This window comes from Tenrec ecaudatus, chromosome 2, assembly GCF_050624435.1.
Source record: "Tenrec ecaudatus isolate mTenEca1 chromosome 2, mTenEca1.hap1, whole genome shotgun sequence".
NCBI lineage: Eukaryota > Metazoa > Chordata > Mammalia > Afrosoricida > Tenrecidae > Tenrec > Tenrec ecaudatus.
This window is the reverse complement of record NC_134531.1, coordinates 211,022,527-211,144,422: the sequence shown is the minus strand read 5'-3', so window position 1 is coordinate 211,144,422 and position 121,896 is coordinate 211,022,527. Positions and strand designations below refer to the sequence as shown.

Below are 121,896 nucleotides of genomic sequence, written 5' to 3'. Positions count from 1 at the left end.
AGGCATTTCTGTTATTTACTCTTAGTGAAGGTCAGAAAGGAACTTCAAGTTCAGTTTCGTCAACCGGCCCAGTCGTGGGTTGGGGGTGCTAGGAGCCGTTTGTCCCAGGTGTCAAGGTGCTCCCCGTGGCTCTGCCGTTGGTTCCGAAGGCCAGGCTTGGAGGTGGGTGCATGGTTTCCAGCAAGCACGAATCCTCAGAATGATGGGTTGTGTCCGCCATGGCACACAGGCGAGGTGGACACTGCTCCTTCCTCTTCAAGTCTTCAGGTCCCTCTGAAAACAAAAGCATGCCTGTTATCTCTTTAGACCTTCAAGCCGTCTCTCCACATAGTGTTGAGCGGACGCCTGCGTTTCACCCTGGGTGAAGCATCTGGCTGCTTTAAGGACATGTATGTAGCTCATGGGGACACACGTGGCCTGTGATGGCAGAGGGAGCTGCAGCTCTAGGTGGGTGGGACCCAGACAGATGTTCAAAAGCTCTCTAACCTACATGTTCTTCCAACTAAAAACATGCCTGCATTTGGATCATCGGCCTGAGATTGTTCCAACATGAATTTTCAGTTCTTGAGCAATGGATTCCTAAATGTCGGTTTGAGTCAGAACTATTATTATGTGTTCACGTCTACCTTGTTGTTGTTAGACACCATAGAGTCGGCTCTGACCCCCAGCAACCCTGTGCGCAGCGGAAGGAAACGCCATGCAGCGCTGGCCAGCCTCGCCAGGGTCCCCGCCGAGATGCTGACAGCAGACGGAGCTTGACTGGAAGCAGAAACCTCCAGCAAGATGCCTGCCATGTTGCGCTGGCTGCACGAAGGCGCTTGGCTGCGTGGACACAACACACGCTGGCTCACACTGAGAACGGGAATGCTTCATTGCAGCGCCTCTATGTCTGGAACCTATTTAACGCTGTAGCCTATCTCTGACCTGCGCTTCTCGATGGCCGAACAATGTTCCGTTACACGGGCAGACCACGCTTTGTTCATATATTCTTCAGTTGAGGGACACACGTTACACGAGATGAAATAATCCAGCTACCCAATAGCAAGCATTGCACAGTCCCACTTGTATGACGTGTCTGGAATAAGCGAGTCGGTTGGTGATTGCCATCTACAGAGTTTTCATGGCTGCAATCTCTAAGGCAGGAGATTGCCAGGCCTTTCCTCCAGGGCACTGCTGAGACGGTTTAACTGCTGATTAGTAGTAGTAGGTTAGTAGCTGAGCACAAACTATTTGTACCACCCAGAGAACAAAATAACCTCCAGCCAATATTTTCAAATAGGCTGAACTTCCCACCTTTGCCTCAACTCGCTGCTACCTGCACATCACCCTGGCTGTACCCAAGGGTAGGTAGGACCCCATGGTACCTGCATAGGAGACTGAGCTTCACAGGGGAGGGCTGCTCACAGCCACAGCAAACAGATTAGCAGTGCTGGGAGTGAAACCTGAGTCCTCCCAGTCTGGTCCTTGCATGTCCTTCTTTAGGGGACCCCAGGAGGCCCTGGGTTCTGTGGTAGTTACCTAATCTGGTGTCAATTTGGGACTTGAGAGGATTAAGAGTGAAGGGGTAGAGTCTGGACTGTCAATCAGGCCATAGCCAATGAGGCCTCTGTGTGGGCATGGCCTTCTCCTGAGGATTCTGGGAACTCCTGTATTTCCTCCTTGGAGGTGGGAGACATTTTCTCACTACTTCATTCCCTTGGGGATGCTCTGCCCTGGGAGCAGGAGAAACCACGGGACCTAGCCTTATGCAGCCTTGGGTATTGGAGAAGCCATGTAGAAACCCCTGCCAGCACTGAGATGCTTAAAACACCACTGGATCCAAAGATTTTGTACCCACTGACCTGTGATCTTCCTGAATTCGGCGTCATTGCATGTGTTTCATGAGTCTGAAGAGGATTGGTATCAGACATATGGGCTAATATCAGACTTATGGGCTTGGACTGGACTGGGTTGGGATGCTTTCTCAATGTACATTTACCCTTTATATAAACTCTCTCTTATACACATATGAGTGTCTCTGGATTTGTTTCTCTAGTCCACCTGGACTAACACAGATTCCCAGAGGCACTTCTCACAGGAGGTGATAGGATGTGTTTTCTCATTGAAGGCAAAAAAATCCAGTGAAGAAGAAATAGTCACTGGCATCTGAGGCCTGTTAAGGGTGTGGCATCCTTTCTTAACCCGTGGTTTCCGATTTGAAAGAGCATTAAAAAAAAAAAAGTCCTTGAAACTGGTCTTAGGAGGGATGTGAGGCTTGAACTATGGGGTCAAATCTGCAGATGTTTGCTGAGTCCCCCTGGGTCAAAGGTGCCTCCTGCAGCCTCTACCTGCTCACCTGGGTAGGGAGGTAGGAGTCGCCACCCCACTTTGGCCACAGTGGGTGTCTCTGTGATACAGCTTACCTAGGCACACAGTGAGCCCCCAGCAACTCCGCCAGACCCCTCCCACTCATACTGCAAGCTTACAGATGAGGGGGTCCCACTCACAGGGGCCCCCTAAAGCTCAGAGCTGGCCAAGTACCTCCAAAATAACCCCTCTGCCATTGAGTTGCTCCTGACTCACAGTGACCCGATAGTATGGAGTGGGACTGTCGTGGGGCTTGTGAGACTGTACATCTTTTTCCCTATAGCGCCTGGGGCTTTGAACTCACTGATCTCGCAGTTAGCAGTTCAATGCTTATCTTGTAGTGCCAACAGGACTCCTTGCCCCTCAACCACTGGATTCAGAATTGACAACTGGTCACCGTGCCTTTACAGCAGGGTGGGTAAGGCGATGCAGAGAGCTGGGGAGGGTGTTCTGCCAGGGGGGGGGGGTGACACCCACCTCCAGCTCCTCGTGGATCCAGTCCAGGAAGGCAGTGATGCGGGTGTAGACACCAGGCTTGTTCACCTCCGCACAGCCGATACCAAAGCTGGTGGCTCCCACCAGCTTCCACACCCGCCTGGCTTGACACACCAGGGGGCCCCCGCTGTCCCCCTAAAGCAGGACAGGGATTGCAAGATGATTTTCCTGGTCACTGCTGTAGTCCACCCTCACAGTGTTACTGTGTCACAACACGGCTCTCCAGACCCACCCCGGAAACTTTCTAGAAGGGCCTCTGGCATTCACCATGACGGGGAGGCCACCAGCCCCCCCCCACCCCAGGAATCATTTTCTACCAGTCATTAGATTCACTGAGCTCATGAAGGCCAAAGGCAGCTAAGTGCAGACAAAGGGGTCCTTCCAGAGAGAGGCGCCACTAGGCTGGGAGTTGAAGCTGGACCAGGAGTGTGGCAACTCCCACCAACTATGGCTTGGGGGGGCCCAGGGTCACCAGTCCCCACCTGCCTCCCACCCTCCCTTAGCAAGTCGCCGTGGAGTGAACCGTGTGTGTGTGTGTGTGTGTGTGTGTGTGTGTGTGTGTGTGTGTGTGTAGAAGTGTGCTCAGTGGGTGTTCAGTGGCTGTGGCTTTGGGCAGTAGATTGCCTGGCCTTTCTTCCAAGGTGCTTCTGGAGACAAGGGAACCGCTAAGCGTTCAGGAAACCACTGGGCATCGGCCTGTTGTCACCACTCGGGGACTCCTCCTTAGTTCCTCTGTAAACCCCGAGGGCCAAGCTGGGTGGAAACTGGGCAGAAGAGGCCTTCCTGCACCCAGTCCCCACACAGAGAGGCAGCCTTCTGGAACGCAGCCCAGCCAGGCAGCAGAGGAACCCCTATCTCCAGTAATGGTCCTCCCCACACCCTGTCAACTTGCTTAAGGGCTGGTCACCGAGCAGGCCAGCAGCAGCCTGTCCCAGGGGCCGTGTCGTGTACGAGCATCTCCCCTTGCTCGCTTCTGCAGCCCTGCTTACCTGGCAGCTGTCGATGCCGCCCTTCAGGTAGCCTGCGCAGAGCATGGAGGGCGAGATGATGCCGCCGTACACATCCCTGTGGTTGCACACCTTGTTGGGGATCAGTGGAACTGCAGCGTGGTTCAGCACCGGGGAGGCATCGCCTACGGTGAAGCAGGGCAGGCAGAGGTGGGGTGGGGGCACATGCAGTGAGGAGGAAGGCTGCTCAGGGTGCAGAGGTCCACACTGGGGACCCAAGGACAAGGGCACCCCTCCTGCCATGAAGTATGGCAGACACGACTGTGGTCCTAGCCGGTGGGGAGGGGACAATCAGTCTGCTGTCAGTGACTCTCGCCCTTGCCCTTGAAGGCCCTGCTCCCTGCCCCATGGACCGCTGGCTTCATACTTAGGACTGCCGAGTCACCGGGGTATTGGAGAACGGGGTGGCCATAGAAACCCACATGGCCTTCCCCAGGGGCCGGGGCCCGGACCAGCTCCAGGCATGCCCCATTCAGGCTTGTCTTTGTTTTCAAGGCTCAGAGAACACCGAAAAGGAGCAGAATTTGGATCCCCCGGGAAGCCCACGCTGTCCCTTTGCAGGGATGCCATTAAAAAGCACAGGCTTCTCCCCAGGAAGGGTTGGAGAGTGGGCACCAGCACCTTTGGAAGTGGGCAGACCCCGATGGAGGAGATGCTGAGAAGCACTTCATGTCTGGACAGTCTGGCTGATTGCAGGTTTCTATGTTTGGGGACTCATACTTTTCAATGTACCCTGATGGGGCTTTAGCCAAGTGGGTGCTCTTGAAACAAGCCCAGGATCGGAGGTGGGGCAAGCGAGGGTCCCACTTTACTGACATCCATTCTGACTGTTAGCAGCATTACTGCTTCTAGAACTAGAGCGATATGACTGTTTTGTTTTTTTTCTGTTTCTACTTGGTCTTTGTAGGTGGGGTGAAACAACACATCTTCCAAAGAAAGGAAAACTGTTCAACTGTTACACGTCTCTGCCTTCTGAGTGGTGCTCAGAGGGTTCTCTCTGTGGGCTCCGTACTGACTCAGTAGTCAGGGAACAGCAGGGAGCGGGGTGAGGGGGCGCAGAGACAAAGGGGAACCACCTTGTGTGTTAGTGACGATCTGTCCACCAAGGAGGGCCCCAGATGTCCCCTTGTTTTCTCTTTCTACCCTAAGGAAGCCCACACCAGCACACGGTGCCTAGGCTGGTGGCACTGACTCAACCAATGGCGTGTCCCGAGCGCTGAGATGCATCCCCTGGCCAGGACCTCTGGGTGCCGCCTAGGCTGTTCCCTGGGGACGCGAGAAGGGGAGGGTGTTGCATGTGGGCCCCGCGCCAGCTCAGAACCGTGATTCTAGAGCACTGACCTCCATCCTCTGTGGCCCCCCAGCCCGACGTCCAGCACATTTTTCCATCAGGAAAATTCTCCTCCGAGTTGGGCAGACAAACCGGTTGGACCATCTCTGTGTAAAAGGGACATAAACGAATCCACTGAAACAGTAATGTAAGGAAACAGTCTCCTTTGTGTTGTTGATGTCTCTGAGAAGCCAGGGGACAATCTCCCCAAGACCAGGCAAGTCCTGTGCAGCCTGGACGCTGTCAGCCAGTAGAAGGACACCCCCCTCCCCAAACTCCCTGCCACGGGGTCCATTCTGGCTCATCGACAACTGCCCCTGGGGGTTTCCAATGCTGCAACTCTTTACGGGAGTAGAAAGCCTCCTCACGCCCCCAAGTGAGGCGGACTAGCAAAAGAAACTCCATTTTCGTTAGCTGCCAAGTGACTTGCCCATTCCTCCCCTCATCTCAGAAAGTTGGCTGCTAAGTGACCTGCCCATTCTCCCTCCCCTGATGGGAAAGTCTCCACTGGGGATTAATTTTTGAATGTACTCCCATGCCCCCAGGTTCTGGACACCACAGTTAGAGTATTTCTTCAATATATCGTTGGTTCTGATTATTTTTCAATATTGTTCCCTTTGATGTTGTGATCTGAATGGTGGATTTAATCTTGTCATGACAACCAGGATGCTGAAATCTAACCTTGTTATGGTAACCAGGATGTGATCATCAATTTTAGTATGTTTTTCTTTTATAATAAGGAATGTGCCTTGTAATGCATGCTTACTCTTCTTGGAGTTACAATTAATCCATTAATTTTGCTCTCTGCTTCTATTCACACTTGCTTGAACCCTAGACAGGTGATAAATGAGGTCTTCGGCCTTAAAGGCGAACTGAGAAGTTCCCCGGGGGCTGCTCTGAAGGGAAAAGTCTTTACTTCCTCGGTAGCCCAGCTAGCAGAATAAAGACTCTTCTCAATGTCAAGACAGTAGAGTGGCTGTCATTACTTGAACATGCAACACAAGGGACTCCCCTGGAATCCTCCAGACGATAAAGCAGCCCGTTTACCAGCCAGTCAGTGCTGACTCAGGGGGACCTTCTGCACAACGGAAGGAAGCAGCGTCTGGTCCTGCCCCACGCTCACACCTGTTGGCATGCCTGAGCCCGCTGCTGTGGCTCCTGCGTCAGTCATCTCCTTGCGGGTCTCCCTCATATTTGCTGACCCTTACCAAACAGCCCAAACAGCCCTCTCGATGAAATTCGACTGAGTCTACAATAGGGGTTGGAAAAAAAATTTTTTTTTCCTGTGAAGGGTTTAAGTAGGAACTATTTAAAGTTGTAGGCTCTACCCTGTCGGTCAAACACTGGAATATTTCCTCACGGCGCCAAACGCAATGTATCACCAAGTGGGTGTTTGTGTGTTCCAAGAAAACTTTACTTGAGAATGTGATCAAAGGGTGAAAATTAGTCACAGGCCATGAGGTGCTGCGCGCCCCCCCCCTCCCCCGCGCCCTTGTGTAGAGCACAGGCATGTTGCCCTGGAAAGATGCACTGTGTGAATATCCCTCCCTCTCCTCCCCCTATGTTTCCAGTCAACACATGTGGGCAGAGATTGTCACGGAAAGCCCAGCCACCCATCCCAGGATCGGGGTGTCCGTGTGGACCCATTCTGAGATGTGCTAAGTTTACTAGGCCTGGCCATCATAGAGAGGTAGAGAAGAGTTAAAGGGGACTCTTTTTAAACATTATTCTTAGCAACATCCGAGTGCTAGCACCTCGTGTTTTATAGCACGGAGCTAAGTCTGACGCTGGGATTATCCGGCACAATGGGAAAGCTGCCCTCCTAAGAACGCTTCCACGGGCAGTCGCAGAGGGTCTCGGCACAACTGGAAAGGCACGGAAACAAGGAAACGCGGTCATACCGTTGAACGTGAGTGGCCCGGCCAGCTTCATGAGGGCAATGTCGTTGCCCAACCTCTTTGGCTTGTACTTGCTGTGGTAGATGATTTTCTCCACCAAATGGGAAGGGGCTGGACTGTCCAGCAGGGAAACTAGGCCCACTTGGATGGTCCAGGACTTGGGGAGGTAGAGGCTGCAAGGAGAAGATCACGATGTCAGACGCAGGGAAAACCCAAGCACAACACCAATTGGCTTCAGCTGCCCTGCGAGCCATTGCCCGGGGGGAGATGGTGGGAGAGACAATCAGGCAAGAGACAGTCCCATGACCCTCGTTCGTGCATGCTCAACGCTGTGGGTTGAGCTGTGTTCACTTAAAAGGATAAATTGAGGTCCTCATCCCCATACCTGGGAATGGGGCCCTGACTGAAAATAGAGTCTTTGGAGAGTCTTCTATAGGCTTCTATGAGGAGTTCCAACCACCCAACCCACTGCCAATTAGTCGATCTAGAATTAAAAGGATAAAAGCACACCAGGGGCCATTGGGTCATGGGGCTGTGGCAACCCCCATGGGCACAGAGTGGGTCGAACTGAGCTCCACGTTGGGTTTGCAAGACCTCTTGGAACCAGATCACCAGGGGCCTCTGGGTGGGTTCACACTGGCCACCTTTTTGTCAGTAGACAAGCACCTAGCTGTTGGTACCGCCCTGGGACTCCTCCCTATGTAACTGGCACCTCTGAGAGAGACAGAGGGGGGATGTCAGATGCCCACAAGCTGCCAAGGAAGGAATGTCTCAAGCAACCACAGCCTGGGAGTGGGGCCTGGAACAGATGGCCCCTCAGAACCTCAGAAGGGTCCACGTGGCCGAGAACCTCATTTGGACTTCCCACCTCCCAAACGGTGCTAGCCCTGATTTCTATTCTTATTACCCCACCCCACCCCTGAAAAACCTGAGGCAGCGCTTTTTCCTGGATCACATCCTGTTGCTCTGAGCTGGACTCCATGAGTCCCCAGGGGGGTTGGGTTCCATCAGTTTCCCCACTCAAAGCTCGGGAGCTCTGGCAGAATGAAGACCCGCAAAAACAAAGACATCCCCCACCCCCCTTCCCCAGGCGCCGTGGTGTTTGGAAGCTCTTTCTGCAGTGTTCTTATAATACAAGCTTTAGGGACACCTGACACCTCCCAGGCACTCTCAGTGCCCCCCCAGCCCTCCCCACACCAACATCAGTCACTTGAGTATGTGGCTGTACAGAAAAGTCGAAAACCATCTACTCTGGTGGTGTTCCGCCTGCTGGAGAGTTCTCTCCCCCTCCCTCTACCTTTTCCATAGAAGCTGCAGCTCTGAGAAACTTAAGAACAGTTCAAGGTTGTCAGCCACCCCCTGAGATGGTGACAGGCAGGTGATAAGAGAGGGCTCTCCACCTGGGCCTTGATGGCGGCCTGTGAGCCCACCCCACTCTGGCACCAGGAGAGACATGTGCCCTGAGGGAAGGTAAGCTCAGCGTGTACTCACTCGTAAACACAGTGGGCAGCGGTGACGATCCATGAGGGAGTGATGACAGAGCCCCCGCAGAGGTGGTACCCCTGGAACTGAAGGCTGGCCTGCCAGGGCCACTGCGCGAGTGAGGACATATTCCCACCAACGATGCGAGAGGTGTAGCCTGACCTCAGGCCACAGGCTGTGGGAAGAACACAGGCTATGGAGATACCCAAGACTCCTGTTGGGGGTCTGCCTCTCCCTCTCCCACAGACGTTGTCCCCACAGGGCCCGCAGCCCAGGGGCGGGGGGATAGCAGGGCTGTCAGGGGGGACATGGGCAACGCTGGCGGAATGTGGCCACACAGGGCAACATGGCAAGGAGCGCTGCAAAAGGGACCATGTGTGGGTGGGGTGCTGTGAGGAACTCTGCGGGAGCAAGAGGCCGCCCTGACCACCACAGAGCGTGCTCGAAGTGCCCCTCCACCTTCCTACCGCCTGCTGATGGCAACACCACGGGGGCACCGACCGTTGGCCTGACTGCTCCAGACATCTGCTGCAGCAGGGACCCTCTGGCCAGGACCCAGGGAAGCCTGCCCCCGGCCTGGGTGCTGAGCACCTGTACACACTTCCCCGGGGCAGGAAGGGAACTGTGGCAGCGAATCGGGTTAGCGGCGCCTCTAGGGCGTCCCTGGACCAGGACCTGATCCTGCCCACTGCGCTCCCACCTCCGACCTGCCAGGTGGGCCCAGCTACCCCTGTTCCTGCCTAGACCAAGAGGGAGGACAGAGTTGGCACGTGGAGGGTAGGAAACAGAGCCCCCTGTGCAGGGTGGGAGCACACAGGACGGAAAGAGAGGCGTCTGTGCTTCTGCTTGGTCCTTTGCGTTCCTACAATGCTTACCTGAGCACTTCAAGGTAACCACGTGGCCAGAAGCACACCCCTCCCTAAATCAAGAGGGAAACAGAAATAGCCTTCAAGGTGAACATCCTCGGCCTGAAGCATCCCCAAGCCTCCTCCTTCTTCGGTGGTATTTGCGATGAAAATCATAACCTCTCCTCTCCTGCTCTTGACTATGGCTCTGTGTTCATCCACGTGTCCAAAGTGGAGCAGGAGAGAGCTCGCCAACTCCATCATACCGCTCTCACGGAGCAGGCAAGGAATGGGTCTGTGAGAGGCTGAGCGGGATAGCCCAGCTTTACCTCGTCACCATGCACAAGGAGCGCTGTCACACAGCCAGAGGCTGGGGTCAGCTGTGCGTCAGTCCTACTCCCTCGCCCTGGGTGGCCTGGCGTGGCCCAGGGCTTGGACCCTCCTGCACGAAGTCCTCAAGGTCTGAGGTTCAGACGCCTTGGAAAGGCTTCCTCCCAGAGCACTGTTATGTGATTACTCAGTAATTCTCATTTTCTCTCTCTCTCTCTCTCTCTCTCACACACACACACACACACACACACACACACACACACACACACACACACACACAATATGCTTATCTAATAAGGAAGGAGAGAAACAGCTTGGCCGATCACTGTGGAGTGGACGTGGGCTCATGGCGACCCCATGGGGGTCAGAGTTGAACTATGCTCCACAGTGTTTTAATGGTTGGTGTTTGGGGTTTTTTTTTCCCTGAAATCCATCATCAGGTCTTTCTCCTATGACCCCTCAGAGGACACTCAAACTGCCAACCTTTCACTTAGCAGCCCTGTACATTAAAATCTCTCCATCACCAAAAAATCCTAAAGAAGGGGAAGGGCCCAAATCTCCCTAGCACATTCCGTGTGAGATGGAAAGCTTATTTCACCAGACTGGGTTTGCAGACACCAGAGGTGAGCTGTCCCCTGTGGGTTGGTGTGCAGGGGTCCCACCACGGGTGCTTGTCAATGTCATGATGGACAGATAGACAGGCCTACACACATAGGAGTTTGGGTGCAAGACCTCAGGAAGACCATGTGGAATTTGGATCCAGGCTACCTGAGCCAGCATCTAACCTGAGCAAGTCAAGGGAGTCCCTCTCAGTTATCAGGATTTTAGTGACTTCATTTGGTAACTGGGTGTACAGTCTGACCTTCCTCTTTTATCTTGGGAGGAAACATGTCCAGTGAAGGATGAAGTTCAAGTCCTTTTATACCCAAAGGAGGAAGTTTCATTCCTCCCTCCCCTCCTTCTCTCAAATCTCCATGGAGGTGAGCACAGCATTGAGAATGCAGAAGGCGACTGGCTGACCCACTTACCTCACATAGACCGAGTGGTGCAACGCGGTCACCTTGTCATCGGACAAAAGGTGGTTGATGGCCGCAAAGTCCTCCTGGAACTGCTCTTCCAGCAAGTCCAGCCGGAGGCGATCTGAGCTTACAGAGCTGAAAACAGGAAGGGACAGGCTGGGTTATGGGACTCTGTGCTCCCCACCAACCTGTCCCCTTGCTCAGTCTCGCAGGTGCCATACTAGGGGGGGCATCATGAGTGGCTTCCATCTGCCAATAGAATGAAGCCCATGCTGATTTCAAATATGGAGGAGGGGGGTGACGTTCACACATCTTAACAAGGCATGTCAGACCTTGTCTGGCCCCCACCCACCATCCTGACCACCCACCAAGGGCTCCAGACACAGAGCCGGACACGGAAGGGAAGGCCAGTTTCTGATGCCATTGGCCAGGTCCCCTTTGAGGTGGGCACCGGAGCAGGGGTAGCTGCCCAGCACCCTGAGGACCATGCAGTGGGGGAGGAAAAGAGGCCTCCCAGGCTGCCCCTCACTGGCCTGGGTTTCCACTGGAGAGAGATGAACACGTAAAGGTAGCAATTTCAGAGTGGGGGGAGGGAGGGGAGACCAGGAACATGTAAATGACCCCAGAGGACGCCAGCCTGGGGAAGGGGGTGGCTTAAAGGAAACCCAGGGGTGCCGCAGGAGAATGCGATGGGAGGTGGTGTCTGAATAGCCACAGTCTCCCTCCTTCGTGGCAAGAACAGAACATAAACCCGTCGGCTTGCTTTCCTCACTACCCTCTCAGCTTATCAGTCAGAATTCCCTGAGACGATTCCAAGTGCTCTGGGAGAGACGCATACGTGGTATACACGGTGACGCCAGCTTGGAGTTTGGCGGAAAATGTACTCAAGGTGAACGCCAAGACCTCCCCAGCCCTCTGGCTGCTCCCACCCGGGCATTGCTCAACAGACAAGAGATACGGCCTGTGAAAGAGCCAATTGTTACTGCGGCGGCGAGATCCTGACGCAGCTGGGCGGGTGACAGGCACCGGAAGCAGTGGGGTGCCGTGGTGAGCTGTCGTTTGCCGCTGTCCAGCCATGGTGACCCTGTGCACAGCAGAACAAAGCTCTGCCAGTCCTGCACGGTCCCCAGGATGGAGGGCAGACTCAGCGATTATGGTCTACACTGTCGACTCGATAGGGTTTTCATTGGCTGAGCTTTCGGATGTAGATGGTCAGACCTTCCTCCTAGTCCATCGTAGTCTGGAACTTCCACTGAAACCTGTTTAGCACCATCTCATAACGACCCTCCAGAGAGGGTAGACTTGCTCCTGTGGGCTTCTGAGACTGTAACTGCTTACACGCGTAGAAAGCCCCGTCTTTCTCCTATAGAGCAGCTGGTGGTTTTGAACTGCCAGCCTTATGGATTACAGCCCAACCTGTAACCACTACGCCACCAGGACTCCTCTTCAGCATCATATCAACACACAAACTTCCACTGACGGTGGCTGCGCATGAGGCACGCTGGCCAGGAATCAAAACCCAAGGCTGCTGCGTGGAAGACCGGATTGTGCCACTGGCAGGAAGCCAGTGCACAGGGGTCTTGTTTCAGCAACGGGTGCCCCGTGAATCCGCAAAGCTTCGAAGTAGCAACTATCACAACCAGAATCCCAAATCCATGCAGATCTTCCCACGTGGCTGGCAGTCTCACTCCGACACCTACCAAGCCCAAGGAAGCCTCCTGAGCCCGCTGCAAAGCCAGCACTGTTGTTCCTGTCCCAGAGGGGAGCAAACGGAGACCCTGCTGAGTCACGTGTCTGCGCGCATGCTGGGGTTTGGACCCAGTCTGTCATCGTTCCATTGTCAATCACACATACCTGACATCGGACACGGAGGAGCAGAGGTGATTACGGGGCTTTAAAGGGATACCAGAACACGGCGAGAAGCATTGGGGCCATCAGGAGCAAGGATAAGGAAAGGGGGCTCGCTCGGCAACAGGCTGATGAAATTCCATCGTCGACACTCCTTGCTCCTGGTCCATCATCCCTTCCTGTCCAGTCATCCCCATCTCACGGTGACATCACATGCAGACCTGGGTGCCGTGGGGCTGTCGGCTGCACTTGACAGAAGCCCCTTACCAGGCCTTTCTTCCACAGCAAACTTGAGGCTCCAACCTTCCAGTCAGCAGTGGAGGGTACTCACCATTGGCGACACCCAAGATTTCCGTTTTAAGGCTGTTGTTAGGAGCCAGGGAGCCCATGTTTCAATTCACAGCAGCCCTGTGTGGCGGAGGTGGAGTGCCTCCTGGCTCCGTCTAAGCTGTCATTTTTCAGGGGACGGCCGGAGGATCCACACCCACAGCGTTACGGTTGGCAGCTGCGTGCTTTGCTTCTGTGCCACCAGGGCCCTGTCGTGTTAAAGGTGTTACTGTCATGAGGTGCCATCGAGTCGATGCTGACTCACAGCGACCCTACAGGACAGGCTAGAACTGCCCCTGTGTGTTTCCAAGGCTGTGACTCTTTACAGGAGTAGAAAGCCGCCTCTTTCTCCCACAGAGAAGTCCGTCATTTGGATCATCCAGTGTGTAACCACTGCACCACCAAGCCATCTCCTTGAAGATTTGCCCCCTTTTTTTTTCTTCCCTCGCTGACTCTCTACTTTACCAAGTATGATGACCTTCCGTAGGGACTGGTGCCTCCTGATAACATGTCCGCTGAAACCAAGTCTCACTTGTTCCCAGACAGGTGAATTTATTCTTCTGGCAGTCGATAGTCTCACCAGTGCCTAATTCAAAGACATCGGTTCTTCTCTGGTCTTCCGTATTCATTGCCTGGACTTCACATGCAGACATATGAGGCGTTGAAAACATCACGCTGTGAGTCGGGCGCGCTTGAGTCTTCAAAGACACGTGTTTGCCTCACAACATTCTAAAGGGGCCTTTTGCCAAAGATTTGCCCGCTGCAATATGCTGTGTGATTTCTTAAAGGTGAACGCAAACTCGGTGCCATCGTTTATTCTGACTCATGGCGACCCCATAGGATAAATAGAACTGCCCCTGTGGGTTTCCAAGACTGTGATGCTTTAGGAGAGCAGAAAGCCTCCTCTTTCTCCTGAGGAGCAGTTGGTGGTTTCAAACTGCTGACCTTGTGGTGAGCAGCCCAATGCATAACCAGTACATCAGCCAGGTGATCAGGGTAGATGGGACACAAGGGGGCTGCTCAAGCTGCCACATGGCTCCCACAGCTACCTGGTAAGGTGGGAACCCTTGACTTGGGTCAGGTGAGAAGGGAAGGCTTGAGCTGAGCTCTCCTGCAGAACTCAGAGACCCAGTAGAGAGAGGGGACAGCGCCTCCTGGTGGTGAGTCCTAGAAAGAGTTCCAACAGGGACCAGAACTGCCTACTGAGGAAGGTTTCCTCTTTGGTAGGGGTGCTGCTGTGTGTAGCACGAACTTCCTTCTCCTTACATAGGTGAGAGAAGTTCTGGGTTTCACAAAAGCATTTGTGTAAGTGATTTTTACCAGTGCCATTGAACTTGAGTCCCAATGATTTCTGAATCCACGTTGGCAGGGGGAGAGATAAAGCCAAGAGGGCGTTTGGGTTTGCCTTTGGAGAAAGGGAGTGGAAAATATGATGCATTGAATTCAAAGAGCAAGACTCCAGGGAGGATTCGGGATTCGGATACATCCTTCCTTTGGCTGCAGATGGAGACGCTCATCCGTGTTCATCCTTCATACCCTTGCTCAGTTCTGAAGCTACTGTGAGAACTCAAAGAGGCTGCCTGCTCTGTGCTCTGAGTGTCCACAACAAGGGGCAGTCAGGTGATGTATGGGTACCCATGGGGGTGTAGCTGCTGGCAGGAGTCAACGGCCTGGCCCGGAGGGAAAAGGAGGCTGGATCAGGGCATAAGAGCACTGCCCCAATCTAAGAAGTCACGCCGATAATACCTCCAAGCTGAAAAGTGGAAACCCATGACAAGAATGGTTTCTTCTACATGTTTTGACACAACTACTGTGAATGGGACATGTTTTCACTAACTTTCTAATTTTCGAAAATTGATTCTTTGGGAATCACTGGGAAGCATGCATGAGGACCAAGCAGTACAGCATCCAGGAAATTAGTCTGTTACAGAGGGAGGAACTAGAGGGTTTATGTATTCAGCTTCTAGAATTTTTATTGCATATTTATATTTCAAGTCCTGCTCTTCCCCGAGACACCCCCAAATATGACACTTCCAGGAAAGGTGTGTGTCAGCGTTGTGTCCTCTCACCATACTCACTCAGTCTGAATGCTGAGCAAATCATCAAAGAAGCTGGATTATATGAAGAAGAATGAGGCATCAGGATTGGAGGAAGGCTTACGAGCAGCCTGCCACGTGCAGATGACACAGCCTTGCTTGCTGAAGGTAAGGAGGGCTTGACGCACTTGCTGATGAAGATCAAGGGTTGCAGCTTTCATCATGGATCACAATTCAATGTAAAGAAGGTCAAAGCCCTCACAACTGGACCAGCAGGTAACATCATGACAAATGGAGAAATGGTGGAAGCTGCCAAGGAATTTGTCTTGCTTGGATCTACAGTCCATGCTCATGGAGGCAGCAGTCAGATCAAAAAGGTACATTGCATCGGCTAAATCTGCTGCACAGAACCTCTTTAAAGTGTTGAAAATCAGGGATGATACTTTGGGGACTAAGGGACAGCTGACCCAAGCCAGGGTATTTCCAATGGCCTCATAAGCATGCAAAAGCTGAACATTAAGTAAGGAAGATGAAAGAAGAATTTAATGGTGTATGATGGTGCTGGGGAAGAATATTGAAAGTATTATGGACTGCCAAGAGAACGAAGAAATCTATATTGGAAGAAATTCAGTCAGAATGCTCCTTAGAGGCAAGGATGGTGAAACTTTGTCTCAAGGACTCTGGACATATTGTTAGGACGGTTAGACCGGTCTTTGAAGAAGGACATCATGCTTGGTCAAGCAAAAGGGCAGTGGAGAAGAGGACGGCCCTTGATGAGATGGACTGACACTGTGGCTGCAACAATAGGCTGAGATTTAACAAAGAGCTTGAGGGTGACAAGACAGGGCAGTTGGTTGCTCTGTTGTTCATCGGGTCGTAGTGGGTCAGAACCAACTTTATGGCACTTAGCAACAACAACATAAGACCTAAAGCCAGTTACTTCACCTGCTGGGCCTTGGTTTCCTCATCTCTAAATTGAGTGTCAATTTGAGGATTCAGAGTGTGATCCTGTCAAGCAAGATACAGCCAATGAAGCCTCTCTGTGGGCATGGCCTTCTCCTGGGGATTCTGGGAACTCTGGTATTCCTCCCTGAAAGTGGGAGACACTCTCTCTCTCAACTCACTCCCTGAGAGCTGCTCTACTGACAAGACACATGGCACTACTATGTTAGAGCCCATGCCCTGGGAGCTGGAGAAATCATGTAGAGACCCCTGCCAGCACTGAGATGCTTATAACACCACTGGATTCACAAGACTTCCCACCCGCTGGCATGTGATATACCTGTAGTAGGTGTCATTGCATGTGTTTCATGAGTCCGAAGAGAACTTGATAGGTTGGTATTGGACATATGGGCTAATATCTGACTTATGGACTTGATCTGCACTGGGCTGACATGTTTTCTCCATAGTTGATTGCTCTTATCTATACATCTTTGTTATATACATATGCGTGTCCACGAATTTGTTTCTCTAGCCTGCCTGGACTCACACAGATGCTAATTAAGTATTATAGGTTGTCATGAGGATGGAAGGTGATTATGAGGAAAGCCATGTGTGATACTCTCTTTCATAAGTGGTGACTGGGGTTGTAAAAGGTTGAGAGTTTCCATCTAGGGAGCAGCCATTGGCCTCTCCACATCTGGAACAAAGGAAAGAGGAGAAAGCCAAAGACACATAGAAACAACTCATCCAATGGAATAACAGACTACATGAACATCAGCCTCCTCCGTGGTCTTGAGACCAGAGAGCTAGATGCTACCCAGTTCCCACTGCCAAACACTCTGAAAGGGATCATATTAGAAGGTCCTGGATAGAGTGGGAGAAAATGTGGAACAAGACACAAAATCCTACAAAAGACCAGGCTGATGGATCAAATAGTGACTCGTGGAACACCCAAGACTATGAGCCTTAGTCACCTTTCAGGGCTGGAGATGAACTCACTCCTGTGACTCAATGCCCAGCCAAACAATAGACAGGTCTAAAAGGGGAACAGAAACAGTAATGGGGTACACACACTTTAAAACAATCAACAAGTGATCTAAAATCGATGGCGAGGAGGGCGTAGGAGTCCTGGTGGGGCTTGATCAAGGGCAATGTAACTGAGAGGAATTGCTGAAACCCAAATGAAGACTGAACATGAGAGTGGGACAAGAGACAAGTAAAAGGAAAGAACTAGGAGGCAAAGGACATTTATAGAGGTCTAAATGTAGGTATGTGCATATGTAAATATATTTATATGTAATGATAGGGAAATAGATCCATGTACATATATTTATTTGCTAAGTATTAAGGCAGAAGACAGACATTGACCCTCCACTCAAGTACTCCCTCAATGCAAGGGCACTTTTTCTAATAATCCGACATTCTGTGATGCTCACCTTCCCTGACACAATCACCGAAGACAGTATGGGTGCATAAGCAAATGTGGTGAAGAAATCTGATGGTGTCTGGCTATCAAAAGGCATAGTATCTGGGGTCTTAAGGGTTTGAAGATAAACAAGCGGCCATCTAGCTGAGAAACAACAAGTCCACATGGAAGACGCACACCAGCCTGTGTGATCCTGAGGTGTCAATGGGATCAGGTATCAGGCATCAAAGACCCAAAACAAAAAATCATATCGATAGGAATGAAGGGGAACCCAAAGCCCATCTATAAGCAACTGGACATCCCCTTACACAGGGCCACAAGGAAGAGATGAGCCAGTCAGGGTGCAGCATAGCACCGACGAAACACATACCTTTCCTCTATTCTTTAACACCCCCCCCACTATCATGACCCCTATTCTACCTTAAAAATCCAGCTAGATCAGAACATGCACACTGGTACAGAGAAGAGGTCGCAACACAGGGAATCCAAGACAGGTAAACCCCTCAGGACCAATAATGAGAGTAACAATACGAGGATTCAAGGGGGGATGTGGGGGGAGAAAGAGGGAACCAATCACAAATGATCTACACATAACCCCCTTCCGGGGGGATGGACAACAGAAACATGGGTGAAGGGAGACAGCGGTCGGTATAAGACACGAACAAAATAATAATTTATAAATCATCAAGGGTTCCTGAGGGAGGGAGGGAGGGGGAAATAAACGGATATCAAGGGCTCAAGTAGAAAGAAAATGGTTTGTAAATGATGATGGCAACATATATACAGATGTGCTGGACACACTGGATGGATGGATTGTGATAAGAGCTGTGTTAGCCCCCGATAAAATGATTTTTAAAAAGAGAGAAACACTGATGAACAATAATAAAATAATAAAAGGGAGTTGTGATATTGAAGTAAAAAAGTTTCAAAAAGCAGATTACCTCGGAAACCCTAGCTGGGTACAGGCGACGTTTGCGTAGAGACCTCTCCAGTCGTCAGAGCACATGGTCTTCCAGGAGGCTGCTGTGAACACCTGGAGCACGGCGTTCTGACCGCTCACCCGCACTGAGGAGGAAGCCTCCCATCAGTGGCCAGTGGTGGCTTGAGACCACGGACAGGGCTTCCACGTGCTGGGTAGCCTCACCCATGCACGCGGCCCTGCCCCTGCTGAGCTACACCCATTTCCACCAGCTACTTCCACCCACTAGCAGTTTTCATTGTTTACATCTGTCATCTCTGCCAGGGCCACCTTGAACCCGTCTCCACTAGACTGAACCTTGTCCTCAGCTGCAGGGCCCCCTCTCCCTTACAAAGCAGTCGTGATCTGGCCCCCCGGGAGGCCCCCTAGAGCTCTCTTATTGTTGCTTGTGGTGTCTCCCCGATATATCCAAGCTCTGAATGCCCAGCAGCCTGTCTCCTGGAGCAAATGCCCCTGGAATCCGAGTGGACGGTGTGACTGGACAGGGCTATGGGCCCATTTCACAGGTGGGGAGGTGAGGGCGAGGCTTCTGATGACCCGCCCGTCCTTCCACAGGGGAAAGAGCGACGTGGCCTACCGCATCGGTACTCATCTTCCCCGTCTTTGCAGTCGGACACCCCGTCACAGCGGGCGGTCAGCTCAATGCATTTGAAAGACGACCGGCACCTGTACTTCCCTGAGCAATCAAAGTGGACTGCCGAGGGAAAGAGGGAAGAACAGGGAAGGTTAGTGGTGTCCTCCTGATGCAGCATCACCGGCTGGCCAGGTCCTGAGGGAAAAGAATCGTTCACCTGCCACGTGACGTGGAGCTTACCCATTAACAATGAAACCTGCATTGAAATCCAACCCAGTCCCCAGCCCGGGCTCTGTGCTGATCTCTAGCCTGATTGGCCTGGTCTGGAGCCACACTCCAGGTGAATTTAGAATCCGGAGGGTTCAAGATCGAGAGTGAAACTGCAGGAATGTGAGCTAACCAGCTGGCCAGCCAAGCAAGGAGCCTGGAGCAGGCCTCAGCCTCGCCCATCACCGTGCCTGCCCCTCTGACGCTGGGCAAGGAGCGAATGAAGTGCAGATCACACCGGCGAGCAGGTGGTGGGCTAGGCTGATCTGTGGTCCAGATATCCAGAAGAGAAACTGAGGAACTGTTCCCAATTAGAGACCCTCCAAATGACCCACTTTCTCCAAAGCCACATGCACCCTACGCGAAGGATAGCTGGCACGGTTGGCATGACATGAATGGGCCTCTTTGTCCCCTTCCCACCTGTGGGATCCTGTTACATCAGCTGCCTTCGGGCATTTCTCACCGGGCAGGTTCCTGGTGATGAAGACCCGAGCAGGGCCAACAGCCCCCCACTTGGCCCCAGACTGACTTGATGCTCATGCGGGCAAACAAAGCTCAAAGTTGGCATGCCACAAGGTTTGCTTGCCCTGAGGCCTGAAGGCGGGGCGGTGGCAGATTGCTGGTGGGTGCAGGAGGGGCGGGGGACTCAGGAAAGCTGAGCACTTGGAGAGGTATTTGAGAGCCGGCTGAATAATGGATGGTACTCACTGCCCAGGCCGATGGCCAGCGCTAAGATCAGCGAGATGATCCCAATAACGATTATCGGGAAGAACTTCAGCGGCAGCAGAGACAGGATCTGGGCCGCCACAGCGTCGGCATCTGCCACCCAGAAAGAAGGGAGAGAGCGGGAAACCAAAAGGCATTCGTCATCTGTTTCAGTCTTAAAATGTAGCTTTAGAAAGAGTCATTCTCTGCTCAGAAACAGTCCCGGCCCAAATGAACAAGTCACCGTTGTTGAGATGCGCATCTTCCATTTTATACTAAAAATAAAAAATCAGCAGGAACACAAAAGAATGAATGGCCTCTTCTTGTCCCAGTTGCTCTGCACCCAGGAGTCAGGTCCACCGAGCAGAATGAAGGACTGGCAGTGAGGCAGAAGCGTTGTGACCCTCCACATTTGCCTGGGGCCCTAGCTGGGAGCCTCAGCGGTCTCATCCCTTGGCTCTGTTCTATCCTTGGGGACGCACCGGGGCTAAAAGGCAAATGCATAGCATCTCCCCAAAGAAGAGAGAGACGTAATGTGTACGCATGAAAAGCATTTAATCCCTAAAAATAAAAAAATTTTAAAACTTTACACATACCAACTTGGCAATGACTTTTAAAAATGATTCTGCCCACTCCAGCCCAAGGGGAGAGTTCGTGGACACCCTGTCCAGTGCCTAGGGTTGAAAATCAGGTCAACTTTCAGAGGGCCGAAGCACACACATATCAAAAAGCTTAAAAATGGACATACCTTTTCCCTCATAGCTACACTTGTAGGAATTTATCTGAAAATGTCACTCTGGATGTATTGTAAATCTCTGCCTACGAAGATTGGTATATGTAACACTGATGAGCAGAAAACAACTGAATGACCAACAAATGGGGGATGGTGAAGTGTGTGTGTGTGTGTGTGTGTGTGTGTGCGTGTGTGTGTGTCCTGGATTATGAATGCATCCCATTCCTGAATGTGTCTTTAAACTTAATGTGTATGTAAGTCGGCACAGTTAGCTATGGTTCGCATCTCTTGCCACATAGTCGCATGTTTGTCTCAGTGCGCAGTACATATCGTGTAACTTCTGATGCATAAAAGCACGAAGGAAACACTTGCAAATGCACTAAACCATCTCTGGATAGTGATGGCACATCACTAAGTAGCATTCGGAACCATTGTATGTGCCCTGGTTTTACTGTATTTTATTTGTATTTTTGGTGAAAGCTGACTAAACAAACTCGCTTCCCATTCAGCAGCTTGTGCACATTCCGTTTCCTGATATTGGTTTCAGTCCCCTGGGCTTCGGAGCACTCTTCCTGATCTCTCACGGGATTCTCCAGCTCCGTTCTTCCTTCTCCCTGCCCCAGTGCCTACAACTTTGAGTACAATAGGCTTTATAGGGGTTCATTGATGACTGTGGGATGTATGTAAGTTAAACACGAGTAATCTGAGGACTGCCTGTAGAGGTGAGCATGAAAGATTAATAATTAAAGTAATTAAATAATTCAAAAGTTCTTTTTTCTGCAAAGAACCAGATAGCACATATCTCAAAAGTTGGGGAGCGTATGTTTTCTGTCGCACAACTCCTTAACTCTGAATGATAGCATGAAGGCAGCCATGCATGACGGGTGAGCCAACAGTGGCTGCATTTCAATAAAACTCTAATTCTACAAACAAGAGGGAGGCCAGGTTTGACCCATAAGCCATAGTTTGTCAACCTGTGAAGATTATTGTATCATTTAGTGTCAGGGAAGATCAACATGGTATTGTCGAGTGAAAAACACAAAAGCTTTAAGGTAGTATACATAGTGCATCTTAGTCCCAAAAGGCAAACATAAATGCTTCAAGGTAGTAGACTTTGCTTATGGCAAATAACCGTAAGGAAGCACTCACAGAGTCGCTGTAGAGTAATGGTGTCCCTGCAGGTCATTGTCAAGTAGCTTTGGGATTGGCTGCATTTTTTAGAGGGAGCTCTTGTGGTATGGTGGCTGCGTGTTGCCAGATCAGCAGTTACAGTTGCCCTGAGTCAGAACTGACTTGAGGACAGTGAGTTTGATTTGGCACGTGTGCCACATATCCTGTAGTATGATCTCATAAACACAAACGCACTGCCCTCAAGTCGATTCTAACTCATAGCAACCCTGTGGCACGAGGTGCAAGTGCGGCCGTGGCTTTCTGAGACTAACTCTTCACGAGCTCCGAAAGCCTCGTCTTGCTCCTGAGGACCGTTGGTGATCTCAAACTGTCAGTCTTGACCCTTGTAGTCGCCAGGGCTTTATGATTAAATGATTATGCAAATTATACATGGGATGAAAAGAGATAATTACGCAAATTATACATGCAGTGAAAAGACTCTGCAAATTAGACATGCAGTGAAATTATACATGCAGTGGAATTACACATGAAAAGGATTATGCAAATTAGACATGCAGTGAAAAGAGATAATTATTTAAAACAAGCAGCACATGGAAAAGGTCTATCTATTTCTACAGCAGGAATCTCTGGGGCTTCCAATATTTAATACCCTTGACTGCCAGTCCTTTGTAGCGTAGTTTCACACTGACACACAGTGGTCAACCCCATGCAACTGTTTTATATATATATATATATATAATGTATATATATAAATATACATTTTTGCACCAAACAAATTCACAGGAAAAAATATGGTTTCATGTTAGAACAAGAACAGGAAGAGAATGCATACAAATGTAAAAAACAGATAAATTTAGGGTCAGGCATTTCCAGGGTTTCTTCTTCTTTGCCTTTTTTCTTTCATTAACGTTTGCACCACTGTATTTTGAGCTACATGCTTTGACTACATGTCTTTTTCTTACTAGAAACTTCTCTTTCCACCTCCCTCCATCCCCTGCCCACATCAAATTGCCCAGGTTGCTCTGAATGAATCAACGGTAACCATCTCCTGCTTTCTGGGACCTCAGTTACAGCCCCATAGTGTCCTTGCTCGGAAACCCAAGGACTCCATTCCCTGGCTGCATCTGAGTCGGACTCCCGGGACCAGCCAGCCCTTGGCACACTTGGGCAAACCCTGATAGATGCTTGCCCAAAGAGCCTGCTTGGATGCGCGTTTCGTAGCGACTATTTCCTCCAAGCATTTTTGACCGATTTACACAGCTTTCCTTCGATGGGTTGCCAATGGCAGCTCTGTCACTTGGGCTTGGCTTTCATCTAGCATCTCACACCCTTGGCGATGCCCAGCTAATGTTAAGTTTTCATGAGGGGCTGTAGGACCTCCCAGGTACTCCCTGGGGGACTCGGAGAGCATCCTGGCCAGGATCAAACAGCTCAGTCAATACGGTGGCAGCCCTTTCATCTAGCATCTCCTTATTTTAGGTTTCAGGAAGGTTGGGAGGGCTGGTTCTTAGCACCTCCTGGTGGTCTCAGAAGGAATGTCTTGGGCAGGACCTACCTTCTGCCTGAGGGGACCCTTGTGCAGCCTCATTCGCTGATGACCTTCGATCAGAGGGGGGAGGGGGAACGCTAACTTGTCGGCAAGCTTGTAAAGCCACAGACCCTTCCTCAAAAGCAAGTGTGTCCTAACTTGTGCGTGTGCAAACACCTGGGAAGCCAGTCCCTCAGAGACACCGTGACGCGTTCCTCGGCTAGATAAAAGAGGTTAGGCCGATACCTCCAACCCCACCTGGCCCCACCTACCGGGAGCCACAGGACTGATTTTCAGACCGTCAAGGCCGAAGAGCGAGCGGAAGGAGAAGGGCGTTTCCGCTGCGGGTGGCTCGTTCTCCCCCATGGTGACTATTCCAGGGCTTCTGAGATCCGGCTCCACTTCCACCTCCACCTCCTTCGCCAAGGGAAAAGAGAAATCATTCTCTCCCCCGCCGTTAGTTACCGGGTCAAATGTGTCTGTCTCCTTCCCGCGTTCCACCTTAGCAGTCTGCCAGTCCACGGAACGTACTGGCGGAGCAAACGCTGGTCTGGTGAAAACATATCCTTTCCCCCCTCTGACCCACAAGCAGATAAGACCAAGAAGTGAATTCCACTCCAATAACACTTTCCCTGTGGCTGGGGGGAGGGCCCATCTTCGTATCAACTTCACAGCGCACTGAGCGCCATGCCCTTTCGCCATTAAGTTCTTGTGTCATTGTCGATAAGAAAAGAAATCGGGTTTGCGACCCTTCCTCGACTGCCCCACAAAAACCCGCAGCTTTGCCTAGTAGGCATCTGGAAGCGGGAGACGTTCTAATACTCACATAATATCCGCTCCCCCGAAGTGTAGACAGCGGCGGGCAGGTTCACTGGACCACGGGATTAGCCGTTTGCCGTGAACACACCCTTTTCCTGGCTCACACAAGCATGACCTAATTAAGGATGAAAGTATCCGCGCCCTTTGGGTGCCCGGTCTCCTCCTTAAGTAGCGAAGCGAGGGGGAGCGGCCAGGGACCGCCGGCCTCCAGCATGCCAACAAACGAGGCTCTGTTTGCTAAGAGAGAATGCCACCTCGCAGGCCGCCCGAGAGGCCAGCGGCCTCGCCGAGCCGTTCCTTCACAACGGCGAGGACGGGGCAGGAGTCTCCCAACCACGTCCTCCTCCGCTTTCCCAGGCATCGGCCCGGGGCTAGCCTCTCCCAGGGCTCCCCGATGCAGGGGGCCAAGAGATGCTGCGAGGCTGCTCATGTGTTTCCTTCCTGGCTACTTGTGTGAGCGTTTGAAATGCCGAAGGTGCTGCGACGACGGCATTTAAGACAAGCTGCATCTCTCTGCCCTTTCCCACGGCCGGAGTCAAATGCAAGTGAGAGTCGTGCGCTGAAAATGCTCCTTCCATTTCCACCGCAAGACTAGCCTGGAAGCACGCCTATCTCGGGATAATGACCGCGAGATGCGGTCTTTGCCGGCTTCGGTGCTCGCTGAGACCTGCCCCTGGGCAGCTACACGCAGCAACTGACGTCATGTAACTTTCAGGGAAGAGTCAGGATGGACGGTTAAAAATGCATCATCAACCCCCCTGCTTACAGAAGTCCTTCTTGGGCAGCTAGGGCATGGCCGCCGGAAGTTATTTTTAGAAACATGTTGTCTCCTCACCTCTCTTTTACTCACCATGTCTGGAGCTGCCATCATGAAAAGCAGAAATAATTCCCTTTTTCATCATAAAAGCGAGAGCGAAGGGGAGCAGGCCGCCGGCGAGTTCATCCGATAGGGTGGCTCTTTCACCAAGCCACTCGGCCTTGTCGGCTCCCCCATTGTACCAAATGGCCTCGTCGTGGAGTCGATGTAACCCAACCTGGCTGGAGCTATCATGTAGCCCCTGGTGGGATGAGTGCAGAGAGCAGAGCGAGGGGAAAATCGCTGCTTCCCTTTAATTAGTAAGTAAGGTAAGCAAACCTTTTCAGAAACATCACAGAAGAGAATGGAATCAGAGGCGCTCCTTTTATGGACAAGAACAGACAGGGACAGCCCAGAGCTGGGCGTCCCGCGCACCAGAGGGGAGGTGGGTCTCTGGTGGTGGTTTTCATGTCTCTAGCTGCTGGGGTTCCCAGGCAAAAGACAGGGAACAGAAGCGTGTTCATCGCAGTACTCCAGGGACCGCGTCGTGTCCCATCCCACGGGGACCTCAGAGCCACATCCGCACACAGCTCTATTGGAAGGCGCTTTATCTGGAAAGATGAATCTCTGGTGCTGGCTCTGCAGACCCAGAGTAGCGCTAGATTGTGAGGCACATAGTTGTCAGCTGCCGTGGACAAGGCTCGGACACATGGGGACCTTCTGGACAACTGTGGACAAAACACTGCCCGGTGCCTCGTTGCCTTCAGGACTGTTGAGGTATTTGACTCCATCGTGGTGACCAGATGCCAGCCCACCTCAGGAAGCTTCTCTTTATTTTTGCTGACACGCCAGTTACCAAGCATGGTGGCCATTCCTAGCCATTGGCTCTCCTGATAGCATGCCCCAAGAAAGTGAGACGGTCTGCCATCCTAGCTTCTAAGCAACCTTCTGCTTTGGGCTCCTTCTTCGACGAGCGACATGCTCTTTCTTCTGGCAGCCCCTGGGATCCGCGATGCCCTTCTCCGACACCACAGGACAGATGAGACCTTTCCATCTTCCTGTTTCATTGTCCGGGTCTCCGGGGCCAGTGGGGAGAGGTTAAGACCACCTTGGTCATTCATGAGACTCCTTCGTTGTTCAAAGCTCTAAAACACCCTTTTTTTCGCAGCAGGTTTGCCCAACACAATTGGCTGCCTTTATTGTGAATCCACATAAAATGACGACCCAGACAACTTCTATTTCTTCTTCACTTAGCATAGTGTTTGTTGTCTGTTGGTCCGGTGGTGAGGATGACCTTTGACTAGAATACACATGAAGTAGAGCCAGCTGGTGAATCAGACAGCCATGTTCTCAGCACGTACTTCTTGAGCGCCTGCCATGCCAGGCATGTGGAGGCAGAGGAGACCCAGCAGCAGCACTTGCGTCAGCTCTCTGTGACCTCAGAGAGTGAGAAGGGCTATGAAGAGATTAGGCTGAGGGAGGGAAGGAGTGATGGGGCCCGGGTAGCGAAAGACGGCCCCTAGGTGGAGGTGGAATTTTAGCTGAGGTTTCAAGGTCAGGATGAAGTGGGCTTTGAGAACATAGGGGAAGGTTGTTCGAAACGGAAGGGCAGTCGAGGTCCACGGAAGAGAAAGACTTGGGGCTCTCTGAGAACCCCAAGAGGTACAAGGGGGGAGAGAACAAGGAGATGAGGGTGGAGAGACACATGCAGAGGTAGTGGTGGCCATGGGGCCACTATGAGAGTTCTGGCATGGTTTCTGTTTGATAGAAACCATGTTGGATCAGAACAGTGAGAAGGCATCATCCACATGGAGCTCCAGAAGGTAGACCCCCTCAGAGCCACAGATGATGGGGGACTTGAACGGGACAGATGGTAGGAATTGGATGGAGTAGGATTGACTTTGAAGGTAGAAATGGCAGGATTTGCCAATTACAGTAGCCAAAAAGACATAGTCCGACAATCATGGTTTAATTCTTTTTCATGCTCCTGTTTCCCAGTATCTTCCCACACACTTGTCAATCCCTTTCAGTTGAATGACACTTATTAAAGCCAGGTGTTTTTCAAGTGTATACATTCTGCATTAAGCTTCTCTAGCTACTCTCTCCAGTCCCCGGCTGTTTGCACTTAAAGACCGTGCCAGGGATTTGGAAGTTCATTGTCTTTGCTTTTGCATGTACATCATGGTGAAGCTCCCAATGGGACATCGTTCAAGATTGATTCTCATTCCTAAGCCCCAACGCTGTCTACTTGCATAAGGCTGAGTGTATAATAGAGGCTTCATATACATCAATGAGTTGGTGATTATGATTGTAGACAGGAGAACATGACTGAATAGACATGCAGGTGACCAAAAGAAATCATAAAATGAGATGAACTAATTTTTTCACATTTGTGTTACAGGTGAGTCAAAGTTTGGATCCGTGAACCGGGGGACGGTCGGGAGAGGCCCCGTGAGGATGGTGGACTTACAGAAAGCAGCCTTGTTGAAACTTCCTGCTGGCAGTCCTTCCCATTGTAGCTCTTTAGTAAGTGGACTCTCATATCGCACTGCGGTTTTAATTCACCTTTCCCCGATGACTAAGCACATTGAGCAACTTTTCACATCCTCAGGAGAGAGGTGTCTTCTTTTGTCACATGTCCACTTGGATCTCTTGTCCGTTTTCAAACGGGGTTGTTGATCTTCTTATTGATCAGAGGAGTGTGTGTGTGTGTGTGTGTGTGTGTGTGTGTGTGTGTGTGTGGTCCTGCCAGCACTGGGGATAAGTATTGGGCTGCTAACTGAAAGGTTTAGCAGCCATGCAACTGCTCCACAGAAGCATATATGTATACATATATGTGTATGTAATGTGTGTGGGGTGGTGGTGAATGCTTTCACCCAGTCTATTGCTTGCCTTTTTAAAAAATGTTTAATGATATGTTTCAACATGTAGAAGTTTTAAATTATCGTGAAATCCAAATTTGAATTGATCTTTTATAGCTCATGGGTTGTTTTTTTATGTCTTCAAAAACTACAACAAAGATTTCGTTTTCCTCCAGACATTCTATTAGAAGGTCCCTGGTTTGGGATGGAAGGGTGTCTGTTACACTGTTTTTTTGCACGCTGTTAGAGTTCATTTTTGCGTGAGAGATGAAGTAAAAGTTGAAGTTCCCTCTTTTACCCAAATTGATAAGCAGCTTGCCAACATTATTTGTTGGAAAGATTTTTCTTTCTCCCGTTGGGTCACACTGGCCACTTCTTTAAAAAAAATCAATTAGACATAATTAGATAAGAAGGATTTCTGTGTGAATCGTTCTGAACTCTCCCACACCACACTATGGCAACCCAACTTTAAAGTTTATATGAAAAGGCAAAGGCTAGAAAAAATCAAGATAACTTCGGCAACAACTTCTGGAACAGGATGCAGAAAGTGCTACCCATAAATTACCTTTTGGTTAAAGTACATCTCATTCTAACTAAGAACTTATATTTCATCTAAAGACTTGTTTCTAAACAAGCAGTCGTCTGAGTGAGGTGTCAACTAAGTCCACGTGGAAGAAGCACACCAACAACAGTGACCAAAGAATTGTAAATCATATCCTCGGAACTCAAAGGAGGGACTCAATCAGAGCCTAAATGGTGAGCTTCTGGTTTGCAGAAGGCTATGGGACCCAAGATGTATTTGTGAGATCTAGATAAGAAATAAGCCTCCGGTTATTCCCCTCTATCCTAATAGATGGAGAGGAAGAAACTGGTTACCAAACAGTGCAATGGAGAGATGTCACCCTCTTGAGGTTGTGTTATATGAGGATGTCCACCCCCACACCCAAAAAAAGATTTTTCCCCAAAAAACTATGTATTTTTTTTTTTTACAAAACAACTTTCTCACCTTCAAAGTACCCTCCATTCTTAAAAACATTTTTCAAACTCATGTGTTTGGATGGCTGACAGCAGCTTCCTCAATTTTCTTCACCTCTTCCATGTCCTCAAATGTCTGTCCTTTCATGTCCCGCTTCATTGGCTGAAACAAGAAGGCACAGGGAGCGAGGTCAGGTGAGTAGGGTGCATGGGGCAAGAGAGGCATGCTGTTTTTTCTGGCACACTGAGATAGCTGTGTGAGTAGGTGCGTTATCGTGGTGGAAAACCAGTCCCCTGTCTGCCACAATCAGCCCCTTTTCTGTCACACACTGTTATGCAATCTTTCAGAACCTCTAAATAGAAAGTTGATTAACAGTCTGACCTAGTGGAATGAACGCCAAATGCACTATCCCCCTCACATAAAAAAACAAACGAGCATCACCTTGATCTTTGATTTCATTTGACAAGCTTTTTGGGGTGAAGTGATGATGGCGTCTTCCACAGGCTTGATTGATGTTTGGTGTCGGGGTCATAAGAACAGCACATGTCTCGTCACCAGTAATGACCTTGGGAAAAAGTCTGGGTCACTTTGGAGCTGTTCTTTTGAAGCACGGCACGTTTCCACTGGACGCTTTTTCCTGGTCCAACTGAGAACCCGACGCACACATTTTGTGGTGACCCTTCTCATTCCCAAAACTTCTATTAAAATTTGCTGTGCTGAGCTGAGCTCCAAGATATTCCAGATAACTTTTTCATCTCTTCAATGGTCCATCGTCGGTCTCTGAGCACAGATGCATGAATTTGGTCAACGTTTTCATCTGTTTGGGAAGCTGACAGATGTCCAGAATGAGATTTGTCATAAGTTGGCATCTCCCCTTGTTTGAAATGAGTAAACCACTCGTACACTTGAGCTTTTCCCATAGCACTGTCCTTGTAAGCCATGTTCAACATCACAGCAAGTTTGGCAACCTTTTTTTCCCAAGCAGAAAACAAAATTGCATAGCTGCACACCGTTCTCTTAAATCGGCCATCACAAAACACTAGGTTTGAGCAAAACTGTTTTTGCGAAAAAGTTCACTGTGACCAGATAGAACTTTCCGAGGCAATGCCACTGGGTGGCACTTACACACTAACCCAGAGCAAGTTGCTGGGTGCTCACCTAGCGGGAAAAATGCGGACTACAAAAGTTCTGCTGAGCTTTTTTGGGGGGTGCCCTGGTCTATTTTGTCTGTGTTTCGCTAGATGAAACCCAAGATTGATGAGCCTATCAGGACAGCAAATAGAATAAGGGTTTTGAGGGCAGGAGCTACAATTGGGGGGGGGTGGTTAAAAGGAGATGATGTCAAGGAGTCCAGGAAGAAAAAGAATGTTTGGAAACTGATTGTGGTGGCCATTGTACAATACTGCTTGATGTCACTGAACTATGGAACAACATGTTATCTGTATAATTCCCAATTAAATGGTTTGGGGGGGGGGATAAAGGCATCATTAAAAGGCTGCAAAGACAAACCATGGTGTGGGAAAAAAATACATTACTTATAAATTCATGCAACCAAAATATCCTCTCCAGAGTTTCCACAAGGCGGTAAGAAAATGCCGTCAACTTGGCGTTGACAAAGGGCTAGGAGATAGGAACAGGAAGGTCCCCCAAAGAGAAGCCCAGAGGCCAGGAAGCCTGTGAAATCGCTCTCGCTCTATCATTGTCATTCAGGAAAAGGCGAGTTCGAGGCACAGTGAGACACCCCCACTAGAATGGCTGAAATTCAGAACCCTGGGTATGTCACTCAGAGGACAAGTGAGTACAACAGCGCTCTGACAAACTATGCACATACGTTCTAACCCAGCTAGTCCACTCGTAATGAACTGCACGCACAAGACACAAAAAGACATGTACGAGAATGTCCACAGCAGCCTCGTTCATAGCAATAAACAACAACAAAACACCCCAAAGAACTGTACCAGAGCTTAGATTCTGAGCAGAAAACTGTGCGGATGACAGCGGAAGCCTACAATCCGTTTGCAGGGTCCCCATGTGGATTAAGCCCCGGGTGAATCCCCCCCGACCACAACAGGCATGTGAACAGCCTTGTGATCAGACAGAACGCATTGGGAAGTGATTAACGCAGACGTCGTTAGGTTGAAATTGAACACCTTCTGTTTTCTTCTCTCTTTGGATCCATTTCTCTTCGACTGAGGTTTTGCTCTGCTTTATTTTGTTATTGTTGGGGCTTTGCTTTGCTTTGTATGGGGGTGGTGTTTTCTGGATATGAAATCCAGGATAACGATAATAATTGAGTTCATCATTTGTTAGCATTACGGCAGGGCAGGTGGGTGGGACATGGCGTGTGAACAATGAGTGCAGGAATGAAGAACATGGTCTAAAGTTGATTGCCGTGAAGATTACACAGCTCTTTCTCCAGAGTTAAGCCACAGAATTGTGTGATATGTAAATCAGATGTCAAGAAGATTGTTTAAAAAAACTTTTGAAATAAGTAAAATTGATGAAATACGTGGGGGCAGGGGAGGAAATTACCCGAAGGTTTATGAACAAATGGCTTAATTCTGGGTCATTCGCCCAGTGGAGCACTACACAGCCATAGCAGTATCACAACCGGGATCCGACTGACAAACATCATTGGGACTAATGCCAGAGGACACACTATGTGGTCTAGTTCAAATCCAGGGAGCCTGACGTGCATGTGAGGACAGCGGTGACCTTTGTGGGGGAGGGAGGAAATCGCTGGGGGAGGTGGGGGCGCTCCTCAGATACTAGCAAGGCTCGAGAACAGAGGTGTTCAATCTCAGTACCTTTGACATTTGGGGCCCTTTCGTTCTGTGTGGTGGGGCTCACCGTGCACTGTAGGCCACTGAGCAGCATCCTGAGCCCTTTCCCACTAGACGCCCGCCTTGCCCCCTCCCACTCCACACAGCTGTGACCACATTCCCGGAGGTCCGTGAGAGTCAAAATCCCCCACGCCCAGCAGAGGAGCGGTGCTTGCTCGCAGATCCTGGGTGGAGTTAGGTGTGGGATCTCACTTTATACAACTCCACAAAGCTGCCAGGGAGAGACATCAACATTTCGGAAGGAATGTTCCATGTACAATTTAAAAAGCTATGTATTTCCCAAAAGCCAGTGGCTAACTAGAAGGACCAGAGGGATAGTAGCTCGGGGTGGCTAAAAGGCTGGAGGCCCAAGCTCACCCCGGGTCCTTTGGAGGAAAGGCCTGGAGATCTGCTACTGCTGAAAAATCAACCATTGAGAACCCTCTTAGGGCTCAGCTCTACTTTGACCCCCCTGAGGTCGCCGCAGGTCCAACCCAATCCATTGGCAGTTGTGCTTCGGTGTTTTGTTGAACATCTTCTTTGCAGATAAGGGACGCCGATCCAAGGTCACTCAAGATCTCTCGAGGTCTGAAAGGGGCAGCGGAAAGACTTCTGACTCTACCCCCTACCCCCCACCCCACTGCACTTACACAGACTCTCCCTCAAACACAAACAGCCCAGTCAGTCTCCACACTGAGGCCAGGCAGGAGCTCCACTGGACCTTCTGAACCAGTAAGCTCAGGTGGGGACAAGCAGCACAGGTAGACAATCTCCTCCAACACTCTGCAAAGATCGTGAAACCCAACACCTTGTGCAAACAGGATATTCGCTTTTGTCAGAAAGATCAAAAAGGGACTTGAGGTTTTTTTCTCTCAGCCGCCTTCGCCTCCCCTCCCTCCCAGTCTCCTCTTTATCTACTGGCTCCGGGTTGCAAGGCAACCTTCTCCCACTGTGGCAGGAAGAGATGGCAGCTGGTGAGACGCAGCTCTACGCCAAGGTCTCCAACAAGCTCAAGGGCCGAAGCACCTCCTCACTCCTGGAGCCGCTGCTGGCCATGGGCTTTCCGGCACACACCGCGTGAGTACCACTGCTGGGGCAGACGCTGGTCCCACCAACCAGTCAGGGAGAGACTCAGGCTAGCAGGTCCTGGTCCTGGAGCCAGGCCACAGCAGGCCAGGCAGCTCACAGCACTCACTTCCTGTCGAGGGGGTACACACTGCAGCACGACATGTCGCCTCCGTGCAAGGCCTCCCAGCTTTCTGCAGATGAGGGCATCTTTACCTCCTAAGTGCCCACACTGCTGGCTGGCTGGCTGGTGAGGGTCCCCCTGAAATTTGGGGGGATTAGACAGTGACTGTTCCTGTGGCTGACCCCCATCTCAGGCAGGGTTTGGATGAGCACTGGGCCTGCATGCCATGTGTAGCTCAGAGACGCTGAAGGGGGCATTTCAAGGCATCTCAGGCACCGGTCCTCAAGACCCCCACATCTAGGGAGTCTCTGAGGGGAGGGTGCGCTGGGAGAATGGTCGACGAGCTGGTGTTCTAAATGGGGACACCCATTCGGAACGTCTCTTGGGTGGCGAAGAATGAAAAGAAACGGTTAAGAAAGGACGGGCCAAGTGTTGGTGGCCCAACTTGCCCAAGGGACAGGACCTTTGCTCTGTTCAGAGAGGGAAGAGACCCCCTAAAGCCACGAGCTCCTCTGTCCTTGTATTGAGTCCAGCTTTCATGTTCAACAGCTCCCTCCAATCTACTTCTTTTGGGGGGACTATTTGCCGGAGGAACGATGTCGGAGACACACTTTAGGTGACCTGCTGTTTGGGGAAGGGCAAACTCTCCTTCAACCCTATAACGAGCCCCAGCCGTGTTGAATGAAGTGACTTCAAACCCAGACTCCTTTCTGATCCCTCACCAGCACGCCTGTGAGGCCATTGACAAGGCCCTGGATCCCCTTAGCCCTCCAAGTAGCATCGTTGTCCTTTAGCCCTGCCAGGCGCTCTTGTGCAGCAGATACATTGGGGACTGGGGAGGGTGCATTCTAAGGCATCTTGGTGAACCTCTCCAGGCACCCATGTCCCCATCGATATTTACCGAAATCGCAACATGGATCAGAGAGTGTCCTCCCTACACCCTAGCTAGTCCACACTCGATTTCTGAGCAACTTGTGGCTTGGTTAAGTGTCGCTGCATTGGCTCTGGGTCACGGTAACCTGGCGTACCACAGCATGAAAGGTTACCCCATCTGGCACCCTCTTCGTGGCCATGGTCGTGCTGGTGTCCACCGTTACAGCTGTTCATTGTGTGGTGCCTTCCGAACAAAGGGGCTTGCTGTTCAGCGGCATGTTCGACCATGCCCTATTGCGATCCAGGCGGTTTTCCTTGGCTAATTTTTCAGAAGCGCGCCACCAGGCCTTTCTCCCTAGCCTGCCTTAGTCTGGGCACTCCGCTGAAACCTGTGCACCCTAGGTGGCCCGGCTGGCATTTGAAATTCAGAAAGCAGAGCCTCCGGCATGGCAGCAGCAGGCACGCCATCCACGTGCAACACACTGACAGGTGGATGATGGCAAAGTAGATGACCCTCACCATTCTCCACTTGTTCCCTTTGATCGAGTTCACCGTGGACCGGGTCACAGCCATGAACGAGCACAGCCTTGTCCCAGGAGCTCTCGGCCGCCTAGGGCAGATGGGTGCTCAGGAAAGGTCAATGTGATGAGGGTCCCCATGAAAGAAAGGGTCTTGGTGCTGCCGGCTGCCATCGAGCTGATTCTGATGCCACGGCCACCCAAGTGTGCAGTGTAAAACTGACCCTTAGGGCTCTCGAAGCTGGGCCCTGTCATCCAGGAGCCTCCAAGTGGGTTCAAACTGCCAGCCTTCCATTGGTAGTTGGGCATTGAAATGTGTTCACCCCTCCACCACCCCATCCTCACAGGGTCTCTACAGGAAAGAGAGACAAGCAAGAGGCCCGCTCGCCGCTCTGCCTGGATGGGGAAGGGAAGGCTGTCCAGAGGAGGTGATGTGTGAGCTGAGTCTCACGGTGTTTCTTGGGGGGCGCGGTGAGGTGGTGACGGCTGTCAGCCATCAGGTCGGTCGCTGGTAGGGTTGAGTCACTGTTGCAGTCACCGCCAAGGGCCACTTCTGACCAAAGGCTCATTTGTGCTGACCCTCCGTTGCTGTGGTGGCTTGCCTGTTGCTGCGATGCTAGAAGCGGGTCCCCTGGTCATTCTGATCCCAGCGGGTCCCCTGGTAGTTCTGGACAAGCTCTAATGGAGCTTCCAAACTCAGACAGAGCAGGAGCAACCAAACGAGATCTACTCCCAAAAAGACTAGAGATGAAAACCGTATGGCTCACAAGAAAATGAGATGGGGCTCTTTGGGGTGGAAAACACATAGCAAAGGCCAGAAATGTGGCCTAGCATGGTGAGCTCCAGGGCCCACAAAGTAACAGGGTCCATGTTACTTTGAGACACGGAGTATGGAGAAGAATGGGGGAGACAGACAGGATGATAGGAGTGGACAGAGGCCAGGGCACCAGGCTCCTGGACAGCATGCAAAGAACCTAGGAGTGCGTGAGCAGGTTTGTGTTTCCAAGAGGGCACGATGGTGCCCACGGAAGATGGAGACCCGGTCACACGAGCTCCAGTTCTAGCCATCTGGTGGCCCAGGCCTCACGGGAACACACGGAGGTCCGATGTGCCAAAGGGCCACCCCGGCTGCTCTTGCCCGGCCTCACAGACAGAGGACATGGCTCTGAGTGGCCCTGTGTTGTGTGCTTTCTACAGGCTCAAAGCACTTGCAGCTACGGGCAGGAAGACGGCAGAAGAGGCATCGCATTGGTGAGTGGAGCTGGGTATGCAGACCTGGGGAGTGTTTTTCCTGAGCTGCCCTGTTGGGGGGGGGGCTTCCGCTGGCTGTCCAGGGTGGAGCTGAGAAGTGCTCAGTGACTGAGGGGGAGGGGTCGCTGTGAAAGTTAAACAGAAGGATCACCAGCGCTCCCCACCCAGCACGCAGGGAAGAGAAGCGAAAAGGGAGCCCTCACTTTAAAAGGGGGACACGAACTTTGAGCAGCGCTGCCTTCAGATAAAAACCTCATTCAGTCCTCAAGCTGTGTGTCAATGAAGAGCCACGCTCATGGGGTGTTGAGTAATTAATGCGATGTAAGAGAGTAGGCTCCAGAATTCTGAGGAGCCCCGATGGGGAGAAGGTTCACTCAACGTAGTGAATCCTGGAGACCCCCACTTTAAACTCCCACTACAGGGGAGTGGGGTGAGGGGTTCTGGGGTCCAGACAGCTCCTATGCCCTGAACCCACTGTAACCTTCAACGCAGCCACTCACTGTCAGCAAACCCAGCCCAATCTCACAGCCACTGGGGCGATGCTGACTCATAGCAGGGCTTCCCCTGTGAGTTTCCAGGACCTGGCAGGAGCAGAAAGCCGCGTCATTGTCCAAACTTGCCGGTGGTGATTCCAAACTGCCGACCTTGTGGTTAGCAGCCCAATGCACAACCACAATGCCGGTGCAGGGTCACAGGCCTCTGTTTTCTTCAAGCTCAGTGAGCCCCAAATGTCATTCCTCTTGCCCCAGGGATCCCCTGGGTGGGAACTCCACCCCCACCCCTATGCTCCCCCCCCCACCCCCGTAGAGGGATGTTGCTGTTGTTGCCATTATTGTTCGTTGTTGTTGGGCCAATGCCACTTCATGGTGACCTCATGTGTGCAGAGGAGAGCCGCCCCATGGGGGTCTCGGCCGCTGGGACCCTTCTGAAGCAGATCACCAGGAGTCTCCTTGGAGGCACCGCTGCTGGGTCCAAACCTCCAAGTGCCGGCCCATCTGCCACCCCTGAGCATCCAATCATGAGATATCACCTGGAAATCAAATGTTCCAAGCCAGGCCCCACAATCTGGAAGAGACAGTGAAGATGTCATGGGCTAGGGCTTGAGGAGGGGGAAGGGGGAACAGATGGAGCCTGGAGCATTTATTTGTAGGATGGTGGGACTCTGGCACATTCCTGTCATGGCGGCGTGCACAACATGCGTTCGGTCAAGCCCATCATACTGTGCAGCACCAGGAGGGAGGCGGTCACGAACGGAGGGCTTTGGTTAATCACAACACATGTGCTCACTACTCGTGATAAATGTTCACTAGCGAAGCTTTCCACTGACCCACGGCAATCCAGCAGGGCAGAGAGAGGGGAAAGGCTCCCCAGGCTGTCACCCCTGTGGAAGCACTGCCACGTCTTCTCTCAAAGACTGGCTGGTGGCTTTGGACCGCTGACTTCTTGCTTAGTACCCAGCTACCAAACCGCATCACCACTGGCAGGTCTTATACTAATGGGATAGTGTGTGAATAGCACATGCTAACGATAACTTGTTGACAACATTAAGCAGGCTAGTAACAGGAACTCGATGCAGAGGAAGCATGGGACCTGGAGATGCTCTCCATCTGCGACACAATTTTTCTGTCTACCTAACATGGCTCAAAAGAGTCATCTATTTTCTCAACGTTACATCAGACCTCACAAAGACCCTTCCCGAGCAGGATGGCAGATACTGATAATGAGTCTCAAGGGTCTAGTGTATTCTCAGTGGGGACCCCTCTCCAAAAAACTCTTGCGCCTGGGATTTCAAGGCCACAGCAACAGGACCCCCAAAGGACAAAGGGACATGCCCAGAACCCTGACCAGGTCTAACTTTAAGCCAGTGGTGATTCTAATTGGAAGGCAAACCCCCTGCTGTGAAGGACGTGGTGGGCGCCTACCAACTCTACTGATCACCAATTAGATGATAAGACCCCCCAAAGCCCAGGAGACTGGGCCCTTGAATTCAACAAGAACAGAGCCAGCCTCGGCGTCAGGAAGGAGGGAAGTGCAGACTGAGACACGGTGAGGCACATCCCAGGAGCGTGTACATGCAGTTAGGACTTCATGCTCTGCTGCCCCGCTAGTGCCTCTCACCTGATAGAGAGAGGCCAGGGCATTGCCCGTCTGGAAAATGAGGGCCACGTTCGGGTAAGGCAGATCCAGCGCTCAGCATACCTCTTACCCCGGGTGACTGTGTTGCTGCTGTTTGCCCTTGGTGGGAGGAGAGGGCATTTGTGTTATTGTCACGAGGCCGGGTGACGGTGGCCCGTTTCATTGTTGCAGGCTACACTGCCACTGCAACGACCCTTCTCTGGACGACCCCATCCCTCAGGAGTACGCCCTCTTCCTCTGTCCCACGGGGCCCCTGCTGGAAAGACTGCAGGAGTTCTGGAGAGAGAGCAGACGCCAGTGCACCAGGAACAAAGCCCACGAGATCTTCCCCCACATTACGCTCTGTGACTTCTTCACGGTGAGTCAGCCCGTCCTGCTCAGCAGGACGCCATGGCTCTGCGGTGATGCTAGGAAATGACAGGGCCAGAGGGAGGAGCAGCCGCCTGGCTTATCTTCATGGCTGGGCCTCCTGTCCTCTCCTCACCGAGCAACTCTTACTCATCCTTGAGGGTCCAACTCCTTTTCCCCTCCTGGCACATCTTCCCCAGCCCTGGGCCAGGTAGAGGACTGGGTGTACCCTCTGTTCCTCTACTCATTCCACCTTTTCTTACTGCGTTTCTGCAGCTCTGCAGCCTTCCCCGCACCAAGCTTGCCAGGGGGCGGAGGGTCGGCCTAGCGTTGTGCTCCCAGCGACCAGCACCTCCTGAAACGGCCGGTGCTTCCTGAATGCACAGTAGAGGCATCGGAGAAAGGACGGCTAGTCTCCAAACACAAAGGCAGGACGGTTGCCCTGCCCGGGGAAGGAAGCACCCACAGCTTTATCGGGGGCCTTGGAGCATGAAAAGGGCCTGGAGAAGCTCAAAGGATTCTGAGAGCCATTTCTTCTGGAGACCCCACTTGGAGAATCCAGAGAAGGGCAGACTCCGCTAGCATGACATCCTGGCCTGGCCCTGCCTCAGCCCCTGGGCCCGGCAAGACCACCTGGTTGCACACAATTCACAGACCCCCAGGAACTCCTGGTCCACCTGACATCAAGTCTCCCCAGGGAGGGGCAGTGCTCAGCAATAGAAAGTTCCCATGATGTCACAGGGTGAAGGGGGTCAGGCAGGGGTTCCTCTTGCAGCCTGTGACACAGCCAAATCCAGGAAGTGAGACATAAGTTTAGAAACCAGACTTGCTCCATCACAGCCAGGGGAGAGCAGACGTCAGCCTCCGAGCTCCCTTCCCTGGTCCAGCAGGTGCACGAGCAGACAGACACTTGGAGACAGGGACGCACAGAGACAGAGATACACGCACAGCATGCACAGATGCAAGCGTGTGCACACACAGAGACAGAGACACACAGACACAGAGGTATATACCGCATGCACACATGCATGTGTATACACAGAGAGAGAGACATATGGAGACAGGCATGCAGAGACACACACTGCATACACACATGCATGTGTATACACAGAGAGAGACATATGGAGACAGGGATGCAGAGACAGAGATACACACATTGCATGTACACATGCATGCATGAACACACACAAACACACATATACACGGGGACAGAGACTCACAGAGACAGAGGTACACACAACACATGCACACGTGTGCGCACACACATGCACAGAGACACATGGCCAGATACATAGGGAGACGCACACAAACTCACAGACACAGCCCCTCACCGCCCTTCCTGTGTGGTAGCTCCTCCCTCCTGCTGTCCTTAGCTGAGGGGCCCTCTCTGGGAAGTGTAATAGAGACTCCCTGTGTGTCTTTGCTACTGTAAATGCAGTCGTCACCCACCACACGGCAAAAATCCAAGGTGGGCAGATTCGCAGTGGAGGTCACTCTCCAGCAGCATGTTCTTGGGCAAACTGGGGCCAAATCACCCAGAGACCAGGATGGATGTTGTGAGCTGCCTGTCTGGACAGGCAAGACATTAAGAACTCCCTGGGGCTTTTCTATTGCCCAGAAGGGGTCCTGTGAGGAATTCCAAGGAGAGCCCCTTGGCAGGGTAGAGAAGGGCCAGGTCCATTTCCTGCTGGGGACAAGGGTCGGGCAGGGGAGGCCGGGCCTAGGTTTTCATGAGAAGTTGAGGAACGTCCTCAAGTCCAGGAGAGACCCCATCCAGTATGACTTCAAGGGGAGTGTGGAGACAGAGAATCCAAGGGGTGGGGTGCATTGCTGGGTCAGTCTCTGGGCTCTGAGCAGATGAGGCTGAATTCTTAGGTGGCAGAGAGCTCCTGCTGCTTCAAGGTGAAGGTGGCATGGACAGGACCCCACAGGAAGAGTGGGTGATGATGCAAGGTGGATGTGGTGCAGGGGACCCAGTCTAAGTCTGGGCTGGTTCGAGACTCTCCAAGAATAGACACGAAAGCAGGAGCGGCGTGGAAACATATTTGGGAAAATCAGACAGGGAAGATTAAAAACTACCCCCAATCGCACTGCCACTGACTGGTTTCTGACTCAGAGTGACCCTTGCAGGGGTCCCAAGGCGGTAACGCTTTATGGGAGGTGATGGGCTCAGCTTTCTCTCCCAGAGCAGCTTGTGAGTTTGAACCGCTGACCTAGGAGTCGAACACTTGGGGGGGCAGCACCAGCAGGGATCCTTGTGAAGGCTAGGGAGGAGAAAAAGGACACAGTGCACACAGACAGAGCTGTGCACGAAGGCGATGGGAAGAAGAACCAGTGGCGAGGGCAGCCTGCAGTCCTCCCTGGGGAACCTCCTCCCTGCAGCGGAGGATGTCTGCATCGAGGTGGGGGAACCGCTGGCTCGGGTGCCTCCGCTATGCACCTTCTGTGAGTGCTGTAGCCACGCTGGGAGTGTGGACCGACTGTACTCCTCACTGTGCGTTCTGAGCAGGGCACCTCCACCAGCCAGAATCTACTAGAAATGTCTAGACGGTGAATAACGAATTTCTGAGCAGCGCCGTGGACCAATGGATCAGAGAAGGGCAGTTAGATCCAAGGGAGGAGGCAGGGTTGTGTCCACACCACTTGGAGGCAGAGCATGTAGTTCAAGTGGCAGGGAGGTTCCCAAGTTGGGTAGTTAAAGGATGATCTACTCATGAAATGCGCTGACTTAACTGGTCTAAATGACCAAGCACCCGGGAGAGAATGAGTTCTCAAATACTAGATACAGTTTACAAGCTGCTTTGATGCTGGACGCTAAACTGCCAGCGTTCAAGTAACACCAGGGTCAGCCAGGGGGGACAAGTCCCAACAGAGACTTCAAACTCAAACAGACTAGAAAGAAAGACCCAGAGAGCTATGCTTGAAAAACTTTCAAAACTCACTGCCGTTGGTGGCTCAAAGCGTCTCTATAGCACAGGGTAGAACTGTCCCCGCCCCCCCTCCTGCCCCACTGAGTTTCTGAGACCATCTCTTCCTATGAAAGTGGAAAGCCCGTGTTTCTCCCGCAGAGCGGCTAGTGGTGTGGGACTGCTGAAAACGAGCCAATGAAAATCCTTTGGATCCCAACAGGGTATATCCCGTAAAACCAAACTCGCCACCACTGGGTCCATGCTGACTCACAGTGACCTCCTAGGATAGGGTAGATGTGCACCCGTGAGTTTCTGAGATGAGAACTCTTACCTGGAGTAGAAAGCCCTATCTCTGTTCCTCCCTCCGAGAGGCTGATGGTTTGACCTGCCAACCATGTGGATCGCACCCCAAGACTTACACCTGTGCCACCATGGCTCCCTTAAGGGGGCTTCAAAAAGTTCATGGGAAAATGCAATGAAAAACCATGGACGCTGTATGCAAACTTTGAGCCTCTGAGCTGGAAAAACCCTCAACTAAGCTCACTGCCATCGGGTAGATTCTGACTCAGCCACAGAGTAGAACTGCCCCTTGTGGGTTCTAAGATCTTAAATCTTTATGGGAGCAGATGGGCTCATTGCTCTTCTGCAGAGCAACTGGTGAGTTGGAACCACTGACCTTGATGTTAGCAGCTGAATGCCACCAGGGCTTCTAGGTTGTAAGGCACTCAAAATAGACAGGGACCACAACAATGGGCCAAAGTGAGATACCAATAGTCATGACGGTGTAGGAACAGGCAGCAATTCATTCTGCTGTGTGCAGCGTAGGAGCCCAGGTGGTGTAGTGGCTACAAATTGGGCTACGATCCACTCGTTGACAGTTCGAAATGACCAGCAGCTCGGTGGGAGCAACTGAGAGCAGCATTAAATCACAGGGAGCAGAAGCGCACCTCATGTGGGTTACTCTCTAATTTTCCTTTGTTTGGCGAAATAGACGGCTTTCTACTAAGAGTTGGGAAAGCAGCTTCTCTGTCTCTTCCGCCAGTGTGAAGATCATAAAGTGGAATGCCTGTACGAGGCACTGAAGAGAGCAGGGGACCAGGTCCTGGGCTCCTTCCCCGCCACGGTTCCCCTGGTCCTGCACTCCTCCGTCAGCTACCTGGGCTTCTTCCTCAACGACAGCCCCGCAGATGTCATCCGGGAATTCGCCATGGCGTTCGCCACAGAAGCATCCATCTTAGCAGGTACTCTTAGCCAACTTCAGTGCAACGGGTCTATTCCTGTAGCAAAGGGGCCTGGCTGTTCTTTCAGACCTGGGGGCTGCCCGAGCTGGAGAGCTCGGTCTTCAGGCAGTTCCTAGAATTCATTGAGGCTGAACCGTGCAGCCGCCTCCTCAGCGACGAGCCCTCTCAAAGCAGCCAGTTCTTCCGGAATGTAAGGGGACGGGAGATTCTGAGAAGCCGGGGGCTCTTTTCTTGATGTGAGAAGAGCGGTCGTGGCATTGATGTGGTTTTTCAATGGGCTCCGCTATATTCCAGCTGCCTGGGAAACGGTCTTAGAGGGGTCTCCCATGCACTGAGCTTGAGCGCCTGTGGTGAGGTGCTGGGGGAGAGATGCCGATGCGCTCACAGAGGGCCCGGGCTCCCCCAGCCCCACTCCCCATGAGAGTATCTCTCCCCGGGAGGTTGGCACTAGGGGGAAACACAGTTCTTCATTTGGTTTGGCATCCCTGGGGTGATGCAAACAAGTGAGCATGCCACAGGCACCTCAGAAGAAAGGCCTGGAGATCTACATCTGAAAATTCAGCCCTTAAAATGGAGTCCAGCTGTCCTCTGAACAGTGAGGCCATCGGGCACTGTAATGGATTCCAAGACTACCTATTGTTTAGACTGCCTTGGAGGGGGATGTGCATTTAGCCTTTCTCTCTCCTTGACTTCTTGGGAGAAAGGCTATCTAGATGCACTCTGAAACTACACATTTCCTTTTCTGCAAACACCAGAGGCGGGGGAAGCGGTTCGGGCCTGACACCGGAAGATCCCGGTTTGATTCCTTCTTGGTCTCTGTCCGTGCTGTGCTGCCTTTAAGGGAGCGTTTCGCCTCCTGGGGTTCTCCTTCCGTATCCACAGACTGTGAGGGCTCTGGCTCTCCTACAAACCATGCGGTCTTGGGTGGGATCGCTGACCATGGTCCCTGCACACGGAGGGCCCCGTAGTGTCATGATTTGCTGAGTCTTCAAGGGGCCACGGCACTCTGGTCAGCAGGCCCCTCTTGGTGGCCACCCCAGTAGTCCAGTGTTTGGTCCGCCCCTGTCCTCAGAGAGTACATCTGGTGTGCCGCTAGGAGGCTGCGCCAACAGTGTGGGCATCAGAGTTTCTGAATGTCTTCACCTCTGACTGAAGGCCAGAAGTCCAAATCCAGAATGCAGCTACAGGGGAGGGCCCTTCGCTGTGGGTTTTAGCTTCTGGTCAACGCCAGCAATCCCGGAGTCCTGGGGCTTTGGAGCCGCACGCTGCCATGCGAGTGTCTGTCTCCATCTGGCAGCTTCAGCCTGTGTCTACACTGATCTTTTAACAACTAAGGAGAGATTAGCTCTAGGATCCAGGCTGCTGGCCCAAAGGCTAGTGATTCAAACCCACCAGCCACTCCGCAGGGAAAAGATGTGGGTGTCTGCTTTAGTAGAGATGAGCTACCTCTGAAACCCTGTCCTAGAGGGCGCTGTGAGTCAGGACTGGATGACCAGATGACTACGGGTTTGGATTGGGGGTGGGGGAGTATCACCTCATTAGTATAACAAAGGAAGTGTTCCTTCCAAACAGGACTGGATCTATGTGTTTTCACTGCTGTGAAATCAATGCCGATTCTTGGCCACGCTCTAGGGCAGGGCAGACTGCCCTTTTGAGTTCCCGAGACTGTAACTCTCTACAGAAGTAGAATACCTCCTCTTTCTCCCACAGGGCAGTCTGTGGTTTCGAACTGCCGGTCTTTAGGTTAGCAGCCAGCCCAACTTGAAACCCAAAGCACCCCGGGCTCCTCCATCAGTACAGGGGCCACGATATCAACATCTATATGGTGAGACACCATTGAATCCCCAACACTGAGTAACTCTAGAGACACTACCTGTCCAGGTAGATGAGGCTCCACTCTATAAATACCAGTTGACAAGGCTGCTGATTTCACGACTTCAACTCTAAAAGCAGGGGATTCTGGTTCTGAGGCAATGGGTCCGAGGAACCCTAGCACATCCCATCCTCATCACACCCCTCCACTCAACATTGGCTGTGTTGTTGCTCCAACAACCTTACTGCCATTGAGTCAAATCCAACTCCGAGAGACCCGATAGGATAGGATTGAACTGCCCCTGGGGGTTTCTGAGTCTGCTACTTGTTACAGGAGTAGAAAGCCCACCTTTCTCCCAAGGAGTGGCTGGTGGTTTCCAACCGCTGACCTCTTGGTTCGTGGCCTAACCCCTGGTGCCATCAAATCAGACCCTGTGTACTGATCCAAACACAGCCCGGCCCTGGGCTATCCTCACCATTGCTATGCCTAAGCTTGTGGTGGGAACCTAGTGTTCGATCATCACAGTCAGCCTCGTCCTCTTCTTGGCTGCGCTTGTACTTGACCAAGCACGACGTCCTTTTCTGGTCTCACCCGATGACCTCCACTGAGTGGAACCGGCCCCATTTTACAGACGGGGAGAGTGAGGCTGTGGAGGATAGGTGGAACTGGCTCTAACCTTATTTTCGCTTGGTCCACACTGCCTGCGTTTCATGCTGACCAGCCCTGCTTCTGGAGAGACCTGGCATGGGCCTCATTCCCCCACCCTAAGCTGGCTCCGCCCCACCCTCCCCTCATGGTCGGTGCCCTAGGCCTGACATGGAGGGCTCGGGATGGGCCTCCCCTGGCGGTACTCACTGTGGACACTCCGCTCTGGGAGGGGGGGTGTCCTATTCCGGACACATGGCCCCCTAACCAGGCTGGCCCTCCCCAGGGAGACCAGGCACGTAGAAGACAAGATGCATTCCAAAGTCGGCGTGACTCAGTCATGGTTCCATTGACAACCACTGCGGGTCTTTCCCAGGTGGGCTGACTCACATGTGGGGCCTGCCCTCACCCCACGGCTGAAAATGGAAGGGAGGAATTTCCCACCACCTACACACTGTGCCCTGCCATGTCCCCACCCTCTCCAGCACCCCAGCACAGAGGCTTACTCACATGGAGGACTTAACGGCCCCCCATGGATCTGCCAAGAGGTGCACCCACCCACGGGTGTTTGTGCTAACCCTGGCATCTAAGAGCTGAGAGGGTCCTGTTTGTCGATTCTGTAGGTGACTTAGCCGAGGGAGAGGTGACAGGGAGCTAGTACTGACTGAGAGGCCTCTCAAGCTCTCCTGGCCCCCCAGCCCCAACAGACAGTAATCAGTAGCTGCACGTCACTGTTGGGAAGCTTAGGCTGAAATCTAAGTCTAAAAGCCAGATCTACCCAATACCCAAGCCTGCAGTGTTTCTGTGAAGACACCGCCTCCCAGAACATAGACTACTTTGTGTCTGACTGAAATCAGACCCCAGTACTTGGAGGAGGCCCACAGAGGCGGGCAGAGGCCACCCAGAGAGGCACCCGGGGTAGATAAAGAAGAGAGACTTGGTTAAAGGCACACTGCAAACAGAGACCAAGGACAAGTCCAACCCAGGTCTTCAGATGTCAAGTCTAGAATCCTCTCCACTAGAACCAGCAGTAGCCCGGCCTGTAGAGCAAGGCTGGTGTTTGCAGAAAAAGAATGTAAGGGATTCTCAGAGTGAGTTTATAGACACATTGCCTTCTTCGGAGTTTTCTCCGTAGCTGGACAAAATACCGTGGAACCAGAACATGAGCCTGAGACTCCAGACCTCTGAGTCATCGCCACGCCCTAGAGCAGCGGTTCTCAACCTGTGGGTCTTGACCCCTTTGGGGAGCAGTTCTCCACGCCCTCCTCTTCCCTCAAACTCAAAAACAACCTCACTGACATCAGGTGCGTTCTGACTCATAGAGACGCAACAGGACACATTAGGACTGCCCCTGTGGTTTCCCAGATGGCGACTCTTTAGGGGAATAGACAGCCCCATCTTGCTCCCATGGGGCGGCTGGTGGTTTCAAACCGCAGACCTTGCTGGTAGCAGCCCAACTCGTAATCACTACACCAGGAAGAGACAATTGTTTAACAGGCTGGCCAGTGAAGGAAGGGGAGATTTTTTTTAATTTTGTGTGTTTCAATCATTTGTTTGGACCAATAACTTGCAAATGGATGGTTCCCGAAGACCCTAAACCCACTTCTCTACATCCTTCTTGTGTTAGTCCAAGGAGACTAGAGCCTAAATTCAGGGAGACTCATATGTGTGTAAGAGAGCTTTATATCCAAGAGTAATTGCATATTGAGAAAGCATCCAGCACAGATCAAGTCCATAAGGCCAATATTAGCCCAGATGTCTGATTCCAATCTATAGATTCCTCTTCAGACTCATGCAACACATGCAATGATGCCGAATGCAGGATGATCACAGGCTACTGGGTGGAAGTCTTGTGGATCCAGTGGCAGTAGAAGCATCTCAGCACTGGCAGAGGTCTCCACGTGGCTTCCCCAGCTCCAGTGCTCTAGCCTAGCTCCACGTGTCTTATCCACAGGAATGTCTCACAGGGAGTGAGTGTGTATCTGGCCTCCAGCGAGCTATTCATCTCTGTTGCACCTTCCAAATGAGGTCATCAAGCTTCGACCTGATTGGCAGGCTAGACTCCACCCCTTGGCAAGTTGATGGGAGATTATAGAACTGCCACGCTCCTCTTCCCTACTTCCTCATTAAGCTGTAGGCCATGAGCCATCTCCTTTTATCCACAAGGGAAGTTCTGCCCTGTCCCAGAGGGTTGCTCTGAGTTAGAGTCAACTTGATGGTGGTCCCTTTGGCAGGTGCTTTCTCTAAAAAGGAAGAGCGATGGGAAGAACACTCAACTTTGAACCCAAAGGGCCTCAGAAGAAAAGCCTGGCAATGCACGTCTGAAAGAAAAACGAAAACAAATAAGAGCTCAGTCATTGATAACTCTGTGAACCACATGGGTATGTTAGCCCAGGTTGACTAGAGAAACAAATTCATGGACACTCATATGTACATAAGAAAGAGGTTTATATACAAGAGCAGTTGAATATTGAGAAAACACCCCAGCCCAGTCCAGATCAAGTCCTTAAGTCCGATATCAGCCCATATGTCCAATACCAATCTCTAAAGTCCTCTTTAGACTCATGAAATACATGCAATGATGCCGAATGCAGGAAGATCACAGGCTAGTGAGTTGGAAGTTTTCTCAATCCAATGGCGTTGTAAGCATCTCATTGCTGGCAGGGGTCTCTCTCTGCATGGCTTCTCCAGGTCCAGGGTTTTGGCTGCATCAGGGTACATCTATGTGGCTTCTCCTCAGGAATGGCTCACAGGGAGTGAGTTGAGAGAGAGTGTGTGTCTTCTAACTCCAAGGGGAAAATGCCAGTTTTTCCCAGAATCCTCAGGGGAAAGGCCAGACCCACAGAGGCCTCATTGGCTGTGACCCGATTGACAGACTAGACTCCATCCCTTCACTCTTAATCCTCTCAAGTCCCAAACTTACACTAGATTATATAACAGCTACACCAGGGGTCAAATCAGCTCCACTGCAAAACTGATTTTAAAGACCCTGGAACCACCAGACCCCCTGCTCTTCTCCCATCTTCCTGTAAAACTCTCACGTCTTCAGCCTTCTCTGTTTTTTAATATACTATTACATATGTACTTACTTATTTTCGATTGCACACATTTATTTCACAATTCAGTTTTACACACTTTTCTTCATATTTTACAGGAGAGCTTGAAATAATATGAACTTTGAATCAATGGTTATCCCAGAATACATCCAAATCTAACCTAAGTAGAAACATTACAATTTGTTCAAAGTGGAAAGGCTTAATGGCAATACTCAAAGGAGGCAGAGAGCTAGGTTTACTTTACGTAACTGACTGGAAAATACATTCAAAACACAGCAAGTAAGCTTTAATTTATTATGTGCCTGCCCGATTGGGAGGTAGCCCTCTCTTCTTATTATAAGGTGAACCCTATAAGAGAGGCCAGGCCTTTGCCCTTGTCTGGGGCGTGCAGTGCAGGGGGCGATGGGAGAGTAGAGGCCCAGGCAGGCCCCACATGCTGTGTCACTGCTGCCACTGCACCTGACAGGCAGTGAAGACTGTGTAGGTGACGGTCCCCTGGCCTCCTTGTGTCTTCCCGACCTAACAGACTGCAGTGTGAAGCCCTGCACCAAGCAGCTGCACCTCACGCTGGCCCACAAGTTCTACCCCCACCACCAGAGGACCCTGGAGCAGCTGGCCAGAGCCATCCCACCAGGCCCCGGCTGCCAGTGGACGGCCGCACTGTACTCCAGAGACATGCGCTTTGTACACTACCAGGTGAGTGACCCGGCCGGGCCCTCAGAGCGACCCTGGAGTCAGTGCGATTAGGAGGGGTCCTCCTGAAGGACCGTCACCCAGCACAGTCCTTATCCTGGGGGCTCTCTGCTGGGGTGTCTTTACAGGAGTTGTTGGTGTTAGATGCCGTGGAGACGCTCCCCATGCACAGAAGCCCTACGAGCCACAGAACAAAGGACAACCCTGTCCTGGGCGTCCTCACAATTGGTCTCGGGTTTGAGCTCATGGTTGCAGCCACTGGGTCAATCCATCTTGCCGAAGGTCTTTGTCTTTTTCGCTGCCCCACTACTTGACCAAGCACGATGTTCTTCTCCGGGGGCTGCTCTCTCCTGACAACATGCCCAAAGGGCATGAGACGCAGGGTAGCTATCCTTGCTTCTAAGGAGCTTGATGGCTGTACTTCTGAGGCAGATTTCTTTGTTATTTTGGCAGTCCGCGGTACTTTCAGGAGTCTTTGCCAGCACCATATTGCAAATGCAGTGATTCTTCATCGGTCCTCAAAGTCGTCAGACATATTCCCAGTCCGCCTTTCACGTGCATATAAGGCCGTGGATAATCCCATGGCTTGGGTCAGGCCCACCTTAGTCCTCAAAGTAACGTCCCTACTTTTCAATACGCCAAATCATTCTTGGGCAGCAGATTTACCTAATGCAACACATCTTTGTATCTCTTGGCTGCTGCTTCCCTGAGCATGGGTTCTGGGTCCAACAAAGATGAGATCTTTGGTCCTTTCACCCTTTTCGCTCTCTGCCACACTGTTCCCCAGGGGCCCAGTTGTGAGGGTCGGGGTCTTCTTTACATGGAGTTGTCATCCACACGGAAGGCTGCCATCCTTGATCTTCGTCAGCAAGGGCTTCAAGTCCTCCTCACTTTGAGCAAGCAAGGTGGTGTCACCTGCATGTCCCAGGTTGTTAATAACCTCCCTCCAAACCTGAGACCACATCCAGCTTCTCTGATGATTGGCTCAGCAAAGAGACTGGATAAGAATGGCGGGGGGATGCAGCCCTGACGCACACCTTTCCTGATTCCGTAGGCCCTGGTTCTGTTTGCACAGCTGCTCTGGGTCCAGGCATAGGCTCTGCAGGAGCACAATGTGTTTTTCTGGGATTGCCATCTTCTCAAGGCTATGCATAGTTTGTTCTAGTCCACACATTCAAAGTTCTTCCTTGGTACAGTCAGGAAGACATAAGTAAACATCTTTCTGGTGTTCTCTGCTTCATTCTGATCCAGCAGATGTCAGCAATGATATCCTTTGCTCCAAGTCTTCTTCGGAATCAGCCCTCAGCCTCTCTAACAGACAAAACGTCTCTGCCGTCTATAAAATCACGTTCTTTCTTGTGCCATTTGGAACACGTGTTCTGTTACACAAAGGTCCCTGGGTGCTACAAACAATTTGTGCTCAACTACCAACCAAGAGGTTGGCGGTTCAAACCCACCCAATGGTTTTTATTGTTCTTAAAGCTACCCAGTTTATCTTGAAATCTTCCAAAGGAATTCTATGTTGTATTTTGTTATATCCCATGGCTTATATTATTATGGGTTAGGAGGTCTAGAACATAATACCCAGGAGTTGAGTCTTGGGGGACCAGAGACAGAATGGAAGCGGGCTGGTAGTGCTGAGTTGTGGTGGTTCCGTGTAGACTCCTCACCTACACGGAGGAGATCTGGGTTTATTTCCCAGCCAGTGCGCATCATGAGCAGCTACTGCCGCCCTGTCGATGAAGGCTTATGCGTCGCTATGATGCCGAATGAATTTCCATTGCATTTCCAGGCTGAGACAGACCAGAGAAAAACCTGGTAGCCTACCTCCCCCAAATCAGGGAATGAAAATGCTGTTGAGCACAACAGGCGGACCCACAGCGTCACAGGGCTGACACCGGCCGGGATGCAGCCGAGCTCATGGGGCACGGAGCCCCCATGAATCAGGGGCCATTCCGACAGCAGCTAGCACAATTGCGATCATGTCCCAATGCACATCTGTGCTTGACATGTGAAAAGGCTCTTCCTGTTTTCTAGACCTTGAAGGCTCTGTTCCAGTATAAGCCTCAGAACGTGGATGAGCTGATACTAAACCCTGGAGACCACGTCTTTGTGGACCCCAGCCAGCAGGAGGAAGCCAGTGAAGGCTGGGTGATTGGGATCTCCCGGCGCACGGGCTGCCGGGGCTTCCTGCCGGAGAACTACACTGAGCGAGCCAGTGAGTCTGATACCTGGGTGAAGCACAGGTGAGTGCCAATGGAGCCCTGGTGGCATAGTGGTTTCATGCCACCAAAAATGTGCACAGTCCAAAACACTAGCTGCTCCACAGGAGAAAAACAGAGATTTCTACTGCTGTTAATAGTTAGTCGCAGAAACTCACAGGGGCAGTTCTACCTTGTCCCGTAGGGTCACTATGAGTCTGCACTGACCCAATGGTGGTGAGTTTGATTTGGGAGAGATCAGTGTTTCCCAAAGTGGGTGCTGCTGCCCCCTTCAGGTGAGGAAATGATCGGGGTGGTGGGGATTGTGGGACTGCAAATGCATACACCTACACTTCTGAAGAGGGGTAAGCCAAACCAAACGCACTGTTGGAGTTGACACAGATTCATAGCAACCCTATAGCATAGTGGTTAGGCACTGGGCTGCGAATGGCAGGTCAGCAATTTGAAACCAGTGAGACTTTCTACTCCTGCAAAGAGCTATGGTCTTGGAGACCCAGAGGGGCAGTTCTACTCTGTCTGAGAGGGTTACTATGAATGAAAAGGGGGTGGTAGGCCAAATACGTTTTGGAACTTAGAGTGTGTTCTAGACCAGGGGTGGCAAACTGTGGCTTGCGATCTATGTGCGGCTCTTTCGGTATGGACGTGTGGCTATGAAGTAAAATGGAAGAAGCGTGAAAGGATATTATTCAGACCATGGCAATTTCATTTGTTTGTAAAAATATATTCATGGCTTTCGAATAATTTTCAAATTATTGAGAGGGACAGGACCTGTTCTTCTGGTGTAGCCTCGCCCCCCATCAGTAACAAGTGTAACAAGTGTATAGTCAGTTTTATATCTCGACGGTTTGTGGTTTTCTGCTGATGCATCCAGAAAACGTAAATGCCTCCACATTGCTTTGCTGAGATAGTGATCTGAAAAGGACTTCACCCCGCCCCCCACTTCCTTCTTATGAGCAGAGGAGAATGCCTGGGCATCTTCTCAGGAGAGGTCAGTCCCTGGAGGAGGACAGCGTGCAGAGGAACAAAAGACACCCCTCCACTGACCTGTGGCTGCAGCGATGGGGTCAAGCAGAACAAGAGCGAGGCAGGCACAGGCCTGGGCAGGGCTTCGTTCTGTGGTAGACAGGGTTACGACGAGTTAGAACCAATTCATCAGCACCTACAAGCCAAAGACGATCATCTGCCCTCAGCTGGGGCTTGCTTGTTCTTCAACGATAGCACAGCCAGCGAATAACCTGTAAAGTCCTGAAGTGCGTATCAATTGATTAAAAACTACCAAGTGAAAACGTTATTCGATCAATTAACTTATATCCTTAAAACAGAAGACTTGCATCTGCAACATGATCATGAGGGAGCGTCTCGTGTGCTATGAGAACATTATCAAAGAGATGTTATTAAATGACAAGTTATTTGCAACACAGCGTGCAGAGTATGTGCGATTAGTGGGGAAGGGAAAGTAACATGAATTTGTGACCGTGGGGATCGAAGCCCAACTTGTGGGCTGATTACTACACCACCGGCCGGGGTTCCCAGAGGAAAGAACAGTAGATGGAAAATATGGTCTTGGTGATAGGAACCACGCTGGAGATCACATGATAAAAGTTTGCTAGTGCATTGTCATCTCCTAGACAAGATGAGATCTTCGTTGCTTAAGACTTACACGTCAGATGACCTTTCAGAAACCACAGAACGGGCTGGTGGCAGTTGTTGAGCTACCTGAAACAAAGGTGTGCTGTCCATGCGCTTCACAGACTGCAGCCAGGCCACTTCGAGAAACCAGAGAAAACGGAAACACACGCTTTTTTCTACGGCCCAAATGAACCATGATGGATCTCTTGAGCTAAAGAGGGAAAGAGAAGTATCCGAATGCCTCCCCCATCGCCACGGTTTCCATCGTAACCTTCACGCTGTCCTTTGAAGAGCAGCAGACAAGGATTCCATTTTCACAGATGTTATTTACAGATAAGAAGGCCTGCTGTCTGCCTAGAGAGCCGCAAACGGGACGTGAGTGCCCCTGCCCTGGCCTCAGGAAGAGCAAGCCAACCAGCGTTTCCTGTGTTAACATGAGACTCTGAATTGTGCCTCCACCACTCAGCGTGTGCGCATTTGAGTGGGGAACTGTCAGTCACCCCAGTATGAAGGTTTGGCGCCTACTTCTGATCAGTGAGGACCCTCCATGAAAGACTGCATTCCCTATCTGGTGACATGATAAGAAAATAGGAACAGCGTAGATCTACTGGTATGTTGTCGGCCATGTCTGATGCCCCGGACACCAGACTGCAAAGGAAGATGGCAACTAGTCCTGTGGTCTGCTGCAGCCCCCTGTGGGGGCCACTGTGTGCTTGGGGTGCTTCAACCTAGGGGCTCAGCTTCCAGACTCTATTGTACAATACTTAACCAAAGGGCTAGCAGGGCTGGTTTTCTGAAACAGACGAAATAGCTGAGTCTGGAAGCGCCACGGAAACCTGCGCACCATCAGTGACCCTGCGGGCATATGACAGTCTGGTAACATAGCTTCCACCATCATAGCCACACACGAGGCACTGTGATAAGATACACGGACAGACCGGTGGCAGCTGCTGGGCGTGGGCCCTGCCAAACACAGACTTACAGAGGGAGGCAGGGCGGGCAACCAGATGAAAAAGGAAGGTCCAACTAGTAGACAGCTTAAGAAACGCATTGCCTGAGCCACGTCAGCGGGTGGACCGTGAAGGCCAAGTGTCGTGTCTGTGACCTTCAGAGTAGACAGCTGACGCTTGCGTGGCTGAGATGCAGGAGAAAGGGCACATCCCTGGCTTCAGATCTCATGAGGGACCCATGGCAGAGCCTTGTGCCACGTGCTACTATTGGTTTGATGAGAAATTATGGACTGAAGACCTCTATGGGGGAACTGTCTCACTGCCATGAAGTCAATGTCAACTCACAATGGCCCTATAGGACAGGGTAGGACTGCCCCTGTGAGTTTCCAAGACTGTAACTGTTTGCAGGGGTAGAAATCTTGGTTTTCTCCTGTCGAGCAGCTGGTGACTTTGAACTGCTGACCTGGTGGTGGGCAGCTTGATGTGTAACCACTGGTCCACCAGGGTCCTTTACATGGGAACCACACACAAGTGCAAAGAGGACGGACAGGCAGAAACAGGCCAGGGGCAACGTTGAAAAATGTGAATCATGTGCACTGTCCATCCCTGCCAGAGTTATTTCTAGATTTAATGAAATCCCAAGAAAATCCCCATGGGATCTTTTATTGGAATACCAATAAAGGAGAAGCAACAGGAGAGAAGAGCTGAGAACATGGTGGAAATTTAAAACAACGAGAGGGGCTATGTCGCTTACCATGTGCTAACAACAGGTTGCACACCCAATAACCATGGCTTTGAGTGAGGGGCTAGCCTAGCAAGAAAGATGAATCACAGAGGAGCAGGTCCGGTTTGTTGAGAGTTTATTTTAATCTGATGAAAGACCCATTAGAAACAGATATAAAAAAAGAAAATATTATTTTATCTCACCTCATATCCTGATAGATTAAAAATTAAATAGAAAGTTTTGAGAACAATGAGGGCAACAAAGGTACAAATGTTCTCGATACAATGGATGGATGGATGGATGGATGGATGGATGGATGGATGGATGGTGATAAGAGTTATACAAGCCCCCAATACAAGGATTTTTTAATTAAATAGAAAAACATAAAATCATTTAGAAAGAGAAGGCAGTTTAAATGGATCTATTTCTGATTTTGCAATGGATGAAAGCAATGGGAGGGATATTCAAAGGAGATAGACCTGATTTGTCTTACGTGACTAGTAATGGAATGAAATTTGACTTAAGTATGCTGATGTTTTGATGGCAGCTAACAGCAATGTTTACAATATAGAGGGAGATGGGGGAAAGGGGAGAGGAAAAGGCAGGCCGCTGGGAGATTCGATAAGTTGTTTAAGTTGTTAACTGCAAAAACAATGATCCCATATGGATACCCCCATCTAATTCTCAATATAAAGTTTTTTTAAGAATATTACAATCCGTGTAGCAAGGAGAGAAATGTGCTTTTCAGAAAATAACATTAATAAAACTGTTCCCTTAACAGTCCTCCACTGGAGCAGATTAGCTGCTGTCCTCTCTTCTTCCAGAACTCACGCCAACTGATGCTCAGCATCCCTGCGCACTCTCTAGCCCTTGGGTGCTTCTGCTCAGTTGACTTATCTCCAACTTTTCCTTTGACTGGTCAAGGGGACACCTACTGTTGCCTCCATATAGAGAGAGAGTGTAATCAAAAATTACTAAGAAGATCATTGAAATGCACAGAGAAAAATGGCCCAAGAACAAGAACAGAAAAGGAAGCTCATTGGCTAAGAAATACGTAGAAAGTAAAAGTTCCTGTTCACCACTAATAACATAAATGCCTAGAAAAGTAAGGTATGGTGGTCGGCCCTTGATTTGGATCTCGTTTTTTGCTTTTGCTTTAACTTAGAAGCCACGTGAGCTCCGGGGAACACACAGCGGGTGGGTGCACTTCTTTGTGTGTGTGTGTGTGTGTGTGTGTGTGTGTGTGTGTGTGTGTGTACAAGAAAGAGATTTATATACCAGAGCAATTGAACACTGAGATATCAATCTATAAAGCCCTCTTCAGACTCACGAAGTATATGAAATGATGCTGAATGCAGAAGATCACAAGCCAGTGGGTAGAAAGTCTTGGGATCCAGTATCACTGGAAACATCTCAGCGCTAGCAGGGGTCTCTCTGTGGCTTCCGAGGTCTGGTTGCGTCCATGTGGCTTATCTTCTGAAATGTCTCCCAGGGAGTAGCGAGAGAGAGAGAGAGGTGTCTTCTTTGGGTGCACGTCTGCTACGATGACGGGACAGGGTGTCGGGAAAGGAAAAGATCACAGAGACGCTACGACGTGGCCTCCTCCTGTGAGTTCGTCCTCAGAAAGAAACTGGGATTTTCATGAAAATATACTCTTTGTCGGGTGTTAGACGAGCAGTTTTGAAAATGGAAACAACCAACATTCCTGACAATTCGAGAAATGCCTATTGAAACTGTGACATGTGTATATTCAATGTCATGCTGCTGCTGAGATATTTGCAAATAATTTAGCATTGAACATCAGTATTCATCATCAAAAAGCACACTTCAAGAACTATCCTGAAGTACAGTGCTGACACTGATAGATAATATATATAAATATATATACAAGGAAAACCAGTTGATAAGACTATTAATCAGATTTACATCCCAACGATAAATTTCAAAGATGTAGAAATAGAAGAGATTTTTAATAAACAGCTGCAAACTGAAATCAATCAAATGTACAATCAGGATGCATTGACAATTACTGGCGACTGAAATGAAAAACTTGGGAACAAAGAGGAAGGATCAAAAGTCGGAAAGTATAGATTTGGTGGCAGAAATCATGTCAGAAATAACATGATCTAATTATACAAGACCAAGAACTGATTCCTCAGAGCCCCCCCCCCTTTTCCCCCAGTAACACCACACATGCGGACCTCGATGAACAGATTACACGGGAATCATATGCGCAGGAAGCATGCCAACTGTGTCTATGACGATGGAGAAACTCAAGATCATCAACCAAGACAAAGCCAAGGGTTAACTGTGAAACAGACCATTAGTTGCTCATGTGCAAGTTCAAGTTGAAGCTAAAGAAAATCAAAGCAAAATCACAACAGTCAAGGCACACCCTGCCTGAATTTAGATACCACCTCAAGAATAGATTTGAGTCTCGGGGACACCAAGGTCAATCGACATAGTCCATTCAGACAATGTTCTATAGTCTACTTTGGTGATTAGTGGTGGTGCTCTTAAAAGCCGGGGAGCAGCCATTTAAGGTACAACAAAGATGGAAGGAAATTACTCATCCAAAGGAGTACTGGGTCATGTGAACGAACCCCAGCCTCCACAGTCCTGAGATCAGAAAAGCTGCACGGTACCCGCCTACCGCTGCTGACCACTCTGCAAGGCATCACAGTAACAGTGCCTGGGTGGAGTAGGAGGGAAATGCAGGACACAAAATCAAGTGTGCGCACACACACACGCACACACCAGGTTTACTGATCTAATAGAAACTAGGGGAACCTCTGTGATCCCTTCAATCCTAGACCTGAACTCACCACTGCAGCTGAATAGTCAGCCAAATGAGAGACGATAAGGTGATGATAAAACCGGGGTGGTAAACACTGAGGACAATCAACCGGAAACACCCACTGCCATCTAGGCCATGCTGACTCAACCAACAAGGTCCCAGGGGCAGCACTGGCTCAGGGAGAAAGTTCAGAGGGAGGAAAGAAGGATGGAAGGAAATGGTCAACATATATATATATATATATATATATATATATATATATATATATATATATATATATATATATATACATTCCCCACCCCACCCCCCAATTGAGTACTGCTGACCCAGATTCCAAAGCATTGTAAAAGGACGCCATGTTGTTAAACACAAAGAAAGTGAAAGGCCACTAAGAAGTCAGGGAAAAATGTAAGTCAGAGAGGACTCTGACACTTACCCTTGAGTGCTATGTGGTGAAGCAAACATAAGAAATGATGGAGCCCAAGAACTGGTTTCACAGAAGGCTCCAGAAAACCAGATAAAATTTGTAAGGAAATGTGCAAAGACCTAGAGTTAGCCAGAAGGGAAGAGCACACTCTACGTTTCTCAAGTTGAAAGAACTGAAGGGAATATTTCAGCCTCAAGTTGCAATACTGAAGGATGCTATGGGTAAGATGTTGAATGATGGACTAAGCACCCTCCCCCAAAAAAAGATGGAAGGAATACACAGAGTCACTGTACCAAAAAGGACTTAGAGATGTTAAATCATTTTAGGAGGTAGCGTATGATTAGGAGCCTCTAGTACTCAAAGAAGATGTCCAAGAGGCACTGAAAGCATTGATGAGTAACAAGCCCCAAACCAAACCAAGCCCAATGGCATGTGGGCATTTCTGAGACATTTCTGACTCAGAGTGTTCTTATACAGGAGAGAGTAGAGCTACTTCTTAGAATTTCTGAGACTGCAAATCTTTATGGGAATAGACTACCTCATCTTTCTTCCATGGAGTGGTTATTGTGTTTGAACTACCTACCTTGTAGTTAATACCCCAATGCTTAGCCCTCCGCACCAAGTCTCCTCTACATACAGAAAATAAAAATGTTCACAGTAGACCCAATATGAAAATCATGATAGACAAAGAAGATGTTGAAGTCATAGAATATTTATTTTACTTGGATCCACAATCGATGCTCATAGAAATAGCAGTCAAGAAATCAAGCAGCATATTGTTTTGAACAAATCTGGTGCAACAGAGCTCTTTAAAGTGTTAATAAACAAAAGATGGTGAAGGTGCATCTGACCATGGTCGTTTCCATCACTTCATATGTCTCTCAAAGCTGAATGATGACAAAGGAGGAATTGATGCATTCAGATGGTGGTGAAGGTGAAGCACATTGAATATACTGTGGACCACCAGGACCAATCACCTTTGGAAGTTACCTGCTGAGATAGTTAACGTTTATTGTGCCAACATGGCCAATGAACATAAGTGGGATTAATTGAAGGACGGAGAGATAAATGGCTTGGAGAGCCTCGCCTGTCCTGTCTCTTTCTCTTTGATCATTGGACCAGTGTACGGCTGCCTTGCTTGTGCTGTGTCTCAATTTGTAAGGTACACTACCTGTGGGACACCTAACCTGTGAACTGTGTCGCTGTAATTTGAAGTTGGTTCAAGACCTGCTTTGCCACACTATTGGAATTTACATCTCTTGAGCTGGGGACTGTCAGACCCTGTCATCTGGCTGGCGGTGGGTGATCTGCCTTGCTGTTTGCTGCCTATGCCCGGATAGCCTGAATTGCTCTACAGAAGACTACCTGGTGGCCCTCAAGACTTGAAGGACTGCCAGTGTCTCACAACTGTCTCACAGGAGTGAGTCACACTGAGCCATTTGTACTGCTTTATAATTTAATTAACTTTTATTTCTTATGTTATATATCTCTCTATATAAATATATATATATAATTATTAGCATTCTGGTTTTGTTTCTGTAGAGAACCCTGTCTAATACACCTGCTTTTACAGTGTCTCATATGTTTCTGGGCCCTACTTTCTTCCCCATTCAAATTAACATCACATTCAATCACTGTAATCCTTCCTATCCTCAAATCACTTCTGCATCCTTGATTCACCTTATGAAACACTTTCTAGGGCTATCTGGTTGACTTCTGCCTTGTACTGAGCCATGTAACAGCACGGCAATGTCCTCATAGGGTTTTCTAGGCTGTGATTTGGGACCTGGTCTTCTCCAGTGGAGCTGCTGGGTGGGTTTAAACCACTTACCTTTCAGTTTATCAGCTGAGCACTTAGACATTCTTCCACCAGGATCCTCAACAAAACCTTTTTCAAAAAAGATTGAACTCACCGCCATCGAGTCTGTCCTGACTCATAGACACTACAAGGCAGGCTAGAACTTCCCTGGTGCATTTCTGAGACTGTAGCTCTTTTTTTTTAAGATCATTTTATTGGGGGGCACTTTCAGCTCTTAAAACAATCCATACATCAATTGTATCGAGCATATCTGTACATATGTTATACATCATTCTTTCTAAACAGTTACTTTCTATTTGAGCCCTTGGTAACATTTCCTCTTTTTTCCCTCCCTCCCACCCTTGTGACCCCTTGATAAATTATTATTATTTTCATATCTTACACTGACTGCTGTCTTCCCTTCCCCCACGGTTTCTGCTGTTCATCCCTCTGGGGGTGGTGGGGGAAGGGTGTGTGTCTATCATTGCGGTTAGTTTCCCCCACCTTCCTCCTGCCCTTCTGGTATTGCTACTCCCATTCCTGTTCCTGGATTCCATGTGTCGTGAGTTCTTATTTCTTATCTGTACCTGTGCACATGTTCTGGTCTAGCCCACAGTGAAAGGCAGGACTGGGATCATGATAGATGGGGTCATGATAGTGAGTGGTGAGGAAGCCTCAAAGAACCAGAGGAGTATTGTGTGTTTCATCAGTGCTTTACTGCACCCTGGTTGACTCATCCCTTTCCCATGACCCCTCTGTGAGGAGATGTCCCATTGTCCATTGTTGACAGATGGGCTTTGGGTCTCTGCTCCAACCTGCCTCATTCTCAACAAGGTGTTTGTTTGTTTGTTTGTTTGTTTGTATTGGGTCTTCTGATGTCTGTCAACCTGGTCCTGGTGTGATTGTAACTCTTTACGGGAGTAGAAAGCCTGTATTTTTTTTTTCCCACATCGTGGCTAGTGGTTTAAACTACTGGTTTCCAACGGGTGGTTCCAACGCATACCCACCACATCACTAGGCCTCCTCAACAAGCCCTGGTTAAGTCCAAGTCTACAGCTACTTGACCGAAGACTGCCACACACGCGACCTCACTGAAAGGTCGAGACCGAAGCTTCTTCATTTCCCTTGTCCACCCTGCTCCCATTGTCAACTCCAACGCGTCAAAGTCCCTGCTCTCTCGCCTCTGAAGGCTTTGCTGCTTCATTCACAATGCTAAGGGAGACAGAGATTGGTACGGGGCTTTCCCTGACTACACAACTGTAGCCCCATCCCAAACACCCCTTCTCAGTACTAAATATCTTCTACTAGACCATCGGTTGTTTTTAATTTACTTTGATTATGATCAAATATGAGGTAGTCTCCAATTTACAGCAGGGCACCATTGCGGTAACTCCACCATAAGTCAGTGACCTCTTTTACATTTTTCACTTTTCACAAGGATTGCCTTTTGTTATTCACACCTAGGTCGATCCTATCTCTATTTGACTTGGAGGTCGGCACAAAGGATACCATAAGCAAGTGATGTGCTCTGACATTGCGTGTAGTACAGGGTGCACTAACAATAACAATGTACCAAAAACCTGTTCATAGGTGTCAGTCATCATAGTTCAAACTAAGTTGTAAATTGGAAACTCTTTACACCTTAAAAAATAGCTAATGGATCAGTTTCAACACATACCACGTGGTGACATTGATGACACTCCATATAATGCAGCCATCTCCACGGTTCTTTTCCAAATTATCCCACCACCAGGAACAGGGTTCTATGCCCATAGGCAGCACCTTGCTCTCTCCCTCCCTCTTACCCGTGGTGCTGTTGAGCGCAATCCAATTGCTCTAGACCCACAGAAACCCTCTGGGACCGAGTACACTTTTCTGCATGGTTTCCTTGCACGGAATCATCCCAGAACCCAGTCACTAGGTCTTCTTCCCACACAGCCACGGGCATCGAACTGCTAACTTCCCAGGGAGCAGTCAAGTACCGAGCTGTGCGCACCACCTCAGCCCCTGCTAACTACTAATAAACTTTGGTCTTGTTGCATTTTCCTATTCTAGATACTTAGTTTTTAATATTGATATGCTTATTCTCCAACACCTTTTCCTATTATAGATAGACTTTTGCGTTGTACTTTATATAAGTGAAATCATATAGGATTATGTCACTTAGCATAATGTTTCCAAGGCCCACTCATGCCATAGCCTGCATCGACTCTTTGAGGCTGAGTCACAGTCACCAGGAGTCAGTCACATTGTGTTCCCCACCAATGGATTCACTTTACAACATCTGCTTATCCCCCCGCCCCCCAGGACGTACACCTTCAGCCTCACCGTGGACCTGAACTCCAGAAGGGACGGAGAAGCCAGCAGACAGAATGGAGAGTCCCACCCTCCGCGGACTTCCAGAGCCGTTAGCAGTGTGCAAGCTTTGCAGGTAATGGGATTTCTTTTCTTTTTGAGTACGCAAAGCAGAAGCACATTTTGGCAGAGCCCACCCCAGCTGGAATATTGTCATGGTGTGGTGGCTTGCACGTTGCTGCCATGCTAGAAGACAGGCCAGCCGCATTTCAAATACCAACGGGGTCACCCAGGGTGGACAGGACTCGGTGAAGCTTCCAGACTAAAAAGAAAGAGCAGGAAGTGCATTTCTGAAGGGCGGGCCTCTGGAAACCTCCTGAATGGCAGCAGGGCATTCTCTAAGATTGTGCTGCAGGAGGGGCCCCTCGTTGGGAAAGCACTCAAAATTCTCCTGGGGACGAGCTGCCCCTCCCCCAAAGTAAAGCCGACCTTAATGATGCGGATGGAGCAAAGTCGGGGGGGACTTTATTTGCTTAAGGAGCGTGCCTGGAAAACGAGGGGAAAGAGCTGCAAGTATTAGTAATAATATTCATAATTGGAATCGGAACCCATTCATAATTGGAATGGTCAATGGATATTCATCTATAAAGTGTGAAGTATGAGTCAGTGGAAGGCGGGAGTCATGGAAAGTGAAGTGGAACACATACAGAGCCATCGCCTGGTCTGAGCGAGCTGAAACGGACGAGAGTTGGCCACTTTGAATCAGCCCATCACAATCACATGGCTTCCTATGCCAGGACCGACAAGTCCCAGGGGAACTGGCGCCGCGTCTGTCCTCCAAAGGAGCGTCTGAAACCATATAGGAAGCAATCCTTCCCGCGGCGAGCAGCTCATACAACATTGTTCGAGTGTCTGCGCCAACCACAAAAGCCGGTGATGAAGAAATGGAAGAACTGTCACGGCTTCAGCCTGCAGGGTTTCAGACAGGCGGCTCCTTGAGGGAGCTTGGCTCTGGGATTCATGTTGCTCATAAAGGCTCACTCCGAGTGCACGCACACATGCGCACACGCTCGCCTTCTGTGCCGCACACGTTACACACACACCTGGCTCAGAACCCTGGCTCAGGCCTATATTCCCAGTGTTGAGCTTAGCCCTGACCTATGTATCTCATCCAAGGAAGGACGGAATAGAAGGCCCAGTCAGGATCCCTTAGGGAATCTCCCTAACCCCTAAGCTCAGCCTCCTTGCCCAAGAGCCTATGGGCCTCCAAGACATGGCCTCGGGGTGAGATAAGTACAAGAGCTTGGGACGGCAATACCAAGTCCTCTGGAGTCAGGCTTAAATCGGCAAGAAGGATGGCCAGGACCTCAGAACCCCTGGCAAGTGCTTCACCCAGGAATGGGGAAGATTCAGAAGAGCCTGGATTCGTTGCCCAGAAGGAAGGGAGAGAGTAGGCAAAGGCTCAGGCACTAGAGAAATCTTGAAAATATGACCTTGCTCAAAACTGGGCCTCTGTTGACAGGCACGGGCACTTGAAATAGGTGTAAATCTAACCTATGTCTCCCTGCGAACTGAGCCCACCTCCCCTGCTCTGACTCCACCCCTTCTATACGGCGACAAAGGGGAACTATGACACTTGTGGGGGGCTACGAGATACCCTCCAGAGATAAATTTACAGCTAGCCAGCAGACTCCAACTCATAGTGACCCTATAGGACAGACCTGCCCCTTTGGGGTTTCCCTTGGAGCCAGCAGTGGGTTCAAACCACCAACCTTGTGGTTAGCAGTTCAATGTGCAGCCCACTGTGCTCCCAGGGCACCTTCTCCAGAGAGAGCCGGTCCCAATCCGTGGAACCTGTGAATGAGATCATATGAAAATGAAGGTCTTTGCATAATGTGATCATTAAGTTAAAAATCATGGGGCGCAAATTATTCTGGATTATCTGGGTGGGTTCTGAATGTGACCTCAGTGTCCTCGTAAGAGGGAGCACAGAGAAGAGGAGAAGCCACTGTGCAGGCCAAGGCAGAGATTGGAGCCATGTGGCCACATGCCGAGAAATGGCTGGAGCCACCAGAATCGGGGAGAGTCAAGGACTGATTGCGTTCTAGATCCTTTGGTGGGAGTATGACCATGTTGACACCTGGACTTTAGGTGCCTGGCCCAAGAACTGTGAGAGCACACGTGTCTGTTGGTTTAAGTCACCTGGTTTGTGACCATTGGAACCTCACAGTGCTTCACAGTCAACAGTCTCACCTTGTTCTGTAAGGTCCCTCCAAGACCTTTCACCTTCGCCTGACCACATTCCTATGGAAAAGCTCTGCATTTCCAAAGAGCTCTGGACTCTTCCAGGGAAGAATGTACTCCGAATCCAAACTCGGAGCTCAATGCATTGGTAATAGCGGTGTAATGACAGGTAATAATCTCCTGTCAACTTGCAAAGGCGTGGAGTCAAGCTTGTCAATCAGGTCGCAGCTTGATGACCTCATTTGGAGGCACAAAGGAGATAAATAGCTCACTGGAGGCCAGATAAACTCTCTCCCTTTGATATATTCTTGTTGACAAGCCACATGGAGCTACCCCAATGGCAGCCAGAGCCCTGGAGCCTCGTGGAGACCCACGCCAGCGCTTAGATGCTTCCACCGCCACTGCATCCACAAGACTTTCCACGCACTGGCCTGTGATCTTCCTGCACACAGCATCCGTGCATGTGTTTGAAGAGGAGTTTACAGACTGGTATCAGATACATGGGCTAACATTGGATTTATGGGCTTAATCTGGACTGGGCTGGCATGTTTTCTCAATATACAATTACTCTTTTATATAAAGCTCTTTCTTATACACACATGAGTGTCTAAGAATTTGTTTCTCTAGTCCACCTGGACTAACACAAACAGCAGACAGACAAGTTTAGCACGAGCTACGTGCTTGCAGATCAGCACCTGACAGGTGGATGAGCTAGAATCTCTCAGTATTCATTCTGAGAACGAAAGACAAGCATCTCAGTCTCAGGCTAGGCGATGCCCACTCAACCCTAGCTGAGAACTAGAAGACAAACTCTCCTCCCAGTTCTGCCCTAGAAGGCTGGAGTCACATCCAGAACTAAGCATCTGCCTTCCCCAAGAAGATGCAGCCATAATACTCGCTTTGCCTTGGCTTGATCCATGCCCCGTGTGTCAGTCTGGGTGGACTAGAGAAACAAATCCATAGACACTGATATGTGCATAAGAAACAGTTTATATACAGTATCAGTTAAATAGTGATAAAACATCCAAGTCCAGTCCAGATGAAGTCCATAAGTCTGATACTAGCCCACATATCCAATACCAATCTATAAAGTCCTTATCAGATTCACGAAACACATGCAATGACGCCGAATGCAGGAAGATCACAGGCCAGTGGGTGGGAAGTTTTGTGAATCCAATGGTGGTGTAAGCATCTCAGCACTGGCAGGGGTCTCCACGTGGCTTCTCCAGATCCCAGGGCTCTGGTTGCATCAGGGTAGGTCCATGTGGCTTCTCCTCAGGGATGTCTCTCAGGGAGTGAGCAGAGAGAGAGTATGTGTGGCTCTACATCCAAGGAGGAAATACCAGAGTTCCCAGAATCCTCAGGGAAAGGCCATGTCCCCACAGAGGTCTTGTTGGCTACATCCTGATTGACAGGCTAGACTCCACCCCTACACTCTTAATCCTCAAATTGACACCAGTTTATATAACTATCAAACCCCAGAACTACACATGGGTGGCATCAAATGTTCTAACAGGCTCACACACATCCAATTTTATGAGCCCACCCGAACGTAGTTCAATTCCCCAAACCATGCTAACAATAGAAGTGATCTGCAGGAACAGAAGGACATTTCTTATAGTGAAAGACGTATACCTCACAACACATTCGCCAATTCAACTTGTCTCTCCGGGACAGTTCAGCACCACTGATGACAGGCATCCTGTTGTGTAACCATCACCACTTACGCTTGCCACTCGATTCCCCACCACGAGCAGAGCTCTGCGTCCTCTAAACTGAGCCTCCCCCTTGCCTCTTCCCTCTCACCTGGCTAATCATTAGACCTGGGTCTCAATTTGAGTTAGTTATTGTGCCAACCTGGCCGATAGACACATGTGGGATTAAGTGAAGGGCAGAGGGATAAATGGCTCAGTGAGCCTCACCTTTCTAGTTCTCAAGTCTCTTGCTTTGTGATGGTCGCACTAGAGTGCAGCTGCCTTGGCACTTCCCTGCTTCAGCTTGCGAGACTGACTTTCTACAAGACATCCCCAAGGAGAAGCCGCATGGACCTACCCTGATTCAGCCCTGGGTGCTGGAGCAGCTGTGTGGAGACCCCTTCCAGCACTGAGATGCTTACACATTCACTGACTCAGCTTTCCTCCTGCAATCAGCATCATTGTGTCTGTTTTGTGAGATGGAGGAGGACTTTGTGGATTGGTGTTGGACATTTCGGTGTTGTTGGACTTGTGGGCTTGGGCAGTACTGGGTTGAGATATTTTCTTGATGTGCACTTAACCTTTACATAAAACTCTCTGTTATACATGATTTTCTGTGGAATTGTTTCTCCAAAGTACCCAGACTGACACATGTGGTACCTTGGGAGTGGGGTACTGGAGAAACAAATCATAAAATAGAGAGTAGATTTTGTTTGACCTCTCTCCCGTGGTGGTTTTTCTTTGTCTAGCCAGAGGACAGATAATGCCACACTTTACTCGGTTGTTTTCTGGGAAATATGAGAAGTGGGAAAATAAAAATTTGTAAGCCCACTTGCTTTCAGCCATGAAAATTTGATCTTTAGATGGGTTTAGGTCATGCCTGCAAAGAGAACTTTAAAAATATATGCCCCACCCAGTGCTTTGGAGTACTCAGGAACCAGTAGTCTTTGTCAGAAGCTGGAAAAAATACGGAACCATGAAGAAAACTCCTCTCTGGGACTGAACGTTAAAGAGGGCCTGAGAGCAGGCTGAAATGCTTGCTAAGTGACCACCTGGATCTACTTGTTGAGTGGAAGTGGGAGAAATGCAGCAATAAAGAGACAGGTTGAGTTTGGCCACTGACACCTGTGCACTTGGTTTACAGGAAATAAAAGGAGAAGACAAGAGTGGTTGACAGGTCTAAGGTTCATGATCTAGCACGAGAGGGCTAGGCTTGTTAAGTATTAGTGAGAGCCCGTGATATAAAGGCAAGGCGACCAATGGGCACCCTCTGGAGGCTGAATGAGGCAGCCCACATTGAGTTGACCAGAACCCGACCAGCTGGAGATTTTTCAGCCTGTGAAGTGGTGCATATTGTTGCTGACTTCATGGATGGCCTGTCCTGATTTGACTTTACCTATGGATGCAGACTGCACAAGGTTCCAACTGGAGTGAAGACTCTTCATGTCAAAAAATATGATCGTCTTCTCAGAGAACTGGGTTGATGTAAGTGGGCAGAACATAAATTGGATACCCAAAATTGAGGGAGATAAAGGCATGAAGTGGTTGGCTTACCAACTTTCATAGGTGGGAGAGAACATTCACAGGATTATAGTTAAGGTGTAGGTGTTACTTATTTGCAGTTGTAAAGCTAAAGAATTATGTACAGATGCCAAGTTGGCAAGGGGTGGAGTGAGTTAGTTTATTGTGCCAACCTGGCCGATGAACACATGTGGGATTAAGTGAAGGGCAGAGGGATAAATGGCTCGGTGAGCCTCACCTTTCTAGTTATTAGGTCTCCTGCTTTGTGATGGTCACTCTAGGGTGCAGCTGCCTTAGCACTTCCCTGCTTCAGGTTGTGAGACTGACTTCCTGCAAGACATCCCCAAGGAAAAGCCACATGGACCTACTCCAATGCAGCCCTGGGTGCTGGAGCAGCCATGTGGAGACCCCTGCCAGCACTGAGATGCTTACACATTCACTGACTCAGCTGTCCTCCTGCAGTCGGCATCATTGCCTCGGTTGGTTTTGTGAGATGGAGGAGGACTTTGTAGATTGGTGTTGGACATATGGGTTAATGTTGGACTTGTGGGCTTGGGCAGCACTGGGTTAGAATATTTTCTTGATGTGCACTTAACCTTTATATAAAACTCTCTCGTATATGAGTTTCAGTGGATTTGTTTCTCTAAATTACCCAGACTAATACACAATCCTTGCCCATTTCATACGAGGGGTCAGACACGATGCATTTTTTTTGTGGCTGATTTACTTCCCTCAACATACCTTCTCAAGGCTCAGCCACGTAACATATATCGGGACTTCATTTCTCTTGATCGCTTGGTAAGGTTTGAGTCTCTGGTTACAGCCCATTCTCCTAACTCAGTCATCTTTGGACAGGCACTGAAGTCGTTGCCCTCTTCGGCTGCCAGGAGCAGGGTTGCCGTGAACATGGGCATGTCCTAAGACCTTCCGTGACACAAGAGCGTGTCTGCAATCTCTTTTTCACTCTCATCAGGCAGCCGCCTGGGTCAGGACTGCGAGGGGCCTCACACTCACAGGACGTACATTCCAGAGTGGAGGAACAAGCCTCCGAAAGCCTAAGCTGCTGGGTGGGGAGGGTGGTTCCAGGGAGGCCCAGCGGGGCGCTGCTAGAGGGGGTTCCAGCCTCAATAATATCCAGCAATATTAAATTGCGCATGCCTCTCTTTCCACTCTCCCAGGCCACGATCCTGAGAAGAAGTGTTTTGGTGGTGCGCCACGGGGAGCGAGTGGATCAGATCTTCGGGAAGTTGTGGCTGCAACAGTGTTCCACTCCGGATGGTGGGTATAGTCCAGGCAGGCTCTGAGCATGGGGCAAGGTCCAAATAGCTCAGACATCGACCAGCCTCCTCCTTTCAAAGGACTCTGTGTAGACCATCTATGTGGAAGGCCCACATGCTCTGGAGTCCCAGGCTGATGCAGATGGTTAGCAGTCAAGCATTTTGGAGGTTGGAGGCTCAATGCCAACCAAAAGAGCCTTGGAATAAAGGCCTGGAGATCTCCTACCCCTCCCCCACATCCCCACCCCTTGCCGGCCGCATAAAAAAATCCTATGGAGAACAGTTCAGCTCTGATCCATGAGGAGTCACCATGAGTCAGGAACAACTTGGCGGCAGCTGGTAATGTGTGCACATGCTCTGTCTTCCTCCACAGGGCTTATACATGTGAGTTTCAGTGGATGTTGGATGCGAGCAGTTTACCTCAAATACTTTTTGGAAGATGGGGGGATGGAGAATAAATAAGTCAGTTCATATAAATGTACAGATGGGCCTCTTTGCCCTCACAGAATACATAAGAGCACTTGGTTAGCGCATCAGCACTGAGACCTAGAGCTGAAGGCCCCTGCCCTCCCTTGTCAATACCTTCTCTGCATCTCTCCGAGGTCAGCCCGAGGGCCTCGGTCATCTCCCTGCGATTGGGGGCTAGGCTACTTCAGAGATGAGCATATTCTTGCACGTGTCTCTGAATCTCGCCACCTTTGTCGCCCTGAATGCCAAGGACTAGGGGCATTGCTTATTGTCAGTATTGCAAACCAATCTCATGATCAACAGAGAAAAGACTGTAGTCATTAAAGGACTTCGTTTTGCTGGGATCCACCTTCCATGCTCATGGAAGCAGCAGTCAAGGGATCAGACAATGCATTGCGCTGGGTAAGCCTGCTGGACAAACGCTGAGACCGAGGATGTTACTTTGAGGACTCAGGTGTGCCTGACCCATACCACGGCTTTCCAGTTGCCACGCTTGAAAGTGAAAGTTGGACGTTGAATGTGGAAGAGCGAAGAAGTGATGCATGTGAGCTACAGTGCTGCCGTTGGAAGTGCCCTGGACTGTCAGGAGAATAAACAGGTCTGGCTTGGGGACAACTATAGCCAGAACGCTCCTTAGAGGCCAAGATGTAAAACTTTCTCGTGTGTGCTGGATCAGCCCCTGGAGAAGGACATCATTCTTAGTAAAGTAGAGGGGCAGTGAAAAATAGGAAGGCCCTTGATGAGATAGTTTGGCGAGGTGCCTGCCAGAGTGCACGTCAACAAAACACGGATGGTGAGGATGGCGCAGGACTGGGGAGTGTTACACAGAAGGTCACTGTGAGTTGGAACTGACACCCAACCACCTAACAGCAACAGTAGCATTGAGAATCTCTGTGCTGATGCCCAAGGCACATCCCCAAATGCATAACCGATAGTGCCATGATTTCTAAGCCTTCTCTGATTTCTGTGTTTTTACATAATACACATTTATATATAAACATGATGTTTGCCACCTACTCCAGAGGTATATTTATTAAAGCACTTTGGGTTTTTTTTATAAATTTGTTTTTTTTATTGGCACAATAGGGCTTGCAAAATACCTCCAGGAGGAGGGAGTGGTTGACAAGCAAATGTAGGAGGCATGTAGATGACCTAGATCAGAGTATTAAACCTCGTGATGAAGTTCACTCACTGTTGCTGGACTAGCTGAGTCCTTCTGTGATCCCTCCGGGAGCCCAGCTGGCCCCAGCCAGTCTCTGCAGCTGGGAGCTGAGTCTAGCCTCTGCATGTGCCAAGATCACATCAAGACATAGCCTAGGACCTCACCTAAGAAAGCAGACAATAGGACTTCGTGCTTGGCGGGGTTGTCTAGAGAAACAAAACCAAGGATGCTTTATATATGCATCAGAAAGAGCGTTTTATCAAGAAGGCATTTCCTATCATGAAGGGGCTCTAGCCCAGACCAACTCAGGTCCATGGGTCGATGCTAGAAGAGCCCCCTTCAGACACACCTAGCTGTAGCTTCATGAAGCAGGGAGATCACAGGCCAATGAGGACGGAGGTGCGTGGATCCAAGTTCAGAAGGAACATTGGAAGAAGCCAACAGCCCCCAGGGTCAACAGCCCATTCAGGGCCATCCCTAAATGCAGACACAGAATCCAAGCAAGCAGGAAGAGAGAGAAAGAGGTCCCTGGTGTCTCTCTTCTCAAAAGGCCACACCTCCAAGGATCCATCATCATATTTATGGAAACAGTAGTCAAGAGATCAATAGATACATTGCCTTGGGTCCATCTGCCGCACGAGATCTCTTTAAAGAATTGAAAAACAAGGGTGTCACTTTGAGGACTACGGTGTGCCTGTCGCAAGCCATGGTGTTTTCAATCGGTCCATATGCATGTGAAAGTTGGACCTTGAATAAGGAAGACAGAAGAATCAATGCATTTGAATTGTGCTTATGGAGCAGAATATGGAACCAACATGGGTTGCTGAAAGGACAAGCCGGTGTGTCTCAGAAGCAATACGGCCAGAGCACTCCTGGAGAAACAAGCATGATGAGATTTCATCTCACATAAGTTGAGCATGCCGTGAGGAAAGACCAGTCCCTGGAGGACATCGTACTTGGTCGAGGGGCACCCACAGAAAAGAAAGGCGTCAAAGGGATGGGTTGACACAGTGACTGCAGCAATGGGCTCAACCACAGGAACATGAGTATGTGCAAGAATGGACCGGGTTGCGTAGTGCTGTGTCGTATTGTGCTGTGTTGTGCATAGGGTCACTTGAGTGGGCCCAAATGGAGGTACTTACCAACGACAACCAAAGACAGCCATGGACAGAGAAACCCTCCCTCCCTATGACTGGGGACACCAAGAGAAGGTGTCTTCGGGGCAGATCTTGACAGAGTAGTTCCAAGCAGGTAGCACACACCCAGAGGAACAAGAACCCTCCTCGCGCCCCTCCCATAGATGTTAGCAAGGTTGCTCCATATTCTGTACAGGCTCCGTTCCCATCATAGCCTAACCTTGGCTTCACATCCTCATCGCCTCCGACACAGAACAAGTGTCCGTGAGAGCCACAGGACTACATGGAGCAGACTAACATCTGGGGGATTGCAGACACATTTAAGAACATGATGAAATTGATGGGCTTTCTCGAAGACAAAAAATGGGGGAGGCCTCCTTTTCTGACTAGTACTTTCGCTTTTAGTAAATTCCCATAAAGCCCACCATGCAGTCCAAGTCTCTGCCAGTGAGCATTCGAGGGCAGTGGCTTTTGGGAAGATCTTGCAGAAGACCTGATCTCCTGATTTTTAAAAGGCGTGCAAAGCCACCACTGCCTGTCTCTCGAATCAGAGAGGGCTGTCATGTAGGACCTGGAGGGCCTCAGAAAAGTCCAACTGCTTCTAGAACTTGCTGGGGATCCGTTGGAAGAATACAAAGGCAAAGCAGTGTGTGTCGGAAGAGGGTTTGGTGGGGCGCCGTGCCCCCCTGGAATGACAATTGTGAGGCCTACCCTCCACGTATTGACCACGGACCCTGTGACAGCTCGCACGCTTCGTGGTGATGGACCTCACTCAGCATGCTTGCTTTTCGCGTGTCATCGGGAAAGGCCCCCCGTGAAAAGAGAGGAACCTCCCAATGAGATGGATTACCGGAATCGCCACAATGGGCTCGCGCACACCAACAATCATGGAGATGGCGCAGAACCACTCACCATGGCATTGACAACGAAGACCAACCCTCTAGGCCGGGCCGGGACCTTGGTATTATCTCAGTGACGCATCCCACCGATATCCCTTTGTCACTGAGAAGAACGATGCAGTCACTGAGCTCCAGTCACACCGTTTGGAGTAACTGGTGGTGCTGGGATTTGTGCGCCACCTCAGACCATAGAGCTCAAGATCAAAGCCAAAGTGAGCCCTGTTGCTGAAGCCACCTGATTCCCAGACCATTCTTCCCACAGTTGATTGAATAATGCATTGAGCAAGAGAATCTGGCCATATGTATTCCATCCCCTAAAGCAATGTGATGTATTTCAAGCTATGGGAAAGCATCAGATTTCACCTAATTAATTGATGCCAACTTAAGATGCTTATCAAGTTAAGTTAAATCAGTTAACAGAAGATACTGGGTCTCTGATGGAAGCTCAGTTTTCTATTAGGGAAAGGAGTCGTTTTCGTGACAGTTTATGGGAGGACAAAGGAGTTAAGTGGTGTTTCTGGGACTTCAGCCTAAGCTTTCTGTCTTCCTACCCCAGGGAAGCATTACAGTCTCAGAAACTCACAGGGACAGTTCTACCCTGTCCAATGGGGTCACGGTGAGTCAGAATTGACTCAGTTGCAGCGAGTTTGGGTTTGGTTGGATTGGGCACAAAGCAGACTGACTTTGTTCCTTCAGTTGAAGCCAGCAAGCATCCCAAAGAGAGAAAGAAAAAGGCAAGGAACAATTGCGTAATTAGTAACTGTGTTTGTACCATGGGAGTCTGGGGACAATTATCTACCTGCATAATCAGAGTGAGCCTCCAATGCTTATTTACGCTTTAGGGAAATACTACCGACCAGACCTGAATTTCCCCCGCAGTGTGCCCAAGCGGAGGAATGGGATCAAAGACTTTGAAAACGATCCACCACTCTCATCCTGCGGGATATTCCAGTCCAGACTTGCAGGTATGTTTGAGGATCCCTCTCACGGGAACCATCGTAGCAATACTAGCTGATGTGTACACCGACTACCTCTTGGGTCCTCAAAGAACATGTGTGGTCAGTCCTAACCTCTGCGCCTGTGGTTATCATCCAGTGTGTGGCTGGGTTGTCTCCATGGTGTTCATGAGACAGGATGGGGTGCTGGGTATCTTGAATCAATCTCTTTTTCTTTTTGAAATTGTGAATTAAGTTGGAGGGGGTTGCATTTCACACCATCTACTATGCACCCAACAGTTCAAGCCACCACACACACGCACATACACACACATGCACGCATGCACACATATTATGCCTCGGCCCCATCCCCACCTCTCATTTCCCTCCTCCCTCTTATGGCCTTCCATCCTCCCTGTCAACGGCTTTCATCTGCCCTCCTTTGCCCTCCCTGCCTTGGTAACCTCCAAAGTCTATTCCGTTTGGCATGTTAGTCTTTTGTCTTGTATTTGTAATTGACTTACTTCACTCAGCGTCATGGTCTCCAGGTCCACCCGGGTCATTAGGGGCTTCGTGGTTTCATCCTCGTTTTTTCAGCAACGCATAGTGTTCCATTGTGTGCGTGTACCAAAGTTTCTCGACCCATTCTTCTACTGATGGCCCTGTGGGTTGTTTCCAGCATCAGCCGTGCTGCAGTAAACTTGGGAGTGGTGCATTTGTCAGTTCGTGCCATGTCTTACTTCTTTTGGACAGAGACCCTATGGAATTCATATTCCCAGTTATTTGAGTGGTTCCAAAAGCTTCCCACGTTGGTTGTACACACTGAGAGTCCCGTTTCATACCCTCTCCCACATTTGTGGTTTTTTGAGCCAATCTCTTTTGAGACATAAAAGAGATTAAACAAGCAAGCTAGGAAGCAGAGATGGGGTGTCCGGAATCTAGCTTTCCAACCCTCCTACATGACGAGAAAAATCATTTTCTGTTTGCTACATCCACCCACTGGTGATCTCCCTGGTGCAGCAGTGCTAGATACCTAGACACATCCGTTCTGGCGTGGCTTCTGTTCTGCTGGGGCGCAGGGAGGTTAACTAACTCAGCCAGGATCACATAGCTAGTAAATGAAAATGCAGATCTCTGACAAAGGGACGGATGGTTGAGGAAGTCAGGAGGAATTAGTCTGTGAGCGAAGGGCCTCAGAAAAATGGGAGGGGACGGGGAATTAAATGATGTCCTTAACATTTTTTCGTTGATTTTGCTTCCAAATCTACCACTTTGGGGATTTTGTTGCTGTTTTGTTTGGGTTTTTTTTTTTAATGCCTGGCGCTTTGGTTCCACGTGACTAAATGCTGGGAACAGTTCGTGTGGTCTTCATTTCATTCATTAGGAACTGGAATCTGGAGAGGTCATGGACTTGCCAGGTCACACAGGAAGTGACTGGAACCTGCTCTGTTGGTTCCACGCCCAGTGGGGCTCTGGTCTTTGCTGACCAGCCAGCTCTGTGGGCGGAGCAGGAGCGCCAGACCTGGAGCACTTGGTTTCAGTGGTATAGTGAGTGATGTGCTCAGTCAGAGTCACTGGGAAGAGAGCTGGCTTTCTCACAGGTTGGTGTGAGCCAGCTCCACAGACTGAAGACAACACCCACCCTGTAACTCACAGTTCTGTGGGTGTGGCTGGGGTCTCTGCTCAGGGGTTCACAAGGAATCATGGGGTCAGCCAGGCTGAGCTCTCATGCAGAGGCTCTTGGAATCAGTTCCAAATGTCATTGGCCAAATTCTATCCTTGCCCACTGTCCGCTAGGGGGCACTGTCCTGCATCCCCCCGTGACCCCTCTGTGATCAGAGCCAGTAGCGGAGACTTTCTTATACATCAAATTCCTCTCCCATCTGATATCCCTGCATTGTTTTCTGAGGTCAGACAGACAAGACCTTTATTTTCAGTGGGCTTTCCTGAGTAGGCTAGGCCCACCCAGGAAATGTTACTTTTGCCATATCATGTAGTGGAATCATGGAAGGAGCCCTGGTGGTGTAGTGGTTATGAGATGGGCAGCAATCCACGAGGTCTGCAGTTCGAAATCACCAACCACTCCATTGGAGGAAAATGGGGTTTTTCTACTCTCGTAAATAGTTTCAGTCCAGGAAACTCACAGAGGCTGTTCTACTCCGCCTTACAAGGTCTCTGTGAGTCAGTACCGACCTGACGGCAGTGAGTTTTGTTTGTTTTTAACCCTCGGGATGATCTCATCCTGATCAGAATTCTGCCCACACTTGAATAGATTGTGCAGGCTGTATATACCAGGGGTGGATATCTTGGGGCCATCCCAGATGCCGCCTACCACAGGTGGCCAGCCAGGAAGGAACCTGCAGGCTAGAGTTGTGAAGGGGGAATTCCACCTGCTGTTTTTCAGGGGAAGCACTACTGGACAGCGGCATCCGAATCACCTCCGTCTTCGTCTCCCCAGCCCTCCGCTGTGTGCAGACGGCCAAGCACATCCTGGAAGGTCGGTGAGAACTCCAGCCTACTTCCCAAATGGTCAGCCACCAATTTCTCATCCCTGCTCCCACCTCTCCCCTTAAAGACAGTGAATGGCCATGCAGAAGCCAGAAGGCAGTGATGCACCAGCCCTTTAGACTGACCCCATTGGTATTTCTTGAATGCCAGGATTGTGAAAGCATTGGAGTTCACGTGACTAAGGCCCCATAAGGCTGTCATCATGATCGTCCCCATGAATCTGCTCTGCAAGTCATTCCTAGAAAAACACCTGAAAAGAGATGTTTCCAAAACCTAAAGATTTAAGAACTGCTGTGGCAGGAGCCCTGCTGGAGTAGTGGGTATGCATTGGGTTGCTAACAGCCTGGTAAACTGTTCTAACACCACCAGGGGCTCCTTGGAAGAAAGACGAGGCTTTCTACTCCTGTGATGGTTTAGTCTCAGACTCCCATAGAGGCAGTTGTATACCCAGTCCTATAGGATCAGAATTGACTGATGGCATGTGCTTGGTTTGGTTTGGTTTGGTTTGGTTTGGTTTGGTTTGGTTTGGTTTGGTTTGGTTTGGTGGGCCCTTCTGAGTACAAAATGCATGGCTTTTCCCAGGGCAAGAAAATGTTCACAGGAGCTTCCCAGCATCCTCACAACTGATGTATGCTGGGAAACCATTGAGAGACTCTTCGGCAGCTTTCAGCCCAGTGGAAGAAGAAATTCCCTGCCCAGAGGGAGCCAGCATTTATAGGAGGGAGGGATGTGATCTAGTTCATGGGGGAGGGACAGGGCTGGGCCAGGGGCACGAATGGGCTTCGCAGTGAGGGAGAGAAGGCAGCAGGCATGAACGTTGACCTCCGTTTCCTCCAAGGTTTAGAAAGGGATCGCCTGGCAAAACTCAGAAAGGGGAGGAAATTCTGTAAGTTTGAGAAGTATTTAAGCATGAACCAGGTGTCTAGGAGAGACAGGCCTTGGACTGGAAAACAGAGTCAGAGCCCACTTGGGATTACCTGGGTACCAGGTCAATGACTGAGATCTGGCCCACAGAATAGTAGTCGACAAGATGTCTTCAAAAGGAAAATCTATAGCCAGAGAGTTGGAAATCTTCCAAACCATTTCTGTCATTCGCAACGGGCACAAGTCCTTCCGGGCTCAAAGGAGAACTCGGGAACCTGGTTAACGCCCTGCTCTCCCTTTCTAAGTGTGGCTAACAGGACAACCTCCCAAGGACACGGAGCCCACTTGGGGAACTGGCTCCATTTCCAGCACTCAAGTTTAAGGTGACTTTCTCCATTTCAAGTAAAACATTCAGGTGCTCATTTCACCTCTGCCTCAAAAATGATAGCCCTACTTTATAGGCTCCCTTTGAGTCGAGGTTTAGAACACTGGGCCTCTCTGGTGGTGAACATGGCAGGGATGCTCGGTTGCTAACCCAAAGCTTGTAGGTACAGTTCCACCCAGATGCTTGGGAGGCAAGACTGGCGGTGTACTTCCAAAAAGCTCTGCGTCACCGTGGGAGCTGGCGCAAGGGGAACTGGTATAAATCGCTTGGGAGGGTGAGTTGCAAGGCGTTGGAAAGGTCCCCAGGAAGATTTCCTTTCACCCTTCTGCCTTTGCCTTTCCCAGCATGCGTCTGTTCCAGGCTGATGCTCGGGAGTGCAGTTCCCTACAACCTCGCCATGACCACGGGATCTGCCAAATCCTTGTTGGTCCCCCTTACCCATAACCAGAGGCTTAGTCCCAAGGTACCAGGTCTGGACTTTAGCTGAGGAGTTGTACTGGGTGGTCAGCATGAACACCCGTGGGGGGCTTACTGGTGGCGACTCCCTTCCAGCTCCTGGGAGATTTTAGTACATCAAGGTCCACCAAGCTCTCCCATTGATATTTATTGGGATTCCTTCTGTCTGTCCCTTCTTGACACGGAGAGGGTCATCATGCTGCTCGTGCGTCCTAACTGCTCTGTAGTTTTTTGTCTCAGAAATAGCAAAATTATACTTAATTATCATTAGAAAACAAATCACATCTTTGGAAAGGTGTTATTTAGATACCTGGTTAAGACGTGGAAACTGAGCAGACGCTTCATTGACCCAGAGTCAAGGTGGGTTTGTTGATTTTAAACTCTTGTATTCCATCGAATTCAGAACTCAAATTGGAGAGAAAAATTAAGCTCAGAGTGGAACCTGGAATCTTTGAGTGGACAAAGTGGGAGGTCGGCAGAACCATCCCCACACTCATGACCCTTGAGGAGCTGAAAGAGGCACATTTCAACGTGGATGCTAATTACAGGTAAGCCATCTGCAAGTTCTCTGCTGCCAAGATGTCTCTAGTTCTCTTGCTATGGCTGGCTTTTTGGCATCACAAAATCCTTCTAACCCTCAATTAAACCACAAAAACAAACAAACCAAAAAAAAAATCCCGTATGTATGTTTGAGTCTTTTGTCAGCATCTGAGCACAACACAGAACGCATCCGTGGACTTCACAGCCTCTTTGAGGCTGCGTGTTGGAAGAGGGCGTGCCTCCCGAGCCCCTCCGCTGTAAGCCAAGTCCACTGTGCCAGTGGGCCCCCATGTAGCATGAGTTTCCCCCCACTTACTTTCAGACCAGCATGCCCGGTCTCCTCCCTGATCCCGGCTGAGAGCTACGATGACTATGTGGACAGGTGTGCCATGAGTGTGGAGCGGATCATCAGCACCTGCGAGCAGGACCGTAAGTCCTTCCACCATCCTTGGGTAGGAATGTGTCCCTCCATCCCTCACCCCGCCCCCGGGACTTCAGCCTTACCTCTGAGATGGAAACTGGCTGGTTTTCTGAACCTGGTGATGGCCCTGACTCCCCAGGCCCCATGCCCAAGCCAGTGAGGGTGTTATACCATGAACTACGCAGCAAGGGACCTAGATACCATTATGAATTGTGTCCCCCTCACCACCACACCTGAGGATGTAATCTGGCTTGGATAAAGGACTGTTTTTTCTGTTATGTCAGTGAGGTCGTCTCAGTATAAGATGCGCTTTACGCCTTATCGCTTCAGAGCCAGAAACAGCAGGTTCGACACAGAAGCCCAAATGGGGACAGATGGGTGCCGTGTGCAGACTGCCATGGGGCTGAGTAATGCTGGAAGATAGCAATCTCCTCCTGGATCCTACAGAGAGAACGCTATCCCCTAGAGCTCGTGTCCTCAATTCAGACTGCTCACTTCTTGAATTGCGAGAAAACAAACTTCACTCTCTCAAAGCCACACACCTGTGGTATTGCTAACACAGCAGCACTAAACCGGGCCCTTACACCAATGCGCCCCCGCACTCAGGCCTCTGAACCTAGGGTTGAGTGTCTGTGAACCCAAAAGGAGTAGGTCAGTACCAGCCCCCATGCCATACCTGACCCCAGCTTCCCAGCGAAGAAGAGACCTAACAAGCCCTGGGCCATGACTGAAGGCCATTCTGAAAACAACCCCTGTACAAGTAGATCATTGAGACTATTAGGGACAGTTGGATATCAAAAGTAAGTATGGAATTTGAATCCAGGAATACTCTGGAAATATAGAAAATTTGCCTAAAGGAGATTATGGCATAATGGTGGTGGTGATGGTGATCGCGGGTGGTGATGTGGGGTGGTGGTGGTGCTGCTGATGGTGGTCATGGTGGTGGTGGTGCTACTGATGATGTTGATGATGGAGGCGGTGGTGCTGCTGATGATGCTGATGATGGAGGTGGTGGTGATGGCGGTGATGGTGGTGGTGGTGATGGTGATGATGATGGTGGTGGTGGTGTTGGTGATGGTGGTGATGATGATGACGGTGATGGTGGTGGTGGTGGAGGTGGTGGTGGTGGAGGTGGTGGTGGTGATGGTGATGGTGGTGATGATGGTGATGGTGGTGGTGGTGGTGATGGTGATGGTGATGGTGGTGGTGGTGGTGATGGTGGTGGTGGTGGTGATGGTGGTGATGATGATGATGGTGATGGTGGTGGTGGTGGTGATGGTGATGGTGGTGATGATGGTGATGGTGGTGGTGGTGGTGATGGTGATGGTGATGGTGGTGGTGGTGGTGATGGTGGTGGTGCTGCTGATGGTGGTGGTGGTGGTGGTGGTGATGGTGATGGTGGTGGTGATGGTGATGGTGGTGGTGGTGGTGGTGATGATGGAGGTGGTGGTGATGATGGTGATGGTGGTGGTGGTGGTGATGGTGGTGGAAGTGGTGGTGGTGGTGGTGGTGGTGGTGGTGGTGGTGGTGGTGGTGGTGGTGGAGGTGGTGGTGGTGGTGGTGGAGGTGGTGATGGTGGTGGTGTTGGTGGTGGTGATGGTGGTGGTGGTGATGGTGATGGTGGTGATGGTGGTGGTGGTGGTGGTGGTGATGGTGATGGTGGTGGTGGTGGAGGTGGTGGTGATGGTGATGGTGGTGGTGGTGGTGGTGGAGGTGGAGGTGGTGGTGGTGGTGGTGGTGGTGGTGATGGTGGTGGTGGTGGTGGTGATGGTGGTGGTGGTGGTGGAGGTGGTGGTGGTGATGGTGATGGTGGTGGTGGTGGTGGTGGTGGTGGTGGTGGTGGTGGTGGTGGAGGTGGTGGTGATGGTGATGGTGGTCGTGGTGGTGATGGTGGTCGTGGTGGAGGTGGTAGTGGTGGTGGTGGAGGTGGTGGTGGTGATGGTGATGGTGTTGGTGATGATGATGGTGGTGGTGGTGGTGCTGCAGCTGCTAATGATGATGATGTTGGTGGTGGTAGTAGCGATGACAATAGTGATGATGGTGGTACCCTGTGTCAGTCTCTCCCTTGTGGTGCTCCTATGCACCACTTCCCAGTCCTCCTCAATCCCATGATCAGTTACTGATCAGACGATTATGAGCAATAAAGTTTTCATTGACTGATTTTTGGAGGGAAATTTCCAGGCCTGCCTTCCTGGCCCAACTTAGTCTGGAAACTCCATTTCATAGCAACACACACAGAGAAAAATACCTCCATTGACAGTGGCCAGGAATCGAACTCAGGTCTCCCATCTGAAAGGTGAGCATTCTGCCGCCACCCAACTCTCCCTGTCATCATGGCACCCTGGGGAAGGAAGAGTAAGCAAAGTCCTGGCCATCTGGAGATGCAAGCAGAGGCACAGTCCGCAAAAAGACATGGTGTTTGGAATACACTGTGAGCTACTGTAGGGCAGAAGGACGGGCACGTAGGGACAGATGAAACAAGATGGGCCAAAGACTACCAAATGTTGGAGCTCAGGGATGGCCACCTCCATGGCAACCGGCCACGACATAGGTGGGAACATCGATGTAGGATGGGCACAGGTATACTCACACCCACAGACACAGAGGAGATGTGAATACAGGCGCAGGTGTAGATGGAAGCCGGCCTCCCTGCTAGAAAGCAATCTGGCAGCGGTCCACCATCCCCGACTCACCATGCTGGACTCCTCCCTCTCCCTAACTTTGCTTCATCCTGGACAGAACAGGCGCCGAGTGTGTCCTCTTTTCCTACCCCTCAACCCCCCAGAACCGGCTTGGAGCACATTGGGTCACCTAGGGGCTCTCCACCTCTGGATTAGTATGCCCTATCAGCAGCAGGGCTGCAGGAGGCTCAGCTTGACCACCAGGCTAATCATTCTAAACCTGACATGCAGACCAGCCTGGCTCCTCTCCACCCTTGACGGTGCTCCACCACTAGCCACCAGCGGACAGCTCTGGGTCGGCCTCTTGGCCCCATCCCTGCCCCTCAACCTGCACTGTGCAAGGATGAGGCAAGCCTGAGGCAAATCAATCTGCTGTTACCATATATTCCCACTTCCCCTGCATTCCCTGCCATGGGATACTTACATAGTTTCACCCCAACATCTTTGGGGACCCTTGACCTAATACAAGAAGAGTTCTATGCCTGATTTGACCTTGGGGTGTCCTTCTTCCTCAGTTGGTGTCATCTTGATTGTGAGCCACGGCTCGGCGCTGGACTCCTGCACCCGGCCCCTGCTCGGACTGCCGTCCCGCGAGAGTGGGGACTTTGCCCAGCTGGTGAGGAAAGTACGTGCCCCATCCCCTCTCTGTGGTTCCTGAAGCCCAGTCCCCTGAAGATGCCACACTCCCTCTTCCAAGAGACCATATAGGGGTAACCCAGGGCAAGAGAAACCTGTTTGTCACGCCCACCCCAAATATGCCACCCAACCACTAGGCCAAAGATGCCCAGGGCAGGAGACTGATGGGGAAGACTTGCCATCTCTGTCCCCACAGTTAATTCTGCCTCCTCGAAGCCCATGCATTCCAGAGTAGAACTTTTCCAAGGGATTTTTTTTTTATTGTTTGTTTGGTTGGTTGGTTGGATGGATGGATGGATGGATGGATGGATGGATGGATGGATGGATGGATGGATGGATGGATGGATAGTTGGTTGGTTGGTTGGTTGGTTGGTTGGTTGGTTGGTTGGTTGGTTGGTTGGTTGGTTGGTTGGATGGTTGGTTGGTTGGTTGGTTGGTTGGTTGGTTGGTTGGTTGGTTGGTTGGTTGGTTGGTTGGTTGGATGTTTGGTTGGTTGGATGGATGGATGGATGGATGGATGGATGGATGGATGGATGGATGGATGTTTGGTTGGTTGGATGGATGGATGGATAGATGGATGGATGGATGGATGGATGGATGGATGGATGATTGGTTGGTTGGTTGGTTGGTTGGTTGGTTGGTTGGTTGGTTGGTTGGTTGGTTGGAGAGATGGATGGATGGATGGATGATTGGTTGGTTGGTTGGATGGTTGGTTGGTTGTTGGTTGGTTGGTTGGTTGGTTGGTTGGTTGGTTGGTTGGATGGATGGATGGTTGGATGGTTGGTTGGTTGGATGGATGGATGGTTGGTTGGTTGGTTGGTTGGTTGGTTGGTTGGTTGGTTGGTTGGATGGTTGGTTGGATGGACAGACGGACAGACGGACGGACGGATGGATGGATGGATGGATGGATGGATGGATGGATGGATGGTTGGATGGTTGATTGGTTGGTTGGATGGTTGGATGGTTGGTTGGATGGTTGGTGGTGGATGGTGGTGGGGCTCCTTTTTGCTGTCATCCTTGTAGAAGCAAATATCCAAATCTTTCTTACATGATGGTACTGAGTGGGATTAGACTCACCAACCTTTAGGTAAGCACAAATTATCTGTGCCATCCAGAGACCCTGATAATGCAACACCCATATCTTTGTGTGACACCGATTGGGGGATGTGTCTTCTTGTGATACTGGATGCAGGAACATAAGCCACACCCATGCCGCCATTGTTAGACCCCAGTTCTCCACCTCCTCACTGTTGGCACGTGGGGTAGGATTGTTCTCTCTGGTGGGCCTTTCTGATGTTCTGCAGGATATTGCGTGACCTCCCTGACCTATACCCACTAAATGCCAGATAGGAGCCCCCGCCCCAAGTTGTGACAACCACAAATGTCTGCAGACACCACCAGCTGTCCCCTGTGTGGACAGTCATGCCCAGTTGAGAATAATGCTGTCTTGGACATTGGTGATGTGTTCAGTGCAGCAGGCCTCAAGACCATAGTACATATGTGCATAGGAAACCTGTCCACTGGCTTTAAGACCAGCCTGCAGTTGATGGCCCTATCATTAATAGACAGATAATTATTTGAAAATTCCATTCTAGATCCCTTCTCTGGGCATGTGCTTCTGTGAAGAAAATAAGAAGGAAGGAAAATGGGAATTGGTGGATCCGCCTGTGAAGACACTGACTCATGGGTCTAATTCAGCGTTTAACTGGAGAAACTGGATCCTGGGCAGCTAAGAACCAAGTTTCCGTTGTCAGTGATTCCATAATGAAGAGATGAAATGTCTTGGGGAAGTTGTAAAGTGGAGTTGTTTGGAAGGTGTTTACGTCATGCCTAACGTGATTTACAGAAGCACAAAATGCACTTTGACATCCCAGGTTTGCCACCTCCTTTTACCTCTGCCATGCCCACCTGAGGGGCTGGACACCCACAAGCTTGACTGGGCCAAGCCCAGAGCCAGTGGCCAAGTCCTGGCCCCATGGGGCTAACCTGGACCCAACATGCTAAGATATGAACATGTGGGTGTAACTTGGAGTAGAAATGGGGAAACACGACTCTTCATTTCCAACAATTAAAGACTCATCGCCAAAGAAAAGGGAAAGCCACCTTTTTATGTATTGTGTTTTGTTCTGTTTTTGTCAAAGTTCTCACGGGGTTTCCATTTCTATCTCTCTGTAGCTATGCCCATACAACTGACAGTCGGCATCATGTTTTAAGCGGGGGGAGGGAGAGAAGAGACAACCATCTACCAAATCTAACATCCCTTCCCAAAACAACTTTGCTCTCCTAAAATCCTGGAGGTCAAAGTTCAAATGGTTCCCACTGTTTGTCCAGAATGCATTCCTTTGGGAGGCTCTGAGGAAAATCCACTTTCCAGCCATTCTATTATTTAGAGTTCCCCCACATTTTTTGGTTCCTTTCTCCCTCTTCAAAGACAGCAGCTAAGCATCTCTCTCTCTCTCTCTCTCTCTCTCTCTCTCTCTCTCTCTCTCTCTCTCTCTCTCTCTCTGTCTCTCCCCCACTCCCCACCCTCTAGCTTCCATCTTCACACTCCTGCTTCTGCCCAACGTGTCTCCTTCCTACAAAGACCCTTGTGATTACATTGGCTTACCTAATCATCCAGGATCCAGGTTCCTTAACTTAACCACATCTGCCAAGCCATGTGAAATCACATGCTCCGGTCCCAGGGATTCATTCAGATCTGGACATCTTGAGGGCCATTATTCAGCCAACCACACCCCCATCCTACACCCACCAGGGTTGCTGTCCCAGGGGCCCAGGTGTGAGGATCGGAGGCTCTTCCAGGGAGAGGATGGAACGATTGTGAGGAGGTTAAAACCAGAAGTGGGATCACCGGCACCAGGGGTCTGTCTGCCCCATGATGGAGTAGGTTTAATGGAGGCACTGATTTAAAAAAACCAAACAGTCCTATTTGCATACAATTCACATGTCATACACACTGACTTTGAGAAGGTAGTGCAGGAAATTTGTGGAGGTCTATGCAGTGTGTCCTCTCACCTCCCTATCCCCCGTCACACCTGTTCCCACAGCCTGTACACACAGTGCATTGATTTCCAGACAAACCAACCTCCCCACTGTGGGCAGTGAAAGCTGGTGGGGCCTGGCTTCATTTCTAGCCCCACCCAGCTGATACAACTTTGTCATCACAGCTTGAAACCGTGGCCAATCTGTACCCCCATTGACATCAAGTGGATTCTGACTCATGACGACTCCATGTGGGTCACAGCATTTTCAGTAGCTGATGTTCTAGAATTGCCAGGCCTTTCTTCCAAGGTACCTCTGGATGGACTCATCCCTCCCACTTTTCAATTATGAGCCATGCATATTAGCCACTTATGCTGCCCAGGGAATATCAAGGGTCTGTAACTGTCCTTTTGTAGAATAGATATGAGGGCTTCTCAGACAGTACTAGCACGTCACCTCCGCCTTCCTTTGTCACCTGTCAGGGGAAGCCAGTCCCTAACACATCATTACAGGTCCGGTACGTGCAATTGTACAGCGGTAATAAGTAAAGATCATAGTAAAGTTATTGAGAGCATGAGAGATAGAAGTGAAGTATTGAAATAATGGAGTCAGATACGATTCATGGTAGCATGCTCACCTCAGCCCCACTTGATGGTCCACGTGGAGGGAGAGAGAGTGTGTCTTTAATGCTAGCCCAGGCTTTTTATAGTCTCTGGGGACGTGCAAGCCCCCTAGTTAAAGATGAGGACATACATCACAGGGAGGGGTTGTGCCATAGGTAATACCGTAAAGAGAGGGGGTGGTCTAGAGACATACATGCAACAGTAAGAGGAGGAATTGGGGTATACATGTGATAAGATGGGCGGATAACTTAACTTTGGATGTCACAGGGTCAGTTTGGCCTGTTCCCTGACTCAACTGATAGAGATCATTATTGGTAGGGTGAGAACACCTGTTCACAGGCCTCAAGGAGGAATAGTTTATTGCCCCCAGTAGCAAGGAGTGAGGCCTACCCTGTAGTCTGGTGACTAACTGCCCTCAGGAGGATGTCTGTAAGCGTCTGACCTTCCCCCCACAAGTCCCCCTTTTATTTTATATATAAAATTCAAAAGCCACATGGGCAACATGGTTATTTTCTATACATCAAAAGCTGTCAAGGCAAAACTTCATGATCAAATTAATATAGCCCAAAATTCAGGCTTAATAGAAACATTTTGAATCCAGACATGGAGGATAAAGTCCCCCTGTGTCCATCTGCTATTGGAGGAAGGTATGAGAGGGGCTGGATGTCGCTGTGGGAAGAAAATAGAACCAAATGGGAATGTCTGCTTCCATAGGGAGAATGAATCAACCATGTGCTCACTCTGCAGCACCGCTTTAAGGGAGAAGCTGTGGAAAACTTAGACAACCGCAGGAACATGTACCTGGACTATATCCCCAACTACCAGAGTGGCGGTCTTCCAGCCGTGGAATTCTAGTCTTCCAGATTCCCTCCGTTCAAGTCAGGGAATAAGTCCCAGTTTTATTTCCCTACAGTGCTAGTATCCCACATTTCCCCTCTGCATGACGTTTAAGATTTAATAGTGCAATGGAGGCAACATGGTCTCTCTTCATATCTCTCAGCTTCCTATAGAAGCGACAGGAGACTGCAACATCACAATTATGATGATCAACAACACAGTCAGACTGGAACTTAAGCTATGTGAGATACTTTGCACCCAAGCACGACGGTCCAATTCTTCCATGCCCTTCACCAATTGCTTAATTATATCAGAGCCAGGAGATGCCTCAAGCTTGTCTTTGAATGTATAGAAAATATCCTTTTTAAGCTGATCAACATCCAATGAAATGTTTCCCTTAAACCCTTGCAAATGTTTCCTAATCAAATCTCAATCGTGCAATGTCTTATTATAAGGATAAGGGGTTATACAGAAGTCAGTTACATTCCAATCACATTTCAGCATTAACTGATGTTGAAAGTCCATGATTTGATCTCCCAACCACTGGACAGTTTGCTGCAGCTCCGCTACTCCCCCCATCCCCCAACCCCCAGTTCATCGTCCACCTTTGCCTGAGTGGCCCAGAGCTGATGCGAGTCCACTTGCCACTTCTGTACGAAATGTTCAGTCTTGATGGACTCCTATAGTGCTCTCCCAGCAACGGCCGCAGTGGTGGCAATGGCTATGAGTCCAAATATAGCTGCGACCAGCATTCCCACGAATCGGCGAGGTCTTCTCGGCATCTCCGACACCATTTGCATCAAGAAGGACGATTCCAACTGCTCTCCCATCTGTGCTTCATCTCCACCGGGATCCACACCTCCATCCTGCTCTTCTTTCGAAAGGTTTACAAGCAGAGCATGGTTAGTGCACGTGAACAGTTTACAATTGTGTCAAATGGCACTGCGAGCAGTTTCATTCCAAAATCTTGACCTTTCAGCAAAAGTCTGCAGTAATAGTCCAGTCACTATTGTCTAAAAACTTCTGTTATGATAGAGTCCCAGGGTGTCTCTTAGACAGCATCAGCAATGGAAGAAATATCTCAGCAGTCAGCAATCACCATTCTCAGGAATCTGCGAGGTCTTCTTGACGTTTTGGATAACTTCAGTAACAGGACAGGGTCTGGTCACACATCAGCTTCCCTGCTTTCTTCTGGGCCTTGCTGGCTGAAGAGAAATCCACCTATCTCCTTAGCCTGTGAAAATATAAACAAAAATTCCCTCTCTTCGGGGTGTCATTAACCTGAAAAAGAAATTATGATTAATATTGGGTGGCTTCTCCATCTCTTCCTTGTTCATCTTTCTCCAAACGTGGTTGCGTCCTTTTAAAGGGAGTCCATCAGTTTTATTCTGTTAAAAACATAAATGCATAGCTTTTTCTCTAGGTGAATGGACCTGGATCCCAAACGTGGTTTCCATTATCTTTGGATTTCTTAGGATCAATTTTCTCTGTAGAAGTGAAAACGTGTTTATCTTCCCTAATTTTATTACAAGCTTTTAGTAAGGAGAAATTTTTTTTGGTTAAAATGACTAAATGAACTTTGTCACACACAAAATTCCTCTTTTCCCCCTTCTGTTTTAACAATTCAGTTTCTCCCTTAAAGCTGTGCTGCAGAGTGAGCACATGGTTGATTTATTCTCCCTATGGAAGCAGACATTCCCATTTGGCTCTATTTTCTTCCCACAGCAACATCCAGCCCCTCTCATACCTTCCTCCAATAGCAGATGGACACAGGGGGACTTTATCCTCCATGTCTGGATTCAAAATGTTTCTATTAAGCCTGAATTTTTGCTTGTATTAATTGGATCATGAAGTTTTGCCTTGACACATTTTAATGTATAGAAAATAACCATGTCGCCTATGTGGCTTTTGAATTTTATATATAAGATTAAAAGGGGGACTTGCAGGGAGAGGTCAAACGCTTACAGACATCCTCCTCTAGGACGATTAGTCACCAGACTACAGGGTAGGCCTCTAGGCCTGTTAGTCACCAGACTATATAGTAGGCCTCACTTCCTGCTACCAGGGACAATAAACTATTCCTCCTTAAGGCCTGTGACCAAGGTTCTCACCCTACCAATAATGATCTCTAAGTTGCCATCCTATATCTATTACCTACAGCACAACCCCTCCCTGTGATGTATGTACTCACCTGTAATTAGGGGCTTGCATGTCCCCGGAGAATGTAAAAAGCCTGAATCAAATAAAGGAGCTCTTGTAGACATAAAGTTGGGGGAGACCACGCACCTCAAGAGAGTGCCAGCCATGTTATCTGAAATCATACAAGGAGGCCAGCAGCCAGCTGAAAGAGCTGCTGCCACGCTTCCTCTTGGACATTCCTTCCAGTATCATTTTTCTGTATTCATGTATAAAGAACTTGAATTTGGCACAGCAACAGAAAGCAAGGTCGACGTCCACTCGCACAGTCTTTAGGGGACTATTCCTAGATGTGCCTCGGTGAGCGCTGGCCTGGAAGCAAACGGATTGACTGGGACTCGGATGGGCAGGTAGTATGTCCTGTGATGAGTCTCCCCCATGGCTGCACACAGGCACAGCCTTTTCTTCCTCTTCACCAAGAAGGCAACTGTCCAACAGTCTTCCCTCTGTGCTCTCCTCCGAATGTGAAAACGTGACTCTAAAGAATACTTTACAAGTCCAGTGAATGGAAGGTAAATTTTGTTTTTAGGTCCTGTGGAGTCTGTCCCAATGTGCAGGGACCCCATCCGGTAACAATTTTCAACTCAGTGACCCCAGCTGGTTAGCTGCTGGGCTCTTCACCCTTTGGCCTCCAGAGCTCCTTAGAATTTAAAATGGCCCCTTGCCCTGCCCACCTCACTCTTTCCAGCTGTAACTAAGTGGGATGAACTTGACCACAGCAACTAGAAATGTGAGATAGGGGACGTGGGGGACAAGGAATCAGGAAGGAACAACTCAGAAAAGGGGGATGAGACTAGTCACCCAGCTTGAAAAATGTAATCAATGTTGCCACTGGGCTGCACACGCAGAAACGTTGAGTTGATGAATGTTCTGCTGAGTGTACATGTTCAACAATAGTAAAAAGAAAGTAAATGATCACTTTGAAGGGGGAAGACAGAATGAAGAGTGGTCACTTATTAGAGTTGGTGTGCACGACGTCGCTGGGTGCACCTTCTCAAGGACCAGGCTTCATGATCTCACTCGCCGGGTAGTGATAGGGAGAGATGGCCCTTCTCCTCGTTCTGTGGCAGATGGGGGTTTGGAAAAGAGAACAGCAAGATGGGTTTAAAGCTGAGATCTCAAGGTAGGTGTGCAAGAACATCATCTTCTTTATGTCATCCAATTCTGGTTCCAACAAGAGCCCTGTCCCTCTGCACGGGCAGAGAAGCTCACCAGGATGAGCCATTGATCATAAAGTCCCAGGGTGTGTCAGAGCTTAAAGTCTAAGCAGTAAGGTTGCCGAAAGCTGTGTTTTACTGGCATAAGAAATGAACTGGAACACGTAACGCTTGATCTCTTGGGCATGAGTGGGCTGAAATGGACTGGTAATGGCCACTTGGTGTCAGACCATCACACGGCTTGCTAGGCGGGGACTGACAAACCCAAGCGGAATGGCATCACATCCATCATCCAAAAGCACATTTCATGATCAATCTTGAAGCACAGTGTTGTCAGTGATAGGATAATCTCTAAACACCAAGAAGGAAATCCAGTTAATGCAACTATTGTTCAATTTAAATGCCAACCTTTAAAGCCAATAGTCACAAAATTATAGAATTCTATCACCGTCTGCCCTCTAAAATTGATCAAACATGAAATCAAGGTACATTGATAATTATTGCTGATTGAAAGACAAAAGTTAGGAACAAAGAGGAAGGAACAGTATTGGAGAAGTATAGTCCTGATCATAGAAACCAAACTGGAGATGACATTATAGAGAATTTTAATAAGACCAATGACTTCTTTACTTCAAATACCCTTTTTCAACAACATAAACAGGTGCTATCCACATGGATTTTTCCAGATGGAATGAAATTGACTTCATCTGTGGGGAAAACACATGGAAAAGGTCAATATTGGCATTCAAAACTAGGCCAGCAGTTGACTATGAAACAGGCCACCAATTGTTCATATTTCAGTTCAAGTTGAAGTTAAAGAAAATCAAAATAAGGCCACAAGAGCCAAAATATGACCTCGAGTATATACCATCTGAATGTCAAGGACATCTCAAGACTGATCTGACTCATTGGATTGGACACTAATAGAAGACCTGCTGAGCGGTGGGACGACAACAAGAACTGCGTACACAAAGAAGGAACAAGTCACTTAAAAGACGGGAAAGAGAGAATAGGTCTAAGTGGACGTCAAAATAGATGTGGCAACTTTATCTTGATCACAGTCCAAGTTTCATAAGAGCTAAAGTAAACGGAAGAAGAAGAAGATGCTTGGTATATGTCCAGCTGAAAGAACTAAAGAAAAATATTCAAGTCTTGAGTTGTAATATTTAAAAATTCTATGGACAAAATACTGAATGATAGAGGAAGCATCAAAGAGATGGGCAGAACCTACAGAGTCACTGTGCCAAAAAGAACCAATGGCAATAACCACAAGAAATAAATAAAGCTAAAATCATAATGATGAAGACCCAAAGGCATTGAAGGAAGAAGTCCAAGCTGCGAGGAAGGCATTCGTGAGAATCAACTCCAACCAATAGCAGAATACCAACTGAAATGTTTCAGCAAGCTCATGAAGCCCCAGAAGTATGAAAGACAGACATCTGGCCAATCAACTGAAAGAGATGCACTTTTGTCCCCCTTCCAAAGAAAGCTGACCCAATAGAATAGGCAAAGTATTAACAATATCATTGGTCTTACATGCAAATAAAAATTTGCTGGAGATCATCCAAAAACAGAGTTGCAGCAGTGCATTGAGGGGGGAAAGCAAGAAATTCAAGCTGGATTCAGAAGAAGACATGGAACAGAGTGTATCGCAACTGACATCAGCTCGATCTTGACAGAAAGCAGAGATTCACAGAAAGATGCTTACTTACAAAAGCATTTGTTTGTGTGGACCGTAACCAACTCTGAATTGCCTTGAGAAAAATGGGAGTTTGAAAATACCGCATGGTGCTCATCCAGAACTTGTACAGGGATCAAGAGGCAGTTGAACAGAGAATACTGCATGGTTTAAAATCAGGAAAGGTGGACGTCAGGATTCTATCCTTTCACCGCACTTATTCTATCTGTAGGCGGAGCAAATCCTCAGAAAAGGGGCATGCTGTGAGGAAGGATTTGACATGGGTACTGGAGGAAGACTTGCTAACAACCGTCAACTTGCAGCTGCCACAACCTTGTTGGCTGAAAGCGAGGAGGACTTGAAGCTCTTGCTGATGAAAACCGAGAATTACAGGCTTCAGTGTGGGTTGCAACTTAATCTAAACTAACAGGGATCCTTAATATAAAGAAAACCAAAATCCTCACAACTGGCCCAATAGATAGCATCGTAATTAATGGGGAAAAGACTGGAGTTGTTATCTTGCTGCGATCCACAATCAAGGCTCATGGCAGCAGCAGTCAAGAAATCAGATAATCTGCCGCAGACGAGCTTTTCAGTGAGTTGAATGTCGCTTTGAGGACTAAGGTGCACCTTACCAACATGGTGTTTTCAGTGGCCTCTGTGTCTGTGAAAGTTAAACAGTGGGTCAGGAAGACTGAATTGAAGAAAGAATTGATGCGTGTGAATTACGGTGCTGGTGGGGGATATTGATGTACCCTGGTTGTCAGAAGAGCACATATGTTTATAAAGAAATCCAGCTAGAAGGCTCCTTAGTAGCAAGGAGACTTTGTCTCGCGTACTTTAGACATCCTCAGGATGTACACAGGAGAGACCAGTCCCTGAAACAGGATCTCCTCCTCGGTAAAGTCGAGGGGCACGGAACAAAGGAAGACCTCATCAAGATGAACTGGCACGGTGGCTGCAACAATGGACTTGCCCAGAACACTTGTGAGCATGGTACAGGGCCAGGCGGGGTCTGGGTCTGTGTTACGGAAGGTTGCCTGACAGTCCCTGATAACATGATTTACAATGAAAGCCCTAAAGCCATTTTTGAGTTTTCACCAAGATTCAGCCTTCCTTGCCTTCTTTCTGACCATAAACCAACAAGGTGAACAGCTTTGCCCTCAGGCAGAACGTATTAGATAGTGAGCCGCTGCCACTTCCCTAGCCGGGCAGGGGCAGTCTAGCCCTTAAGGATTGTCTGGGGTACCCTTGGTGGAAATTAGAGTCCGAGGGTCGTGGTCATGAGTCCTAGTCTGATTGCCTTCGTCAGAGGACCCTGAACCAACCTGGCAAAATGTTCCATTGAGACTGTATGTATCCCAATCACGGTCTCTTTGCCCAGCAACTGCCATGCATGGATCTGCCATCCATCATATTTTTGGTGACAGTTTCCCTGGTACTCCGCGACCCCCTTAAGTGGCCGAGTTTCTATAAATCCTTGGACACCATGATGACCTTGTGCCGATGGTCTTCCTCATACGGATGAATTCTCTGTGTCCTTGTTTTATCCTCGTCCTTTTGAAAGAAACAAACACCAAACTCATTGGCATCAAGTCTGTTTTGACTCATACCAACGCCAGGACAGTTCTGGGCGGCCCTGTTGGTTTCGCAGGCTGTGAAGCCTTGGCAGGAGCAGAAAACCTCTTCTTTCTCCTGAGGAGCAGCTGGTGAGTTGAAACCATTGACCTTGCAGTTAGCGGCCCAACACAGAACCCACTGCACCACCAGGGCTCCTTTTAAGAACGGATTAGCAACTTTTTAAAAGATCTTCACAGAATATGCCTTAGCAGCTAAGGGTGCTGAGATATTGCAGCCTGAGGAACAGCATCAAGAAAGGACATCTGCCGAAAAATCAGATGGATTGGCCCAAACACCACTAGTCATGAAAATGGCGCGGGCCTGGGGACCACTTCCTTCCGATACCCACCCCTCATCTTTGCTTTCCAGGGGGGGGGGGAGCAATTTCATTTTTATGAGCCTAGTGTGGACTCTGCTGGAGATCCTATTACCAGGGACATCCATGCCAAGGCCCTTCCCTTCCCTGTGTCTTTAATGTTATTGTCTGTGAACTGGAGAAAGAAGGGGGGGGGTGCTTAACAAAAGTCTGTGTGGTTTTTTTTATGGAGTTTGTAGCACAAAATGACTGGCCTTCTTGGAAGCCTGTTTCTTGGGGGTTTTGAAAGAGGTTCGTGGTTAACACAAGGAGGTGGAGCTGGCCTCGGGCTGAGCAGCAAAGGAATTAAGAAGCTTCAATCAGGTGCCTGGCCAAGTATCAGGACAGCAAGCAAGAAGAAGGCCCTTGACCAGATGGATTGCATGAGGAGTGAGTAAGGAGGACCGCAGAAGAAATGAGGTATGAATCTTGGTGCCAGTCAAGATATTGAACATGCCTGGAACCTGCCAGAGAACAGTTGTGTTTGGAAAGAAACCCGGCTAGCATGCTCCTGGGAATCAAGGAGGCTCTGTCTTGCGTACTTTGGACACCCTCAGGATGTACACAGGAGAGACTACTCCCTGGAAAAGAACCTTCTGCTTGGTAAAGGAGAGGGGCACCCAGAGAAGACCCTCCGCAAGATGAACTGACGCCGTGGCCGCACCAATGGACTCACACATAAGGACCAGCGGGATCTTTCTGCTGTGCAGAGAGGGTGGCTTCTGAGTTGGAACGGATTCAATGGCACCTAACCACAACAAACCTGGTGCCTGGGGGTTACTGGCTGGTCTGCGGTAAAATGCCCACCTTCCAAGCAGCAGTTGTCGGTTCCATTCTCAGCCAGTGCACTTAAAGTGCCACCCTCAGGCACAGCCACCACGGTGTCAGTGGGGACTTGCATGCTGCTGTGATGAGGAACTAGTGGTTCCATTTGGGCTACTAGCCACAAAGCCACCAGTTTGAAACCACCAGTTGCTTTGAAAGAGAAAGAGGAGGCTTTTACTCCCATAAAGTTCTCCCCTATGTTCCAGGGTTGCTATGAGTTGGAATTGACTCAGTTTTTGTTAGTGAACAGGAGCCATGGTGGGTTAGGTATTAATTCAGGTGTTAACCGAAAAGTCATTAGTTTGAAGACACCAGCCACTTCTCAGGAGAAAGATGAGCCTTTCTACCCCTGTAAAGATTTATCGTTTCAGACACCCACACACAGGGCAGCTCTCCTCTGTCCCACAGGGTCACTCTGAGCTGGAGTCAGAGAGATGGCAGTGAGTTTGGGGAGTTAGGTTTTGATGGTGAAGACATTTGAGCAGTGCTCCCAGACTAAGATGAAGAAGACGCTAGGGGTCCCAATAGTCTGACCTGCAAACCAGTCATGAGAGGACCTAGGGCCAGGCGGCATTCCACTCTACTACACGTAAGATCAGCGTCAGTCAGCATCAGCTTGGCAGCAGCTAACACAACATATGTCAACAGTTCATTAGAACAAGTGGTGAACCAACAGATCAAAGCTGGACCCTTGCAAAGCTTACATTTCAGTGAAAGATGTTGTTGTTGTCGTCGTCATCGTCAGGCACCCTCCTGTTGACTCTGACCCATAGCGACCCTAAATACCACAGAACAGAATGTCGTGTGGTCCTGCGCCATCCTCACATTTGTTCCTGTGTTTAACCCTTTGTTATGGCCACTGTGCCTGCCCATCTTATTAATGGTCTCCTTCATGGTCACTGATCTCTACCAAGCATGATGTCTTTGTCCCAGGACTTCCCTCTCCTGATACCATGTCCAAAACACTTGAGATGGAGGCTCACCATTCTTGCTTTTTTTAAATAAAAGTTGTATGGGCACATAATCCACATTTCATATAATTCAATAGTTCAATCATATCAAGAAGAGGTGGACAATCATCACCACAGTCAAGATCAGGACATTTGCTTCTTTCTTGTACTTGTTGTTTTTAGCTCCCAATTTCCCCCAACCTCCCCTGCCATAGTGCCCCCAAAACCGTTAATTCAGTTCCTGTCTCTCTAGATGTACCTATGGATTTCATATGCAGAAAACATACTTTAAAAAAAACTGAGGGCGGAAAAAAACTAACAACAGTGACAACATAACACAGAGGGAAAACCTCAATAAGGAAAGCAGAAAATATTCAGAACCAGAACAAACTTTAAATGGGTCAAAAGGGAGGTCAGATGGTAAGGTATTAAACTTCAACCAAACTGCATCTGCAATAATTAACTCTCCAATTCATTCTGCAAGGCTAATCATACCCACGGTCTACGGTCAGAGGGGATTCACCACACCTCCCCGATGAACTCTGGTCATAATGAAGCAAAGAGGGCATTAAAATGGTAAGTAGATGGTAGTTTCAACCCACCAGTCATTGGGCACCCTCAAGGCAAGAGAGCTGAACCAATGTCCAATCCCACCATGGTACACCACTGGAATAGCTGTCATCTGCTTCTTCTAGGGGCTACAAGTGAGTTTGAGGGAAGGCCCAATTCACTTAGTAAGGTTTCGATATCGAGTCTTTCTAGAGTAGCCTATGAACTACGTTGTGCACCTAGAAAGGACAGAGTCTAAAGTCCCAGCACTTTATAGCGCATGGCCTGGGTCACCGAGGTCTAGATAGAAACTAGGTCAAAAGTGCCTGATTAGGGACAGAGTTCCAGGTATATTCTTCCCTTGAGTTCCATGTAACTATTGTTAAGTGTTTAGTTTTTTTCCGTCATAGAAGGTTGCTCCTCCCTGTTTTCTTACCAATGGAAATGTAATCACCTTCTCCAAGGCATACATGCCCCTCTCCTCTCACCTTGACTTGAACATCCAGTAAGGTCCGCCTGTCACTGTGGAAGGAATGCCTGTTGATTTGGGTTGGCCTTAGCACAAGATTGTATGGCAGCAACAGAATGGTCTTTTCTTTTGACCCAGCCTTGAAAAACTGGCCCCAGCTGAGGTGTTGATGAAGTCTCACCATTCTTATTACTAACTAATACTCTGGACCAAAGCTCTAAATCACAAAAGGGGCCAGGTTTACTGATCAGGGGGAGACCAGTGGAATCCCCAAATTTATGGCTCTCAATCATCCTTCAAGTGGATCATTGAACCCACTCGGTGATAGAATAATCCACCATGCCAGAGCAGATGTACAGCATCTACCCAAGGACAAAGGTTGAAGGGCTAAGGAAGAAGGAGAAATGGAAACAAGAAACATGGAGAAAGTGGAATAAGGGGGGAGGGATCTATTGAGTGAATTGCAATGGATGAATTGGAAAAATGTGTATGAGTTATTAAATTAGAAGTGATGATCTGTTCTATAAACCTTCATCCAATTTAGAACAAAAATTCTTTTAAAGATTCATGGATGGCTGGCCCCACTATGAGAAATGATGCTACTCAGTGACTAAGGGCGATACAGGGGACAGCACCGGAGACACAGTGTGGGAATTGCACCAGACCTGATCCCACCACACCGAGGCAAAGCACTGGGGGAGAGCAGCAGAACAGCAAGGGAATGGAGTGGCAAGGTCCCCAGGGAATGCTGAAAGTGGACTTTGGGGCCAGGGCGTGGTGCCCCAACAGACTGGACTGGAAAACGCTCCTAAGGGCCAGCAAACGATCCCTGAACTTACAACAAGCTTTTCTCTTGTGAAAAAAAAAAAAGATTCATGGAATTGAAATATAATAAAAATTTCCCATAAATTTTATAAAATCTCATGTATACTCAGGTGTCCATGAGGAAAAGCAAAGTCAAATAAGGAATGAGATAGGGCGATGATGATGGTGCTACGTTTTGCTATAGACTGCTCTCCCCTGGCCTCTTCAGGGTGGTGGAGGCCCTCCCCTCTCCATGGCACGCTGTTTGAGTGCAAGGCTGCCTTCAGGCCCGGCTTGTGGTAGGAATGGAGGCTTGCCCTGGGAACTTTGCAAATGGAGTTTGGGTTTTCACTACTACCCATTGCCTGCTACAAAAACTCTAATGCAGAGCCTGACCAGAGATGCCTTGAAAGAAAGTCCTGGCGATCTAGTGGTGAAAGGTCACAGGTTTGGAAACCCTGCGGAGCACAGCTGCACTCTGTACCCAGGATGGGATGTGACCACAACTGGATGTCATGTGGTTTCTCTTTTGCATTTGGTGGATGGAATCCCACCTGGGAATGCAGTTTCCCTGTGGTGTGAACGAGTCCTGCCAGTGGAGGCTGCATCATCAACTGAAGTGCTGCTGAGTGAAAAGAGCAGCAGCAGAGAGACAGACAGACAGGACAGTACTTCAGGGAGAGAGCTGCCCCAGGGGGATCTCCAAAGAATGGAGGAATCCTGGGAGAGGCCAGGGTCCTCCCCAGAGCCGACAGACAGAGAGCCTTCACCCAGAACCCCTGCCCTCAATCCAGACCTCTAGCCCTCTGAACTGTGCAAAACTAAGTCCCCTCCTTACCGGCCTTTCATTTGTGGCATTTCTGTCTGAATCGCACCTGAAAATGAAAAAAACTGTGTCGCTAAAAGGAATGTGCCTTTGAAAGTCAGAACACACTGAGTTAAGCCCAAACTGTGACACTCACGTGCTTGATGACCTGGGCTAAGTTTTCAAGCTGTTAACCCTCTGTTTTCTCATCTGGATCTTCTGCATAGAATTTCTGTAAGATGAGGATTAACCAGCACTACCTATATGAATATTTAGCACATTGCCTAAATTCCAGGGAACTCCATTTGGGTCGACACCTCTATTCTCAATACTATCACTTAGATCATGGGTGTCAAACTGGCAGCCCACGGGGCACATGGTGCCCCCAAGGTAATTTTTTGTGACCCACGATACTCTGAAATAAAATGTAATAAGGGAATTGTGTGTACGGTATTGCCTCGATTTCCTCTAAGTTCTATTTTCAAAAAATTAAGTTCAATTTTTCTATTTTCATTTTATTTCCAAGCATCATGGGTCAAAAATATTACCCCAGGGGACACATGCAGCCCACAGGATGCCAGTTTGACATCCCTGCCTTAGATTGACAATTTCACCTTTCACATAAGTGCCAGATTCTCCCCTCTAACCTGGTCAAGTGTGATGCAGGCATGTGTAATAGATAGTGACACCGATGGGTTACTTCCTGTGAAGGGGACAGCAGGCCCTGAACTTTGAGGAAATTAACCAAAGGACACATGTCTATGCCTTTGAAGATAAAAGAATCATATATCAAAAATAATAATAATAATAAAGGGGCAAAATGGGAATGTTAGACAAAAAATTAAGAAACATTAGAAGAGAAATGTGGAGAGACTTCCGGGAAGATGGTGATGGAGTAACACATACCAGAGGGACTCACTCTACAGAAATCAGCCCAGAAGAGTTACTTAGAGGGAAATTCAACACTGCTGGATCACAGAAGGAGCATCATAAAGATAAGTAGGCACAGACCCAGACGGTTTTGAGGGGCTGGGGTATTTTGACTTACCACAGTGGAGGCCAGCTAGGGCTTGACTTTAGCTCCACCAGTTTCTCAGTAGGAGCCGGGATCATTTGCAGCCCATGTGGGGGCTTAATCTCAACACAGCCACAGTTTGACACCTGCCTCGGGGCAGGGATTAAACCCTTGCAGACCCATGAGCAGGGATCAGGGCTCAGCTACATTGTTACTTTTGTGTCCCTCTCTCTATCCCTGCACAGTCTCAACGGGCTTACTTTTAAATTTTTTTCTCCTCTCTTTCATGTTCTCTCACACTCTACTGCCGACCTCCAGATGACTCCCCTTAGCCTAGGGCATTTACGTCTGCCCCACACAAAGCTAGGTGAGCTCCATCCTGTGCAGCTAGCCACAGACTGGGGAAAGCCCTGCCGTCCTCCACCAGGGGATAAACCACCCAACTTCTTACTGGGGAATTCCCACCTGTGTGCCTGGGGGAGCACTTATTTTATCTCTGGTGTCCCACATGACTGAAGGAACTTCCTCCCGCCTACCTTAGTGACTCACAAGACCTAAGACAACTCGGCCAACACTCATCAGCATTCCAAGCTGCTGCAGGAACCTCTGCCCAACCTCTACAACATCAAAGCAGGCACCCCACCAGCCTTCTGGGCACTACCCCGAGAGGGAAGCCATAGGAGGATAAAGTGGTAGGTTAATTCCATAGTGAAATTAGCTATAGGCAGTTCGAAGAAACACTCCTGTAAGTCTCCCAGAGAGAGGCAGTGCTCTTTGACTCCCTGGAAAATGGCACCTGACTCCTCTAAAATAACGCAACACAAACAGCCATCAGCCCCAATAACTTCAACAAAAAACAGGAGAAACAAAAGGCAATTGAAGATGTCCTGAACATAACGAAATGCAAAGAAGAAGCAGTGAGCTGCCACAGAAAGAAATTTTCAGAATGCTGCTTGGAGTCATACAGGATATGAGGGAAACAATACATAAAAAGGATGAAATGACAGAGGAGATAAAGTCCAAACACCAAAGGGAAATATAAGAGATTAGGGAGGAGATAACAAAGGCCAATAGCAGACACACGGGCCTTTAGAATCGACTGCAGGAAGCAGAGAACCACATCAATGACTTAGAGGACAGCCAAGCAGACTTTGACAAACACGAACAAAAATCTAATAAGATTATTATAGAAGCTAAAGAAATCTAATAGCTGTGTCTGATGCTATGAAGAGGAACAACATTAGAATTACTGGATTACTGGAGGAAGATACAACATAGAACTCATCTGCAACAATGGTAAGAGAATTCTCAGAGGAAAACTTCCCCAGCTTAATGACACAACAAAGAACACATCTGCAACAATGGTAAGAGAATTCTCAGAGGAAAACTTCCCCAGCTTAATGAATGAAAACCAGGCAAACATTCAGGAGGCTTAAAGAACACCAGCTAGACTAAATTCCAAGAAGAAGTCACCAGGCACATAATAGTTAAATTATCCAACTTTAAGGAAAAGGAGAAAATCATAAGAGCAGCTAGGGAAAAAAACAAGCAATCATATATAAAGGTTCCCAAATAAGAAGATGCTCAGACCTATCAGCTGAAACTATGAAGAAGAGGAGAGAGTGGAGTAACATATTCCAAAAATTTAAGGAAAAGAACACAAATCCAAGAATACTATACCCAGCTAAATTTTTTATCAATATAGATGGAGAAGTAAGAGTCTTCCCAGACTAGGAAGAACTAAAAGAATACCTTAGAAGAAACCCAGCCCTACAAAAGATCTTTGCCAACGCAGTATGGGCAGAAGAACAACACTCACCAACCATGAATAAGTGACCGCCACATAGAACAACCTCACCCAGAGGGCAACAAAGAGAAAATAGACCCCAAAATAGCATTGGCTTAAGGAAGGAAAGAAGTCAAGAATGATACACACACACACATACACTCACAACACACTAATAAGAAAGGAAGGTAGGAAAACACACAACACAAAAGGTATAAGATGACATCACTGAGTCTGCAGTTGGAGATAATAATCCTGAATATCAATGGTCTGAACGCAGGCATTAAAAGACTGAGGCTATCAGACTGGCTTAGAAAATACAACCCATCAATTTGCTGCCTACAGGAGACACATCACAATGCTACAGACAAAAATAGGCTGAGAATCAAAGGCTGGAGAAAGACATACCAAGCAAACAGCAATTCAAAATAAGCAGGGGTTGCAATCCTAATCTCAGATAAAATTGACCTCAAAGTGCAAACCATAAAAAGAGATACTATATAGTGCTCAAGGGAATGGTAGACAAAGAACCATTAAGCATTGTAAGCATATATTCCCAAAATGAGAGACTTGCTGAATATGTCAACCAAACATTCCAAAAGATGAAAAAAGAAACTACGGCCTCAACATTTATACTGAGTGACTTGAATACACTGCTCTCTGAGAAAGATAGATCACAGGGAGAGAAACTGAACAAGGAGGCTAGATATCTAAGCACTGCAATTAGACAATTTTACCTGATAGATATTTACAGAGCTTTTCATCCAAATGCAAAAAAAAAAATCACATTCTTTTCAAGCCGCATGGCACATATTTGAGATAGACCACATGTTGGGGCATAAGGCGAATCTAAAATAAATTTAAGCACATGGATATCATACAGACTTCTCTATCTGACCACTGTGCCATAAGGCTGGAAATCAACAAAGGAAGATGAAGAAAATAAGAGCAAACAATTGGAGGATGAATAACTCTCTATTGCAAAAGGAGTGCGTACTGGAACAGATCAGAGATGAAATTAGGAAATTTCTAGAAACCAATGAGAATGAGGACATGACATACCAAAAGTTATAGGACACAGCAAAGGCAGTTATCAGAGGAAGTTTCATATCAATACATGCACACCTGAGAAAGGAAAAGAGACTTGTGATTGATATGCTGGCACAAAATTTACAACTAGAGCAGAGTTAGTAGGACAATCCTACTAATAGGAAAAGAAAAGAAATAATAAAAATCAAGGCTGAGATTCAGGGGAGGGAAAATAAGAAAACTATGGGAAAAATAATGCTGCTAAAAGTTGGTTCTTTGAAAGAATAAACAGAATCAACAGACCATTGGTAAACCTAACCAAAGAAACAAGCAAACAAATTTCAATAGCAAGGATGAAGGATGAAAAAGGGGACATTACAACAGACCCTAATGAAGTCAAAAGGATAATTACACAGTACTAGAAGGATAGTACTCCAATGAATTTAGCAACTTGGAAGACATGGACAAATTCTTGGAAAAACAATCCCTCCTCAACTGTCCCCAAAGGATGTCAAGAATCTCAACAAACCCATAGCAATAGAAGAAATAGAAAAGGTTATCAAGGGATTACCAACAAAAAATCCCCTGGACCAGATGGCTTCACTGGAGAATTCTACCAAGCATTTAGGGAAGAACTAACACCAAACCTTCATAAACTCTTCCAAAACATAGAAAAAGATGGCAAACTCCTGAACTCTTTCTATGAAGTTAGTATAACTCTAATACCAAAACCAGGTAAGAATTCCACAAGAATTGAGAACTATAGACCAATATCCCTAATGAACATCAATGCAAAAATCCTAAACAAAATATTGGCCAATAGAATACAAAAGTATATTAAACAAATAATTCACCATGACCAAGTGGGATTCATACGAGAGATGCAGGGATGGTTCAACATACGAAAGACCATTAGTATCATTCATCCCATTGACATGAAAGACGATAAGAACCACATGATAATATTGATAGATGCGGAAAAAGCATTTGACAACATCCAACACCAATTTCTGTTTAAGACATTTGAGAAGATAGCAATGGAAGGAAAATTCCTCAAGAAAATACAACTATATATGAAAATCCAACAGCCAATGTGGGAGTCAATAGAGAAAAGACCAACACAATCCCACTGAAAAGGGCACCAGAGAAGGATGCCCCTTGTCCCCACTCTTATTTAGTATAGTGCTGGAGGTTTTAGCTAACAGCATAAGGCAAAAAAAAAAAAGACAACCAGGTATTCATCTGGGTAAGGAAGAGGTGAAACTATCATTTGCAGATGATATGATTTTATAGATGGAAAATTCCAAAAGCTCCACAAGGGGAGTACTGGAAGCAATAGAGGAGTTTGGCAGAGTGGCAGGATACAAAATCAACAAACAGAAGTCCATTGGACTGTTATACATATCGGATAAGACCACAGAAAAGGAGATACAAAAGGTAGTACACTTCACAATAGCCAAGTACAAATTGAAATATCTAGGGATACACCTGGCTAAAAGAACAAAAAAAATCTATATGAGGAAAACTATAGAACACTATTACAAGAAACCAAGAATGACCTCAACAAATGGAAGAATAGAGCCCATGCTCATGGATTGGAAAATTCAATATAGTAAAGGTGTCAGTTCTGCCAAAGGCACTATATAAATTTAATGCAATCCCAATACAATTACCCTCATCTTTCTTCAAAGAAATGGAAAAACTGATTACCAACTTCATATGGAGAGGAAAGAAGCCCAGAATTAGCAGAGAACTCCTCAAGAAGGACACATTGGAAGGGCTTGCTTTACCTGACTTTAGTGCATACTATATAGCCACAGTTCTCAAAACTGCATGGTATTGGTACAATGACAGATACTCAGACAATGGAAAAGAACTGAAAACCCAGAAATAAAAGCATCAACATACAGACAGCTTATCTTTGATAAGGGCCCCAAAAATATCAAGTGGGAAGCAGATGCCCTCTTTAACAAGTGGTGCTGGAAAAAAATGATATTTAACTGCAGAAAAATTAAGCAAGACCCTTATCTCACTCCATGCACAAGAATAAACTCAAGGTGGATCACAGACATTGAAGTTAAACCCCAAACTATTAAGACCATCAATGAGGGAATTGGGACCAACTTGAGAACTTTGGCACAGGGAATGCATAGGCTATCAGAAATAGGGAAGGACACAAACACAGAGGAGGACAAATTGACAAATGGGATATACAGAATATAAAACAGCTGTGTACATCAAACAAATTCACCAAGAGAGTAATAAGAGAGTCCACAGACTGGGAAAACATCTTTAGCAATGACACATCAGACAAAGGCCTCATTACTAAAATCTACAGTACTCTGCTATCTTCCAAAAAGAAAAACCTAATTGCCCACTTGAGAGGTGGGCAAAGGACCTGAACAGAAGTTTCACAGGGGCAGAAATCCGAATGGTCAATAAACATATGACAAAATGTTCCAGATCTTTAGCCATAAGAGAAATGCAATTTAAAACAATGAGATACCACCTAACATCCTCAAAGGTAGCCTGATTCAAAAAATCAGAAAGCAACAAATGTTGGAGAGGGTGTGGGGAGACAGGAACTCTCATCCACTGCTGGTGGAGCTGTAGGTATGTACAGCCACTATGAAAATCAATCTGGTGATATATAAAACAGATGGAAATCGAGCTACTATATGACCCAGCAATCCCCCTATTGGGCATATACCCAAAAGAGGCAAGAAACAAACCAAGCCCAGACATCTGTGCTCCAATGTTCATTGTGGCACAGTTCACAATTACAAGGAGTTGGAAAGAACCCAAATTTCCATCAACTGATGAGTGGATTAAAAATCTGTGGTACATATGAGGATGCATGTATTTATAGGTTTATGATTAAGGTAGCAGATGGTCATTGGGCCTCCACTCAAGTACCCCTTCAGTGCAAGAATACTTTGTTTTATAAACTGGCATTTTATGACGCTCACCTTCCTGACACAACCGCTGAAGAAAAAGCAGGTGAATAGCAAATGTGGTGAAGAAAGCTGATGGGGCCCAGCTATCAAAAGATATAGCTTCTGGGGTCTTAAAGGCTTGAAGGAAAACAAGTGGCCATCTAGCTCAGAAGCAACAAAGTCCACATGGTAGAAGCACACCAGCCTGTGTGATCACGAGGTGTCAAAGGGAGCAGGTATCAGGCATCATCAGAACAAAAATCATATCATTGTGAATGAGGTGGGGAGTGCAGAGCAGAGACCCAAAACCTATTTGTAGGCCACTGGACATCCCCTTAGGGAAGGGTCACGGGGAGGAGACAGCCAGTCAGGGTGTGACATAGCAACAATGAAACATACAACTTTCCTCTAGTTCCTAAATACTTCCTCTTCCCCGCACCCCCCCCCCCACTATCAGGATCCCAATTCCACCTTACAAATCTGGCTAGACCAGAGGATGGACACTGGTACAGATAGGAACTGGAAACACAGGGAATCCAGGGCAGATGATCCTTTCAGGACCAGTGGTGTGAGTGGCGATACTGGGAGGGTAGAGGGAGGGTGGGTTGGAAAGAAGGAACTGATTACAAGGATCGACATATAACCTCCTCCCTGGGGGACGGACAATAGAAAAGTGGGTGAAGGGAGACATCGGACAGTGCAAGATATGACAAATAATAGTTTATGAATTATCAAGGGTTCATGAGGGAGGAGGGAGCGGGGAGGGAGGGGGAAAAATGAGGAGCTGATGCCAGGGGCTTAGGTGTAGAGCAAATGTTTTGAGAATGATGAGGGCAATGAATGTACAAATGTGCTTTACCCAATTGGTGTATGTATGGATTGTGATAAGAGTTATATGAGCCCCTAATAAAATGATTAAACGAAAAAGAGAAATGCAATTCAAACCACAACCCCTGAAAAGAAGCAGATGCCAAATCAGAGCAGAACGCAGCTTTTAGAGAACACACTGCTGTTTTCTCAGATGCTTTGCTCTTCTTCCTCTGATGCATTCAGCAACTGGGACAAGAGTGAGTAACTGTGTCTTGGGGCAGAGATGGACTAGTGGATCTGTGTGGTCCCTGGAGGTAAATGCGTCCTTGAGTCTAGAGCCCACATACTCACCAAACCAAACTCACTGCCATTGCATTGAATGCAACTCAGGGACCCTAGAACCCAGCGTAGTACTGCCCCTCTGGGCGTCCTCAGCGGTAACTCTTTATGGGGTCAGAAAGCCTCTTCTTTCTCCCTCGGAGGGGCTAGTGGTTTCAAACTGCTCACCTTGGAGTTGGCAGCGCAACTTATAATCCACGATGCCACCTGGGGTCCTTCGAGCCTAGGTGGATAGAAATGGGCCATGTTTAAGAGAAGGAAACAGAGCTAGGATTAAAAAGTGGAAGTGGGTCCTGGGAGTAACTTCAAAGGGACATGTCCTCCCACCACCCACAACTGGAAAACGGCAAAGGGATGTAGAATGAGTCTTCAATGGGTTGGGAAGGCAATGATGAATGACTACCAGCAGGAGCCTGGAGCCGATGTGGGAACAGGTGTGGGAGTAGGTTCTCACAGGCCGAGAGCAAAGTGATTAGGATCGGCTTGACGGCTGAACTTTTGCCATGTGGACCTCCCCTAGGCCTCAGGATGTCTTACATTGGCTCAAGCTCTGGCAGTTTGGCTAATCATCTTCTGGGTTGGCTAACTGAAGCCTGCACAAGGCTGGCCTAGAGTCAAGGGGGTCAAACTATTTGAGCCCTCTGGTGGCTAGAAAGAGGCCAATGCCTCAGGAGTGAATGAAAAATGTAGAACAAGGTCCATGCAGTCACTCCCTAAGTAAACGCTCACCCGGAGAAGACCCAGAGGACAACTTGAAGGCTTTGGCTAGGCCTTCACAGCTCTGCAGGGCTCTGTCCTTGGCAGATAGGGAGCAGGAGGTGGGGAGGTGTTGGGGGGATGGGGGACCTCAATGGGACTGTATTCCCCATCTCAGTGGGAAAATAAGATCTGAGATTGGTAGGGAGCTGGACCACCAGAGAGAAGATGGCCTACATGCTTCCAGATGATAGATAGCTACATAACACGCTGTTTGGACCCACTAGATAGATGCCTTACTAATGGCTGTTTTACACCTCTGGTCTGCCAAGAAGAAACAGGACCCCTGGATGCTTCCTGGTCTCCAGATTCAGTCAGTTCCCAATACCCTCTACACACCTTTCCAAACTGCTCCTTTTTTACATGTCGCTGGAATTATCCTGTTAGGAATTTAATTGAGTCCTCAAGTAAAAGGCACTGAAGTTCAGGGTTGGTTTTTTTAAATAATTTTATTGGAGGCTCTTACAGCACTTATCACAATCTATCCATCCATTGTATCAAGCACATTTGTTGCCATCATCAATTTCAAAACATTTTCTTTCTACTTGAACCCTTGGTATGCTCATTTTCCCCTCCCTTCCCCACACTCTTTTCCTCATGAACCCTTGATAATTTATAAATTATTTTTTCATGTCTTACACTATCCGATGTCTCCTTTCACCCACTCTTCTCTTGTACATCTCTCAGGGAGGGGGTTATATGTAGAACCTGGTGATCAGTTCCTCCTTTTTCCCCTACCTTCCCCTCCCCCTCCTGGTATGTCTACTCTCAGTATTGGTCCTGGAGGGGTTATGTGTCCTGGATTCCCTGTGTTGTGAGTTCTTATCTGAACCAGTGTACATGCTCTGGTCTAGCCGGATTTGTAAGGTAGCATTGGGGTCCTGATAGTGGGGGAGGGAGGAATCATTAAAGAACCAGAGGAAAGTTGTATGTTTCCTCGGTACTATACTGCACCCAGCCTGGCTCATCTCTTCCTTGTGAACCTTCCCTAAGGGGATGTCCAGTTGTTTACAGATGGACTTTGGCTCTCCACTCGGCCCTCCCCCTCATTCACAGCAATATGTTTTTTTGTCCTTTGACTTGAGAAAGGCCGTGTGGTGTCTCTTGTCTGTCGGCTCTCCTGTAGCCTCTTGCTACCTAGTCCTTTGTCGTTCACATCGGCAGTCCTCCAACATTATTGTATTCCAATCCATCCACTCCTGCGTCCTGGGCCAGCTGCTCTTAGGCTTGTACCAATCACCTTGTGGGAGCTGGAAATCGGAAGCGCTCATAGCCAAGAGCTAGGTGGTGAGGGACAGAGAGATGCTCGAGTGAAACCGGCCTAGACGTCAAGGGAGGACAGAGACCGACTCCCAGACATCAGGGAGGGCTGAGCACCTTTGCTTGGCTAACTGGAAGGGGTCAAAGAGCATCCTCCCTCTAAGCCCAATGCAGAGCACAGTGACTATTCCATCCTTAGCTCTCAGGAAATATTTGTGGGAAGAGTTGAAAATTATGGTAAACGGAATAAAGTGAAACAGGGGTGCTCTGGGAGCGAGAACACGGAGCAGGAGACTAAAAGCAGCGAACCCCAGGGAAGAACTCTGCAGAGATAAAGGAGCCGGAAGTGGCCCGGTGAAGGAGGTGGGTGTGTGGTGAGGGATGGAGGTCAAGGTGACAGACAGAGGGCTCAGAGTGTGCAAAGCTCACTCCAAACAAAGGGGGAGAGGAAGACTCGGGCTCCGGCCCATCACCAGGACGGGCAAGAACGGGTGTCTGTAAAGGGCCTGGAAGCGGCAGATGAGAGAGCACGGACCGGCCAGTTGCCCAGTGCCTGCCCAGCACAGCCAGTTTCCTCTCACACGCTCCTGGAGAGGGGTGACAGAGGAGAAGAGCGACTGAGGCGATCATGCGGGACACGTGCATTGGCTTGGGTGCACAGAATTCCCGACAGGATGTGGAGTTTCGGGACAGAAGTTGATGGTTTTTGTTGTACAGTGCGTTGTTTTTAGTCCTCCGTTATTTTTGGCCTCTCCATCAGCAGCTTCCTGCTCCCTAGGGATATCTTTCTCCCATCCTTCCTCCCACGCCCCTCCCCCGTGCCTTTCCCTGCCTCCCAACATTAATGATACCGGCGACCCTCCCCCTCTCCATTCTCCGCAACCAAAGCACCACCACACTCCAAGGGCAGCCGTCAGCGTCCCGCCGGACCCAAGGGTCTGCATTCGCGTGTCTTTTCTGGGAGTTGTGTAGGATAATTCTAACCTAGAACGTGAGACCCTCACTTTCTTGAGATAATCACCCCCAATAGCTCGGCCAGAGCCTCCTTCCCGGAGCCGTCTTCTGTGAAGTTACAGCTTTATGTCAGTTTTCTTCACTTGGGAGAAAAATATCACATGCGCATGCACACACACACAAAATCATGGTAAACCAAATCAAATGTTCTGTGGCTTATCTAGGAATAAAACAGGAAATATTATTGATATTTTGGATGAAAAAATCAATTTTGTGCTGTTGGTTTCCATCTGAACAAGATTCAAGTTTTATTATTATATTTTAATCACGGTCGGACCTGGTAACTTTGAGGTGAGTGAACGTCAAACAGGCTCTTTCATACAGAAGACATTTATTTACAATTTACAATCATAAATCAAGTTAGCAACAACCACAATAACTAGAATAAACAGATTAATGATTAATCAGGGTCAACTTCCCAACTGATAAGGCTTTGTAGAGTGCCAGCTCCTATTGCTTCTGCTCCTCGGGGCTTAGTCTGGTAATTCTGATTGCTTAATTTCTTCCTCTTCAGAACTGAGATTTCCTGCAGAAAAAAGAGAAAAAGGAATATATGCTTTGTATTGTCTTTTTTCTGTTTTTATTCTAAAACTCTTTCCTCACTACTGGTCCTGCATAATAAACAGTGCCCTAGACATTGAATGTTCATCGGGCAAAACAGGAATTGTACATCGAATCCTATGCAGACATTTCTAGATTGTCTTTTGATATATCAATACATTCTGCAAGAGATAGACTCAAAGCTAATGCTAAGGGAAAAAAAATTAGGTGAGAGTAAGCCCAGCCATTGTATTATATCAGCATGCAATGTCGAAATACAACCATCTTTGTGGAGTAAATGCATTATCATTTGTACCTTATATTCCTAAAAGGAAAGGGGGGAGGTTGCGAAGTCCTTACAAGATGCTATCATTCAATGTTTTATGAAATTTAGAATTCTTTGATTGTTAAACTCCGTAACCCTCAAAGATGATTGTGTCAAAGACAATATGGCAGAGTGTGCCTCAGATAGAAAGGGAAAATCGTGTCGCATAGACCTAGAATTAGGATGATAAACTCTTTTCCCACTAAGCCCACTGCTTTAAAGTTCACTCGTTTAGGGCAGAGTTTCCCAGCCTTGGTACTGGTGGCCGTCTTAGCCCAGATAATTCTTTGCTATGGGGGTTGTCTTTGAGCTTTATAGGAAGTTTAGCCATAGAACTGGCCTCTTCCCACTAGATGGCAGTAGCAATCCCATCACCCTCCTCACTGCCATCAAATGGATTCGGACTCTTAATGACCTTATTTTAAAAATAATAATGAATAATAATAATACTGATTGCCATGAGTTAATGCTGACCCACAGTGACCATGGACTCCAGGTGACCTCACAGTGGGTCTTCAGGGGCTTCTACATCCTGTAACCTGTCCCAGATGCCCTTGCTCCAGGGTACCTGGCATCCCGCCACCCCCTCCCTCACCGCTATGCTCACCATGTTCCATGTCATATCGGAACTCATCTCGGTTGTAGTCCTCCCTGATGCTGTCTCCGTCATCATCGCCAAGTCTTAAAGACTCCTCGCCCTCAGAAGCATCCATCTGCCCCAAGACATCCTCCCCAGCATCTCCTCCTGAAATACAACCAAAACAAATCAAACCCATGGCTGTGGAGTCCACGTTGACCCAGGCCAGTCCACCTTTTATCAGGCAGAACGAAGCTCAGTAGGGTTCTCTTGGCTGAACTCTACAAGACCAGACTGCCAGGCCCATCTTCTGTGGCGCCTCCCACCAACCTTCCGGTGAGGGGTCAGGGCAAAATGTTTGCACCTCCCCAAAACCCACTGCCGTTGAGTCTGTTCTGACTCATTGTGACCCTGCAGAGGATTTTCAAGATTGAGATCTTCATGGGAGCAGACAGCCTTGTCTTTCTCCTACCAGGAGCAGCTGGCAGGTTTGAACCACTGACTTTGTAGGTAGCAGCCCCGCGGCTAATCCACAGTGCCCTTGGACCTATGAAATATGTACAAACAAGGCCAACTCAGTGCCATTTAGGAGCTGATTCTAACTCATAAGGCAGGGTAGAACTGCCCCTGTGGGTTTATGACACTGTAACCCTTCAGCAGAAGGAGAAAGCCTCATCTGTGGTTAGCCGTCCGACACGTAGCATACACCACCACCAGGGAGGCAAAGCTGGGGAAATGGGTACCGGGCCAGCTGCGGGCACAAGCAGTGCTGCCAGTTCAGTGCCGGCTCTTCCCCCTCTGAGAAAAGCACTGTGTTTTCCCTGTGGGGGAACCCTGTCCCCAAACACCTGAGGGCCCCCAGCTGCAGCCTGGGCCTGGCTTGTTGCCCTGAGTGGTTCAGGGAGGTGCCTGGGTCCCACGCTGGTCTGAGAAATTAAAGTCCGCGGGTTTAGTGAGGATAGTGAGAAAGAGGAGACTTGTGCCCCAGATCCACAAGCTGAGGGCCATGGTCACCAACTGAACCGCAAGGAAGGCTGGGAGCCGAGCCAAGTGGAGCAGAGGATCCAAGACTCCACCCAGAGGCCTGGTGGAGACGTGCCTGGGGCTGTGTTCACCCTGAGCTTTGCTGCTAATGTAACGAATACAACCATCATCTCGTGTTCCAGAGGGATTCGGCTCACCTTGCCTTCCATGGAAAGATACCCACACCACCACCACCACCCTACCCAGTGCAAGGTTGCTAACGTGCCCTGGCACATGAATGCTCTTAAGAGAACATGATGATGAACATGGAGAATTGCTTTCAGCAATTGCTGTCAGCATCTGTGCCCACGGCCACGCTGTACCTGGTGACTCAAGCCCAACCCACGGATTCAAGGTGAGGCAAAGAATGTGCTATGCTCTGACATCCACATGGAGCTGCCGAGGTGGTGGAGAGCTGCATCTCTCTCTAACCAACCGTACTTTGCTCCCACTGCCCTGGGATTGTTACAATGGATGTGTTGATCCCCACGGTGCTCACTCCCTAAGAAACACCTTGCATGCCAATCTGCCCTGGTTTGTTCCCAGAGAGCCCCAAGAGGCACATACCGGTAGCCCCCCCAGCATCTTCCTGCCCAGGGGCCGTGTCTGCGGGCAGCGGCTCCTGGGGGATGCTCGGCGTCCACAGGGCCAATTCGGTGATTTTGGTAGCTTTCCACTTGGGAGTCATGGTGGTTGATGCTTCCTCCTCTTCCTCCTCTTCACCTCGGTCCTATCGGAAGTTTAAGAATGCAACCTCACTAACGTTTGCATCGATTCCGTCTGGGACGTGAGGAACAAAGGAGGGGGGAGCAGGTTTGGGGTTGGCATCTAGCACTTTTAGGACACTTATTCGGTACCTAGATCAATGGCCAGCTACACACAGGGTGAGGTCAGGGCTGAAATGGATCTTTCTTGCTACATCCCTGAAATAAGAACGTTCATTGGACCGGCGATGGTGACACTGACACTATGTGACAGGTTTGCATTGTCATCCCTGAGACTTCAAAATAAAAATGGTGCAACTGAGTCAATGCTGGCTCCTGGGACCCCACGTGTGACTGAGTAGAACGAGCTACTGTGGGGATTTCCTGCTGACACGGGGCACTCAGGACTATCATCTTTGCAAAGGCAGATAGCCAGGCCATTCTTCCACATGGTCTCCTGGTGCATTTGAACCACCGGCATTCAGTGAGTAACTAAGTGGGGACTGTGCGGGGTTTGCTCTGTCTATCACTCTCCAACTCGGGATTCCTGGTTCATCCTGACTTCAGCAGCAATGGTGAAATGAGGTGACTTGGTCCTAGCACTTTGCTCTATACAAACGCATGCAAATAAACATGGAAAACTCAAAAGCAAAATGACCCGAAAGTTCCCAAGAGTTGGCCTCACGGTTGGTAGCATGCCCCCTAAGCTCGCATGTGCATTAGAAGTTGAGCGGCCCTTTTGCCTGCGCACAAAGGAAACGGCAGCATGCTGCAGCTTACCAAGTCCGAGATGCGGTATTCCCCGTGCTGTTCACAGCCTACGTCAAACACATACTTCCCGTGGCCAATGGGCTGCAAGAAAAGAAACCAAAGGGTCCCTCGTCATGTCCACGAAAACACGAGACCACCATGCGAAACTGACCCAACGTCAAATAATTGGGGGGGCCCAACGTCGACCCCAAAGTGCTGAAGGACGGATACAAGCACAAAGTCCACGTCCTCATTGGGGAACCTGGTGGCACAATGGTTAAAGCACTCATCTACCACCCACAAGGTTGGGGGCTTGAACTCACTGGTCACTCCACAGGAGAAAAGAGCTGTCAATCTGCTCCCATCAAGATCACAGCCCAGGGGCCCTGCATTGCAATTGATTCAGCAATCCGCACACAACAGCAATAACAAGACAACAGCAACATGCCCCCTTGTGTTTGCCTTTGAAATAGTTAGCATTTTGTTTCTTTGTGAAAGTGGTGTGTTGATTACACAAGCACACTACCAATAGGTAAAGCAAGAAATCAAAAGAGAAATGACTCAAGGAAAAAATAACCAAAAACATATTGTTGAGAAAGAGGGAGTTCAGAACAGAGATCCAAAACCCTTCTGTAGACAATAGGACATCCCCTCACAGAAGGGTCACAAGGAAGGGATGAGTCACACGGGGTGCAGCAGCACACCGATGAAACACACACTGTTCCTCTGGTTCTTTGAGGCTTCCTCACCCCCCACTATCAAGACCCCAGTCTTGCCTTTCAGTCTGACTAGATTGGCGCATGCACACTGGTACAGATAAGAGCTCATGACACACGGCATCCAGGTCAGATAAATCCCTCAGGAACAGAAATGGGAGTAGCAATACCAGGAGGGTAAGGGGAAGTTGTGGAGAGGAGGGAAGGAAGGGGGAACCCATCGCAATGATCGACACATAATCCCCCACCCACCCCCTAAGGGGGGTGAACAACAGAAATGTTGGGGAGGGGAGACAGTGGTCCATGTAAGATATGAAAAGAATAATCATTAATAATTTATCAAGGGGTTTCGAGGGCAGGGAGAGGAGCTGATACCAAAGGCTCAAATAGAAAGTAAATATTTAGAAAATGATGGTGGCAACATATGTACAAATATGCTTGATACAGTTGATGTACGGAATGTTGTAAGAGCTGTAAGAACCCCAATAAAATGATTTTTTTTAAAAGAGAGACATGACAAATGTCATAAGAGTCAAGTTAAGAAGACAGCGCTTACCAGGATGTACGGCTGCAGTGAAAGCAGTACCAGAGGGAGACACCTGGGCACAAATGCCCACATGAGAGAGAACAGCTCAAAGGAACAGCTTAACTGCATCACAATGTCACAGAGGCTACACGAAGTAGCCAGGAACTGTGGGCAGAGGAGACGCCTGGAGCCCTGGATCTCCGAGAAAGGGCAGCGGAGAGCTCGGTACACACTGACGAGCAATCGTGGCGCAGAAGCCATAACGGTCATCAGTGATGCTCTGCCTCCCAGAACCGGCTGGTCCACCTGCACTGTTGGGCAAGCTCCCTGAGACCTACCCCTGAGCCTACTACTAGCTGAGCAACCCCTACCACATCTGAGAGAGGTGGGCACACCCTGGTTCTCCCCACCCTTCAGGTGAACCGGACAGTGAGGGCACTACACCTGGGGCAGGGCACCCAGCAGCTGGTTTTACACCTCTCTTTATGCGCACAAGGCAGCTGGGGCCGCCTGAGAAAGGTGTGGGGCAAGCAGGAACATGGCACCGCACAGGAGGGTGAGTTTAGCTAAGGGCGACTGAAACATCTCAAATTCCCCAGGACTGTCTCCCTGTTGCCTAAGCTGTAACCCACTCCCTAAGGCAGAGCTGGGACCACCCACATGGCACCCAGCTTGGCAGAGATTTTGACCTCCTGGCCTAGGACAAAAAGCAGTCCTTTGGCTGAATGTGCCATCTTTCCTTTGCTTTCCCCTCCCTCGTCCTGTTGTACTGATAAACTGCCAGCCCCACAGGAAAGAAGCCAACCCACACCTGGAGTGATGCTCACACTTCCTGAGGTCCCCAGAACGCAGGCTTGGACTGAGGGCTGGTGGGAAAAGAGCAGCTAACTAGACGGCTTGGTTTGGTTTTGATTTGTTTTTTCATGTGGCTCTCTTCTTCTGATGAGTTGGTAAACTAACAGCAGAGACATGTGACAGAAGAAGCAAGGTCAGGGTGGGGGAGAGGGTGACAGGGGGAACCGATCACAATGATTGACATATGTCCCCACTCAATCCCAGGGAAACAGACAGCAGAAAAGTGGGTCAAATGAGACAGCAGTTGATGTAGGACATGGGGGAAAAAGAATAATTTATAAATGATCAAGAGGGCAGGGGGAGAGAGTGAGAGGGGGTGGGGAAAATGAGGAGCTGATGCCAGGGGCTCAAGTAGAAAGAAAATGTTTCGGAAAAGATGATGAAACATATGTAAAGATGTGTTTGACAAAATGGATATATATATATATGGAACGTGATAAGAGCTGTAAGAACCCTTAATAAAATAAAATTAAAATTAAGAAAAAAACAAAAAAGCAAGGAATAATCATCTTTGACTCCACACAGCCCCCTGTAGATGAGAAAAGGCTACAGAGCTGACCTCACACACGGGCGAATACCATCCAACTGTGTGAAATCTCGGCGGGATTCTGACAAGCACCCGCTAGTGACCGAGACAGGGAGAGCAGCTGTTAATTCCACGCGTTTTGAGTGGGGGTTCGGGGGGCATTCCTGTCCGTGTGGTTGTTTCCAAGTTTATTTTATTATGTTCTTTAAAAATTTGCTGCTGCTGTCACGGCCGCTGCTGCCTCCTTTGGGGGCAGGAGGGGATATTGTTCCTTTTTATGGACCACTTGATGGACTCCACTGTCCCCGCATGACTCCACCACACCCCCGCCCTAACGGTTGCATCACAATGTCACAGAGGCAACAGTTAATCAAAGGCCACTGAAAAGCAGAAAGACTGGTACAACAAGTGATGCCCGGGCTTAAGGAAGAAATGCCTTGGGATGACCCAAAGAGCATTTGGAAAGTGATAGTCAGGCACTTCCAATGGCTGGAGGAAACGATTAAGGGAGCTATGGTGGGAAATTAATGAAGAATTATAAAAGAAAAGCACTCTAGAAGATTAATATTAAGATAATGGAACTAGACAACACTTTAAGATAGCAAAGCAATACAATGGAAGTAATGGAAGGCTAGATTGGTGAGCTTAAAGACAAATATTTCCATTCCAAACCACAAGAAGAACAATAAACAAAAGCCGCAACCAAAAAAAAATATGTCTGAAGGAAGCCTGAAAAGCATGTGGGACGCTGTCAGGAGGAACAACTTACTGTGTATACTCGGGTATAAGCCGGCCCCAATATAAGCTGAGGCACCCAATTTTACCACCCAACACTGGGGACATATATTGACTCGAGTATAAGCCTAGGGTGGGAAATACAGCTGCTACGGGTAAATTCCAAAATAAAACTAGATACCAATAAAGTTACATTAATTGAGGCTTCCATAGGTTAAATATTTTTGAGTATTTATTTCAAAGAAAAACAGTAAACTAGCTCTGTAAGTGAAAAGAGGGTCCACAAAAACAATATGGTATCAATAGTAACTTTAAACGTACAAAAACCTTAGCTCAATCAGCAACCAAGCTAAAACGCAAGAGTTAAAATCCTTCAACCCTGGATTCCTCTTCGTCAGCTGTCTGTCCAAGCGGAGCTTCAGCTTTAGCTGGTGTGAGGTTATCAGTGTAGACATTGTCATCCTCACTGAGTTCTCAGTCACTGTGTCGTTCTCATACACAGCGCTGTCTTCACTGCCATCCATAGCATGACTAACGCCACATTTCTTGAAGGCACGTTGCACCCTGCCCTCTGGAATCTCTTCCCAGGCATCACGAACCCACTTTACTATCAATTCTATGTCAGGCTTCATCAGATTTCCAACTTTGTCAGTCGGGCCTGACCAGATGACTTCCATTCATGCCACACCTTTTGCACACGGTCTTTGAAAGTTTATTTAAACACACAGATGTAAGCACGCCTGGAATACGGCCACAGGAACTTGAGAAGACTTTGCCAATTTTCTTATGTCATCAGATGTGTGGGCTCTGAACAGATCAAACTAGCAATGATGTTTTGTTTTTTTTTTCTTTAAGGCTAATCCTGGTTGTCCGTTCCAAATGTCTTCCAGCCATTTTTTTGTTCTGTCTTTATCCCTCCACCCTTTAATATATGCGCACACTATAATCTGGGGTGGGAATTTGGCCTTTTTAGGCAAGGTCTTTCTTTTAAAAATAATGACAGGCCACAGCTTAGTTCCGTTAGGCAAACATGACAGAACGGCTGTGGAGTGGTTTTTTTCATTTCCTGTGGTTGAGAAAAATAGCAGTTTTGTCTCCCAAACTTGCCACAGTTCTGCTGCTTGGAAGATCAAAGGCTATAGGTGTTTCTTCCATATTCCCAGTATCTCCCGGGTCATAGTTATGGATGCTTCTTAGTTTTTATGATGAATGAATGGAATGACCTCACTTTTTCATCAAGGTCTTTTGGAAACCTCTTCTGTCAAATCTTTGTGCCTTGCCACAAACATAGGGCAGACCTATTCATGAAGCGGGTACACCATCCTGCTGACGCAACAAAAGATTCAATGCCTGGTGCTTTATATTTGTCATCCTTAGCCATTTGTAGAGCACGTAAGCGAATTCCCATGCGTGTTACACAGTGACCATTGTGACGGCACTCCATAACCCACTTACGCAATTCAGTCTCTAGAGCCCCAGATGACGTCGTTAAACCAGGTCGAGCTTTTTTTGCTTTTGGAATCCTTTCAAAGTCAGCTTTCATTTTCTCCACTCCCTCACTTGATTTCGTCAGCACAAAATTCCCTGCTTGCAATACTGTGATTGCTTTCTAAGTTTGAAACCAGCTTCGTATGACCTGCATTTTTGTTTCGGGCCAGGATAGGAAGTATTGAGATCCATTTCTAACAGGATATTTTTTTTAAAAAGACTGAAAAAGAGATTGAATTCTCAAAATATACCATAAGCCCTACTCTTAAAAAATAAGCCCTGGTTATAGTTCTTAAAAGAGGTCAATTTACAGTAAAAACAGTGGTGTCCAGGCACCTATACATATAAACAAGTAAAATCAATTGGCAATAGTGTGCAGCAAGACAGACTTCACCAGGGAAAACAGATCTCCCCCATGAAAAGAATCGCACTCAAAAGACACCATGAGACGCAAAACATGCAGCTCACCAAGGGAGCTGACAGTAGTTCGGGGTTTGAGAGTTCGGTGTGATAATATTCCAGAATGGGATGACATGGCTGTGTTTGCACAGAGCAGCCTGTGTCAGGGCTCAGACTGTACTCGCTGTGTTACTGCATGTGCTGCGTTCCTGCCTGTGCACAACGCAGCTGGCAGCATAGTTTGATGCCTGGTGCAGGCTGATGCTATTCCAGAAGGTGATGACATGACTGCGTGCATAGAGCAGCCTGTGTCAGGGCTCCTAACGGACACGCTGAGTTGACTATGCACCGTGTTCTGGCACGCGGCCTCCCAGTGCTGCACCAGCTTGCTGACACATTCCCATTGGTACTCCATCCGTTCCTGGAGCCTTGTTCTTGACGAAGGCTTTCAGAGCAGCTTGAGCTTCTCCTACAATAGTGAAATGTCGACAAGCTATCTTTGGTACTGTGGCTTTCTGTACTCCTTCCATATTATTGGGGTGTTTCCTGCATCATTTGGTATTTTGCCCATGGGGCCTTTCAAAATTTCAACTCAAGACTTGAATTTCGCCTTGAATTCTTTCAGTTTAAGAGACAGTGAGCATTTTCTTCGCTCTCTCTTTGTGGGTGTCCAACTGTAGGTCTGCACATCTCATTATAATCATTCTCTTTCTCTTCCCGAGCTGCCCTGTAAAGTTTGCTGCTCGGCTTTTGTATTTTGTCATACTTGCATATGCTTTAACTACGCTACAATTAAGAACAAGTTGCTGCAACTAAGAGCAAGTTTCAGAATCGCTCCTGGCATCCATTTTGGTCTTTTCTTTCTGTCTTTTTAATGACCTTGTTGCTTTCTTCATGAATGATTGTCTTGATGTCCTCCCACAGCTCATCAGATCTCTCATTAGTGTTCAATACGGCAAATCTGTTCTTGAGATGTTCTTGAATTCAGGTGGGACAGGCGCAAGATGGTACTCTGGCTCTCATGGGCTTCCTTTAATTTTCTTCAATATTTGGGGAGAAAGATGGGCTTTCTACTCCCATAAAGAGTTACAGTCTCGGAAACTCACAGGGGCAGTTCTCCCCTGTCCTACAGGGTCTCTCTGAGTAGACCTTGACTCACTGGCAGTGAGTGAGAAAACTGCGGATGCGATCTATTTGGAAATAGGGTTTCTTCTATCTGGTTAAACATGGAGCCCTGGCGGCGTAGTGGGTCACACTCTGGGCTGCTAAGTACAAGATTGGAAGTTTGAATCCACCTGCTGATCTTCAAAAGAGAGATCAAGCGTTCCACTCCTGTAAGAGGTACAGTCTCAGAAACCCACAAAGCAGTTATGTGCTGTCCTGCAGCTTCCCTAAGAGTTGGATTTAACTGGATGGCAATGAGTTTGGGTATCCGTTTGGGGGTAATAAGATCATACTTGAGTCAGGTGGGTTTCAAATCTAATCACTTCTGAGTTTAATAAACTACAGGTTAGATACCAAAAAAGTATGTACATCCAGAGACTCTATGAGAGGGGGGTGGAGGAAGATAAACACTCTTGAAAAGTCACCTTCAAACTAAGGAGCCAAGGAATGCATGAGGTTACTGACAAGGAAGGAGTTGACTTAGAAGATCCTGCTTTGGACTCACTGCCTGCTGAACAGCAAGGAAATAAATTTCTGTCCATTAAAGCCACCCGCTTGTGGTACTTGTGCCATGGCACCCAGAGAAACTCCGACACGCCACCTGGGTAAACTGAGTAAACTCGCTGCCTCCTGGGGTTGCTACATAACCTTTCACGTTGCTGTTGTCATGTTGATACCTCACAGGTACGTTCTTAAGAAACCACAATGCTCAAGGCAAACAGGATTTACTAGTTCAGCTAAACTACTGTTTGCTTTTAATAACTTTTCAGGAGATACTTTTCGTTTAAGTTTTAAAAGTTATCTGACGGTAATCATTTTAGGGGTTCATCTAGAAAGTCTAGAGTCCGTAAGAATTTTACATTCTGTTATGCATTTCCCCCCCTTTGATCAAGAGTCTCCTATAGAACCCTTCATCCAAAAGCTCAGTAGTGGTAGCCTGACATCATCCAGTTCTTTCTTCGGGTTTCATGGCCAAGGAAACAGGTGTTGAAGGAGGCAATGGGCCACACATTCCATGTCCTCCCCTAGTCCTGGTTCTCCTTCTTTCTCTGTTGCTCCAGGTGGATAGAGACCAATTGCTGTGCCTTAGGTAGCCTCTTGAAAGCTTTTAATTTTTTAAAAGAATTTTATTGGCATATAATTCCCATATCTTACATTTTAATAGTTCTCTCATAATCAAAAGAGTTGTGTAAAAATATGGAACGCTTCCCGAATTTGCGTGTGATCCTTACAGAGGGCCCATGCTAATCTTCTCTGTGTCGTTCCAATTTTAGTAGACGTGCTGCCAAAGCAAGCCCCTCTTGAAAGCTTTTGAGACCCCCTAGCACTACGCAAAGGAGCCCTAGTGGTGTAGAGAGCAACAGCTGGTGTAGCAGAATGCTAACCACAAGGGCAGCAGTTCAAACCTAACAGCCATTTCGAATGAGAAAGATGAGGTTTTCTGCCCCTTTAAAGATTTACAGCCTCGGAAATCCACGGATGTAATTCTACTCTGCCCATAGGTTCTCACCGGGTTCGTAGGACTGCAGCCTTCAGTATGGATCGTAACTCAGTGCCAAGAAGACCAAAATCCTCACAACTGCACCGATAGGTAACATCATGCTAAATGAGGGAAGATGGAAGCTGTCAAGGATTCTGGCTTGTTTGGATCCACAGACCATGCTCCTGGTCTGAGAGCAAAAGACGCATTGCATCAGGTAAATGTGCTGCACAAGACTTCTTTAGACAATGAAGAGTAAGGAGGCTTCTAAGGTGTGCCTGACCCAGGCCATGGTATTCTGCAAGGCCTCATCTGCACGTGGGCGTTGGACACCGAGTAAGGAAGACCATAGAAGAAAAGATGCATTGGAATGGTGGTGCTGGAGAGGAATATTCAAAGTGCCACGAGCTGCTAAAAGGACAAGCCAATCTGTGTCGGAAGAAGCACGGCCAGAGCGCTCCTTGGAGGCAAGAGTGATGAAACTTCGTCTTACGTACTTTGGACATCCTGTCGGGAGAGACCAGTCCTGGAGAAGGACATCATGCTTGGTAAAGTGGAGGGGCAGCGAGAAAAAGGAACGCCGTCAAAGAGATGGGCTGACACAGTCGCTGCGTCAGTGGGCTCGGGCATGTGCACCATCGTGAGGATGGTGCAGGACCGTGCGCTTCCGCTCCATTGTGACCAGGGTCGCTGTGGGCTGGAGCCAGCCTGCTGGCACCAAACAGCATCGCAACATAGGCTCTCCATGAGTCAGACTCAGTCCGATGGCATGAGTTCGGTATTTGAATGTTGGCACTATAAAAAAGTACTAAATCTGTTATCAGGCCAATTAACTAGCATGTCCCATGAAACCATGACCTTAAACTGCCAAACAAAGCCACAAAATCCCTTGTGGTTCCTGTACTTAGCAGCCTTATTAATTCTTCTATATTCTTTTCTGTCACATTATCTTCCTGTCCTCCAGCTTCCCACCCTCAAAAATTAGATATGAATCTAGCTGGCAATTACATCTCTGTTATGCAGACGTGAGGAGGATGTGCTGTTTTCATGCAGGTGAAAAGTAGGATTTATGGTTCGGGAAAGGAGCCCTGGTGGTGTAGTGGTTACTGTTGGTAACCTCAAGGTCAGCAGTTCAAAACCGCCCGTCACTCCGACGGAGAAAGACAGGCTTTCTACTCCCTGAAAGGGTTACAGTCTTGGAAACCCACAGGGCAGTTCTACCCTGTCCTATGGGGTCACTAGGAGTTAGCATGCAATTGATAGCAGAGAATATGGGTTTGCTAGTTTGACATAAATTATGTGTAACTGAAAACTGAGTTGTAGGAGAGTCTGAAAAGATTCTGTTGGTCACCATGTCCACTTCTGTTCTTTGGTTCAGCAAGTTCTTCAGCGAGTTCCCTCTCAGCCCACGTATGCCCACGTGGTCTCAAACTAACTGCCATGAAGTGGATCCCAACTCACAACTACCTGACAAAGCCTGCCTCCTTTCTCCAGAGGAGAGTGGTTTCGAACCACTGCCTCTGCGGTTGGCAGCCCAGAGCATTAACCATGACACCACCAGGCCTCCTACCCAAGGGGCAGGTTTCAAACGACACAGAAATCACTGCATCACACTTGAACCCTGCACAGGAAGGACACGCAGTCACAACACCCTCCAGACAGCGGCCCCTGCAGGGGAAACCAACTCAAAACCTCGTCCACCATGCTTAATTTCGAGAAACATGAAGAGTGGTATCAGGCTGAGTCACCAAGAAGGCTACGATGCTCTCCTGTGTTATAATGAGGCGGCCACTGCCGAAGAACCACCGGATTCCTGAGACACAGGCCAAGCCCCTCTACTCTCCCTCCTCCAAACACCACCCCTTGGCGGACGTCAGAGCCAGAATCAGGCTTGTCCCTGGTGTTTGGAGCGGCAGGAGTGGTGGGTCTGTCCTCTCCCTGAGGGGAGGGGCCGTTGTGTGTCTCAGTCGCTCGGACTTACGTTTTTGTTCAAGAACTTTCCCTGGTATCTGTGGTTCAGGTGGATGAGCTCGGCCGCGCCCTCCTGCTGCCCGTTCACCCAGGTGCCGACGTACTTGCTGCCTGTCTCTGCGTACACGTAGGTGCCTTGCCCGTGCCTGGTTAAGACAAGGGGTATGCTGGCATCTTGTCCCACGGTAAGGAAAGCCCTTGAGGTTTGCAATATAGAAATATAACCCGAGGGTGGCCTGGGTTGAGGTTGGCCGCACAGACCCATGCGCTGGCTGTTTGGTTTCTGTGTCTGAGGATGCCTTGCACTCGGTCTGCCCGAGCTTGGAGCACCATGGACAGACAGACGTCCACCCAGAGGAGGAGCACTGCCTGTGGGTCAGAGTCAGTCTCCAAGCACCTGAGTGGGTCCCATGGGGCAGACGTGGAGCCATAGGGAGCCCTCGCCTCCCAGGGCCCCGG

General features: G+C 48.9%; 3 protein-coding genes and 1 non-coding gene across 6 annotated transcripts in view; 1 reads left to right on the top strand and 3 right to left on the bottom strand.

Annotated features, from left to right (window-relative positions):
* Positions 1–255: 255 nt before the first annotated feature.
* TMPRSS3 (transmembrane serine protease 3) lies at positions 256–24,935 on the bottom strand. 3 transcript variants are annotated; one of them, XM_075543353.1, is made up of 14 exons: positions 24,075–24,202; positions 23,521–23,665; positions 19,860–19,970; positions 18,888–19,004; positions 18,273–18,396; positions 10,762–10,887; positions 9,434–9,477; positions 8,568–8,733; positions 7,080–7,249; positions 5,190–5,285; positions 4,301–4,303; positions 3,831–3,973; positions 2,824–2,976; positions 256–273 (listed from the first exon to the last, which is right to left on the bottom strand). In XM_075543353.1, exons 2-14 carry the CDS (start codon positions 23,612–23,614, stop codon positions 256–258), a joined length of 1,365 nt encoding a protein of 454 aa, XP_075399468.1. In that variant the 5' UTR covers positions 23,615–23,665; positions 24,075–24,202. The 3 variants fall into 3 exon arrangements, with proteins under 3 accessions (XP_075399468.1, XP_075399466.1, XP_075399467.1); XM_075543351.1 differs by lacking the exons at positions 4,301–4,303; positions 24,075–24,202 and adding an exon at positions 24,918–24,935; XM_075543352.1 differs by lacking the exons at positions 4,301–4,303; positions 24,075–24,202 and adding an exon at positions 24,918–24,935 and having other exon boundaries at positions 23,521–23,662.
* A 7,551-nt stretch (positions 24,936–32,486) lies between these two features.
* Positions 32,487–82,596, top strand: UBASH3A (ubiquitin associated and SH3 domain containing A). Its single transcript, XM_075543350.1, has 14 exons — positions 32,487–32,599; positions 35,300–35,353; positions 37,661–37,847; positions 41,789–41,987; positions 48,028–48,197; positions 50,232–50,440; positions 61,049–61,172; positions 67,674–67,773; positions 72,280–72,402; positions 74,777–74,869; positions 76,989–77,133; positions 77,448–77,554; positions 80,743–80,852; positions 82,459–82,596. Exons 1-14 carry the CDS (start codon positions 32,487–32,489, stop codon positions 82,594–82,596), a joined length of 1,872 nt encoding a protein of 623 aa, XP_075399465.1.
* A 25,470-nt stretch (positions 82,597–108,066) lies between these two features.
* Positions 108,067–121,896, bottom strand: part of RSPH1 (radial spoke head component 1) — a 24,337-nt gene continuing 10,507 nt past the window's right edge. The window contains exons 5-9 of the mRNA XM_075542905.1: positions 121,448–121,583; positions 111,608–111,679; positions 110,691–110,853; positions 109,131–109,268; positions 108,067–108,184 (exon numbers count right to left, since the gene is read on the bottom strand). Of these exons, the coding sequence (XP_075399020.1) occupies positions 108,132–108,184; positions 109,131–109,268; positions 110,691–110,853; positions 111,608–111,679; positions 121,448–121,583 (562 nt within the window). The 3' untranslated portion in view covers positions 108,067–108,131. The remainder of the gene's footprint in view (positions 108,185–109,130; positions 109,269–110,690; positions 110,854–111,607; positions 111,680–121,447; positions 121,584–121,896) is intronic.
* Positions 119,178–119,280, bottom strand: LOC142441979 (U6 spliceosomal RNA). Its single transcript, XR_012783252.1, has one exon. It is a non-coding gene; the product is annotated as a U6 spliceosomal RNA (small nuclear RNA).

Excerpts from the sequence above, each read along its gene's own strand:
- TMPRSS3 (XM_075543351.1), bottom strand. Across the intron at positions 18,397-18,887 it reads GGAAGATGAGTACCGATGCG|TGCGGGTGAGCGGTCAGAAC; the intron begins GTAGGCCACGTC and ends CTTCCTCCTCAG. Across the intron at positions 10,888-18,272 it reads ACCCAGCTAGGGTTTCCGAG|CTCTGTAAGCTCAGATCGCC; the intron begins GTAATCTGCTTT and ends TCCTGTTTTCAG.
- UBASH3A (XM_075543350.1), top strand. The coding sequence starts at position 32,487 with ATGGCAGCTGGTGAGACGCAGCTCTACGCCAAGGTCTCCAACAAGCTC. Across the intron at positions 35,354-37,660 it reads GCAGAAGAGGCATCGCATTG|GCTACACTGCCACTGCAACG; the intron begins GTGAGTGGAGCT and ends TCATTGTTGCAG. Across the intron at positions 41,988-48,027 it reads AGAAGCATCCATCTTAGCAG|ACTGCAGTGTGAAGCCCTGC; the intron begins GTACTCTTAGCC and ends CCGACCTAACAG.